This window comes from Passer domesticus, chromosome 1, assembly GCF_036417665.1.
Source record: "Passer domesticus isolate bPasDom1 chromosome 1, bPasDom1.hap1, whole genome shotgun sequence".
NCBI lineage: Eukaryota > Metazoa > Chordata > Aves > Passeriformes > Passeridae > Passer > Passer domesticus.
This window is the reverse complement of record NC_087474.1, coordinates 136,502,944-136,647,122: the sequence shown is the minus strand read 5'-3', so window position 1 is coordinate 136,647,122 and position 144,179 is coordinate 136,502,944. Positions and strand designations below refer to the sequence as shown.

General features: G+C 37.9%; 2 protein-coding genes and 2 long non-coding RNA genes across 6 annotated transcripts; 1 reads left to right on the top strand and 3 right to left on the bottom strand.

Annotated features, from left to right (window-relative positions):
• Positions 1-11,056: 11,056 nt before the first annotated feature.
• On the bottom strand, positions 11,057-23,410 carry LOC135281957 (uncharacterized). Its single transcript, XR_010348351.1, has 2 exons — positions 13,332-23,410; positions 11,057-13,042 (listed from the first exon to the last, which is right to left on the bottom strand). It is a non-coding gene; the product is annotated as an uncharacterized LOC135281957 (long non-coding RNA).
• A 13,474-nt stretch (positions 23,411-36,884) lies between these two features.
• Positions 36,885-39,858, top strand: LOC135281955 (uncharacterized). Its single transcript, XR_010348350.1, has 2 exons — positions 36,885-37,105; positions 37,256-39,858. It is a non-coding gene; the product is annotated as an uncharacterized LOC135281955 (long non-coding RNA).
• On the bottom strand, positions 39,831-107,964 carry SLC26A7 (solute carrier family 26 member 7). 3 transcript variants are annotated; one of them, XM_064391308.1, is made up of 19 exons: positions 107,845-107,964; positions 107,006-107,303; positions 93,902-94,012; positions 90,076-90,248; positions 82,430-82,594; positions 74,786-74,938; positions 73,338-73,420; positions 72,499-72,646; positions 70,357-70,470; positions 67,040-67,117; positions 65,483-65,578; positions 58,845-58,951; positions 56,644-56,710; positions 52,847-52,963; positions 51,175-51,223; positions 48,429-48,529; positions 46,161-46,215; positions 45,968-46,071; positions 39,831-43,962 (listed from the first exon to the last, which is right to left on the bottom strand). In XM_064391308.1, exons 2-19 carry the CDS (start codon positions 107,196-107,198, stop codon positions 43,927-43,929), a joined length of 1,950 nt encoding a protein of 649 aa, XP_064247378.1. In that variant the 5' UTR covers positions 107,199-107,303; positions 107,845-107,964; the 3' UTR covers positions 39,831-43,926. The 3 variants fall into 3 exon arrangements, with proteins under 3 accessions (XP_064247378.1, XP_064247387.1, XP_064247369.1); XM_064391317.1 differs by having other exon boundaries at positions 107,834-107,924; XM_064391299.1 differs by lacking the exon at positions 107,845-107,964 and adding an exon at positions 107,481-107,621.
• Positions 107,965-131,639: 23,675 nt separating this feature from the next.
• OTUD6B (OTU deubiquitinase 6B) lies at positions 131,640-141,951 on the bottom strand. The gene is made up of 7 exons (XM_064391225.1): positions 141,794-141,951; positions 139,140-139,294; positions 138,024-138,119; positions 136,344-136,656; positions 134,799-134,860; positions 134,092-134,198; positions 131,640-133,594 (listed from the first exon to the last, which is right to left on the bottom strand). Exons 1-7 carry the CDS (start codon positions 141,882-141,884, stop codon positions 133,510-133,512), a joined length of 909 nt encoding a protein of 302 aa, XP_064247295.1. The 5' UTR covers positions 141,885-141,951; the 3' UTR covers positions 131,640-133,509.
• Positions 141,952-144,179: the final 2,228 nt, after the last annotated feature.

Sequence of the window (144,179 nt, the reverse complement as noted above, 5' to 3'; positions counted from 1 at the left end):
GTTGCAATGCCTGAAAATCATCTGACCAACTCAGCTTGCCAGTAATGTCTTTTGCAGAGGGACAGGCAGCAAATACAAATCAAGTCTTACAACTAACAATCATTAAATAGCTTAAAAACACCCGAGTTTCTAAGATGTTTACAAATTGCAAGAGGAACATTTTGCAGAATAAAACTGCAGTCCTGGAGCTTAATACTCACTCTACCATTTCATTACTGCTCCTGTTTTATATTAGCGCACTGAGCAATTTGTATGCATCTATGGACCTTTTAGAAACACAGACCCAAAGCAATTGCCAAATGTTATTCGGGGCTGCTAATACGTAACAGTTCTAATGAATAATGTTTTTGTTAAGAATGTGGCAAACTGCTATTTATTCAGATGAATTCCAACCAACCATAATGCCTGGGTCTTACTTCTGAGGTATGAATGCAATAATTACCAAACACAGTTCTAAAATACAATTTGTTAACTTGGAGGAGATTGTGAGATCGTGACATACATTTAAAGTGTCCCCAAAGGTGCTTTTGGTTGGGTTTTTTTCCCCCTTGAGTCTTTGTTTATTCAAGCAGGATCTACACTTACTGAATCCACCAGCTGCATGTCTACACAAGCATTTCTGCTGCATGCACCAAGATTCAATGACTGAACGTGAAGCAAGCAATAAGGTTACACAGAAGATAAAGGAGGAAATGAATTTTCAAAACTGTCAAACTATTTTCCATTTTTAGGTTGAGGCTCAAAAGTAACTTACAGTGGTTTTGAAAATGTCCTCAGAATATGTTCCAGAATCAGCAGACCTTTTAAGTTAGCAAGAAGTAGCAGAAGAAGCAAAGGTTTTGTATTGGACCTGAAAGCCACACAGTTTGCTTATGGGCCCAGGACCTGCACAGAGCTGTCAGAATCAAACAGAACCACGAGCAGCTGGCTGAGCCTGGGGGGATGGGAGAAGAACAAGAACAGTGTTGAGGGATTGCCATTGACTAGACAGAATCAAATCAAATACAAAATCCTGCAATTATGTATTTATTAATTTAAAGTAAGCATAGTCAAGGTTGATGTCTTAATGTGGCACAGTAGATTAACAATTAATTTTAGATGTTATGAAATTATGATTAAATACTTTTATTGGAGATTAAATTAGAACTGGCACTGACAAATGTGATCTAGAACAAAGTAGGTGAACTCAAAAAAAGAATAACTGAAACTAACATATTATTGAGGAACTAACATTGTATGAACATAAAATATGTTGGAGACTGGCCAAAAAACTTTTAAATCACATGATTTAAATCTAAATCTAATCATGTGAATGTGAGTAACTTGTATCATGTTGTATGAATTTCCCATCAGCCAGGACTGTTCAGGACATACACTTTCTTCTGTCTCCCTGCAGAGTTTCTGCTGAGCTTGCAGAATTGCAGACATGTTTTATGCTGGCAGAGACTTATAAGCATTTCAACTTATGCACTGATAAGTGCAGAAATTTGCAGCCTCATAGCTGGGAGACAGATGATACTGCAGGTGCATTAGTATGAATATAAATGCCACACTATTTTTATCATGACTCATCTGGGAATTTAAAGAAGAGGCAGTCTCCCCTCCTGCAGCTGAGAAAGGCCAGGAAAAAACCTCTGGAGAATTCAAGCAGCTGGGCTGGAGAAACATTTTAGTTTTGTGAAACTCCTAACTTCAAGCATTTGGAAAGCACAGCAAATACAGAGACAAGGAAGGAAAAATACTTGGGCATATAACTATTAGTATAGTTATATGTTAGTATATATATGTTAGTATAGTACATTAGGAAGAGTGTTCCAAAGGAAGGGACAGGTAGTACTTCTTTGAAGTACTTCTCTGAATGTTCTATATAGCCCTGAACTTTCCCATTATTAAAATAGAGTTTTTTAACACTAGAAGAAGTGTTAAAAACAGATTGGAGTAGCTTGTCACATACACAACCACAGAAGGCAATTAACAGTTGAGGATGGCAGAATTTACTTCATGGCAATACAGACAATAACATCTCTGTGGCTGTGATCCTGATTAAGCTGAAGCCAGCTCTCCCATCTTGGGATACACAGGAAGAATTTGAGTTAAAAAAGTGTGCTTAATTTTTTAAGGAAGTCATGTGTGTCTGTGTCCTGAATCCTTCTCCTGATTGTTCGACATTGCTCTCTCACAACCCATTAAATCAGCAGAAGTGAGGGCAAGCAGGCAGACAGATGCAGACAACAGGCTGGTGGGAAGAAGGTGGAAACTTTCAAAAGTACTTGTGCCTCTTTAAAAATACTGTGTGCAATGGCACCAGGGAAGACCTGATCTGGAGAAAGGAGACCTCTGCATTCCCCTCCAGGAAAAGGCTGGAGTGATCTAGACTTAACTTGGAGGGTCTGTGGCTCAACTGATCCTTGCTGCAATAAAATTCCATGGCAAACCAGTGAGCTAGAGAATGTTGTTCTCACCAGAAGAATAAATGGTCTCATGATGTCCAGCCTTGCAAACCAGAATTCACCTGGACACAGCTGTGGTCAGGAGAACAGAGTGGAAAAAAGACTTAATTTTAGAAGAAAGGGTCAACTTTTGTGATTGCTTTTGTATATGGGTTCAAAAATTATTTTCTTAGTCACATTTAACTCCAAACTGTACATTACATGTATTGGTATAAACTTGTCAGAACATTTTCTTACTGGTATTTTAAAATGGAAATTGATTTTAAAAAAATCAAAAGGAATATGAGCAAGCTATTTTTGATGAAATTTTTCTCTCTCCCTGTAAATGCACTGCATGGGCTGGGCGTTCCCTCACAGCAAGTCATGCCCCACTGCCCCAGTCAGGGACAGGGTAGGACAGAGGGCAGCCTGGGCAGACCCAGCCCTGGGCATCAGCCACCTCCCTGGGGAAAGTGGTGGCCAAGGCTGGACAGGAGCTTAGGCATTCTAGGACCACCTTCCCCTGCCTCCAAAGGAATGGATCAGCCAAGACTGCCCTGTCTCTATGCCAGCCCTGGGCTGGCAGCCAGACCCCCAGAGGGGGATGCTCCCAGAGCCCTCACAGTCCTCTCCGGGACAGGTAAGGATTCCTGGGAATGCATTTCTTTTGCTGAGAGGAGAGGAAGGGAAAACCTTTTGATACCTGTGTGATATTTGCTCTTGTGATCCATGCCATCTCAAAAGAGAAATAGGAAGACTGAAGAGTGGCAATCAACAGGGCAGAAAACATGGAAGAAAATGAGAGATTGATTAATTGCCAAAATTATGCTGCCATGAGCCTTGGAACCATTAGTGTACTGCAGCTTCCAGTAGAGCTCAATCCCTCATTGCAGTACCACCTGCTGCTCTCCAGAAGATTGTGGAGTGATGTGGTTGGCCTATGTTATATATGTGACATTCTTTTACATCAAAAAGATGAATTTAGTAAGGCCTCAGATATTCCCTAACTTTAAATAAAGTCCAGGTGAATTTGGGGTGTAGATCTTGCCCAGGGAAACATCAAGGATGTCTATTTTGCCCACGAAGGTGTGGCATGCCCCTCTGCACACCCACTGCACAAGCTTAGCACTCAAATGGAGCAGCCACATTGTTTTCATCCTAGAAAACATCCCATTCATTGTTTTCACTCAGTACCTTCTTCAGTATTCCCCATTCAGCACACGGCCAGGCACTCCCACAACTACTTTAGCAGACATCATTCAAATTAGATACTGATCACATCTTCAGTTCCCACAGAGCTCTTCTTTCTGGTTCTTCCACAGGTACTAAAAATGCCAGTTATATGGCATTCCTGACACCCCTACAATTTAACCTCTGAGGAACTGAGTAACAGGTAAGTGCCAGGTCCTTCCTTTGGATGAACATCCTTCCTTTGGAGATGACGACTCCTGATATTTCAGGATACTGCAATTTTTAGCCCATAACCAATTCTCTCATGGCTCCAATCCATCAGTTCTACCTTTGTGAACACTTTGCACCTCTGTCGGCTTGGCCTTAAGAAACTTGCAATTGGAGACCAGAAAGCAAGGAGCAAAGAGTTTAGTGATCCTCAGAGGAAAATAAGGTTTTATATAGCTTGTCTAGCATCACAGAGGAATCCTGGGCCATAAATACAGCTGTCTAAACTCACATTTCATTGAACTGGAATGAAATAATTTCTTTGCTGAAACACATTCAATCAGATTCTCACATTTTTTAACAAGGGTTTTTCAGGTAATGGCACCCTCCTTCACTGCAGCATCATGACACCAGCGCACCTGAAACACCTTCAAAGTGCACACACAGTGCAACAAAATAGTCTTAGATGCAATGTTAAAATAGAAGTTTTTAACTTCTGAAGCCTAAAATTGCAACTTATTTTTTGGATTTTGAAAGTCCTAGTATAATTTTAACATGTCTCATCCAACAATTTTAAGTTGTTAAAGGAGTCCTTGTAAAACCTGCTTTCTTTGGTAATATGCATGCTATTATTATGTTCCACATGCAAATTAAATGTGAAGGACCAATTACACACTGCCTTTTATGTTAGTGAGTAGTTTTCAAGTGTAGGAAACGTAATAAGTACATTTCTTTCTGAGAGGGGAGTTTTAAGTAGTAGTTTTTTACATCCACTCCATACTTTTATTTCCTTAGTAGCAATGACTGTGAGGAGCCCAGATGAGAGGAGTCAGGACCTATAATCTCAAAGACAGATTTTGCCATCTTCACCCACTTGAATGTTCTTTCTTCAGTTGTGTCCAGTAAGACAAAAACCCTGAATTTGTGAGGTACTGAAGTGAAAGCCATCTGATGAGTGAGAGAGATTCGGCATAGGAGGATTCAGAGCTTCTTGATACCACCTACAGCAGCAAGAACTTAAGACTCACAGTGTGACCCTGGTCAGGACTAACAAACCAAGGGAGAGCCCTGGGTGGGCTCAGCCCCATTGCAAACAAGAGAGATAAGCAGCTGGTGCCTACAGAAATGGCAGGAGAGAGGTGCAGTAGGGCTGGAGGCAGGAGGGAGAGCCTGCCTTGCAGGAATGTCCCCGGCACCCTGCACACGGTACGTGTGACCCAGGAGCCACGGGGAGCTGTTCAGCTCCTGACACTCCACCTGCCAGCAGCAGGGTGGGCCTGCAGAGGGAAGGCGATACATCCTCCTAACGTGCCAGGTGTGTGTGAGTCAACACCTGCATCCTCTCTGAAGCGGTTCCTCCTTCTCCATGCCACGGAAAAGTTGTACACAACATGGAATAGGCAGTGACAGCAGTTGGCAGCTGCTTAAGCCCAGGCAACTATTTCATCATTAGTCTGAGTGTAGAGTCATGCAAACTGATCACGTTTATTGCTGATTTTGTTTATACTTCTGTATACTAACGGGTTTTCAGCCAAGAGTAACTCCCTTGTTCAGACCCAACTCATTTGCAGCAGAAGTGATCCTCAACGCTGCTGCATCTGTGTGCACCCTTGCAAAAACAGAGGGAGGGTGGCAACAGCATTGGGAGCAGTGCCAATCTTGCTTTGCCAACATGGATGTATACTCTAAAATATCCAGAGCTGCTGTACACAGGGAACTGTAGTAAAAAGGACAAGCAGATGTGATTTACCTAATTGATGGCCCAATTAAGATCTGAAGAAGAGGTGGGTGATTTAGTGCTGTTGGAAAACAAGTTATTGAAAGGATTGAAAATTGATATAAAAGGTCTCAGTGGTGTTTAATAAACAGAATTCACTCCAAAATGTTTTTAAGTGTTCCAGACCTCATTTTCTACAACAGCTCTGCCAGACTACGATCACCATATTCAGTACAGAGCCAAGAGAGCACAGCTGGGGTGAGTGGGGATTGCCACTTTTCTTGCTCTCCTCTGTTTGATGTGATGCCTGTCCCTTAGACTGTGGCATTAGTCAGTAGACAAAACAGTGTGCAACATGCTTCTCACTTCAGTGGAACTCCCACGTTCATTATAACATGTTTTGTTCAGCAATTTCCACTCAGTTGCATTTTTAAGTGCTTCAAAACAAGTCACTCTGAGCTGGATGTAGTTTAAAAAGCAGAGAATTGCAATGCTCAGCCCTGAGGTGATCCTCCTGGAGTTTACCTCCTCCTTTCTATTTGCTCATTTGCTACTTTATAATTTTTCTACTGTTTCCCACAAAAGGGAATAAACTTCTGGATCTTCCACAGTGTTGTCAAATTCTAGCCATCAGTCATGAGGTGGTGCTGCACCACAAGGGAAGCCAGATGTCCCCAGGACAACCTTGCTCTTAGATTTCTAAAACAGATATTTTGGCAGGGGAGGCTGGGAAGAGAAAACTGCTTGGTTGTTTGGAAACTCAGTAGGTTTCTTTACAAAGATAGTCTTGAGATGAGTGAGGAGCAAAGGCAACACGTAGGTGACAAGGAAGGGTCTTGCACAGTCTGAGTCACTTAGCAGTTTGCCCCACAGGAAAGGAAACCATTCAGTCCAGGGAATCACTGGTGATGGGATCGCTGACAGAGCTACCTTTGAAGTCAGCTTTGGTGCCACAACTGGGCAAAGAGTAATGTGAATGACAGCAAATCTGGCTTCCTGTGTAAAAATGATCCTACTTGCAAGTAGGATCTCTCATTTTGTATCTGGATACCTCATCAAGCTACATCATAGTCATACCATACTTGTGTAGAGGAGGGATCCCACACCTGTGGGATACTGCTTTAGCCACAGTCAGCAAAGAATGGTCATCTCTTATCACTTAGAAAGGGAGATTATTAAAGAATATGGTTTCCTAAAAATAGAGTCTCCAGGTGTTTTGCAAATCCAGCTTCCCACACAACCACAAAGGGTTTGATCCTTCTGGATTGATTCAATCAAATTTCACACAGATGCAGGGATTCAAAGGTAATTAACATCTTAAAAAAATATGAGAAGTTAAGGACAGAGCCTCTATGAGACAGCCATGTGAAACCAACCAAAGAATCTATTCTGGACAGAGACTTCATGGTTCTATCATTGGCATGGGGGAGGATGGGGAGCATAGGGAAGGGGGAAAAAAATCCCAAAAAGCAAAAAACAATTTTCCCCAAAATGTTAATCAAAATAGCATCTTTTAGATACCAAACTCAACCATAAGACATAGCTTAATAGAAACTCTGACTCCAGTAGCTCAGACATTCACAGGATAGTTTGTTCTCTGTGGGAATCCTTCTTCTTTGAACTTGCTTCCTCCACTTGGTCAAAAAAAAATGTATTAATGATCTTCCCAGTACAGTGTTTGCCTTAAAGACTTGGGGATTGTTGCAGGAAAGGCCTTGAAAGGGCGAATGAAAAACACGTTTTGCTGATGGTTGAAATTAGTTGTGGCTTAGATTGATTTTATTTTAGTTTCATGACAAAGAAGTCTGAAATACTTAGATGTATTTTCTTGTACATTTGTACAAGAAATGAAATTAAATATAGTAAATCAATGAATAACCATTATCCAGTCCATGTTTAACAAGCCTATAGAGATATAGTCCACAAAATAAATGAGCACAATATCACTGAGTGCTGGACTTTGGTCAGAGTAAGCTGAAAGATGCAAAAAACCATAATGAGACCTGCTAGCTTAAGCAAGAAGGACATTAGTATCCAGCCAATGATATTCCCTTCTCTTTTGCACCCTGTTTATTTTAAGAAGCTTGTGAAGTACTGGTTTTAAAAAATGTAGCCTGCGTACTTCTGGGGGGAGAGAACTATGCAAAACTGTTGATGTGGCTTCATCATGGGTTTTGAAGTGAACCAAGGTGTTTATTTTGTTCTCTTGCTATTTGTACCCAGTTGAGAATGACCTCATTCAGCACAACAGAAATGCCACCTTTCAGGTGATTATAAAGATTTAAACAGGAAGCAGGGCTTCTTTCTTTCTTTCTTTCTTTCTTTCTTTCTTTCTTTCTTTCTTTCTTTCTTTCTTTCTTTCTTTCTTTCTTTCTTTCTTTCTTTCTTTTTCTTTTAGTTTAGTTTCATTTCTTTTCATCAGTAACTGTTCCAACATACTCTCGATACTGGAGAAAAAGGAGCTGGGAAAAATTATTTATAAAATTTTCAGGTAAAGGAAGAGTCAAGAAGGGACTTGGCAGCTACGTCTACTCCCCTCACTTGCTGCTTTATCTTGGAGGTGCCTGAGGTATTGAGGATACTAAGTGCCTGACACTGGGAATTGTCAAGATGCCATCAGCACCAAACAAATTTCTGTCCCTTAAGTTCTGGCAGAACTCCCCAAGGAGGCAGCAATCAAGCACCTGTGGCCTCCATGGATCAGTACCAATGCTCCAGCTCCAAAAAATGGGGTTTGGCTTTCCAGTTTCTGCCACTTAAAACCCCAAGAAATCTGTTTCTTTTCACTCTTGGCTAGACTATGAGTCAAATTTAGGATTTTCCATCCAAGCTCTTAATTTGCTTCCACAACAACACTGAAAGCACTAAGTATGTGCTTTGGACACTCACTTACTGACTAAGACCTCATATACATTATCATCTGACACATTGCACAGATGGGTGCACATCTCCAGTGGGATCTTCTTGTCCAGCCATAACATATCAAACAAATCTGTAGTAATTTTCCCTTCAAACAAGAACAGCTTTCTACACATCCCTAAGATCCCCAAAACCAAAACTCATTGGATCTGAAAGCCCTCAGAGTGCCCATTTGCTCAGATTTTGAGAGATTTTGAATGGTGCAGGTCATATTGACTGAAGCTGTGACTGTCTGGACAACAGAGGATTTAGGAGGTATTAAAGGGAACAGCCATATATAAAAAAAGGTAACATTTCAAAGACACCTTATTTCTGCTGGAAGTCAAGCACTTTTCCTCCATGCTTATCTCCAGTGAAAAATACCCTGGAATTTCCCCCCTGCAACGCTAACTAGTCTGATAAAAGAGAAAGCCCAGTTAACTCTGAAGTGTAAGTATGCTTAAATTTGCTGCAGGCTTCAGTACCCCTGAGGGTCCTAAGGCCTACAAATTATTTTTATTCATTTAAAATGAAATAGAAATTAAAAAAAAAAAATCAATACAGCTGAAAAAAAGACACTGAAGTGTTTCATAACCCCCTCACACTCCCTACAGTGTTTCGTCTTCAACCTAATGGGATCTCCTTTATCTTTCCTTCTGGAGAAAATTCTGCTTTCATTCAAAGCAAAGTAGAATTTGACAAATGGTCTGGGGTCTGGAAAAGGCAAAAAATATTGATGCCATAACTGTGTCTGTTGTGAATTCGGACTGTTTGTGTGTTTGTTTGCATATTCTGCCAGCAGTGTATATGGAGAAAAGCTCCAATGAAAGTGCTGTCACAGAACAACTTATTACTGTGCCACAGGGTACGACTGCAGCAAAGATGCCACATTTCTGCAGCCCCAGGAACACTGCAGTGGAGACCCTGAGCTGAACTTTGTCACACAAGAGGAGGGTTTAGCTGGTAGCCTGTGCTTCCATGTCTTCCGTGCTGCTACTTATATTTTAGCCCTCCTGAAGCTACTGAAGATGTATCTGCCACACTTGTGTCAGACACCCAGTTACTCTGCAAGAGTAGCATGGGCTGACCCAAGGGAGCACAGATTGAGTGTTTGCAGGCAATTTTCCTCCTCCTGTTTGTGGAAACAGGAAGCTCAAGGAACAAATGTGTCATCCAGCCAACTTGCATCAACAGATTAAATACTGTAACCCTGCTATTCAGCCTATGGTTACCTTTGTGCTATTCAGCTAAATATTCCCCCAAATATTTAAATATTTCTGGGAAATGCTTGTCACCACCTATTAAGCTTAGTTCCTACAAACCCTTCTTAAACGTCATACATTTTCCCCACATTTCAGGTGCATTAGCTCCTATGGCAATGAGATGCCATTGGCATAGGAGAGCTCAGTGGCATTCATGATAAGCCTTATTTAGGGGAAATTAAAGAGTCCGTTTATAAAACAGAAAGTCATTTATACTATGGTTTTTCAAATCAAGAAAGTGTTTATGGGCCAGGTTTGGATCTGCTGGTGTGGGTGGGAATTTTGCTACTGCCTTGAGTTGTATCCAGTAAGGTCCTTATGCTGCACACCATATGTCTTGCTAACCACCACACAATCCCTCACCCCAAACTGCTACCTCCTCTATTTTTTTGGAAGAGTATCTACACAGACAGATTCATGCAAAGTACTCTCATTGTTTATAAAGAACACTAAAAGCATAAATATTTTTAGGAGTTCCTCAGTGATAGGAAAATCTAGATTTCAGACAGAGATGCCAGATGATGTAGACATTGATTTCAGAAAAAAGATTTCTGCAGGTACTGCACTCTCTTCTGTTTCATGTCTCCGCACCCGCCTCTCACTGACTCCTGGCTGCCATTTTAAAGAACAGTATGGAAATTATTTCAGACATGTAGAAGATGGGGTGTGATTCAGTTCGAGATCTCAGTGGGCTGCAGGGATGAAACTGATGATTGTGAAAAGTCTTCCTACACATTTTCCATATATTTTACATGCCATCCCACAAAAGGAATGAAAATAGATGAGTCCATTTTACCAAAGCTGTGAGAAGAAAAGTATAGAAACCAGAAAGGTGAGTAAAATATGGCAGAATGCCTCCATTTCACACAAGCCATTCCACAAAAAACAGAGAGCAGTCATCTTCCACACACAATATTTTTTAAAGCCTCTGCCACTAGTCCAATTCCTTCATCATGTATTGTGTGCAGTGTGCTCAGGATAGGGAAATAATTCAGAAAGAACAAGATAACTCCCTAAGAAAATGCAAGAAGTCTGAAAGTGGAATTAATAGCCAATGGCAATTAAAAAAACTGGATTTGGACTTGTGTGAATTGGCAGATCAATATTACTGGAGTTTTGAACAAGGTATTTTCAGAGGAGATTTGAAGTGAGTGAGGGAGTTGCCCCATGTACTGCAATGAGAAAAGACTTGGATAAAATAGACCAGATATATTGTTTTAAAAGGTAATTTACTCATGAGACTCTTTTACATGACATAATTTTGGTCATTATGGGACTTCTGATGATCCCCTACTGATAGAAATAGTATCTTTAGACAGACACATGGAAGTGTGTGAAGAAAGGCGTCAGAATGGCCAAGTGAAAAGGACTTTATTCTGCAATGCCCTCAGACAAAAAACACTGCCTGAAGCACACTGTCATCTTAAAGCCTCTCTGAGCTAATTTCCACTTCCTCCTGGGACATCTAGGATGGGGAACTCTAGATATGAAGGCAACCAAGGATCTTATGAAGGGATCATATTAAACCTCTAGAAGCAGCATGTGTTTGTCAAGATCCAGCTTTGTGGTTGCAAAGGGTGCTAAATTTTAGAAATTCAGTGCTAACTAGGGAAGGCTACAAGAAGTTTTAATGTCTTACATTAACTTTCGCCTGAACTCTATTCAGCTCTGCCTGACTCTTTATGCAATATGGGACATACTGATATGTGTCAGTTCTGTCTGGAGGGATGTACCAAAAATATATCAATCTTGGTACATGATGAGACTGAATTGAATATTAAATTGTTATTCTACATAGGCAACACATTGCCTAGATTGACTCACACATACAAAAAGAAATGTCTGACTTAATTTCTGTGCTTTTTATGTCATTTTTGTGCATTTTTGTAATTTTAAGAAGAATCTGGTCTACTTTCACAGCTGAAGGTTGTTTCTTGTGAAAGAGGAACAGTGACATCCTGTGGCTCAGCTATAGTAAAAACATGTATTTTATCACTACCTTTTCTTGAATGTATTTTCTCTTCTATGAGATTTAGCAAGAATAGAATCTAAATTTTAGATTCTATTCAAAAAAAAAAGGGGGATAGCGCTTTACTTGGGAAATAATCTTTCTGTATATGTGGGACTACAGGGATGATGTAATTGAAGACATTTAATAAATGTGACATTCTAGCTTCATGTTAATCAAAATAGAGTTATTTTAAATTACAACAAATTATAACAAGTTATTTTAAATTATAACAGTTCTCTATAATTAGAGAAAATAACTTAGACAAAAATAGGTATGAAAAGTGACTTTTGAAAAACAAAGTCTCATCAGGTCTAGGATTTAAGCCTTTCTTTCACAAGCACCTTTTGGTCTTTGGAAATACTTTGATTATCACTGTTACCAGAATGTATTTGAAGGAATAGACTTCATTCAGAATATGATGGCATGTCTCCAGGGTAAGCTGAGAGCACCAGCAAATGTAATAACTAAGCAAAGCACGGTCATATTCACAAAAGAAAAAAAAAATCTGATATATTAATTTAAAAAGTAGTTTCCTCATGAGATCCTTTTAAACTACATTATTTTGGTCATTATGGAACTTCTGATAATTCTGTACTGATAGAAATAGTATCTTTAGACAGACACTATTTTCAGATAATGTACTGAAAATTATACGAAAAAACTTTACAAAGGCCTTGCAATAATAACATAACAATTTTCTGTAGAAGAAAAGAACTTAATAACTCCTTCCCTTTGGCATAAATTTAGTGTCATATACTGGTGACGTCCTGAAGAACTTGTCTTAAGACTCTATTTTCTTATCAGATGTTTAATCAGAAAGATTGTTTCTGCAGTTGTCTTCACATCAGGTTCACACTCCAGATTTTCTTCCCAATATATTTTGCTCTATTTGCACATTTATCAGTTGTGAGGTTGTCCCTTACTTAAAATTAGTTTGCTTTTATTAAGATTCTCAGAAGCAGTCAGTGGAGCTGTTACATTACAGCCCTGCAGGTTCTGGTTCAGCTCTTGACTGTGGCAGCAATACAAAGAGCAAACGTTCTCCTGTCCCGACTCCTCAAACACAAATGGCCGAGCGGATGGGTGACAGTGATGAAGAATGAAGTTGGAATTGAAAACAAACCTGTTCAGACAGAAAGGCTGAAATGTGTTTCTTGAGCATAAGTGATTTTCTCCAGGGCTTCAATTTCATGACTTTTTTCCCCTTCAATGCAAACAACCTCCAAAGGCAGAAATGTGTTTACAGGAAAAGGACACCTCAATGTGATGTCGATGTTGTGCACGATGCAGACATTCATGATGGAAGACAAGAATTCCAAGCCTTAAGCTGTAAAGAAAGCATTGTTGACAAAAGATTATTTCTTACCTTTTTTATCATTCAAAAGCTATGCACTCAGATAGGCACTATTTTTTAAATATAAAGAAAAAAAAAAGTAAATCCCCACATACAGCAGAGAAATTGTTCACTGAAATAGCTAATTTCAGAGACAAAAGAATACACCATCAAACATTTGCATGTATTTCATTATGTTTGACTGGCATATGGTGATCCGTAAGCTTGCTGCTAATATAGAGCCTGTGTTTTTTAATTAAATTGGTGGTCTTAAAAAAGGTACCTAGTCTCCTGAGTAAGGTATAATCTTTTCAATTTTGAATATTGCATGGTCTCACACCAGCACTGCAGTAGTCCTAAAATTGCTTCAGCCTCTAGAAGTTGCTTCAGAATAATTTTTAAATATAGGCTTGTAAAATTATAGTAAAGGACAAAGCAAAACTATAAGCAGGGATTTCCCCAAAGAAAAATGAAACAAAGAACAGCGCAGGCTATAATTCAAATTGTCAATTAGATTTGACTCAGAGGAGTTTGAAAATTAAGTTTTTAATTTCTATATATTCCTTCCACTAATCTGTTTGTGAACTTTAGACTGTCAGCTGAGAAACAAAAGGAGAGAAAAACTAGACTCTTTTGAACCAGAGATTTAATAACTCCCCCAGGTCACAGTGCTCATTATAAAGGGAATGAAGTGCTGGTTCTTGGGCAACAGAGCAAACATCTGCATTCTGAAACAAGCCAGGTGCTCTAAATCAGGGCAAAACCAAGGCAGCCCAAGCAGCAAAATCTGAGCATGTCCTCTGTCTCTCCAGCCTGCCTGAGTCCCTGCTATGATTGTGTCTGCAGCTGGAGCGACCTCTCAACCGAATAAGCACACCTGGAAACACTGATGGGCAGCAGCTGTCTGGCACCCACAGCGAAATTCCCAGCAGGCATCAGGTGTTTGCCTGACTTTTCCTAGGGGAGCTGGATGCATGTGCACTGTGCAAGCTTTAAAATGTCATTGTTAGTTTGTGTGTCAGTGAATAACATTTAGGTCTTGAATTGAAATGACAAGGGAAAGAAACATGCTGCAAGAGGTTCTGCCATTGGCAAAAAATACTCGCTGCATTTTTATTGTGAATTTCCTTTCTGTAAATCTTTCAAGCCTCTCTCCTTGTGAACAACAAAATGTTACCTTACAAACAGCTGAAAACTGTGCACACCTATCACTACGAGCAATGCATCATCTCCTTTATATTCCCTTTCCCAGACACTGCTTTACCAAAGTACAGAGTTGATTTTCATGCATTTCTTCAAATACTTCTGTATAATAGCAGTTTACATGAACTGCTTATCTGCTCTGTTCTTCCAAGTCTGCCTTTGCTCATCCAAAACATACAGTACCTGCTTCCTGACTCCTTAAATGAAGCTTTCAAGAGAATCACTATAGGAGATGCCTATTTACACAGGGGTTTGTATACCTATATACTTTTTAATATCAGCAGTGCATGTGTAGGAGTATTCACATCCCTGCAGATATCCTCATGAACAAAAGCTTTCACACTTGAATGTTTGCAAGCCAAAGGCAGAGCAAATGCCACCAAAGGCTGCTTTTATGAATGGGGATCATGTGGTTTTATTTTACTCCAAAGGTTTATGCATCTGGGAGCTATGTTGCATTGCTTGAGTGGTGCATTTTTGCTTTGATATGATTTCATTCTCAGCTTGGCCCAGGAGTCATGTATTAAACACTTGCTTTCTTTCATTGGGTGAAAAAGCATTGGTTTTGCTCATACAATAGTGTGTCCCAGTCCATAAATGCACAACAGATATTTCCCAACTTCTAAAAAAAATACCTTTTGGGTATATCATACATAAGAAAGAACCATGTGTCTGGGTTGTCCCAGGCATGTCCCCTTTTTACCTCCATAATGAATCTTAGGATGCAGGAAATCCAAAAGCAACCAGAAATCCTACACTGTGTACATGTGTCATTTGTCTGATTCCCCCAGTAGTTTATGGGCTGTGCAGATGACAGTGTAAATGCAGCGTGTACTGGATCCATCTGACTGACTGACTGTGCACAGCTGCACAGCACATGCAGAGCACATCAGACATGCTGAGGTTGGGATGCACTTCCAGTTCATATGTAGGCCACCTGGGTGGTTCATGCACACATACTTCTGGCCAGGAAACCCTTGTCACAAATACAGCAGTCCTAATCTAATCCAGGAGCAGATCTGGAAACAAGTGCCAATCACCACAATTCTTCTGCTTCCTCCCTTAGGCGTTCCTTTGGCATTGCAGATCAGAGATGAACTCCTAGCTGTACACATTGAACTCCTAGGTTTATCTTTTTGTAACATTGATATTCAAAAGGTTTTTGATTTATTGTGACTTCAAAATTTAATAGCTGTCTATTATATTTTAAAGGTGCCTATATGAAAGGAAATATAATGCATTTATTTTCTAGAGATTTTATTTGGTGTTCCCAAAATGGGTTTCCAACTCCATGTTCCAAACCATCTGAGAGACAGCAGCAGCCAAAAACTTAATACTTTTACACAGGCAAGACATGGTTCTACTCCTGCATCCAGAGCCCAGGATCAGTCATGAAGAATCACTTAAATGCAACATCTCCAGCAGAGCTTAGCTGCATACTGGCAAAGCCTCTCTGAAACCCTTTGCCACACTGAAAGCCTCCTGTAAATGATTTGGCTTGTCTTTGACCATTTCACTGGATTACTTGATATAAACACTAAGCATTTGTTGCTTGCTGTTACACAGACATCTCCAGTTAGCCATCCACAAATTAGTGGTCAAAGTAAAGTAATGCTTTGTTGGTGTTTTCTCTTCCTCTGGTTTTGTGTTCACTGATGAGAAGAACCTGCTTGTTATGGATGGACGAGTTTTTCCCAGAATTTCTGCTTTTTCTCAGGATGCTCTGTACAGAATTGGATTGTGGTTTAATGTGACCTCAGCTCTGGATTTCTGTTCTGTAGAAGATGTGCAGACTTGATTTAACCTTTGCTTACATTTGCACATGACTTTTGCATGAGACTTCTTATTCTTAAATGGTATTTAACACCAGATTATAAAGACATTTTTCAGCCTTAGAGTCACCTAAGCAAATATATTTGCCAGAATCACAATTATTCATCAGCCTTTCCAGGAAGTAAGTACCATAAAGTGTGTGGCACTGCACCTAGATTTATATCAGCAGCTCATGTTACAAATTTAATTTTAAAAAACTGTATATGCACAGACCTATAAATATGCAATGTTTCTCAAGAAAAATCATGCAGTTTGATGCAGCTTAATAAGCACTAAAACAGATGATATTACAGTAACATTGCTAGAACTCATCCTACAGACTTAAAATCATTGAAAAGCTAGAGCTACCAAGGCAACCTTGACTGTGATCCATATCTCCTTAAGTCACCTGGCTGTATTGCAATAGACCATCTGATCACTGTCTGTAAGTTAAAGGTCTGTACTTCAGAGATGTGTTTCTTTCTCAGAGATGGTACATTGTGCTCTCAGCATGTGCAGCAATGGTAGTAAGTCAAGGGATAAAAATCAAGATGTTTTCCTTCTCTTGGCAGCAGAGATTTGGAAGCTTTGGCAATGTTATTTCAGAGTTAAAGGCCTCAATAACTCCACCTCATTAAATTTTCATAATTGCTAAAGCATATAGATCAACAACACAGATATTTTCTGGAGAAGGTGGATCTGGTATGGCAGGAGATAGGCTACTTTAATGACTCTGACAGTGCTGCTGGTGAATACATAACTAACTGTTGATAAAAGATTAGAATGATTTCATTTAAATTATCCACTCTATTTTAATGCAATTTGTGTCTGAATAGCAAAAATTATTATCAGGTAACACCTAGTTTTATAAGGAAGTCCTCACAAAGGTCACAATGACAGGTTCAAAGTGCTGCACCTGGGAAGGAACAACTCCATGCACTATTCTGGGAGCAACCCTGCTAGAAATGAGTGCTGTGAAAGGGACCTGGGGTCCCAGTGGACACCAAGATGAACATGAGGCAATGATGTGCCCTCCTGACTAAAATGAAACATGGTAGACCGGGCTGCATTTGGCAAACCATTACCAACAGGTCGAGGGAGGTGGTCCAGGCTCTCTACTTGGCAGTGGTGAAGCCACACCTGGAGTGCTGTGCCCAGTTCTGGGCTCCTCAGTATGACAGAGACATGGACATACTGGAGAGAGTGCAACAAAGGGCCTTGAAGATGTTTAAGCATCTGGAACATCTGTCCTATGAGGAAAGGCTGAGAGATCTGGGACTGTTCACCCAGAAGAGAACACCTAAGGGGAACCTTATCAGTGGCTATAGGATCTTTTTAGCAGTGCCCAGTGACAGGATCAGAAGAAAAGGCACAAAGTGAAGCATAGGAGGTTCCCTCTGAATGGCAGGCAACACTCTTTTTACTGTCAGGATGACCAAGCACTCACACAGGTTGCCCAGAAAGGCTGTGAAGTCTCCCTCTTTTGAGACTTTCAAAATCTATCTAGACACAGGCTGGGGCAACTGGCTCTGGGTGGCCCTGCTTGAGCGGGGTGAAGTGAACCAGATGATCTCCAGAGGTCCTGCCAATTTCAGGCAATCCGTGAATCTGTGATTTTGAAAAGAGATGAAAACTCTGCCATTTTTAGTGTTCCACCACCCATTTTAATCATCAAGTGGGGCTGTTCATAGGAGCTGTAACTTCAGGAAGGGACACATCAATGTAGAACAATTTTAAGAAAGCTCAGGTCTCCAATCCCTGCAGCTCACGACCCAGCAGTCAGTCAGGCACACACAAGGACCACTGCAGTGTTTCCTTCACTGTTGTTTTTAGCCCTCACGCTGCTGGCTCAGAGGAAAGAGCAGTACTTATGTGCTGTGAGCACGATGAGAGTAACCCGAGGGAATGGGACCCCAGCATAAAGAACATGCTGTTTCACTTAGACACTTTTTCAGGAAAATGAAAAAAACTTAAAATAACATGTATGCCATCGAAGCAGTTTCCTTTGGATTAAAAACAGAACATTAGACACATATTTAATCAGTTTTGCTGTCCCTGGGGGTGTTAATATTTGGCACTATCCCCCTTTCAATTAAGAGGTGATTCTCTAGTTCTTAAATAAAACTAGTCAGGAAATTTCCACAAATGCTTTCTCATATAAGATGCATTTTCTGCAAAACTGAACTTTACTGCAAGGAAACAATAATATTCCTTGAAGTTTCTGAATCTTCACTGGGCAACACTGACTCCAAGAAAAACACTTGGCCAGTTAAAACACTTCAGACCAGATCAGTTAGAACTTACCTCATGGTCACAAAAGTCAAAGAAATATCTCATGGCAGTTTAGTTCAGATAATACATGCTCCAGTTCTTTTCTGCAAAAACTTCCTTGCTTCCTTGTCTGAGTTACACCACAGACGTTCCTGAAGCTGAAACACCAGACCAGGTCAAATTGAACAGGGAACCCCAAACCACTGAGGAAAAATGGGGATGCTGCATTTGAACTACAATTCCTGTGAGGAATCGAAGTCCCCCTGAGTCCTGAACTCAGAATGTTCAGGTAAATAAATCAAAATGAAACAATTTTATTTGGAGTTGTTAAGAAATTTAACTTCAGTCAAAGGAATTGAAAGCATCTGCTGAAATGCCTTTTAACTAGTTCTGTAAAAATATTGATATCCATTGTTTTCCCCCTTAAAATACAAATACAAGTAATGTCTTGGGGTTGTTGTTCTACCTTTCTGTGTGAAGCAAGATGCAACAGAAACCTAGTCTGGCACAGATAGTCACCTCAGAGTTTGCTAAAGTTTAAGGCAAGGATGATCCAACATCTCTCTCAGTCTGTTCTCCTGAACATCTCAGAGCACAGCATTTTATCCAGTGTCCACGCAGTGAGTGAACTCAGTAACATGTGTGACTAAAGTAAAACTTGTGTGAACACAAGTCTCACAAAAAAGCATTTAGATTTTCTTAGGCAGTATCACTGGGTGGGGGGGGGTTGGTATTGTGTTGCAGTAGTTTCTTGCCACTGCTGCTTAGGGCCTGTTTCATGTTTTCTTCTGACTTCACCTTCATATGGCAGAGCTCCAGCCATAACTCTTGCTGTGGCCATACCTGTTTGATTAGAGATTACTACAACATCCACCTTTTCTCTTGAATAAACACACTGTGCTTCCAGTCTGTGAAGGGAAAGTAACTTCTCTAGCTCTCAGACAATTTTGTTTACTCTTTTTCCTTATTCTCCAGAACTAATTCTTTTTAATTGCTCAACATCTTGCTTAAAAAGCTGACTGCAGTCCCATGTGTCATGCTCCTACACTAGGCTTCAGATGCACACGCAGGAGAAAAGTAACTCCTGATTTCTACTTATCACTGACCTGATTGTATACCTGTGGACTTCATAAGTCATCTGGCCTCAATATCATGGCAGCAAATTGTCATGAACTTTAATGAGTTTCCATGTCCTTTTTCTTGTGTTCCCCACCTTATAGCTACAGCTGTTTTCCAATACTTTCTAACCTTACTAGGACACTCTTAACTTTTTATAGTGTACTACAGTTCTCCCTTGATGAATTTACCACACAGGAATAAATTCAATATATTCTATGATCCAAAAAGTAATCTGAACTTTGACTTTTTCTTTAAATACACAACCCTCTTGAGAAAAGGATTTTTATGAAGAAGTGCTGATATGTCCATACTTTCTTCCCTTTCCTCACCCCCCCTTTTTTTTTTTTTTTGACAGAACAACACAAAAGCAAAACACACTGATTAAATGGGGATGGACATAAGTTTTCAAATTCTCCTATTTTTTCCCTTTTTTCCCCTCTTTTCCCCACTTTTTTCCCTAGTCAAATTCCCCCTTCCCTCCCCCCCTTTTTAAATGTTCATTTCTAGAAATTTTTTGTAATCTGCAGCTATGATCAATCCTGAAAGAAGTGAAAGAAGCAAAAGAGTCTGGAATGGTTTTCCATAGGGAAAGTAGAACCTGTGTTCTACTTTCTGCTTTGTTGAAAGAATGAAAAAGAGTAAGTACAAAATACATTGGACCTCACCAAGAGACAAACTAAGAAGAAAATTAAATCTATGAACTAGTCAGGACAAAGAAACTTGTACATATCTTCTCAGAAATAACTGCACTGCAGCCAATGAAGGTAAAGGATTGGGATACACTGGGGTGGTCCTGGTGTGGTCTTGCAGATTGAGGTGGGAGCAGAAGGGAGCACTGTGAATTCTTTCCACATGGAGACAAACATCTCAGTGTCCAGATGGGCTCCAAGATAGCATGAGGACAGGAACTCTCCCTGAACTAGCCCTTGAAGAATAAATAAGTGTTAGGGCTTGCAGAGTGGCTTCCTCAAGGGGATTTAAATCTACGGCACAACCGCTGATTGCATCTCAGTGACCCCCACTGCAATCCTCACTTAAGTTACTGACAATAAGAACTCTTTACATGCACTTGCTGACTTTGCAATACAAGCCAGCTCTGCTTCCACACCTTGTTCCTTAAAGCCTGGGCTCTAATAAAGCCACCAAGAAAATTCCCATAGATTTCAGTAAATACAAAATTTCACCCATTGTGCATTTGGGCTGTACCACCATTAATAAAAATTCTATGAGCACATTCAGTGACAGATGAAAAGAACCCAGTACCCTTCTAATAGTCCTTTGTTCTGCATCTGGCGGGGATCAAATCCAGCAGCAGGGTCTCACTAGTTAGGAGGAGAACCAAACATTGTGTGATGAAATATACCCATGCAAGGCAGTGTTCTTGCATACTTCCTTTTCAGCTGAGGCAACACAAAGTAGATAGATAGCTAAGAGTGACACTCCTTAGCTTTCAGTAATCAAAGTATTTGAAGGGCAGGTAAATAAGAGAAGATGATCCCAAATTTTTCCATGCCATGCATATACAAGGACCTATCCCTCTTCACCTAGTGCCATCAGGAAGTGGCTCTCCGGAATTAATTAGACCAGTTCTCTTGTACAGCAGCTGGGAATCAAGCTTTTTTCATTTGCACTTTTAAATTTTAAAGGAGGAGCATACTGGTTATATGTTGACTTTGTGTGTGTCTGCATCTGTGTGTAAATCCATGTAGAAAAGCTTAGTGTAAAGCTTGGAATAATCATTAGAATATTAGGCAACAGAACCAGAAAATCTACTCATTTCCTTCATTTCACTGAAAGAAAAGTATGACAAGGAGCAAACCCAAAGCAATACTCGACCCTGGTTTTTGGATGCTGGCTCTGAACTGTCAGTGGCCATTACATCAGATAAGCCATGAGCCCAAGCCAAAGTCTAAAGCGTTATAAGGCCAGGAAGGTAAAAAGAATCAGGGCCAGTGCAAGCTTTAAAAGTCAGCAAAGAATTTTAAAGCCATATGCTGCTTAACAGGCACCAGGGTAGAGGGAACGTGAGACTAGAGAAATATGATCTGCAGATCAAGTCCTAGTAACAATTCTGGCAGCAGCAACATTCAAAACCATCTGCAGCCAGTTTAGCAAACAATCTGGAACACCACCAGGAACAAATTAAAATAGTCAATCCTGGAAGTCATGAAAGTCTGTATGAACAAGAGCCTGAGCAAATGAAATGGTGTTTTCATGAGAATATCTTGCAATATTCTCAAAAAACATCAAAAGATTTTTTTGCCCTCTCTTTCATGTGAAGACAAAAAGCTGAAAGGAGAGTCATATGGGTAAGCAGAAAGCAAGACGTTTCAGCAGCACTGGAGCTCCAAAGCAATCAAAATGCCACAGATTTCACTGGCAGCAATATTAATACAAGTCAGGAAGAGTCCTCCTATACACTGCAGGGCCTCAGACCCAGATATTCCACTACACATTGCAGCACATGTTGAGTGCAGGAGCTGGGAAGCAAATGTGCTGAGAAATCCCACGGAGAGGGGTGTGGGTGAGAAAACTGGCTAGCATATGCCGTGCTCCAACATGTAGCAACTGAACTCTCACTACATGGATCTCATTGTGCAGCACCTCCTCCAGCAAGTGAAAAAAATCCAGTGCATGTGTGTAAGAGGTTAGGAGTTGAGGATGCAGTGCCAACAGGAAACGGAAAAGGGGAGACAAGTAGAAAAACAGGCAGTTGTGGAAAATGCAAGGAAACACAACTCCAATAATGCTATCCCAGGAGCATTTGAATTGTCTGGGGTGAAGAACAAGAGAGAAAGTACTTTCACAAAGGCTCACACACAGCACACTCAGGGACCTCTGTTGGGGACTAGATCCCCTCTTTTGGGGCAACTTCTGTCTGCTAAGTTTCACTGCAGGCATGAGAGGCATCTTCTGCTCCTGCTTTAGCACCATGCCCTGCTCTGCTCCAGCAGAGAGAGCAAAGGTCTTCCCATCTACTACTCCAGCTCACCCTCCTTTTCAACATGGGAAAGACAGGAAGGTTTTCAGCTGAGTTTGTCTGGATTTTTTGAATCAAAAGGAAAGCTGAATTCAATCCAAATCCCTGGCACTTCAGATTCTCACTAGTTTAGCTGAATACAGGAGCTATTGGAGAGCTCTTTTCACAGAGCAGTTTGACCCACCAGCACAGACGGAGACGCAGAACATACGATCTGGGCCAGGTTCTTGTTCAGATACTGCAGGGTGTGAACAGGCAAGTTTCAAGCAGTGTCTATTAAAAGGAACATTAGCATGGTATTAGCTTGTTTTTGAGCATCCAGGAGGACAACATGAGAACAAAAAATTAATTTGTTAATCCTGCTGTGACTCTTGTTTTCATCACTCTACATTTAGCTTTATTACTGCAGAATTAATAGATATTAAAGCAGAATTGCGTCCACTTTAATTGCAAGTCTTATACTCTTTGGCTTTGACAGGCAAGGTGAGACTGAACCCTTGGCCTCAGTGCTGAGGAGGGTTATGTTCTAGGGTTGCTGGCATAATAACAGAGCTGTGATGGAGCTGGCTCATTCCCAATCCCTGCTGGTCTTTACTTTGCCCAGGAGAAGGGTGGTTAAGCTCACAGCAAGTCAGGGCTGATCTCACACTAGGTGATTGTCTTGTTGCCATTCTCTTTCTGATTATTTTCAATCCAGCCCTAAATCTACAGTCAGAGCAAAATAAAATAAAATTAAATGAACAAAAATAAAATATAAAATTATAAAAAAAAAATTTAAAAAAATTATATTCAAGAAAATATTTTCTGACAGTCTGGGGCAGAGGAGGGGAAGCCAAGCAGGCACCCATAAAACACCACTGCAATTTGTGTATCAAGGTTTTTTTTTAGCGCAGTGGATGGCAGGCAGCATTCCCGGCGGACAAAGCTCGCAATAAAAAAAAAACAGAGAGCGTTCCGTGGCTTTTAAATTGTCCTTTCTAAACAACCCATGGCATGGATTTGGGAATTAAGGGGTTTAATAGGTGACTCAGGCGAATGGTTTTGATGACGGTTTTTATTTTCAAACGAAGGGCGAAACGGGCCCTCAGCGCGGCGCCGGGAAAGGCCCGTGTCCCGCTCGGGGTCCGTGTCCCGCTCGGGGTCCGTGTCCCGCTCCAGGATCCGTGTCCCGCTCCAGGGCCCGTGTCCCGCTCCAGGATCCGTGTCCCGCTCCAGGATCCGTGTCCCGCTCCAGGATCCGTGTCCCGCTCGGGGTCCGTGTCCCGCTCCAGGGCCCGTGTCCCGCTCCAGGGCCCGTGTCCCGCTCAGGGCCCGTGTCCCGCTCAGGGCCCGTGTCCCGCTCGGGGCCCGCCCGGGCCGCGGCCGGGCCGGCACCGCCACGGCGAGGCCGGGGAGCCCAGAGGGCCGTGCCGGGACCCTCGCACGCAGCCGTGCCCGCAGGAGGAGCCTGACCCGGCTGGTGACCGCGGCATTCTGGGGCTGGGCACCTGCCCGAGCCCCCGGGCAGGAGCAGCGCCCGTGCCGCTGCTGAGGGACAGCCCGGCAATGGGAGAGCTCGCTCCAGCCGCTCGACGGGGCCCCGAAACACCGACATGGCCAATCCTACCGAGCAAGGCGGCAAGACAGGTGTAAAAATAGAAGTCAAGTTCCATTTTCATTCTCTTCTGTATCTCAGCTCCTCATTTCATGCCCAAACTTCGATCCATCCCTATACCCCACGGAAGCAAAGCTACCAACAACAGAAGGCCATGCCAGCTGGGGTTGATTCCAGAGTAGAACCAGAGAGCAAGATGTGAGCCAAGAAGATGCCCAGTGACAGGCAAAAGTCCCTGCCCTTGCCCTGCCCTCCTTCCAGCAGGAGCAAGAGGGATGCAGTATTCGGGCAAGGGGGTCACCAGAGTTGGGAACACAGACTGCATTGTCTGTTTTACATCATGTATGATCCGTGATCAAAACCCCAGATTCCCCTTCAGGCCCTCGAGAGCAGGAATCATTTAGATGCCTCAGCTTGCCAGAAAAGAACTGCCCCTGGAGGTCTTCAAAGCCCCTTATCCTTTTTTCATCACTTCTTTAGGGAATATAAGCACTGATTTTAGCAGCACTGTTTCACTAGGTACCCACAGCACAAGTCTACATTTGGCAGACAGAGCCAGACCTGTCACACACCCTATTTTGCAAAATATTTTTTTCCAAACTTAAAAATGCTTTCTTCATTTCTGTGTCTGTTTTTTTTTTTTGAAAGTGCAGAGCACTTGAAGACAACCAAGTAAACTTGTGAAAACACAGTTCATGTGTTCTGTAGGGCTCCCAACTCACCATAATATCTAACAGGAATTTTTTTCCCACAGCTTCTAAATCCCCAGTAATTAAAGAAGTAGAAATAAAGATAAAAATGCTTAATCACTTTTACCCAATATTATTGCATCATCATTAGGACATAAAGGCCCAGAACTTTGGAAAGCTAATAAACCACAATATTTAGAGCAGATGGTATGATTTGTGAGATGTAACAAGTTCTCAGGAGCAAGACATAAAATGAAATGGAAAACAAGTGAAAAGAGGTAAGGAAGTCATAACTAGAGTTCTTACCATTTTTATAGAATAAGATATCCTACCTACAGCTTTCAGCACAAAGTGGCCAACATAAAAGAAACCTGGGCTTTCTAACCGCTCTTAAAAACATTGTATTTTCACAAACTTTCTTTAGAAAGTTGAGAAAGGATGAATGAACTGTGGATGTTTTTAAAGAGCAAATGGATGACCAAATAGGATTAGGCCGGGCTATACCCCAAGAAGAGATTAGAAAGGAGATCTTCCACCTCTTAAGATACACAAAAAATTAATCACTGATCTTAAGAGATAATTGAGATTCATATAACCTCAGGAGAGGGGAACCAGAAGTCCCAGTAGTTAATATGTGGGCAAATGAAGTCAACACCCAAAAATACACAAGCAGGTGATTGCAGCAGGAGTACTCTGTTCATAGAAACACTTCATGGATCTTGGGTGAAACTCTCAGGCTCAATGCAAAAAAACCTATTCTTTATTCTCTATTATACTTTACTAGTGAAATAGTTTTGTTTCCAGAAAAAAATTTGAAGTAATTTAAAGTTACTGTAATTGAGTACTTATAAGCCCATTGAAAAATAGACTAATCATGGTATTCCAAATGGAAAACTTGTTCTATGGACGAATTACCCATTATTTTCTCATTTCAAAATTGTCCTAGTTTTCTGGCCCCCAGAAGGGGCAGTTATAACTTGAACTGCTCAGAGGTCTGCTGTTGAAAAAGTGCATTAAACCACTGTCTCTCTTGTGTACTGACATCCATCAGTCAAGATCATTGCTTCACCGTCCATCACACGGTACAAGAAATAGTGCTGTGATTGTAATAGCGTATGATCGATATCTTCTGCTTTGAAGATAAATCTCATTTCTGTAAACGCCTTGTCTGCCACCAGCAAGAGACTATCACTCTATGAAAATACACTGTTTCTTTCAGACTACCTCTTGATTAAAAGTTTATGGCTTCTATTAAAAGTATCATCAGGAATTTCATGTGTACTACAATTTCATATGTAAAGCTAAAGCTAACTAGTTCTGTGGTAGAGACAGAAGGAAGACAGAAAAACTGCTTCCCCTGGTCCTTGGCTCCAGATGCTGCCTCCCAGCTATCCTCACACTCCCATTCCCAAGAATGATACTTCACACAGGCTATCTAGAGGCTTCTGATAGCTTCTGACCTGTACCTTTATCTTCCAGCCAGATATGTCTTTAAAAGCGGATTTTCCACCCTAGCCTAACTTTATTTAAATCACAATTAAAGCTGTTAAAACCAAGAAAATGATTGTATTTCAACAGTGAAACTAGTATCTCAGAAATTGCTTCAGAAAAAATATTTTGCAATTAATATAGAATACTTTGTATAATGCTATAATTCTTTTTAATGGAAACTAGATATGGTTTGGAATTAAGAAGTCGTTCTAGAATAAGCAACATGCTATCAGTGTTACTATGGACTCTTGATATAATATTTTCAAGAGAATTCCATTTCATTTTTTTTCTCACATGCTCTGAAGAATCCACTGGCAAGAGAGAAGTCCCAACCCTTGAGCAGAGTGAAACTGTCCAGCACAAAAATCAGTGGTAAAAAATCTCTTGACTTGGATGGGGTAAGGACTAGTCTGGAACAACTGGAATTTCCATCACTGTAGTCATTTTCCTTGTAAATACTTCTCAGGCTAATACCATAGCCTTGCAGTTTTCTTATAAAGTCTGTTTTGTTTTAAAATGTTCCCCATAATATTGTAGAGTAGAAATATTTTATATGAGAGTAGACTCAGTTAAGAACTAATTTTTTTTCCCATAGTTCTTCCTTTCTTGGCAGGAAATCAAGATAAAGCTCAAAAAAAGAGGATTAACACCATGAAATTGAAATATTTTATACAAATGGAGGTGTAGAGAGAAGCTGTGGTTCTGAAAATTTAAGAAAGTGAAAAGCTGTGTATCAAGTATCTAAACTCTCCTTCCAGATAGTGAGCTTGGGGGGTGATTCATCTTTCCATTAGACAATTCTCATGATATATGTCCAATTACTTTCAAGATATAAATGGATATAAAGTTAAGGGTACTCTGTGAGATTTCAAGACAGCTTTAATTGATTTCAGTGGGAATTGCATTTATGTATCTAAGGGGAGAATTCAGCTGTTCATATTTAAAATGTAGAATCTCAACATCCTAAAAAATATTGCAAGAAGCTGAAAAAAATAGCTTAGTTTTTTTCTCAAGAGAGATAAGAATGCTGCAACTTACGTGACATACAGAACAATAATTTGAAAAGATGGATATTCACATCAGCAAGGATGTGATTTTTAAGTGCAGTGATGCAATTCAGATAAGAGGCCTGAATCTCAGATCAGAAAAATTGTCCTGAGTTTATGCCAATTTCATTTTGGACAGATGTCTGAAAGAAATAACAAAGCACATTTGGGAGAGCTAAGGGTTAAGGAGTGCTGCTTATTTATTTTTTCTTTGGAGCAGTTTGGTAGGCTGATTTATCATGCCCTCATGCCCCTCTGCAGGGAATGGACCTGCTTGTGTAGTAATGACCCTTTGGAGTCGGTGATTTCAGCCAGCTCTGAGAAGGGTATTGTGCTGTCCACCAGCCCAGTAGTTAATTCAGTGTGGGATTGGGGAGCCTGAACCTCCATCAGTCCCAGATGCTCTCTCCACTTTTTCCTCAGTATGAGGAAGGGAGAAGTAGCAGTGCAGACCCTATCAGGAGTTTACAAAGCCATGTGTTTTCTGGCTTTGGCAGGATGGCTGCAGGTCATGCACAGAAGTGTGAGTGTAGGGGAGTGCTCAGCACTGAACTGTGTGAGAGCCAGTGAGATTAACCCTTCTTAGCATATGCATTTGTGCATTTCATCCTCAGCAGATGCCGTGTCAGTGGGCACCAGGACAGGAACTAGTAGTTGTTATTTTCTGCTCTTATGTGTTTCTCAATGTAATGTGCAGTTAGTAGAGTTACTCATTTCTGTCACTGTGGTTGGTGTCTGGTGGGCATTAACTGAAGCAAGCACACTGTGCTTAATTTCAGACTTGTGAAGGAACTTTATTTCATGCTATGTTTTCTTGCAAGAAAATCCAGACAATATATTAGGAGCGCTTTTCTGTCCCATTTCACCCTTCTGCATTTAGTCACTTGACTCTCTTTAGCTCACTTGTGTCTCACAAAATCTCCTTTGGGCAGTGGTAGCAGAGCTAAAAGCTCAAAGATTTATGACTTCAATTGTTTAGCTCACTGGCAATAATGCATCATGATAGAAGCAATTGTTGGAACAGGCAGCTATGATACCATTCTTTTATGAAAAACTGTAGTTGGAGATAAGGAAGGCAAAATAAGTCTCTTGTGAATATTATTATCCTCTGGAAATTATCCCCAAAAGATTTGCAGTTTCTCTATAGACTGTGGCTAGAGTTCATTGATCCACAGACTATCATCCTGAATAGAGATTAAAAACAGATGGCCGTAGATCTCAGCTTGGCTACAAATCTCAAAAGAAATGAGAGGGAGTACAGTGGTGACTGACCACAAATGAAAGCATTGAAGGGATTCTTCTTTTTTTTTTATTTAATTCCCTATTTCATTCCTCTATAGTTTTATACAAAGTCCATTGTACTTAAAACTCAAATAATATCAACACAGAGAAGGTATGCAAAGTATACTGAAGTAGATCAAAATTATACAAAGTGTCCTAAAAATACACTACAAAGTCTTTTATGTGGGGCTTTTGTTAAGTTATTGTGCTGGAGCAATGCATTGTCAGTGAAAAGGGTCTTTGTATAAACTGACTTGAACTGATGGTAATCCATTTGCTTTAGTGGCTCAGGTCAAGTGAGAAGTAGGTATAAATTATGTGCCTCCATAAAAGTGATAAATGTACTCTACCAGTTAAGACAATACAAACCTGAACCCTCAAAAATAAACCCCAAAATATTTTAACTGTCAGGACAAAATCCTTGGTTTTATTTAACATATGCACATATACAGATTTTTTAATAGAATAAGAAATATCAGTCTTCATGCAGCCTCATAGACCAAGATTTCCCAGCATCTACTTTCATAGTTTTTGATTTCTATTTTTGCATAGTGCCATTTTAAATTTTTGAGTAATAATTTCTCTTTTTTTCTCCTTTGAATTGAATTAAGGGGAGAGATGAAATTCTGGTATTCTTCTTAAATAAAAAAAAATCCAAAAATCTTTAGTACGTGCTGTTTGAAGCAATCTATTTTGGCAATCTTTCTAGTGTTATTGTAGTGTAATCTCAATAATATCAGTCTAGCAAAATAAAAATCACTCTATTTCAAATTGTAAAAATTCTTGAGATTCCAGTTACAATTCTAGATATTTTGTTTGAACTTTATTCTATATTAAATTCTCCTTTACATATAATCACTATCAAAGAAGTAGAGAAACTTTACATGTCTGTTGTTCAAGTGTTAGTAAGAATTATATGCAAAACTGACCAAAAAAACTGAGCAAAACTCACCTTTTTTCAATATTGACAGTCCATTAAATACATGGATTAATTAATTGAGTTGCTGTTTATTGTTAATGGATAATGAAAGAAAAACCCCATAGCTCGGCTCAGTGTAAATTAATGGAAGAGCATCAAAGTATTAAAAGGGTGACAGCCATTCACAGTCTGCCTGTGTTAGCATTTCCTGAAGTGGATGACAGCTTGGAAACACAACACCACAGAAGTTTTGGTCAAGACAATTCCATCCTTTGAATTAAAATCTGTATTTTATAATTAAAATCTGTAAAATTAAAATCTCTACATTAAAATCTGTATCTTGCAGCTAACACATTGGTTGCAACGTAGACCGAGCTTTTGGAAGGATGTTAAGGTTTTCAGCTGAACAGCCACTGAGGCTCTTATCTCCCATAAATTGAACTTGCTTTTCTCTGGTAGATTATAATTCCATTTGCATCATTGTTGTTCTCTAGCAACATGGAAGGATTTAATTCTGATTTATATCAGGCTAAATTGGCAACATTGTATCAAGATATTTTCCCCAGTGAAAAACGATTTTGCAATTAACATTAAATTTTTATAAAATACTTTTAATTAATAGTGCAAAAATTCAAATAAAAATTAAATAATTTCTCTGTTACCAGTTGACAAAAAATACTTCATTTTCATGTTTCAGGTACCAAATCAGTACAACTGGTGGAACAAAGGGCTTTTTAAATCAAAACAGCTTATTTCCCCTGCTCAATCCCTTCTCAATGAATGAAAATAAAGGATTTTTTTTTCCAGAATAAAATATACTAATTAATTTGTTCTTACAAACTTACCCTCTCTTTAACCAGCTCTGGTTTGTGGTGCTGTTGGGTGCTATCAGAATTTATCTATGAGGCAAGGCAGGGAATATCTCAGCACATCAATTCTTCTTAAGGGTTCAATCCATAAATTCAGCTCTTTTTTGATGATTTTTTTTTTGATGGCAGATAAACTGATCTCAGGGATGCTCTGCCTTTTTTGTCATGATAGGACCTACTTCCCCTCAAATCTCAGGTTGAAGAAGACAACACTATTGCCTTTATTCCAGATATGACTCCACAAAAAAAAATGTAATAAAAATTATGACAATTTCAAAAACATTATTGTAATGTTTTTTGTTTATGTTTATGTTTACTCTCATAGTAAATAGTCCTTATTTTCTCTCCTTTGTGGTTGAATTCTGATGTAAGTTAGACTAGCTAAACTTTTTAAGGATCCTAGCAGAGAAAAACTGAAGTTGATGTATCAGTTTTAAAGTCACAATCCAATATATAATTTATATTTCAGACCAAAGGAGACCAAGAGACTGCCTGTTTCTAGAATATTGTTCATGTGTATGTGTCGATTTCTACTTAGATGACAAGAAACACATTCCTTCAAAATAGAGAGGAGTGCTTGTATATTGAGGAAATGGGAATGTTTAGAAGTGAATGTATAAAGGAAGTTCCTGGTCTGGTTCAGTAAGCTTGTACAAAGAATGCTAAACTGGATGTAGTAATCCTATAGCAAAATTAATTCCTGTTTCATCCTCATGAACTAACATAGGCCTACAAGTCAGTGACTGTAAGCAAGAGCTCTCCTTGAACTGGCTGAACAGAGTTTGAAAAATGGGAATGCATAATCCATTGATTTCTCTGTTGACAAAGAGACCTTCAACACGAAATATTAGACAGTTTAGAGTTCAGCTATGCAGTTTTGAACTCTGTGGAGGAGCTGGACAAAAATGAAAGTCTTTCATTAAAGCAAATGTTAACCAAGTTTGCAATGCCTCTTTGATTAGCAAAAATGGCTTTGCATGTTACACCTTAGAGTGCTTCCTTAAGGTCCCATTTCCTTAATTTTCTAAATGTGGTCTTATTAAGTCTTCATGTACTGTCTTGTTATCACTTGTGCAATAATGAGCACTCTTTCTCCCTGGTTGTGTTGGTTACCAGCCGCAAAACATATTCATGATTGTCAACTGCCAAAGCAAATTCTTTGTTATTCATTCTCCTTTCTTATAACTTTTTCTTGTCCATCTGGTACAATGTCATTAAAGAAAAAAAAAAAAAGCATCATCCCTTAAAATGACTACTGCTTTTTTCTTAGTGAGTTTTTTCCCCATTTGTATTTCCATTCTCAGGTAGAACATCACATGAAATTTGCATGGAGATCTCACGTGGGAGTCTGAATAGTCTCACAAGGCTCCAGACCTTTCTGATCAAGTGTCTGGTTCAGAATACCATTGGTACAATGGTTAAGAATTATTTTGAACAAAAATCCCTCTTCAATAGCCCAGACTCAAGTCCTGAAGTGTTTATTATGTGAACAGGGAATGTGAACAATGAATCAAAATATCCTGCTGTTAAAATGACTGGTGTATCACCATATTTTTGAAGATAGCAACTATTTTTCTGTAATTTACAATGTCTTACATGCTGCAGTGCCCAGCAACTGTTCAGCCAAGAGCAGCAAGGAAGGTTAACTAACAGGTCCTGTCTCCAGAAGTCAGATGATATTATTGATTGCACTGTTATATAAAAAAGGAAACAAGGAAGCCACATTAATTTTAGTTTTGTTGAGTAGCCATCATATTGAAGGGTCAAAAAGAAGGAATGTGTTATGAAAACAAGTGGAAACATTAGAAAGGAGTAATTAATCACAAGGTCAGAACAGAGAAAAATACAAAAGGCGTTGTGTACCTGTGTGTGCTGTAAATGATATTGCAGACTACAAATTCTAGGATGAAATGAGGTGTATTCAGAATATCTGCTTTGCTTCAGAATAGAGGCATAGATGCTTTGATTTTTAAAAAATGCAAAAAAAATTGACAAAAAAAAAAATAGAATCTGCCTTACTAGCCAGAGATGGTAAGTCATAGCTACGTATATCTTCCAGCGGAATGACAAAGTGGGAAATGAAAACTTTCTAAACAGGGCTCCTCTTTCATTTTATGGACTGCCCAGGGAGCTGGGTAACCTTTACTTCACTCACTGACAAATCTTTTGAATTTAAACATCAGTTGGACATACAAGTCCATTTTAAGCACTATAGTAGCTGGTTAGAACATGTCTTGTTACCCCAACCAGTTCTGTGACCAGCTTGAAGGAGAATGTTCCCTGCAGAGTCCATTGGCAAAACTAGTGTAAAATAATCTGCAAATGATTGCACACTGCAATCTCCGTGTGCAGATATAGGCCTGGCCAGGAATAGTGAATTAATTCATTCTGGGACTGGGACAAATGTTGGCAAAATAGAGGTTTGAAGCAACTTCTTTTTTGCTTTTGCTGTGTTTTTGTAGGAGGTAGCCTAGATGTAGACTGACATGCAATGATCACTGAATTCATCCTTTTTGAACAAATGCAAAAAAGCTGAACTTGTTGAATTTTTTATATTGCACTTATTGCTTTGTTAGAGAAATCAATTGACACCATAAATGAAATAATTAGAAGGTCCTCCAGAAGGATTTTAGGGGATGGAGGCATTTTCAATAATAGAACATTTGCTTAAAGGCTTTTAGCAAAATCCCTTCCCCCTTCTTTTGGCTTTACATCTATTTTGAATCACAACATGGCTGGTTTACCTTTCTACCCTTCTACTGTCACTGTTTTTATCTGGAAGTATTTTTCATCGGATAGGAGTGTCCTGTACAACAGGGAAGGAAAACATTTTTGCTCATTCAAAACAAATCCAAAGGTTTCACTGTGGAATAAGAAAGGGTCTGATGACATTTTCTAGCAGCTAGCAAATCATGCTGTCATGCATAGGGAAAAAGTCACTAAAATATCCCCAGCTAAAATATCGCAAAATTATGTAGAGCTCAATCCTAGGGAGCCATCTGCCATGTGAAAGCTCCACTGATTTCTAAAGGCGTTCATTGCAGGCAGGTTTGCAGAACTGGACGCATAATTTGTCCCTTTTAGAAACCATAGCTGTTGAAAAGAAATCCTCTTCAAAAACACAAGTGGCAGAAGATGAAAAAAAAGTCAGTTGGTGTACAACTGGTGAAAAATCCCCACCAGAGCTTGTGTGCTGGTTGAAAATACACCCCAGCTACAGGTAAGAATTGAGCTACTCATGAAAGATGTGATCCTGCCATGTGTGTGCATGGAAATCTGACTGCTGTCAGGGAGCTTTCTGTTCTGAAATTGTTCAGATAAGGTTCATCCTCAGTAATTGCCTTTTTCTGTGTTACTGGCCCTTTGGAAACTAAAGGTAAATAGTACCAACCCACAGGGAAGAATTTTTGACGTACACTGAACATGTATGAAGGGGATGTGTATAAGTGTAAAATATTTTACTATTGCCTTCTATTTTGTTGAGAACTGTTTAGTTCTCAGTGGTTTAGTGGGTCCTGCCTTGCGGCAGGGAGACAGAGAAGCAGCTTCTCAGGAGCTTCTCCCAGCTCTGTGTTTCTGGAAGCACTGAACCTCAAAGTGGAGGAAACAATCTGCAGAGAGGCAGAAGGAGATGTGTTTTACAAATTGGAGCCTGATGAGCTCTTCAACAACATTAAACACCCACCGAGAATTCCTTTAACACAAATACTAAATGAAAAATCTCTTATGGCAGTAGTGAAAGCTTTGATATATATCTATAAAATGATAAAATTCCATTAATTTCCAACTTGGGACAGACGTTATATTTGAATTTACAGACATGCCAAATGGTAATTTTGGCTTCCAGTCCTTGAGATGTGGCTGATCTATTATGGGTGATAACAGCATATGCTACTTTCTGAGTCGATTTCTATTATGTCATGAGAAGCAACACAGCTAGTAATGGAAGGCATTTTTGCATTAGCTAAAATAGCAAATGAGGTCCATAACATAGAAGATAGGTGGGTTTCAGAAGCAGATCCAATATTTGAGATGGTTGTCAAATTCAATACTGAGTAAATAAGTCAAAAAAAGCAAATCTCACATGAAAAATGAACATGGCATATAGCTTGTTCAGACTTTTTTTTCTTTCATGATGTCAAAGGGTTGCATATCTTGACAACTTTCTTTAGCTGTTTATGCCTGGAAGAATTGATGGAGACATTTGGCCTTTGTGTGGGTCTGTGTCCGAACTTGTATGTCCCGAGGAGGTAAGTGGCTGCTTGAGATGCTGTGGAGCAGGGGTGAACAGCTGAGAAATGCGAGCATCTGAGTGCAATTTGATGGAGCAGATGTTTCATCCCAGCACTCCACAGCTGCCTCAAGGCTTTGTCTGGTGTCAGCCCTTTCCTAAATGAGTTTTCATAATGAATTTATTGTTAATTGACACATAAAAATCTATGTTAATATAACATTAAAGACCTATCTTATATTTGCAAATGCCAGGAAATGGAAGGAAAAAAAATAAAAAGCTTAAGCTTGACTGTCACCAAGACTTACCTGCTGTGTTCCATGGGGAAGAAATCACTGATGCAGAAACACTTTATATACCGCAGAGTTAAACATCACCTTTTCTTTCTTTTGGTCTTTTTGACAACTGTGTAGACAGAGGAAATACCTCCAACACCTAATAAAAGGTTTAGGCAGTTGCTCATGACTTTAGGTATTAGAACACTTCATTTGCTTCTACCTAGTGTCCAGACTTATGGCTCTGGTGGCACCAGAGTTGTCCACAGCTGACCAGACCAAGCAGTGAGACTTGTCATTGATTTTTTCAGTGTGTCCATTGTGTTGACAGCAGACAGTTAACATATTGCTAGTCCTCTTTTCATAGTCCTCTTTTCATACCCTTCAATACAATAGCCCAGGTTTTGCCATATGAGTTGAGAAATCCAGAAACGACTTCCTCCTGAGGCTGTCAAAATTCACATCTACCTTTTTACCTTCAGGGTAAAAACCTTCCTACTGGTGGGTGAGGGTACTTTACAACAAAACTATGCCAAAAAGAGCTTAAGCCTTGACTGGGCTGCCTGGCAAAAGGAGACACTGTATTTCTGGGGCTGGGGAAGTCATAGGAGTGAGAAACTTCTGGGCACCATTCCTTCTTCCTAGGATTATATGTATTTAATGTTAAACTGCCATTATGAAGACCAGACCCCAGGAACTTAGATTGCCAGCTCATTCCCTCTGCTGTCTTTGACCTTGTCACCAGTGAATCTTGTTGCCCTCTTTTCTAGGTAGCCAGATAATGTTCACAGGAAGAAGAAATCCTGTAAGAGTTGTGGTACCTTCCTGAGGTAAGTCTAGACTTGGGCAAGTAGATTTTGGCAATCTGGAAACACTTGATTCAGGTTCTCAGACCATGCCTTGGTGCGCACAGCCCAGGCAGGCAGGATGATGCCATTCTAAGCTGAGGGCCATATTAATAAAGACAGATTCAGCAGCTGTCCAAAGCCACACAGATGTCACTCTCCTGATAAAAGGTGCAATAGTGTCTCTGCCAATGCTAATGCTTGATTGCTGGATGGGTCACAGTGGTCCTCTGTGTAGTGTCTGCACATCTCCAGAGCTGTGCATCTCAGTGCAGCTCTCATGAGTACTGAGGGTACTGAAGACTCTACTGCACTGCCTGGTTTGGCCTTTCCTTGCACAGACAGAGTGGAGGCACTCACCAAGGCGCAGGGTACAGGGTGCCCCATGAAACTCTACCAGCATTGCCCATAGCGAAATGTTGATTAGCCCTAATGGACTGGTTATTCTAAAACTGTTATCCTACCTTGGAATTAGTCTTTCAACTGAAAATGTTTACCATTTAACTTTCTTTTTGTTTCACTCTTCTAGTCCTGTGCTAAATTTTCTTTGATGCATAACATGAATGCAGCTGCCAGTACCCCAGGTGGATCCTGGTGAAGTATCTGAATGGTGAAAATGCTGGAGAAATGACTGAAGTGCTTTGAACACAGTGTTTGCAAGGGCTGCCCATAACATGGAGGTGGCAATACTTGGGGTACACCTGTTAGTCCTTATGGACCACCTGTCTCTGAAAAGGTGTAGTCTGTGAGGCTGAAAAGAGGCAGATGTGAGCTTCATAATATGTGTACTTACATGAATAAAACACATATAAATGCTGAATTTTTTCTGAAAAAGATGTCTGACTCAGAAAAAAACCCCAAACTATTACTGGTATAAAGTAATTGAAATGCTGCTAAAATCACATTAACAGGATCAATCACACTTGTGAGGAAATTATCCTTGTGTGAAGCAAAATTTGGAAGAAAATGACCTTGTGTAGTGATGAAGGGCCTGCCCATAGGAGTTTGTTCAAATTTTTGTGGTCTGCCTCCCTTTCATCCAGCACCTCCATGCAGCCTGACATCCCTGTCGCACCTTTGCTCTTCAGCTTTGTCCTTCATGCACAGTATCACAGTCTGGTTCACTTGATTTTTTTTTCTCCTGTATAGCCTCTTCCCATATCCTGCTGTCCACCCCAGTGTGAACGGATGGAATGTAGGAGAATAGAGATAGTAATGAAGGTAATTTCACCCCTAAGGAGTTACAGCTGCACTAATTATCAAGAATTAGGAACAGGCCTGCCCTTAATAGGCCACAGCTAGATCCAATTAGGATGGGTATTGTAAAAGAGTAGGTTGGCTGGTCGAGAAGTTAGATGGAGTTTGTTAGCTGTGCTGGGAGGAAAATGGAGTTAGTAGTGTGAGGAGCTACCCATAAGAAATCACCGACAAGGTATGGAACGTTTGCAATAACATAAAAACACCCCAGCACCCTTCTCCTCCCAATCCCATGCATGACAGTCTCACAGCCCACCAGCATCTTAGCCCCGGTCTCCAGCTCTGCATCTGCAGTGTTTCACTTGTATTTTGATCACCTCTGCAGCCACTAGTGCTCTGTAGAGGAGATTGTCGCCTGCTAGGAAAGAAGCAGAAGGAAGCAGCAAAGCAAGGAGTCCCCAAGTCTGCAGAGCATCACAGGTCACCTACAACACTGTCTCTGTTTCATGGGATATACTGGAGATCTCTGAAATCAGGACAACTGTGGAGTCAGGCCAGCACCAAACCTGAGCTGTGATCAGCAGATTTAAACACAATTTTATTACTAAAAATAAGATCAAAATTATCACAAATTGCAGATTGCAAATGTAATATTCCAAAACATGCTTCAAATCTGGAAGCACTCCAGAACCAAAAAAGTGATGTTTTTGAAAATTTATACTGGAGTATAATCTACGCACTCTGTAGCGTCAACTCACAATTCCAGTACTGTTACTGTGAAGTCAGACTTTATTTCCAGACCCAATGAGCAGCACACATTTTTTACTATACTATCTAACCCTACAAATCAGAGCAAATGTGCAAAAAAGCACCTTCCCCAAAATCTAACAACTATTAATTGCAAGTAACAATTAAAGGAGCAGACAATTTTGCCTCTCAAATGGAATATAGAACAGTGTGTCCAAATTAGTGGGATATATTTTGTGCGATATAAGTGAATGTACAGGGTACAGCTTAATTCAGCATTGTAGAGGTTTCAAGAATTCCTACAATTTTGCTGTGTTTTTAAACTGCAACAATATGACAATCAAAGCACAATGGGAATGAGAACCCTTCTTATCGAGTCAGTCAGAGCAACAACATGAGCCACTCTCTTGGTTCTTCTTAAATATTAACCACCTGAATTATCCAGTACAAAAGACCTCTTTATTGGAAAACACATGAGAAAAAGCAGATATTTCTCTGCTTTTGCATGTCACGCTCTCCAGAGCTGCTGTGGAGCCAGAGGATTCCCAGCAGGGAAGGAGTTGCACTTCAAGTTACCTTTCAAGCTTCTGAGAGCTGATCTTGGGCTTCAACATGCTCATTCTGGGAATAAAAATTATGATATTTTCTGTTATCTCACTCCAAAGAAAGATAACTTGGATTTTCCCTTACTATTGTGTGAGTGTAATTGGAAAGGATAGCTCTAAAAAATATCCTAGCTCTAGAAAATAGCCTCTGTCATTAACATTAAGAATATTTAGCTGTCTAGCATCTAGGAGTTTATGGCACTGTAAATTGTTTATACTTTTCCATACCACTGTAAAATAAAAAAAATGTAGCAGTTGTATTCATTTTGGTAGAAGCACATGCTTTCATAAATTACCAGGCTTGAAAAATTAAGCTGCTACGTTCAAGGCCAAAGTTTTAAAGAGATGTCAATCCGTTTTTCATTAATGTCATTACAGTTATTGGGAGGTGGTGGGAAGGTTTGCCCATGATTTCGTCTCTACTGGGATAAGCCACAGACTGTATGTAAGCCATGCCGTCAGTATGTGCCAGTTGGATATGAGGTGCACCATCTGTAGATGCAAATGACAATTAGAAAAAGACGTATTCAAACGACTGTGCATGCAAAGAGGCAATACTGGAGAAATTGGACCAAGATTTCTGTATTTCTTATAGAGGTAAAAATGTGTTGCGTGCCATACTCCTTTAAGAGCTGTGAGGAAATAAAATTTCTGAATGTAAGGCAAATTCTCTTTTTTCATTGTTAAGATTTAATACATTTTGAGGTTGGAGAAGGCAGCATATCTCCCAACAAAGTGGCTAGTACAGAATGTAAAAAAAAATAATTTAAATAATGAAAAAATGCATTTCCCTCCTTCTACATGCAAACTGTCTCATATTCCAATTTATTTCAGTATAAATTTATTCTTGCATATGCTAATACATGGAATCAGGAAAAAATATTTAAATGCATTAGAAAGCATATGGAAACATACAGATTATAAGCTCTTTAATAAAATCTATCTTAATGATAAAGGCACCACTTAGCATGCACTCTGGAACTGTGCTCCTTCATTTATTTATGAGTTCCTGTAGACAAAGAAAGTATCTTCCAAAAATAGGAATACCATATTTTCAAGGCATACTGTGTATTTTATTTTTGAAACTAGTAAATGTCAGACAGTATTCATACACAGTATTGACACATTAATGTTTTCATTCAACAGTGAAGATACCTTTCCTTGTTACATTATATATTTATGACACACTGAGCTGTCAAATAAATTATGTCAAAGCAGCTACAGCCAGACCTTGTGACACTTGAATCATAGAATCAGGGCAAATAACCTTTAAAATGAAAGACATATGACAAGAATTAGAAACATTTAATTTGCATAAATATAATGTTAACAGTCTTTTCCTTATTACATATTTTATGCCTAATTTTTCATTGCCATTATACTCATTCTTTAACATCAGTTTGCTCTCTCTTTTTTTCCTCATTGCTTGCTTTGTTTTGGAATATGTGAAACAAATTCTATAAGAGCATATGATCAGATCACCATTTGAATATACTCTGGTTAGCAAATCTTAAATGTTGCGAAAGACTCTTTACTCATGTTATATACTATTTAAAATGTAGAAAAAGTTCCTAAAGATAACTAAAAATTCCTAAACATGTCAAGTAAATATGTAATCTCTGATAACTTTGGACCATCTTTGCAAAAAAACCCCCATGTATTTAAGTTCTCCTATGGCAGAACACACCAAATGTGCAAAATTGAAGCGCTGATTTGCAAAAGCTTGGTGACTCATACATACTGAATTTTGCAATATAAAGTCTGAGCATCTAAGTATGCATACAGGAAACAGGGTAAATGATTAGATTTTCAGAATTGCTTACTAAGAGTGGTAAACTCATTAGTTTCATTACTTGAAACCTGTTTATAAATGAGAGACTTCCTTAAGCCTCTGCTGGCAGGTGCAGTCTCTCTCTTGCACCTTTAGAAATCACTGAGGACAGAGGAACTCCACAGTTTGCTCTTACTGCTAACACTTTGTAAGCTCACAGATGTAACCACACTTGATGAAACTTTGCATTATTCTTAAAAGTCCCTAGGGATATTCAAGTAAACAAGACTGAAGGTACAAAGATGAATGTCTGCAGCAGCAGGGCAAAAATAACTAAACCCCTTATTGTAATTCCCAACTCCATTGGGATAGTGTGGCCAGGCCTGCACAGCCATAAGGACACACAGACTTTTTGCAGGCTCTTTGCTACAGGATGAGTTTGGTTCCTTCACCCTTCTGGATCAGGAAAATAAGTATGGTCTATTCTAATTCTTTTATAATGAGGGCAGTTGGACTAGATGATCCATGTTGGTTTCTTTCAAATGTTACTTTATTCTATTTAATTCTGTTCCATTCCAGTGAAGCTAATTGTGATGTTTTGGGTTTGGCTTCCATATATTTACATAATAATTCTGAGAGCCAGAGGAAAGCCAGTGAAGTCTATATAAAAAAGCACTGAGAGAAGGGTAGAAATTGATACTGGGGATTGCCTCCAAAGCTTAATCCAGAAGGTTTAGGGTGTTTCCTTAAATTTTCACCAAAGAATTAAGCAGTTGTTTGTCAGTTGACTCTGTCAGTGGCACAAACACACCATCACTAGGCATTTGCAGAGAGCAACTCGGGGAAGACATGAAGCAACTCCCATCCCACCAGCAGCCCAACCATGAGCTGGCAGTCCATGAGGTCAGATGGCAATGTCCTCCAGGCCATTTGAAGACAGGGAAGGTGCAGTCACATGTTTCAGTAAACATCAGTAGCTCAGAAGGGTGGGTGGTGGAGAAATGGAAACTGCATCAGTGGTTTGTAATTTGCAATTTGCTCTTCCAAGTCAATGATAAAAAAGAAGTTACATTCCCTTCCCTCGCTGCCCATAGTTATATGGAGCAGTTCTGGTTTGATGGAGCTTGAACTCAGTACAGGTGTTTTAGAAGAAATTGAAAGGGTAGCTATCTTCACATGCCCCTTAACACTGTTCTGCTGAGAAACAACCATCCTAAGGGATGCCACTTGCCAGACGGGGAATACAATTAACAATGCATATGCTCAGAAACGGAAAGTTATTTAGACTAATTATATATAGCAAAATAGATTACAGAAATATTATCGCAAAGCCCAGTGTTGGAAGGTTGGAGCTAATGGGAGATAAATGTTCATCCCTAAACCAGCCATTTACTGATCAAGATCAAAAATTATTCCTATTGAAAGCAGTAAAAATTAGAAGCTATTTTGATAAGCACTACAAAATTGATTATTCAATGCAGAAGGTTTCTTAAAAGGCTAATACTACAAGGAATTTTAAAAGTATCTGTGTTGTTACATTTACAAGATCATTCAGAATAAAAGTGAAAGCCTCCTGAAAAGTGATGTTATCTTTGCTAAAGACCCTATTTTTAACAATTTCATTAATCAACTAATATATAAATTTTCAGAAAAAACATTTAACTGACAAAGAACAAATGCTGAACCTAGTAAAAAAGATACCATTTATTCACTTTGCAGTTAAGTAGAAATCTCCATTCAACTGTGACCTAAAATTGATGCTTCTGCGATTAAAGTACATTGTAAATAGTTTCTAAAGTGTTAATAAATTACTAAAACTGTTTCAGGAAATTATTAATCAAATGTTATAGCCTGTTACTGAGTCCAGTGATGTAATGAGCCATTTGCAATCAACTACAGCATCTGAAATTAATGTGCTTAGGACAATATACAGAATTTATTTCTCCTGCATATAATGAGTTTCTCACAGTTACTTATCAGCTTTTTGCATAGTAATTACCAAAGCAGTCTCAAAAGAATTTGTACTGAACATTTCTAGTCCTCTGTGGGACAAAGCAGGGAATAACTACAAGAGTCACTCATAAGTGAAAGGGAAAAAAACCATGGCTCTCTCCCATTATCACCTACTAGTGTGGAGTGACCAAAACCTGAGGAAAAGCATATTAATATCTTAACAATGCAGAGATACAAAAGTCACTCCGTGAACCACCTCATCTCCTGCAGGCAGCAGTTTTGGGCAGAGAGAGTGAGGAGGGTCCAGACAAGCATACGGATGTAACTGCTGCTGAAAACAGAATGCTTAGAACTGGATTTTGCCTATGTGTGTAAGCTGCACAAAGCCTCCTTGTACTTCCCTCTACTTCCCTCCTCTCTGTAGTGTAAGATGGCTGTTATGGCTGTGCCATATTCATTTACCTTTAGCTTCCTTAGATTCTTTAAGTTGGTGAAAAAAAACCAAAAACCCCTACTTCCTTATCTTTCTCATTTGTTGATTCCTTTTTGCTCAACTCACATTTTACTGCTAGTGTTCACATAAGGGAACAAAGGCAAGAGGAGAAAAAAATCATACATAGAATGTTAGAATGGCCTAGGTTTGAAAGGCTCTTAAAAATCATCTGGTTCCATCACCCTGCCATGTGCAGGGACACCTTCCACTAGAACAAGTTGCTAAAAGCTCCATCCAACCTCACCTTGGACACTTCCAGAGTCAGGGCATCCATAACTTCTCTGGGCAACCTGTTCCAGTGCCTCAGCATTGTCACAGTGAAGAATTTTTCTTCTAATATCTAGTCTAAACCTACTGTCTTCCAGTTTGAAGCCACTCCCCTATCACTACATGCTCCTGCAAATAGTCTCTGTCCATGGTTCTTGTAGGCTCCCTTCAGGTACTGGAAGGCCTTAATATGTTACCAAATAACATGATAGTTATGTGATTGTATGATCTAATACAATTGCTGACAACCCATAAATACAAACCAAATACTCAACCTGTGAGTTCCTCCACCCACTTTGTGTGGTCACACACAGTATACTGCACATCACATCAGGCTTGTGGCTGAAGTGTGGCACACACCTTATGTGTCACTCTGGTCACCTTTTAGCTGCCTCAGCTGAAGATTTCAACACCAAACAAATCACAGCTCAAACTGGAAATGCAGACCAGAAAAAATGTGCTGGAAAAAAGAATAAGTTTTGGGGAAAACCCCCCAGTTTTTCCTCTTCAGACTGAGCCAAAGAGCCCTGTGGCTTTGAAAATGTATCAAACCATAACAGCACAAGACAACAAATAGAGAGGGAGGCAGTCCAGTGTTCTTAGTCAACATGTATCTGCCTTTTCTGCATATACTTGCAAGTTCTGCCACTGATCTAGGCAGGCATTAAAAAGCATACAAAACCAAGTACCAAAAAGTGGAAGCATATGATAGCTGTGATATGATGCTGTTACTGCATATGGCTGTCTTGAACAGAGGAAAGAGTAAGTAAAGTCATTAGAAAATGTATGCATTGCTATACGCCTTGCTGCAGATTCTGTATTAATTATAACATACTCTTTTAAGAATTCATGTCTGTATTCCATACACAAAACTACAGATGCATATTATAACTAATGTTACAATAGAAGATACCTAAAAGAATACACCTAACTGGTAAACACAGTATCTCGTGTCTGCTTTCTAATAATTTGTATCTAAATGTATATAAAAATATTTTATAAAACCACTATAGAACAATTGCATAAAAATTCTCTGAGTGATCACAGCTGAAATATTTTCTCTCTGAAAGGTAGAGCTGTCATTACTGAACGTACTAAATATATATGGTATACAAAAGATCATCTATGAGATCCACTGGAGAAAAAAGTGAAGGAGAAGCCATGATGTAGTTCATTTTGAGTATGAGCAGATGAAACTTGCTATGCTCAATGGGTGGGCATCACACTTCACTCTGTTCACTGAATTTGCTGTAATTCTAAAATGAGAGAAACAGGGGAAAAAAGTATTATAATATTTTCCTAGAATATAATGTAAAATTAGGTTATGAAGGAGTGCTAGCTTGAAAATGCCACTAATATTTCAAAAAGTTATTTATGATTGCGATTAACTACATTAAGTAATAGGCAAGTATCTTATCAATTTATAAACATAAAAATGAGAACAACATAACATTTTGGAGCACATAGATAAGAATATCTTTGCATTTCTGAACAGCAGCAGCAGAGATGAAAATGGACCACAAAGCCCTCTTACTCTACCTTTCTGACAGTGGAAAACTATTTCCTGCTATATGGGGAAGCTGAAATGTGAATTGGGACAAATCACTTTCTGGTAGTCTCCAACAGCTTCCTGGTATTTTTTTCTACCCTATTCTGCCTATTCCACCATGTTAACACTCAAGAGTCCTACTGACCTCAGCACCTTAAACAGGCACAGGAAGAGTTCATAGACTGGTAGCTACAGTGTGCTGCTGCTATTGCAGTCACCCTGCTTTTTCACTCCTGTCCACCTTATCTTCAGGTGTTCAACACAATGAATACATTAACATCCCTGAAGCACATACTGTGACTATTCTGAAGAAGCATCAGCAGTATATATATGTTCATAATTACATGTAAAATTTGAGGTTGCATGCAAACCTTTCAGACTAAACTGCTAGTCCACTATGCAGAGGTTTGACTTGCCTGGCAGCTTGATAGAAACAAGCAATCGGTTCCTTAAAAAGTTGACTTTGAGTTTTAACTCCCCATATTCATTATGAGCATTTGTCCTAGTCTATCTATGTCCCACTTCCATAAAGTGGGAATGCTAGTACAAAACTATCTTACAAGAATGTTAGGAAAGTTAATAATGTCAGTATAAAATGCAGACATTTTATAACACAACAATCATTCTAATTCATTTAATCAAACCCAGACAAAATATACAATAGACAACCTCATTATTTTTGCCCTGCAGTTACCATTTCAACAAATTATTTTTTGTAGGACAACATAATGAAAAATGTTGAAAAGTGCTGAAGAGAACATGTTTTTCTGGTCAATTCACTAGACCAACTGTGCCAATTCACCTTAATCTGGATAAATCAATGGAAAGTGGTTTTGTCCATAGGCAAGTCTGATTTAATTAGTTAAATACAAAGTGAGGAAAAAAAGCCAAATGACCAAACCGCAGACCATGATGAGTTTAATGTCTCTTGGAGAAGGCTCTGAGCCAAGCTCTAGCTATGTTTGAATCATAAATAAAAACACGGGAAAGCACACTGCTTTCATGGATACTCACTTGCACTGCCATGACAGTGGAAAAGGATCCATAGTTCAAGAGGAAAGTCCAGGTTTACAATACTTTTTAAAAGGAATGCAAGAACCATTGAGCAAGTAAATAGATGCTCAAGCCCTCCCTTCTCCCTCTTGCTCTCTCTTCTACCTCGTGCAATTCCCCTCATTCCACCAGTGAGCCAACACAGCATGGTACAGTGCAGGGCAGAGGCAAGATTTCTAACTCAAACCAAACTAGCTGGGGATCCAGAACCGTTTCAGTCAAATCAGTGCTGTGATTTGTGAAGCAGCTTCAAGCATCTCGGGCTGAGAAACAGGAGTGTAGTTTGAGTGATGCAGAACTGGCTGTGAGTTTTAATTTGTCTCACTGAGAGGCTGTGTTGGGTGTTTCTAGATGACATAAATCTTTCCAGTGGAGAATGAGCCCAGATTAAAGCACCACAACACAGCACCTCTGGATCTATCATAGAAGATCGAGATGTTGTTGCAAAAGGATTTGTGGTGATGGGAAGAGAGTGCTAGCAGCAAAAAATGGAAAACTGCATTCCTCAGGCTGAGAACTAGTTGTAGATTGCAGACAGATAAAAGATTTTTACATAACAGGTTCACTGGGTGAATAAGACTTTCCCAGACTTTAACAAAATGCTGTGAGCATCCAAGAAGCCCTTCCAGGCTTTACCTACTCCTGCTTGTCAGTCTTACCCTGTGAATCTGAATGGCATCAATTGCTGAAGAAATAGATTCAAAAAATACAGGATTTTCAGAGTCAAGATTTCCACCATACTGCATTGCTTTTATCAAGGAACCTGAAATAAAACAAAGACATGAACACTGAGAAGGTAGTGAAGATATATAAACCATCATGTTAAAATTTTTACTGTAAGCTGATACTTGCCTTTGCAGTGTGCTAGCAACACGTCGATGTATCTGTTTTTACAGTCCACATAAATCTATGTTTGAAAACAAGAAATTTTTTTTAAAAAAAACGGTTTAAAATACCAACAGAGAAGAAATTTCACAAAAAGCCCATATTCAAGGTAGGCAGAGCCTGGAGTGCTGCTGCAGCAGCTGTACTGCCAGCAGCCACCAGAGCGAGCCCTTCTATAATGCAAACATCACCAAGCCACATTGATTTCCTGCCACCTCTTCACAGTACTCTGCAGCTCTGCTGAGAATTAAAACTGAATTTGATTAAGAATTTTGCAATTTCTGACTGTATTTTTAGGGGTATTATTTCCATTTCTCTTTTTTCAGCGTGTTTTCCCATGTTGTTACCATATGTTTACTACCAGTCCACACAGACAGGACTCAGGCCTAAGAAACTGTGAGACTTATATCAAAAAAGCACCATAACTATCATGCTGCATTCAGCAGTAAGTTGTTCTTTATTCTTTCTTTGAAAGTGTTCAACTCCCCAGAGACAAAATATTAGTAAGATAGAAAACAAAACCAAAACAAAACAAAACAAAAAAAAAAAAAAAAAAAAAAAAAAAAAAAAAAAAAAAGTGAAAATAACTCTAAAAGCAGAGTAGGACATTTTTCTGCCAAATGGGGAATATCTAAAGCAGTTACTGTTTCAAAAAATGTTTAAATAGTCCATGTGAAGTAGAAGAATTCTGAGAGAGGAGATTCAGTGGGAACAACATCAGAATATTCTATTTTTAAAATAAAGCAAAAATCTTACTCAGTTCCAAAATACTCCATCTCTGACATCAGTGATTATATTTTGGGAAGGAGTGTATCAAGGATGTGTTGAGTGTGATCCTCTTGGTAGGAGGAGGGGTAACTTGGTTTTGGACCAGCTGTTTATCCAGAGGCTGCACTACCAACCTGTGCCCTTCGCAGCCCATGCCAGACTTACCTCTCACAAATTTGTCAAAACACTTGACATAATTTGTAATTTGGAGGTCTCTAAGACCCTTTGAAAATCAACTTCACAAATTTTTTTACTAATACAATATTGAATGCCCTATATTTCAAAGAGATAGCTAGTAGTCACTCCCACTAACCTTATTTTTCCAGTTTTCTTTTTCATTATATCTCTGCTTATATGTGTAGTTTTAATTAAAAATATTTAAGGCAGCACTTACTTAACTGTGCAATCACTGCAGTAAATTGAGAAAATTGTTAGGGCAACAAGAGGTCTGGGCCAAGACCCAAGTTCAAATCTAGTCCTTTATCATACTCAGAAAAATTGTGCAAACAAAATCTTCCATACCCACTTAACTCATTACTCACTACACAACTTTTAAACTCCAGATCTGATGGAAGTGTAAGAAGCAGCTTTTGAACATAATTCTTTATCCACTATATTGAACTGCTTGTTATGTGGAACCATAGACTCATAGAATTGTTTAGGTTGGAAAGGACCTGTAAGATCAACCTGGGGTTGTTGTGACCTGAGTGCAGGACCCAGCACTCTGCCTTGCTGAACCTCACACGCTGGCCTGGCCCATGATCCAGCCTGCACAGAGCCCTCTGCAGAGCCTTCCTGCCCTCCAGCAGATCAACACTCCCACCCAGCTCGGTCTTATCTGCAGACTGACTGAGAGTGCACTCCATCCCCTTGTCCAAATCATCACCAAAGATGTTAAACAGGACTGGCCCCAAGGGAACACCAGTTGTGGCCAGCCACCATCTGGACTTAGTTCCATTCACTGCAGTGACCAGCGACTGCTGGGTTTAGTGTTCTCAGAGCATCTTGGAACTCCTGCACTGCCTGAACCCAGTCTGCAACATATACTGGCCACAGGAGAAAGGATGGAGATCATGTTTTGACTTCTGGCTTAGCAGACAGTAGAATATACAGACAAAATCACAGAATTTAAAGCTGAAATTTTAAAGCAGTAAATTTACTTGTCTCTACAACTGATATAGCAGGGTCAAATATGACTTAAACCAACTTAAAAAAAAAAGGGAAAGTTACAAAACTCCTCTTCATGACATATAGATACATACATTTACACTGTTACCCCTAATATTTAGAAATATTTTAATGTAATTTTATATGTAAACACAGTACAGTTTAATACCAAATCTGTGTTTGTCTTTTCTATGGGTGAAAGATTTATCCAGTCACATAGGTGGAGTGACTAGTAGCTGGCCCCAATAACTCATATGTATAATTATAACATATACAGAAGGTTTCTAGTGTCATGAATACCTGAAGAAGCACGGAGACTCCAGTGTAGTCAAAGAAATTCAGTCCACTGCAGTCTAATATCAAAACACATCGCTCACTGTGGCATGGCTGCACCAACTCACCTACACATTGATAAATTAAAACCTTTAATTAAAAGGACAATACTCAAGAAATGGGTATAAGAATGATGATAGCTCAACAAAATAAGCCCAAACTATCACAATAAAATTTTCATTTTTGCATGCTGGGGTATCAGGAAAGCAAGTGCCATATTTTAGAAGAACAAATTAAGGGCAATGGAAAGAAGTGATGACAGACAGAATATATTAATGGAGAAGTTTTAGGCAGCTATAGTGTCTCAAGAATTAAGCAATTGTTTCTTCAAATTTGAATTTCTCATTGAGTCCTCTTCTCTTCTTTGTAAGATTTTTTATGGTATAAATAGAAAAGATATTTATTTTTCTTTTAAGTTCTGATATGATATTGATTTCCATAGTCCCAAAACAGCTGCCTATGTCTTAACTTAATATTCACCCATAAGGAAGAAATAGATGTAAAGTGGAGTATTTAATTTTCCTAGGGTTTTACTATGCTGGTTTTGCTTGGGTTATTTTCTAATACACAATTACATAATGATACTGGAGAAGAAAATTGTGTTGGTAAGATTTGCAAAATTCTTATACTCATTCTTCAACCTCAGGCCATCTTGTGTTTAATCAAAACGTACTCTGTTCTAAATACATCCTGAAGTAGCATATAGATAAATGATTCCTGCCTTTCATAAAGGGAAAACTAGAAAATAATGCACATCCTACATTGTAAATTTACATTGTTCTGTGAACAAATGTTTGTTATCATAATGCACAAAACTGAAAAAAAAATATGAAGGAAAGGAATTCTGATTGTAAAGATGAGTTAAGCTAAATGGCTTTGGCAGAGCAGAGGTAAAGATTTTAAACTATTGAGGGGACTTGGAATTTCCCCATTATGCAAATTTATAATGGTGGTAATTCCTTTCTGACGGTAGTCTGAGAGCGAAGACTATTGGACTTGCATCTTCAGACATTTACTGTCTCTGTTCTGCTGTCTGATATACATGAATAGATACATACAAACAAAAAGATAGGATTTTAGAGGGAACCTCCTGAAAATTACTGTGATAGAAACCCAGAAAGGGCTCATGTGATCTCCCAGGCTCAGTGCAATAATTCCCTGCTCCATCCTGAATTGCAGTAGAGGCTGCCTGGCCTCGGAAGCGGGGGATAGGTAAAGACCTGCATCCTCTTTGGATCATTGATGTGAGCCAGAGCAGCCATTTCATTTGGTGCTGATACAGAAAGTATTCCCCAAAGGGAGAAAGGAAAGATTCTGACAAGAACGTAAATTTCCATGTTTTCCTGGACAACTGCCATAAGGCTTAAGGATTGTGTCCTCATGCTCCCATCCTTGAAAATTTAAGCTCAGCATTTTGCTTTCCTCTTTAAAGGGATTTTTTTTTTCTCTGTTTGTTGTTGAAAAGACCCCATGAAGAATCACCATAGACTAGTTGATATAAGTAACGACAGTGTTTAAGTCCTCAAGGCAGGACTTAGGCATTTGGAAAAGAGGTCTTGTGCTTTCTCTCACTTTTGTAATATGACAAACCAGTTCATCTTCAAGATGACTGAAATACGTACTGGTAAGATATCCTCAAACATAATATTTTACAATATAGACAATAAAATAGAATATAATCTCCAATAACTATTTTCATAGGTTGCTATATTACAGCAAAGCACTCTGTCACCCCCAAGTTAACTATTCACTGTAGTATGATAAAAATGTCCTGAGTCTAGTTAACAAATGCAAGCATTCAGACAACAGCCTCCAAATCAGATTTTCTACTGTGGCCTTAATGCTTATAAGTGTTTTAAATAAACACTGTTTTAATTCTATCCACAATGAAGTCATCTGTATAGAGTATCCACTGCAAAAGGTTGCTGCAGCTCTCCTGTGGGAATGTATGTGCTCTGGTTTGATTTAAGTAAGTCCCAAAAAATGTGGAAAGAGTGGAGTTTCCAGCTTAATCCTTAACTGAAAGAAAACCTCTAAGGGTTTTTATTATATATTGTATTGATGTATGGTATAATATTGGTGGTTATCGTGTCACTAACAATTCAGTTGATATTTTCAGAGATTTTCTCCTATGTGGCCTTAAAGATCCCAAAGATTTAACATGGCTCCAATCTTACTTTTACTTTTGCATACTAATATTCAACTCTGCAGGCAAAAAAAAACCCCAAGACTAGAGTTCAGCAGAACAGTCTCTTCCAGCCTGGTCTGAAGATCAGTCCAGGCAACAGTATGGGAAGTGTTTCCCCCACTATGTATCTATCTCTTAATACACACACTCATTCCAGTGCAATAAGCAGGGACACAGACTTAGAGGATGGTTTGGGTTGGAAGGGACCTTAAATCATCTAGTTCCAACCTCCGTGTGATGGCCAATGAGACTTCCATTAGAACCTTCCACTCCTGTAAAAAGGCATTTTCAAGGGGCTCCCTGCTTTTGAAATCTTAAAAATTCTCTCAAAACCAGAATGAATTACAGGACTTAATAGGCCAATAGACTGTTTATCATTCATGCTTCACTGAATGTTTGGTCTAAGTGAAAATATATATTTCCACAAAACTTGTGTGCACCTAGAAATATATAGAAAAATGTGGAACTATTTTGCACACTTACATCCATCTTGGTTTTAACACCATTTGTAGATAATAAACTCACCATGGCAACTTCCATTGGAAAATGAACAGAGCAATGTGTTCTGCTCACACTGAAATAAAAGCAGGAAATTATTAACATACCAAGGAAAACCAGTCCATTACACAGTAATGAGAGAAAATCAATGGAATACATAAAAATTCTGTTTCTCAGTACCAAAGTTAAATCATTCTCTGCTAAATCATGTCCTATGCAACAGCCTGTTGGATACATATTATTTTTTGGTATAACTTTAGAAGAATACTGAGTTATCTTTTTAGCTGGCTCAACTTCTGTCAAGTTTGGATTCACCAGAAAGCATATTTTGGACACAATGCTTTTGGGGAAGCAGGGGGTGGTTAAGAAGTGGTCAAAAGATGGGAAAAATGTTCTTGGCATGAAAAATTCTTGACAGTGATTTTATAAGATTAACTTTTGATTAATTTTCTACTTGCTTCAATCTCATCTGCTATGCTAATATTTTAATAAGAACATTTTTGACGTGTAAATTTATTAAGGAATTACATTTATCTGGATAATTTTTATAATAGTTATTTCAATATGCAAGCTCTCAGTAGAAACATGAGTTAAAACCGGAAACAGAGCACAGAAACAAAAGTGAAACTTATTTTTTTTCACACCCATTATGTGCTACAGAAAGACATTTACTCAACAACAGCAAAAAATTTTTTAAAAAGCACAGTGTTTCAGGCAGCTGTACTGCTGAGTACCTTACAGAAGAGACAAAGGATAAAATCTCCTTTATAAGTAACGCACAAATTAACTTATTAAATTGACTCAAATTAATTCCATGCAAATCCTAAGTAATTTCTCTCTGTTTGGAGTCTTTTTATCATACTAATCCAAATCAGTCAGTCTAGCAAAAGCAAGGGAAAAAAGCATCCCGTTTTCTGAGCTGAATTTCCACCTATCTAAGCACATATGGGTAGCACAACTCTTTGTCAAGGGACAGCAGAGGTCGTAGAAACATGTTGCTGTCTTCATAACCCATCCAAGACAAAGCTGGGATTTTCTCAGCTCAGTTTACCAAACTGGATGAAATTGTCTACGGTAAGCATTGTATCATACTGGAATGTCTTCATGGCACTGATAGAAAAATGATAATTTATCTTTTCCCTTTTAGGAAGTGTTGCAGTAGTTAGGTGCAGATAAACTTGGAAAATACTGGGATATTCTCCAAATATGTGATATACATAATTTGTATACTGTTCATTTTTCTAATACAATCAGTGCAAAAGGGGAAAAAGAAGCAACACCGTTGAGGAAAAAAGTAGCCACTTTCTTCCTAATTCTCACAAAATTATTTATAGTTAGAAATGAAGTGTCCATCTCTCAAGGACTTCTCTCCAGGAAAAAAAAATCACATTTTATTCAAGCATATCTGTAGCTCATTGTTTTTCTAAAATCCCAGTCTTATATCAGCTGAGATTATGCAAATTCTTCTAGAAATTTTTGAATTTGGGATCAGTGTGTTAATGTCTCTTACAGGACCACATGCAGAAATAGAAAAGATCTTATTCTAAATGAATAATTTCTAATGTAACTTTATTATACTTGTTTCAGTATCTGATTGAATTCTCTAAGAAATGCGAGGAAAACAAACACAATCTTCAAGCCAGTCATGGTGATTACTGAAGTGTAAAGCACATCCCACCTTGTTTACAATATCACATACCTGGCTGCTCATGCCATCCTTCTGGATTATCTTTAACAGGTCAGCGTGAAATTTTCTGGCATTCAAAAAGACTAACGGGCTGTTGACTGAAATTATTTTTACCTGTTTTAGTGATTCCTGGGGAATAAAGTAAACATAATGCTGAAAAGTTCATCTTGGATTTGGAGAACAAACTCCAGACTCATTTCTTTAAAAAACTTTAAAATACCTGCAAATTCACCTAGGAAGAGCTTTGGATTGTGAGAATGATTTAAAAGATAATTCTATTGATCAGCCTTCACATGTAACTGAAGTAACAATGGAAACACAAGTAATATATAATAAAAGTTATCTATAATATGATTTAGCATGAAAAAAGCATACACATTATGAGGCATAATACTATGAACAATTAGCTAATAATTATAATATAGCATTTTATATTTCAGTTGGTGTGATCCCCAAGCATAGGCAAGGTAACATTTGCAGACAGGGAATATGTTTTATTAGACAAACGCATCTTGAAAAAAAGTACACAAGGATTTAGGGCAAACACTGCAGGTAGTTTGGAGAAAGCTGACAATATTCATCTTGGTCATCTGAAGATTACCTTAGTACAGAGAGAGTTCTGCATGAAAATACTTAGTGGATCTAGATCAACCTTGAGAGGCACATTTAAAGCTGTACCAGCACATTTCTACAACCAACACAGCAATCTACATGGGAACACTCTGGTGCCCTTGAATCTGTCTGCACTTCACTGAATAAGCTACAGCAAATTTACCAGCACCTTCAGTCACATCGTGTAGCTCAAAACATAAATGTTACACAGCAGAGCAATTTTGGAAGGACACCAGATAATGTACAGAAACCCCCAGGTATAAATGGGAGATATTTTGCACGAAACAAGTGCTATTTCTCTCACTCTCAAGGTGTACATATAAAACATCTTCAAAAGACAGTAAGAAAATTAATATTTATATATAAATATATTGGACAGCAGCAAGACATGCTTAAAGACTGGTTTTGTAGGAGAACTTCTGTAGAAGTTGCTTCTACTGAACTCCCAATCTTCCACAGTGGAAGCAAAAATCAAGAATTTGCAAGAGAATATAGGTCAAAAATACTATTTTTCTTCCAAACAAAAGTCATGTAACAAGGTCACAGTCAAACACAAGTAAGTGGAACTAACACAGACCATTTTTTATGTAGTTAAAAATTGTTTGGGATTGTAATGAAGATATGCAGTTTTCCCAACAGGCTTTCAAGCAAAACAGAAATGGAGCCACAAACCACACAAACTATCTCCTTATTGTAGACTCTTGTTCAGACTTCTGGGAATGAGGTGACCTCTCAGACACCACCACAGTGACCATGAAATAAAGGAAGTATTTCAAACATCCTGAACTGAGGCAGAGAACCCCAGGACTATGTGTAGGGACTTTGCGCAATTTACCTATGGATGCGATTGCAGTAAATACCACAGTTGAGTTTTGCCACAGTCAGACACGTGGCAAAACTCAACTGGCAGTTAAAATGTCTCCGTTTGTATGGAATAGAGCTCAAACATAAGGGCAAAACAAATGATGGTATATGCTTGAATGGAGAAATGCTCTGACATCCCACAGATTCCCACCAAAATGATGCTGTACACAGTTTGCTGTGGAGACAAGAGGACACTTCAGTGCCATGGCAAAGTAGAAGATAAAAGATAAGAAAAAAAGGAAGACTGATGTGCAAAGATCAAATCCTGTGATGATCAAGCTTCCATAAGTACAAGGTCCAAAACTTGAAAGGCTCAAACCATAAGGCCAGATCAAACAGATGGCAGACTTGGGTATAATTTTTGTCCAGAATGGATAAGGTCAACTGTGCCTAAATTTGACCAGCCAGTTATTCCTGGCTCTGGTTTGACTCTTTGCCAACAAGAACTGTTCAGAGAAAAATGGACTTCCTCTTTGTTGTGTCCTTGCTAAGAAAGCAGGAAATTTATCTCACGTGTCTGTTCCTGCCACCACTTGGAAGGCCCGGGGCGATCGCCCTGCGCACTCTGCACAGCGCTGGCTCTGCTCGGGTACGAGGTCAGTGCCAGTGAAATCCTGGGGTGAAATGTGTTTCACATAAGCTTCTAAATACCCTTTGATTTTTTCCACATTAAAGTGTCTTTTCTCTTATTGATTAAATAACCCCTATAAATCCAGAGACCTTAATGGCAGGGTAGATCATTAAGCTTGCATATTTTCGTGTTTAAAAGTCTTGTTGTTTATGTCTAATCTGTTACTTACCAGGGAAACTTGGATCAGCCTAACATTCATACATTAAAAATTACCCTAAATGCCTGCTGCAACCCAGTGACTCTAAATTCAATTAAAGGCATATTTTCCTTCTTTGTTTTGTGTAATAGCTCTTGAGCAATTTGCTTCTCTAACATAATGTTATTTTCCCCACTGTCTGCAGACACTAGTTTGTTATTAGGTTACTGGCATTAATCTTACTGAATTAGAGGGAAAAAAAAGCAGGGGACCAGCAAGCTTAAAAAAAAAAAAAAGTATAGGCATTTGTACAAAGTGCTTCATGAACTGATATGAAAAATAGCAGGCAAATCAAATTCTGGTTACCCATCTCTGACAGAGTTATTCCAACATTTTTATTGGGAATGAAAAGTGATATAATAATTGAGAGCTGGTCCAGCCTCAACAACAGTGTTTTTAATTCACATTTCAGAGTCCTCCCCATTCTTATGTACCTTTCACATTCCAATGTTTCTCAGTGTGCCAAAACAGTAAATGCCCTTGAGCCCTTGGAAGTTTGGATTTTTAGCCCAAGATAGCTCTGATTGAAGACATTTGCCAGAAATAATAAATTCTTTAAAGAAGATCTGCTTAATGGTGAAGCACTAACTGCTGAGCATGTAGTTTACTGATACATAAGACCCTCCATTAGCACTAAGAAGGGGAAAAGGACATAGGAGAAACTGCCACAGCAGAGAGGGCAGGATGTCCTGGTGATGGGGCTCTGTGCAGAAAGGACACATGGTTCTGCTTGTGTCTTGGCTGCTGACCTACCATTTCTTCTTGGAGGAGGGAGTTCACCTCTCTGGGTCATTACCCTTCTCTTCTTTCCACAGACCTGAGCAGAAAGCAATTTTGATGATAATTGCAATGAAAATAACCAAAAGAATCTGACTGGTTGGTTTAAGTTTGTAAGAAGCCAAATTTAAAAGGCCCAGTCTTTGGGAGAGATTCTTCCATCCATTTTTCATGTGCACAGGGTGATGAAATTAGTGAAGCATTCTGTGACAATTTTGTGGTGTGGCTCCTCTTTGCCCAGCCTCGTGGTGTCCTCTGGGACAATCTGGTCACAAGGGGTTGGTGAGAGAAATGGTTTCAGAAAAGGGATTGAGGATGATAAAAATACTGAAGGACTTTCAGGAAAAGTGATAATAGTACAGAGACTGCTATTGTTTGCTCAGATTGCCCTTGCCATTCCTGGCAAGATATTTCCTTAAATTAAGGAATTAAGAAACGTTGAGAAAGAGCAATTCATAACGAAAAATGACAAATAAACTAAGATAAATCTAAGAGGACTTGCCTAACTTCACTTTGCAGACAAGCAGCAGAACCATGAAAATATTCCAGTTTCTGATGGCCATCTATAATATTATTATATTATCCTGGCATTAGATTTCAAGTGGTCATATCATAAAAGCATTCCCTTGACTCCCCGATTACGATCTGGTAACTAACTAGAGAAAACAAACAAATCTGGATTAGTGAAACACACACACAAACAAAAAGTTGAAAAATAAATTAACTTACACAATTATCTTCTGCTTTGTGTTTATATTCCACTTCTTTCATATTTTTCAAATTCAGTGTCTTTGCTCTGTAATTAATACATAGAGAAAAATCTGTACATTTAATCATTAGTAGTCTTGAGCAGAAACAAAAAAAAACCACACCCAAACGACAGTTTAAAGGTCCAACTATGCAATCTGTATTTTTGTGATTACAGACCTTATCTTTTCTGATAATCATTCTCTTAACGAGCAAAAAGCTCATTTTAGAATTGTAAGATCACTTTGAAAATATGAATAATTAAATTCTTTTGCGAAGACTATCTTAATTTTAATTTTCATTTGCTGGCCAGATCTACTTTCAAGTCAAGGTAGCTCATATATAATCTATATCTTCAAAAGTAAAGCTTAATTATTTTTTACCTGCAAAATCATACTGTAAGGAAAGGGAAAATAAATATGTAGAACAGCTGTGCGTCATGAAAAACAAGGATATTTTATTTGTCATTGAAATTGACACATCTTTTCATGATGAAGCAGAACATTGCACTCTAGCTATCAAAATGGCAGACTTACTGGAAAGTACTAGTATTCCTGTGCTCTCTACAGATAGAAAAGAGAAAATTGCCTTGGAAAGGGAGCTCGGTGTTAGGATCTTCTAATTAAACATGTCATTTACAGGAGCACATTTAACTGCAGAACACTATGGAACTATCTATCCTCTGAGACAGATGCCCCAATATACAAGGAGCATTTGCAGGTATTGGGGCCAGATAAATGAGCCTTACAAACATCAGCTGTTCTTTCATCTTTGCATAAATGAAGCTGTAGCTGCTGCTGGTTTTAATACAGTCTGATACATAACATGTACCACATCCAGTACTCTGATACTCTGACATCTGAACAGAAACTTTACAATAAATAATCTATGGTATTTTCCTTGCCTCACTTCTGCTAACACTTCTGCTCATGACTGCACGGCTCACTCACTACACATTATCTTGTTAACCCCATCTGTGCCGTGCCAGCTTTAAGGCTGCTACCTTGTTCAGTGCTTTTAGATGGTATGGACAATCATGTGCTTCTTCACTAAAGAACACAGAGATCACTGGGAAGAGTCTTATTTACATTAATAAGTGCAGCTTCAGACTGAGGTCTCCTCTAGATCAGGCTCTTTTGAGTTAGATATCCATCCCTTTCTGCTGTTGGAGAGCCTCTAACATCCAGGCTCAGAACAAAAACAACATGAAAACTTGCCTTTTGCTCTATTATAGAATTTACCAAAATTTTAGTTTGCTGAATAGCACAGTGTTATCACAAAAGTTGATTCAAGCAGAAGCAATCTCCCATCATTTTTAACAGCTTTGAGATTTTGAACTATTTCCATGCTGGTTCTTTAACTTATTCTATGAGAATAAAGCTGTGCACAAATGTGTAACACCATTGACTTTAACAAGCATTTAATCGAGCTGTCTATATTCTGCTTAATTTCAGTGGGATTCAGTGTTCGTGCAAACAACTGCATGCAAGCAGCAAGTCATTTCCAGGACTGGTGAGCTGTGAATTAATTCTGTAGCACAAATCAATCATGAACCTCAGCTATATTTCCCTTTACTCATGATCCAAAGTAGCAAATGTAATATATTAAAAAAAAAAAAAACAAAAACAAAAAAACAACCAACTTCTGATGGCTCTAGTTTATTTGTCCTGACTTTTCTAAGTCATGCACAGAACTCACACTTTTTGTAAGACATTAAAATAGTTTTACAGTTATGTTTCATTAATCTATATTAGCAGTGCAGTTGTCAACTACCAATTCCTGTCCAAGTACCTAGGAGTTTATAATGGCTTAGTTACTAAAGCTTGCCAGACACACTTTTTCCCTAAGGACCAAATAAATATCTCATGGAAAAAAAATATTATTAATCTTTCAGTTGATTTTATGCAACCTACACATAATGAATCCTTCAGATGTCTAATAATAAGAGAAATCACAAAACAATGCCATTTTTTAAAATGTTTTAGAGATTCCTTAGTCTATGGTAAATGGACAGATGTGACTTTTACTTTTGAATTGTCTTATCTTGCAATTTTCTGCAACTAAAACCCTGAAGTTTAGTTGTTAAATTTAGTATACCGTATGTCTATCCTGACTGTGAAGCAATATGCAGAATGAATACATAATGAAGTGCTAATGGAACATTTCAATAAATTGTTTCTTACCTGGGAAAGCGGAAAATCACGATTACTATAGTGCAGACAACGCCATACAACAGTCCCACGTTAGCAGCAAAGCATATTGTAAACACATAGGTACTAACCCAGATGCTCTTTCAGGGGGGGAGCAAAAAGAAGTGATTAGTTTCAAATTTTATAGCAATGTGCATTTTATGAATCAGAAATAAAGATTTTTAAAACTAGGATAGTTTCTCAGATGTGAACATTTGGATCTTTGAACTGGCAAATACTGAAGACTGAATTAGCAATTAAAGTAATGCCTCCCCATGGGGGACCACATGCAGCATGGCACAACTCTTCCCACTGCTCGCAGAGGTTTCTTCCAGGGTTACTTAAAATAGCATTTGTACTTCTGCTAACAGCTTAAGTCAGAATAAACTCAGTTGTTTTGGAAAACCTGTATTTTATTTTTCACTGCAAATTCTTGTCACCTTCTTCACTGCATAGATTTTAAATCCACCTTTCCTTTCACATAAAGAGGTGCCCTGGTGAGGTCACATACAGAGAGCTTTTCTTCCACTAATTATATAAGTGGGAATTATGATTGGCAAGAAGGCTGATTAAAAGTGGCATTTATCAGAGTACAGCTGACTAAAACAACTCTATTACAAATAAAAATTACTGGGGAATTAATTCCTTCTAATGGAAATGGTGAGATTTCGTATTACTTCCCCATCTTTAAATATTTGATTACTAAAACTTTGGATTAATTTTAAATTCAAATTTTAAAATTACTCAGAAGCATATGTGAAAATAAAGTCACTTTAAAAAGACGTTTTAAAAAACTTTACAAAACTCACATTTAAATTTTTCCTTAATTATTTTCTTGCCAGAAATGATCACTTTTCTTTCCATACTACAATGATGTGTACAGCTAAGAGACATGCAGATTTTACAATTAAAAGAAAAGTACAAATTACTAGATTTCTTATACCAACCTAATTGGTATAATAAAGTACATCTTTCTTTCCTTGAGGCAGCCTTAAGCAAAGACTGCCATCTAATCTTTATATAAAAGGTGTTAAAAAAGAATGGAAATTATTTTCATTCCTCTGGATATACTGATCCCCACAGGTGCCTGTTTCAAGAATTACAGTGCTGCTTGTTCATGTTTGCAGAATAACAGATCACATTACAATGGCACAGTCATTTTTAAGATTATCTTTTCTGATGCTTTCACTTAACTCACAAAAGCCAGAGACAATAGAATACTTTCAGCCCAACCACAGGGATTTTGCTTGAGCAGATTTCAGAACTGTTATTTTATGAACCATTAAGTGTAATTCATACCATACTAACTTGTGCTTCACAGAGGACAGAGTGTTACGTGACTCTGTCAAGAAACCTTTTCCTCCCTCATTTTCAAGATTCCTAACTACTGCAAAAGACTTTTCTGTTTCTTCAACAGGAGGGCTGCTAGGTAAGGAGGTAGTTCATCCTCTGAAACTGTCCTTAATCACTAGTTGTATTTTAACATGACATCTAATATGAATTGTTGTGCATATATTTGCAAAGACCACCTTTATGAGCAACAGGTATTGAGGTCTGATTAATGAATAAGAAAGTAATGCTAAGATTTATAAATCCAATATACATTTATAAAGAAGCTCACCTGGATGTGAAAATGCTAACAGAACTACTAAAAACTTGAAAATCAGTGAGATCAAGAATTAGACTATCTTAATAAGGCTGAATCCTTGACAACACCTGAATCCACTCCAGTGCAATCCAGTTCAGCTGCAGACCTGAACCTCATCACATCTGGCTAAATCACTGCTGCAGACCTGCAAAATTCTTATGTCTCAGAAGAAAACAGGGTAAAAACCACAATACAGAGTCTGCATAGGAAGAATCAAAGCCAGAAATATTTAAGTACTGCTGACTACTGAGAAAGCTAGTTAGGTGCCTCTCCAGCAGCCTAGTATCTTACATCTTAACTGTAATCAGAGACTGCCATTGTTGTAGAGGCTGAGCCAAAACAATCATACTCTCATTAATCAACCACCCTTTCAGTGCTTTGTATTGGCCTGGGAGCAGTTCTTCTTTAATTAAACTTGTAGAAAGAAGTTATGTTGATCTGATAGACCTTTTTTTTTCTAATCCATGGGTTATTGCAAAGTTCAACACAGAAGTGATAAAAATATCAACGTTTTCCTTGGCAGCTTATGTCAATATGGTTATTGCATACTCCAGGACAGATATAATCTAATCAATCTTCAAATCTTAGCAATAATGTGTTATAGGCACATGTTAATATCAAAAATGAAAACAAAATCCATCTTCAAAGTACTGTACTAATTTAAAGAAAAACTCTAAAGAGGGAGAAAAGAAACAAGCAGAAGAAATAGATTTATGTCAACTGTATGTATCAGAAAATATCAGGAGCACTGAGAGGTACAGTGACTGTGTGTAGCAGCTGCCTCCTCTAGACTTTGCATTTCATAGAGTCTAATCATCCACCATTGATGGCAATCTAAAGTCGGTACTTGGTAGGAAAAAAATCATATAAACAAGTTGCAGAATACTTCCTGAACGTAGGACTAGACAATGCAATGCTAAGGTATGGTGATAATAAATGTTTCTGTACCAGTTTGAAACCAGATTATGCATTTGCCTTTTTTCATTGCAAACTGAGGAGGTGATCAGCTATTGCCTGAATGGGAAGGGTTCCTCACATGTAACTATCTCCAACACAGCTGTCTAGTTTCCTACCACAACCAATGGGTTTGGTTATCAGAATGAATAAAATTTAGGATGCAGTTCATCTAACTCCTACCTGATGATGCTGTTGCTTATTGGAGGAAGAGATGAGCATGTCTCAGCTGACCAGTTCTGTGCTATCTGTAAGGTGAGGCTGTGATGAGTTGCTCTAAGAGGCCCTCCAGCATATAGCCAAAAGAATCCCATTGAAGTCCTGCTCATTCCAAAACTGTCTCAGCAGAAGATACTGGAATTCTGGAGGAGGCTCTGTCTCAAAGGACTGAGTGACATGTCCATGCTCCCAAATCCTGCAGACAATGTGTGCATTCATTCTCAGCACACCCTTCATCAAAACTTGGCAGTCAAGTTAAGCCCACCATAGAGCAGGAACTGCCTAATGCACTCAGGGACACGGTTTAGGAGTAGACTTGGCAGTGTTGGGTTAACAGTTGGATTAGAAGGTCTTTAAAGGTCTTTCCCAACCTAAATGGTCCTAAATTATACTAAAGTGGTATGGTAGTAAATCTCACTAGGATGCCATAAGATAGAGTAATTGATTTAAAATTATTCTTACAGAAGAGATGGTTTCCTACTTTGTAGAAAACTGTTTATATAGCAGAGCCCTGAGACCTCTCAGAGCCCTCTCATGAATCAGGGCCCATGTGTGATGAACAAATTTAAAAGGCCATCTTCCTCCTGAGGATAGTATCTGAAGAAGTTCTAAAAAACCCCAAGAAAATGCACTAATGAGCTCCAAATTTCAAGGAGGACCCTTTCTAGGGCCTCTCCTCTAAATATTTTGACAAAATAGATTGACAGGGTATTGGATATGTGTCCCAGTAATTCACAATGGCAAGATCTTGGAGGATACTTGTCAAAAATGAGACCCTCATTCTTGGATCTACTTTTAATTGCTGAATTAGTAGCATTCCTTACAACCTTTGATATTAATATGTGTGCATACTATTACAATTCATGCATCCATAACTGCCTCTCATGACAACACCATGTTGGGAATGTGTAATTTTTACCATAAATTCTGGCCATTCTTCCTGCTTTAAAAGTCGGGCATGCAACATGGCTTTGTCTCAGCTGTGATCATTTTCTGGTCAAGACATATGTGTAACTTTAAAACATTTTTTATCTTTAAATGCCAGCGTATTTCATTGCTGAACTTCTCAAATCCCAGCTATATAATTGACTCATGAAAATGATCCTTATTCCATTATAATTTTTCACTTAGAACATCACCTTCTAAAATATTTTCCCCCCATCTTTGGTTACTTTCAAGTCAAACTGTTAACAGCAAAGACAACATTTTTCTTCAGCAGTCCATTGCCAGGCAATAATTTTTGCCTGTCCTAAAAAGCAGCTTATCTGTGATCCTGAGCCTTAAAATCAAAAGTTAAGAACTTCACTGGCCTTTTTAATAATACTGGGAGAGTATCACCAGCACTGTCAAGCTGGAGAATAAAAACAGCAAGTTAGTCAAGTTGGCCTGCATAAGAAATTGGGCTTACAGGAAAGATAAGGAAATAATGTTTTGACCTGAGCAGTGAGATGTATTTACAGACAAAGCCAGATTAGCTTCCTGGCTGTGCTCAAAAACAGCAGAAAAAAAAGATCCAAAAAAATCACTCTCAGTTATGCATATAACATATACAGTCGAGCAATGCAATTATTAATCTGAGATTGTTGAAGTCATCCAGGCAAGGTGTAGGGACTGACAGAAGACCTTAACTGAAGCAGGAGACATTTGGCGTTCAAATGGCAGGAAAGAAACCTCTGGAATAAGGACAATGGGGTGGTAGCTGACAAGTGATTCAATGTGATTTGAGAGGCAGGATGTAAATCTGAATGAAAAAGAGACCCATGGCTGAAAGAAGAGATTTTATAGAAACACGGAATATCCTGAATGATATAATACCTTCTATATTTAAAAGGATTATATTTATAGAGAACTAATCAACAAATAAATATTATTCATCCCATTTGTGTCTAGTGAGATGCTTAAACAAGTGTGAAGGAACAAGGTACAGACTCCATAATATTCCATTTCCATGCACAATCATTTGTCAGACCTATAACCAAAAGAAACCTGACTTCAATGCTACATGACACACACCCTTCAAAGAATCAGTTCCAGAAAGGACAACTGCTAATTATTTCCAAATGTTTTGTTAGGGTTTCTATCTTCAAAACACTTTGGATAACCTGGGTGATGGAATGATTAATTTCTAGTGTTCTGTCAATTACTGGGGTGAATCTTTTCAGGCCAAAATAACACCAGTGTAGTTACACAAATCGCTGGCCTTGGTGGGGCTCCTCAGAGCAGGCAGCAATGCAAGATCAATGTTTATAGCCTTACTATAAACTATGCTATTTAAGGCAAGATGATTTATCCTGTCAAGCTAAGGACTGATGGTAAAACTACTTGAAGATAAATCATTGCTCAAGTATGTTTAGTCAAAAAAATGAACCCAGCAAACTCCTCCGTTCTATAACCTCTCTTAGAAATGATGACAGATGTCAGAGATGTAATAACTAACTGCTCACACAACCTTTTCTGCCAAAATCAGAAAAGCAAAAATCAGTCAGGTTAGTCTATCTGTGAAGACATGTCAAATCTAGTGAGATTCCAGAATATCCTGCTGGAAAATGTAACTACTTATTATCTCAATGAACTGATGAAGAAGATATATCTGTCTCCCATAACTACCAATGTTTTTAAGCCCATTGTTCCCAAAATAATTCTTGATCCACATCATCCATAATTTCTGTCATTGGCAATATGGGTTAAACTGAAGATCAAATATACAACAAGAGATAGAAAATATTTTCAGAATTTTACTGCTGGAGGAAAAAAATATCTCAGGAAAGACAGAGCTTTTTTTCTACAAAAGAAACCTCTCCAAACAAGTTTTCTGAACCTTTAGCTTTCTGCAACCAAGTGCAAAAAAATCTCAGTCAAACTTGGTGTTGTTTACTCAACTCTGTTTCCCATACTAAAACCTCTAATAAAAAAAAAGAAAAAGTTTTATTCTTTCTAGACTTAACCATTACTGCTATAGAATACTAAGTAACTGGTGGATTCAAAGTCCAATATTAACCTGTATTTCCCACCACAGAAAAGGACTATTTGGCCAAAATACATTTCTGAAAATTGTTAACTCAAATGTGTCAGCATGTATGTATCTATGTAAGTGCATAGAAATTTTGGTTCCACTGATTGGCTGTTATACCCAAAATCTCCCACAGAAGAGAAATCCAGGAGTCTTCTTACACATGGATTCATCTTTACTATTTGCTTGGAATTCTGTGCAAATTCTCTCAGACTATTTAGACTTTGCATTAAACTAGATTTTCATACTATGTCTCTTTTCACCTATCTGCTTTTTCTGATGTATTCCTTCTCTCACAGTGCAGAATCTTTCACTGTGTTCAAACAGTAGATAGAATAGATTTCTGCAAAATCTGAAAGAGTTAAGGCAATTTACCTGCAACACCCCTCAATATTTATCTTTCTGCATTGCTAATGTTTCCAGTTCTGTTTGACCTGTGTGGTCATTCCCTTTTCCCAGAGGACAATGATACCAAAATCTCTTCCATAATGCTACAATAGCAAAAGCACGTTAAACAGATAGAAAAGACATAAAAATTATACACGTACTTGCTCATATTAATTTGATGTGCCTGTATGCACATCTCCAGCATCAGGTTTATTCTTTGTCATTTATTAAAATGTTATTTTTAATACAACTGATATTACAGATGCTGTTATTCTGAGCTGATAGAGCACAAAAAAGTACTACTAATAATATCTTGCACTTATTTCTTCTAGGGCCACAGACCTGTTAAAGTTTAGTTAACAGATGTTTGCCAAATGGTCTCAGGAAAACCTCCTTAGATTAAGTTTTACTTACCCAGTCTATTTTATCCACATTCCAATATTTTTTTAAGTCCCGGAACTGCATTAGCATCCCCTTCAAGCCCACAACAATAATGCTTGCTAACACACACTGCAAAGACATAAACACAAAAGCCATTTGCAGAGCTGTTAGTGAAAACAAATGCTGTTTCTTTAATTTAGCAGTCAATATCATAATTAAATTATAAAAAGAACTGGTAGGTGTTTAGAAAATGGGATAAGCACAGGTGTCCTTGTGATGGCTGCTAACAGCAACAACCACCTATCCCCATTTGTTAATGTGAAGGCAATCTGCAGGCTACCTAACTGAGAGAAAAATGGCAGAAACCTCAGGGCTACTCAAGACTCTTCCAGACCAAATACATCCTGCCACAGTCTGAAGGACTCGAAAGCAAATCATCACTCATCTTCTATGCAGTGAAGAATTACAACTCACTCACTTCCTTTCCTTCCCCTACAGAAGGCCTCTAGGGCAAAGGTCCATTAATTTTGAAGCAAAAAAAATTTTTTTTGTTGTTCTTTGACTCAGAAAGTAGGAGGAGATGGATGAAGGAATCATCTAGAGCCAAAAAGAGTGGAGTACAAACTGATGGACTTACAGTGCATAGACGGGGCAGAAAAAGCATATAAGAAGAGAAATAAATTATCAAGAAAGCAAAAACCAAAAAGTATTTTTAAAATATGGGCAGAAAAGCCTACAGGGAACCGGTCAAAATGTACATATAATCCATATGAAAACAAATGAAAGTAGGGAAGAAGTATAGCAAAAAACCTAGGACATATTGTGCACCCTTCTTCAAATGTCCTTTGCATGGTTAAAATAAGCTATAAAAGGATCTGTGTTTGAAAAGTGAGAACTTTCATGACACCATGTAAACAATAGCACAAAGCAATTTTAAAACATAGTTGAGTTAAAACTTCATGTACATACATGGCAGAATTGTAGATAATTTTGGCACTGTATTTAGCAGCTTTGAGATGCCTCTAGTTAAAATTAGCTATTAATTTGTAATACCAAAAGCTAGAAATAGCTTATGTGAAAAGATGCCACACTGCTTTAAAGAGTCTTAGCATAGATATATTCCATGGCAGAGATATAAGAATACTTTATAATCTTTTTGTAATTAAGCTTATACCACTATCTAAAATAATTTGTGTCAAATTTATTTGAAAAGCAAAATTGTATATCATATTCATATCTGGAGAAATAGTATGTATCTTCATTACTTTCTACCACACTTTGTCAGTTTACAAATCCACAGCAACCAGGGTGTATATTTTTAATAAACTACATGCCAAAAGTAAGTAGAAGAGAAATTCACTTCTATATGTTTACATGATAGTCTATATATGTGACTATATATGTTTAAAATCTATGTCTTATGCTGTCACCCCTGTACTTTATGATTTTGAGATTTATCATGCCCTTACTATTCTTTTGGCCACTGAAATTATATCGAGCTGTTTTAAAGGTTGCACTGTCTTATCCTGCAAGAAACTATTATTAGAAAATGTTTCACATGTTAATCTTTAAAAAGGTCAAGTACCGTACCATAGGAAGCCAGTACAGCAGAGGTCCAATTGTGTAAATCACCACAAGAATTAATATACAAGAGATAAGACAAGCCACCTGAAACAATAAACAAGAGTTGCAGATCATTCAATCTAACAACAACAAAAACAACAAAAGAAATTGTGAAAAGGATTAATTTTAAAGTATTGTAGACAAAGTCAAGGTGTTAGCTATTAATGAATCTGTGGATTGCAGATGCATATAATTTCAATTTTAATCTCTGATTATTACCTTTAATCAACTGCAGTGATAACAAAGTGAGAGATCTCAACATCTGTGCTTGACCCTGCTGCCAGCACCCTGACACAGATCAGAGCATCACTTGCACATTTGGGTATTAAATGGAACGTGTGTGTGCAATGTCTCATCCCAGAAGTTTCTCAGCACCCACTGTCATTCTGTAACTTATTTATAGCCTTGCACCCTATGTGGTACTAAATAACAGATCTGTCATAGCACTAAGCAAGAATTATGTATGCTATCATTTTTTCTACAAGAGAAGACTTCTAACTTCTTTTGTTGGGATTAACACTAAAAGAAAACTATTTTTAAATAAGAAACCAATAATAATTTCATTTTAATATCATTGTGTTTACTTAAGAAAATGTAAGTACCATTAAAAATACATTAAAGATTATAACTAATGCAAGGAATATAAATTCAGAAATATATGGTCTAATAATTATATATGTCTTCACAGTATATATGGTATTAATCTGATGGAAATGACAGTAAAATTGCACTGTCCTATTCCTCTGTGAGTGCTCACTGAGTACTTCTGGTCTTATAAATATACAGTTCAGATTCACAGAAGGTTTTTGACGATAAGTAGACAGATGCTCACTTTATTTTTATATTGATAATATGTTTCTTTACTAAAATAATTAGGTTTCATTTTAAGAGACAAGTTGTTAAAAACAAAACCAGACAAGTTGTTAAAACACTGGAAAATTAAAGTCATGGTGTACTTAAAAATACCATCAAGAAGGATAGACAGAGTGTTTACATAAAAAGGGACAGAAAATCTGCTAGTAAAGTCACAAGGAACTTTTCCCTCTTTCTGCCTTCATAAAGAGCAAGAAAAAAAGTGTTGATTCTATTTGAAGAATCATCCGTGATAGAGTTCCTCACTTCTCTTTTCTCCCAGGAAAATGTATCACTGAGGAACAAATGACAAAACTGCAATCCAGGTATTTGAGAAAAAAGGGCTGCTCTGTGCCCCTGAAAGGCTCTTTGCATTTCTTCCATGTGCTATGCCAAACGGACTTCTCTCAAAGTTAAGGAAAGGCTTCTTTTTGCCTATATAACCTGACCAATATTTGTAAGTGATGATTTTGTCATCTCCTCATTCTGTCTGGACAGCCACAAAGGAGAGCATTAAGCTGATGTGTTACTTTCTAAGAAGGCAGGGGAGAGATTGTTATGCCTAACAAAATACTCTCATAGTGCTAGCTAATAGCCACACTCTTAACTTTTAGACACAGGCACTACTACACTGTGAAACCAATGGATAAACCAAGCAGATTTTTATTTTGTGTTTGCTGTCTTGAAATCAAATTACAGTAGTTTCTTTTTCCATTTCATGTATTGGAGAACCTTTTACCTGGGTCTTTCCCTACATGTACCAGAGCCAATATGCTCAAGTTCCCCATATGCCTCAAGGTTATAGGTCTGCAGGTTACCTCAAATCTTCCATGGAAAAGCCAGTACAGTATGATACGGTACAACTGTAAATTGTACAATCAGTACATTAACCAATTACAGAAGAGAATATCTGTGAGGATGACAGCTCATTGTCTGATATAAAATTCAACTAAAATACACAAAATAATAGCCAAGGGGTAGCTAAAATATTTGCATATAAATACTTTTCAAGATTATTATTTGATTATTCATTATGATTAAGTGAGTTCAGAGTACTCTGTAGGCTAATTAGCAATTATTTAACATGTAGATTATTGGAGTAAAGTCCTGTATAATTCCTTAATATTGTGGCATCTGCATGAGAAATAATTGCAAGGCGTGGTTGAGGAGTAACTACCTATGGATTGTGTTTAGTCTTGTACGTCATGAACTTTTTCCTTGCAGCTAATGTCCTTTATACAAGACAAGGCAAGAGAAATGCCTATAAAATGAAATTAAAATCATTGAATCATAGAACTGTTAAAAGAGACCTTTAAGGTCATCAAGTTCAACCATCAACCCAGCACCACCACCATGTTCCTCATTAAACATGTCCTCAAGTGCCGTATTTGCACAATGTTTGAAAACTTCCCAGGGTGGTGATTCTGACCTTACTCTGGGCAGTCTATTTCAGTGCTTTACAACCCTTTCTGCGAGAAAAAAAAATAAATTCCTGATATCTCATCTAAACCTTCCCTAGATCAGCCTGTTGGTGTTTCCTATTTTCCTGTCACTTGTTACCTGGCAGAATAGCAAAGAACTCCAAAGGACATAGGTTGATCTGAAGGGCCCCTGAGTTTCAGAGGAAGAGGCAATTCTGTGGGGGTGCCCCAGGTGGTTTGTCACTTCTCTTGTTCACAAGCACAGTTTGGACAGATGACAGGCTGGCAGGGTCACAGTTATCATTCTCAGCCATTACAGCCCCCTCTTTCCTGAGCTACTGTAATAACAGCTTGTGGGTTTAGATTCCTCAGTAGGAAATAGCAACAAACATCCTCAAAAATCTAAATGTCATCTCTGTGGGCTTAGTGTACACTGAGGGATAGGACAAGCACACCATGTCGCAAGGTAGAAGCTGGGAGATTACTTGTGTTTTTTTAACAAACAGCTCTAAAGGTTACTTTCATTTTATTTTGGAAATCAGACAGAAGATAAATTAAATCAGATAAATGAAATGTGATTTTCTTTTCCCTTCAACTTTGGTTTAGATTGTACCATTAAATCCATTAAGCACCATTAGAGGGCACTTTTGTTACAATGCTGACAAATTCACATAAACTGAAAGGGTTTTTATGTAGTTTCCTGCAGCCTGAAAACACAACTCCTAACTTCATTGCTGCCACGGACCTTACAGTTCATATTGAATGAAACAGGTAAAAATAAATTGATCCATTATCTTTCCTAGGAATACATCACTGATCAGATGCAATTTCATGCAGCTTGTTAAAAATGACAGAGCAGCGGCATTGCCGGGACAGAGGAAGAGGGAGGCTAGGGAAATACAATGAATAAATCAGTACAAATTGCAGTGAACAGTATCACAGGTCTAATTCTCCAACGCACTTCACTCTAAGCCTGTGGTTTTTACAGCCTGGGTTTTTAAAACACCTTACCTGTGTTTTGGCACCCGTGCTGTATAAAAGTGCCGTCCGTCCCATCGCTGCCGCACTTGGTATGCAAAAGAAAAATGAAGGAATCACGTTGCTGAGGCCATGAGCCAAAAATTCCTGCAAAGTTGTTAAATAGAAGATGTTTTTTCCTATTGTGCTGTCATTTCAATGCCTCTTGCCAACAAAGGAGTCCCCTATGTAAATATCAGCAATGATAATGGATGGACATATTTTTAAGGAAAAAAATCCCACAGGTACATGACAAAGGGTTTCCCAACAGAACAGATCTTCTCCCATCTCAGAACTAATTTGAATGAGAGAGCTGTTGAACCAGATTCATGAAAAGCAGGAGGGACATTTTCTTCCCAGAATAAATGCTACGGCTAAGTTTTGAAGATTAAGTTCAACCAAAATATTTACATATTGATCCATGTCTGCTTTTTACCGGCCAGAACCCCAAGTACTGGTCCAGATCATTTCTGGTGTATGGCTCACTGGAAAAAGACAGCCACTGATCTCTCTTCCTTTAGAGCATGTTTTAGTGAAACTGAAATGCAGTAGCTATACTATATGGCTGTAGCATGCTGTCCTTCATCATAAATGTATTTGGTGTTTGTTCACAGTCAAAATGCAGGCATGTCTGAACAAAGGATTTGTAGAAGATAAAGTGGAGAAGCCACCTTGTATGTGCAGCCTAAGAAGAGCAGTTTTCTAAGGAAGTGTTCCACCATGGCCACCCAGCATCACAGACTTTAAGGAGCAAGTTGGTCTGCTGAGGAAAATGTTTAGGAAAATGTTTCTGTATCCAGACAGGAAAACACCAGGTCATGAGTTTTTGTTCACAGCACAGAACAGCACCCCCTTAAAGCTCACCCAGCAGCCTCATGCACCCACAAGCCCCTGCCCAGCACTATGCCTGGCCCTGAAGGCAGTGCAGCCACACCACCTCACTGCCCTCCTCTCATGGAGGTTTTGCTGTTTTGCTCCATTATTTGATGCAGGTGTACACAGAGTTTCCAAGACTTCAGTAATGAACCTGTGTAAGCTGCAAGACTTCTAAAGGTGCAGAAAGACACACAGGTTGCCATGGAGTGCCTTGAAACAAAGCAGTGTGTCACCTTGGAGTCTGACCTGCACTAAGCTCAAAGCATTCTCCCTCTGCTCCATAGAAACATGGCTCTGAAGCATCAATTCGTGGCCCAATGTGTTTAAACTGAGAAATATTTTAGCGACCTGAACAGACAAGAGTGTTCTCACTGTGTTTTCCAATGGCATACGAGTTGTAAAGGACAGGACCTGATGTAGCAAGACCAACCTGAGTAGAAAGGGTGTTCAAATAGACCTCCAGCTGCAAAAAAACTGTTGTTCATTCAACCCTGTGTCATTTATCCCAAACCACTTAGCATAAAGGTGGAGGCAACATTTTCACACAGTACTAGTGCCAGTTATCTGAAATTGAGCCTTTCTTCCCACAGTGCTTGAATTAGCATCTCCATGGATTTCCAGCAGGCTTGGAGTTACCCACCCACCATGACAAGCACTGTAGTAGTGTAGAGATGGCCCACTTTTATTTAAGCATGTCCTCTGCAAAATGGAACTTGGAACAAAAAGCTTCTGTGGCTGTAAATCTGGCAGCACTCTCTGAACTCACCCTCTCTGAATTTCTTAGATACAAATAAACCTTTAATTCAGGTTAGACTTGTACTTTGCATAAATATAAATAATTCTTATTATAACATCAGGTAAGTCCTGGGGCTATAAGTACCTGGTTTTGGTTTAGAATTGCTTTGTTTCACTAATGGTGGCTGATTTAACATTGTAAATTGTCTATAAGAGCTCAACTGCCAGAAGAGAAGCTGTCTCATCTTAGAGCAGTGAAAAATGCATTAATACCCAAATGCTGCACTGAATGTAGCATTACAAGATTATCCTGAAGGACAAGCTTCCCCAAAAAGGAGCAGTTCAGCCAATGAGGGCATTCTACAGAGATAATTTAAACAAAATTTGGGTGTTACTGTAAACACTAGAAGGTGTCAGGATGCTATATGGAACATAACTTTTCCTACTGGGCATTCATCTATAATACTTTCCCCAAATGGTGAAGTGATTTCAAGGCTCAGTGACACTAAGGAGAAAGAGCTTTACCTGGTTGTCATCCACAGTGTATTTAAACTTTTTAGCAGAGCCCTGAGCAAGAGCTAACGAGGCTACATAACCAACCAGTGCCACTCCAAAAGCTTCAGTGACTACTTCAGGGAGAACACTCATGGGTGGTGCTTTTGGTGATGGCAACCTATAAAAATACAGACAGTAATTTTTGCAAAACCTGATACATATCTATATGTATCTATATACAAGTATGGATGCTGTCTCTATGTACCTGCAATTTATGTGAATACCACAGAAACAATCGCTGCAGGAACAGCTAATTTTGTATTACATGTAAGGTGACATTTTTCAATATTTTAGATTAATAAGAGCTCAGTCTGCTGGAAACAGCAAAAGAGAATTTGTAGAAGATGAAAAAGCTTCAGATGGAGTATTCAATTTGAAAACTTCCATTTGAGAAATTATAAAGAGATGTTGATAAATTAACTCCATGACTGACAAATAAAATTAGCAATCATTCACTGGTTTGTAATGTTCAGTAGAAAAGACTACTGTATATTTTCTCCTTTTTTAAAGTAATTGGCTTTCTTGTAAAGTTAAATTTAAATATTTAATTTTTTTTTTATTCCTGTTGGTTACTGACAGTACAGACATTTATTCCATCTAATGGAGATTCCAATGAAACTACTGTGATGATATCTATACACATATAACTTGTTAACATGGGATTGAATTGTGAGAGAGTGTTTGAGGAGACAGGAAAAAACAAAATAGATCTTTATCATTTCTTATTTCAGAATCTACTTTGATCTTTTCAGAGACAGTTCTCAGAAATAAAAGTATTTAAAAACCATAAGCTAATGAACCCACATTACCCTTTAGGAATATTTCCCACAACTTCTATCCCGTAGACATATTCCATGTCAGCAGAGTAGCAAGCAATGGATGTAGCAATTATCTATTGATTCAAACAGAAAAAGATGTTACATTTCTGTTGCTTCTGACATGGTCCCTATTATTGCCATACCTAAGCACATGGCACTGTTTATACATTTATCATTAGATCAATCCAGTAAAACAGGTAAGTATTATTATGATTTTTTTTTTTTTTTTTTTTTTTGCAAATGTGCAAGAGAATCAAAAGAAACTAAGATTTGGACACAATAATGATGTGAGACTATAGTGCAGTTTGTACATTGTGTGTTACTGAAGGATATTTGTATGGCTCTCTGTAAAGCCTCAGGAACCTTGGCAATCTGTGTCCAAAGTCCCTCTGTTCAGCACCTGCCCCAGAGCACTGCCATTCATCTAAGCAGCTTAAAGTAGTTCATTATTTAGGTGTTCCTGAGCAATCTGATTCAGCTGATGTTCTCAGCACATCTAATCCAGACTGGCAGTGTTGACTTCAGCACAGAACACAGCAGAAGATGTGTCTGCCTCTTGTTTTCATGTTCTAGCAGGTACAAATCTTGCAGTGGGAGTATAAAGTTTGACTCTGAGGAGGTTCAAACTAATTTCCTGTATTTCAAATGAGATTAATCCCAATGGAGTCTGTTATCCTTAGTTTGCTGGTAGGTTTTATCCAATATTTTAGAAAAGGTAACACTGAGACCAGGACCACACTACTTCCTTTCCCAGCATTTTGCCCTTTGTAATTTTTTTTTTTTTCCAGCAACAGAAGAGTAATTGCAGTAATGCACTCTGAAAACCAACTGTCCTTCATACCTTGTATTTTCTTTTAGAAGTTTAGAGAAAAACAGAAACTTTCTAAAGGTGATCTCGTGCTGATCGTGCTGATCATTTGACTACAGCTTAATTCTTAAAGCAGGAGTTTATAATGAAATTGCTAATCTTAATTTAGTCTATACCATGTTAAAAGAAAACATGTTAGTAAAATGACAGAAAGCAATAGCATAGCTATTTAACTTTGTGGTAGATAAATCACAAGTAACATCTAAGGCACGACTACCCAGCACAAGACTTGCTTGCAGATACAGTATGCCAGTTACTTTTTATTTTCTATTTGAAACTTCTTACACTTTAACATTCTAGGCTTTATGTTCTTGTGATTATGTAAAAAGTAGTCAACATAAGAAAAATATTATACAAATTGTGAGCTTATGTAATGTACTTCTTATTTATTAAGCCAAACTGTTTCCTGACTTTACATTTAACTTACAGCCATGAAAATCTGTAAAATGAAAGTCTGTATAGTAAGTGGCAGGTGTGGGTGTGGGTAACTATAGACAGCACAGTAAACTAAAGCAGATTGATCCACTGAAAGCTTTGTAAGAAAAAGCCTGATATATAATTTTGTACTTACCAAAAGTAGATCGATGGGAAGGACAACTTTAATGTTTCTGTGAAATTTCTCATTCAGTTCTTTAACAAGGACAAGTACCACAATGCTCAGCAAGGAGAGAAGTAATGCCTCCAACTGAACTGATCTTATATTCTCAAACACGTAGGCATAAATCTACAGTGAACAGCAAATAACAATCACAGATCAAAAAATATATTCTGGATCACATACCATCAACTTCAGACAAAAAATGAGTGAGAGCAGAATCAGTACTGCAGGAGCTGAGTCACTGGACATGTTTACAAGGAAGAAAATCATCAGTTTACCACTTAAGGACTTTTGAAAGCTAAAAACAAAAATACAGTGAATATTTGTATATATTAATTTACAAATTTCTATTGGTAGAAGCAAGCTATAAAATTCCAATAAATATTATATGTTTCCTTTTCTTTTTCAGTCTCATTAAGTTCAGTGAAATAAATGAGTATCACATAAAAATGTTGAGAAAAGTTTCTTGCACAAAGGTTTATTTGTAGTGGCCATAGTACATAACATCTATTAATGCTAGTAGTAAAAGTTATTTCTGAGAAAAAAAAAATTAAAAGACAGAAAAGAGGAGAAAAGAGAAGGAGAGGGTAAAAAGAAAAGGGAAAGAAAAATTCAGTAGTGCCTGGATGGGCAGAGATGCAACAAGAATCTTCAAGATGAGCATCCTCTTCAGGGCATCCTCTGCAATCTGTGGGTCATTTTTCCAGAGTAACGTTTTCCCAGAGTAATTTCAGCAGGGCATCCTCAGCCCCCCTTTGGTTGTTCTTGCCCCTTACGCAGTGCTCCATGGAGCATGCTTTGGTCTGGTCCAGGTGCTGCACACACTATGTGTGCCAAGCTTGCACACATATGGTACTGGTTATTTAAATGACTGAAGTTGTCTGCTCAGCCCTGTTTGCTCGTTTTCTACTCACTGCAGAGTTGAGAGGGAAAGAGGACACCAGGCCAGAGCTATGGAGCTCAGCATTTAATATGTGCTGCAATAAGCTGTAAAACAGGTTAGAAAAATGTAGTTGGATCTGTGATGAGCAAAAGAAATATGGTGCTGAATTATAAGGAACGTGCAGAATAGAATTACAGAACAGGAATAGAATGACCAATGGTCATGAGAAACAGAGGTCTTTGATGATGGATACCATGTTGTAAGTAACAGACTCAGAAGAATGGAGCTGCCTTTGCACCAGCACAGATGACACAGTGAACTGTAATTTTTGCTCTATGCTGAATTTGTAGGTTCAGGAAATAACGCATAAATCATTATGGTAGTACATTAACAGAAAGTAATGAAAAAAAATTGCAAGTTTGCCGAAACAGAAGGGATGAAGAAAGTTAGAGAGACCATCTATAACTTATAATAATGAAATTATGAGATCTCATCACAACTTATTTTTGGGCCTCATGAAGAAAAGCAATATTGCTTGAAAGAACAGCAAGTCATAAAAATGGATACAATGCACATGATTACTAAAGCTGTAAGGGAAAAAACAAAATAAGCTCAGTCTCTTGAGTTCTGCATTTAAATTCTGAGAACTATTGTGCATACTGAAATATAAACCATGGAGAGAACAGAAGTTAAGATTAGGATGTAGATTTAGACATCATCACAAATAACTTTTTTTTTAACCCCAACATAAAGGATAATAAAATAAAGCAAGTGAAGCTTGAAATAATAATAACAATAATAAAAAGTAGGTGTTTTCTCTGGCAGTGACTAAGAAGACCAATAAAATAAATCAAAAGTGACACTTTAGTTTTATCAAAATAAAGATTAATCATATTCTGCTCCAGAGAACTTATTCTCAAATACATGTATAATGCTAACAAGTTTTGACAGTTTGCAGGTTAAAATCATAAATTTATATTGGACATGGAAAAGTACTAGAAAAATTATTTTAAGAACCCTGTTTTAGCAGAAAGGTAGTCAATATGATGATAGAATTTATTTCTACTGTTCTGATTCTGTCACTCATTAAAGAAGTGATGCTCATATTGAAGAATGAGTGAATTAAAATCACTTCCTGATTTTCTCTCTCTGAGGATATTTTTTATAATCTAGAAAGGGAAAAAAACCCAACCTAAATATGGTTTCAGAAAAGTAACTTTCCTCATAAAAAGCCAATGTAGCCCTTGGAGTTTTGATTAAGGATGCAAAGCATAACCCAGCACAAACATTTCTCAGAAACCAGGAAAATACTTTAAAGTCAAGTTGTTAAGTAATATGATCTAGATATGTCTTAAATCTGAAGAATAGCAATTAAACCACAGTTTTTAGCCACATATTGCCCCACTGTAACCAGAAAATATGTGGATTGTATCTTGAGTGGCTTGGGACTGAATCTATACCCATAATTTTCCAGGAATGCATTTTCAAGAGGGCAGAGAGAGGACTTGTCTCAGTGCCCAAACAGAAGCTGTGATTAATTAAGACAAAAGGATACAATCTGGAAAACTGTGCCCACCAAACTCACCAAAGGCTGAGCTAGGTTTAAGGTGAAGTGGCAAGAAAAGGGAAGAAATGGGTTGATTCCTACTTGGTGAAGCCAGAGAGATGGGATTTGTTTTGAAATGAATGCTGGCTATTAAAGTGCCAGCATTAGTTATCTTTGCTCATGGCATCAAATCTATTTTTGCTAGACAAGTGAGACAAAATGCTGAGTGAAGAAATAAAATTTGAGTGAAGAAATAAAATTTGAGTGAAGAAATATACATAAGCTTCAAGAGTTTTTGTATTTCAAATTGGGTAAAAAAGACATTTCCATTTAATTTTAAAAATACATGGCCAGATCTTATAAACCATTGCCATAGGTTTTTCAGACTTTGCACAAAAATCTTTATATGAACTGCCTAGTACATCCTTTGGTGTTTCTTTGAATCATACCCTTCTGTATGCAGTCTATGTCAGCCAATCAATGAAAAATAATGGAACTGCCAATGCTTTGTAGCTCACTTGAATTCAGTAGTCCAAACAGCCCTTTCCCCAAAGTGTCTGTAGCACACCAAAACAATTGTGGCAGTAATACAGTAGTATTAAATTAATTACTGCATTAGACTAAGGAGCTTCCACTGACTAGTTGTTAATGGGTAACCATTTTCTGAAAGCCTAAAACCACTCAATTCATGGTCTGACCAGTGAGACCCTTTCACAAGAGCATGTGGCTCTTAACAGGAATGTAATTTACACACACAACAGACATCTCTAAACTGTATATTTTACATTGTATTCTGACCAGTTACTGCACTTATCCAAGATGAAACTATAAATCCTAAATCTGAGTACATAAAGCTCAAGCTTGCAACAGCATTGGCATCTGATTCAAAAGAAGTGTTTACAAATGTTTCAATCAAAAATGTAATTATAAGTTCAGCATTTCACATATTTAGATTATGCACATACAGAAAAAATTTGGAAATTATGCATCAGAATTTAGCTTGATATTGCAGTGTACAAAGCAATCTTTGTCATTCTATAATTTAAAATAGTTTTTTAATCTTTTTCATTCTATAATTTAAAATATTTTAAAAATCAGCAATAATATATTAATTAAGCTGCTTGCCTCTTGTGTGTTTAGTTTCATTGCTAGTTTTGTGTAAATATTCTTAATAGAACCTATGTAACAATATTATTAGTAATCAGTGGACTTTTTTGTAATCAACACAAATTTGGACCTAAGTGAGACAAAAAATATTTGAGCTTTGCACATATATACAGACACTGAATGTTCCTTTTCTCATGAGAAACCATCAGTTTTGAGGTGGTATTGAACATTGTAATGGTTTATATTCTAGAAAGGGTGTGTATCTGGATATATTAATGAAATGCTCTGAGTTGTTTTTTTTAATGTCTGCATGCAACCTCAAAAGATTAGCTTTAAAATGTGTACAGAGGCTGAAGCAAACAAAGGAATTAAAGGAAAACATTATTTAACACAATACATTTTAAGAGTGCACAAATTCATTTAATTTAAAAAAATATTTCATTCTGATGGTTTTTAGATATGTGACACTGGAGGGAAAACATACAGGCAAATACAGTAAACTGTAGAGGTAGCTGGGGAAGAAAAGGGTGAAAAGAAAGGAATGATACTAGAATGTGAAGGTTTAGGGATTTTTTTCCAGATTTGCAGCAAAACCACACAAGGATTTTGCAACACAACCACAAAAGACCCCGTTTTGCAAAGCAAGATTCTTACATCACAGCTCATTTTGTAGTGTAGTATTTTTCAGAAACGTGTAAAGATAAATATATCTATACACAAATAAGGGGAAAATACATCTGTTTTCAGATGCTGAGTAAAACTTGATGACACTTTTCCCTCATCAAGTTAGATCACACATGCATTATTTCCTCACTGTTTCTCTTCTTCACCTTCACTTTTCCTTTTCCATTTGCAAAATACCAGCGGATGCTGCCCTGTGCAGCTCAACTGAAATGTGACAAACTATGTACAGGGAAAACAAAATTCATTAAGTTACATAACCTATATGTAAACACAGAAATCCCACAGGCTCAGGGCCAGTGTACAAGATTTGTTCTCCATATGCAAAGTTCCTTCCTACGTATTTAACCATGATCTCACATGCTATAAAGAATTCATTTCACTGGCTTGCTGTGCTTGCAACTCTCCTATCACACTTTATTAAACATTCTTATTCTTGCTTTGCCAACCCAAAGGCTGCCTGAGGCAAAGCAATTGGTTTTGTGAGTGGGAGGTGTTTTGGAGTGGACAAAGAAAAAAAGCATAACAAAAGTACCAGTCCTTGGATTTTGAGAATTTGAAGTGAAGAACGTCTCCAGAGAAACATGCCAAAGTTGCCTTTCACTCTAGATATCTGTGCAAACTACCTTATATCTAATTAATATAATTTTCACATGAAACTAAAACCACAGAAGAAAATGATTGTTTAAGTCTAGCTCTGGTGCTTTTGACTGAGATACTGGACCTTCTTTAGGCAATTTATAAGTCTGAACAGACACCAGAAATATTTTAAAATATTTATATAGTAAAATTTCCCCTTTTTTATCATTCTTTCAAGTTGTGCAGAGTACTTTTTTTTTGGTCATTTACTTTCACACAATTTACAGAGCAATTCAGAACCTTAAAACAATCAGGAATGTTTTTCTTTGGAATATATTCAAAGGGATTTGATTTCAAAGGAGAAGAGAAGGGCAAAGAACTTGTTTCAAATGCATTAAAAATACAAGGGATAAGGGAATAGATTTCTTTCAAAGCATTTGAATGACTTCATTTATGATATCATCAGCACACCAAGGTGGAAATATTTCTTCATATCACTGCTGTTCTTTATTATTGGTCATAATCTGTATTTTGATTATGCCTTGGCTGCAGTACTTAACACCAGTCATCTCTACAAGATGACAATATTCCTATATGTAAGTATAGTCTCCATGGAAACGCCACGAAAGAGAGGCTATTCACATTTTATATTAAGAATAATTTATGAAAAGGTTTCTAAATAATGAAAAAAATATGAAGAATCATTTTTAATAGTCCAGTAAGCCAACCGATCACTCATAAAAATAGCTTTGACACTTTTAGGTATATCTATACATGCTCCTAATTTTCATTAATGAATTGGTCCTGTAAAAACCTTAACAAATGTATTATCCAAATGAAAAGCTATAAAATATATAAAGTACTATGAAAAAAAATTCTAAAAGGCAGCATCTTCTAATCAAGATTTCACATCAACAAATTTTCCAAATAATAGGAAAAAATAAAACACGTAGTAGGGCACAAAGACATAGTCAGTACTTTTAAGTAAGGTGGCCTAATTTATTGGCTGATTAGATGAAGTCTCACCATCCATGCAATGTAGATATCACCTCATCACGTAAATACAGTTTTATTATGAGCAAAATATCATTTTGACAGGCACTGTTGTAACACTGATAATGCCAAGAGGTTATGCTCACAGCACTGAAACTCAGGGCTTGCTGGAATAAGTTACCATCAAGAATATGTTTGTGGCTTTTGTACAATCAGATAATTCAGCTTTGCTCCTTAAGGTATCAGCCAAAAATGTGTACTTTCCATGGTGTGTAACCATGGCTCTGGTGGTGGTGCATCACCTCCTGGCCTTGGCCAAACCAGCCGGGTGGGGACGTGTCCCTGACCAGAGCAGGTGCTTTCCCCTGGAACAGGTGGGAAGGCGCTGTAACAGCAACATCCACTGTGGGGCTGAGGTGGGGAACAAAGGGTGATCAGTCATCCCCTGACAGCCTTGGAACATTCCCTACCTGAGCTGGAGCCCAAGTAGAACAGCACCATTGTTGCCAAAGTTTTGGAAACAATTTCCAAGTGTTTTGGAAACTGCAGTAGTTGCCAGCGTGGGTTATGGCCAGGATGGAACCAGCTGATGACTAAAGCATACCACCTTGTGACCCTGCACTCGACAGTCCTAAGTGAGGCCTTCTGAGCTCTCCTGGGCCACAGTGGGCTGTGCCAGCACCTCCGTCTCTCTGGGGCACCTCTCAGAGCTCGAGAACCCTCAAGTCTGCAATAATTGAAAGACCATCACAGCGAGGCCTTGCTGATACACACACCTGCACACAGACTCCTTGAGGTGCAGCCCCTGCCTGGTGAGAAGCACTCAGGCATTTGCCATGAGTGTTCCCCTGAAGCCAAGGGGAATTTTTGATAAGCACCTTTACTCTAACAGACAGACATGCATATATCTGTGTGCATGTGAATTTATTATGGTGTCAATGTTGTTATCATGAAACTGTAATTAAGTCACTGTCATATTTATTAAAAATTCCATTGAATCACTTCATATATGTTAAATTATTCAATGATAAATTTCTGTTAAACCCTTTTGCACACCTTATTTTTTGTGTCCATACCCTTTGCACCCTTACCCTTTTTCATCCTCAGTCTCCATGTAATCCATTCCGAATTGATACTAATGTAATTTTCCTATGAATGCTTCATCCTTGTAGTAAGTAAGAGAGTGAACCTTGCTGCTGACCTCTGTTGAAGTCACACTTTCATAAGTTCATTTTAAGCTCATACCTGCTTTTTACCAATACCCCTGATGGTGATGCTTTCAGCAGCCTAACCATCCATTTGCAACAATACTGCATGAAATCCAGCAGGCATTTTATAAAAATTACCTTAAAGCCATCCACTTGCTGGATTTATGGCAAAGAAGTATCATGTCATAAAATAATAAATAACATATCTAGAGCAATTTTTGTATAGGAGATGCACAAGTCATGGGTCATTTTCCTTTTACCACAATGATGATCAGATTTCATTCAGCAGCATATGAAGAAAATATGTTTAAATTTATATTCCTTCCGCATGCTGACCCAGAGATTACCCTCCCTGTATGAGTGTATAATGGCTTAGGATAATAAAAGGGATTATTGATACCCTAAGAAACATATTTTTAATTAATTACTGTACCCATCCCTGCTAGTTCTCTATCAGTTTTTCCAAATCTTGCCTTACAAACTGTTAAAGCAAGATGAACATTCATCTTCTGTTAATTCACACATGTGCATATCAAATTCCATACTCTTACACAGAGACAAATAGTGCATATATTAAAATTTTACCTAATGAAGTAACCCATCTCTTTCACTGAACTCACATGAAAAAATGCCAGTGGTCCTGATATATATGGCATTTTCATTCCCAGCAGATACTTCACTTGCGAAGTCACGACGTGTGTAGCTGCTCCTGTTGTCATGGCACTTATGACGGGTTCTGTTAACAAGAAAGTGGCACTGCCCAACTGCAGCATGAACATCACTACCTAAAAGGAAAAGGCAGCAGGATCAGAGCTTCTTGGTGATAGGACAATGAGTCAGAGTCCTTTTAATAAGTTATAAGATAAATGAGCTAAAGATACAAAGCAAAAGTACTTTGGAAGACAAATCTATCTGAAAACAGAATGCACTGAAATTTTGTGGTTTTACCTGCACTAGTTTACTCACTGGTTTACCAGACTCTAACACTGATTTAGCAACAAAAGAAAACTCAAAGAAACTCTAAACATTCTCTCCTGCTCAAATATGTGCGCACAATAAACACCACAAAAACATGAACTCAACACTGTGACAAGTACAGCAACTCAAAAACTGAGGCTGGTTCTTAGACTTGTTCCTGCTCCACTGCTATGCGGCCTAAATGGGCCAAGAACCAGCCATATCTTGGTCAGCTTACTGATTGCCATAATGTCACTATCAGGATTCTCAACATTAGTAATTTCAACAGATACCAAATTTATGAGGTGGTATAGAGACTCTTATGGTGAGACCTCTAATCCAGAAATATAAACTACAGCAGGATCTACAAATATTGTAGGTATTGTTGTGTTCAACTTTTTCCCCTTATCCTGGGCTTTGAACACTCTTTCCCTCCAAAGGATGACATTTGACAACTCAATTCTTTGTACAAAGTTGTTACATGACTACAGCTGCTACTGTGGTTTACATAACACTTCATGGTTTTCTGACCCACAGTAAGTCATATTGACATTATCTCCCCTCACAATGAGTTTTGCAGTGTCTTACTTCTATGGTCTTTTGTATTTGCTCTTCTTCTCGCTGAAAAGTCACATGCTCTTGGCACAGAGTTGTTTGTTACAATACTTTCGGAGAGGTTCATTTTGTGATTACCATGCTAAATATGATCATTTTGAAACATATCACAGTCCCCCTTGCTTTTTTGGGGGGGTTGTTTTGGGGTTTTTTTTCTGAAGCTAAAACTGTTATTTTCAGGTGTTATTTTTCTTTATGCCTGAACACCATTCATGTTCTCACCGTAAAACTCACCTGTATGCAGAGAGCTTTGGGCATAGTACCACAAAAATATCAAAATAAGTGGCTTTTAATTTACCACAAAGTCTCCAGTGAGCAATATCCTCTTCCATTTTAGTGATTAAATCTGAGATTTTTCTTCTACTTCCCACTAATAGCATGTAAATTGTTCTTTACTATGAGCAATTGGAACAGTGATTGCCATTCAAGATTGGACTCCAATAATGATAATTACTGTATACCCTCAGTGAGTAGTAATTTAGTTAGTCAGGCCTAAAACTGATAATTACTAATTTCAGATATTTTGTTTAGTTGTTTGTTCTAACAGTGTGTCTACTACTATATTTAAAACATTGTTCACAGTAGCAAAGTTCAATAAGAATTCAATTCTCCCTTCCCTTGGGAATTTTTGTTTGTTTTCTAAAATTGGTTTCTATTGTCTGAATGTGAAATTTCTAACTGTGTAATAGCTTCGTTTCCAGGAAATTGGATGTTTATTTAGCCATGGAATCAAAACCACAGAGACAATTCTGTGTACTACATAATATCACAGAGAAGTATTAGTTACTATTAACATTTCAGAGAAAGGTATTATTGTGAGTTACGACAAAATGATTGCTGAGCTTAGAAATTTTAGCATCACTCTCAGATCTACTTTTTGGTTTTTTACTTTTTTTTTGTTTAATCTTCAGCATTTTAAGGGGATGCTTCACAGGTACCAACTAAAAGAACACATTTCAAACACAGTTTTTATTGATTGCATGGAACCATAGGCTATGTAAAATACATGCAAACCATGGCTATGGTTTCAGTTAGACAATTTCTGTAGCCACTCAGTTAAACAAGCAACACTTGGTTCCTCTCCTTACTGAAGAAGGCAGCTCAGCACTTCCAGAAACAAAGGCAGTACTTCATGAGCATGAACATCCTACTCTTTATTTACATGGTAATTAAATAAACATGATGTGCACCCATACACCTTCCATGGAGAAGATCTAAAAATGAAGCTACCAGAACAGGAAACATCCTGGGTGGAGGCTGTAATTTTCAGCACAAACTGGTATGGGACCCTCATGTTGTCCTCGCAACATGAGCAATGGACAGAAACTGCTTGGATCATGAGGAGGAAAAAAGTTTTGAAACAAGCCTCCCAAATCTAGTTGGATGTGAGTTTTCTTGACAGATAAAATTATTACCATTTACACAGGCCCAGACTGACTCTACAATTAACCCTCCATGCTGGGCAAGGGCCATTTAAGCTTGGCTGCCACTGCATTTTGAATAAACACCATTTGAAACTTAGCTAAGCTGACAGCACTCAATTACATTACATTGCATTATGTCATAAAATCTTTCACCCAGTAAGACTGACCAAACTGTAGAAAGTTCAATATTCTTAAAGAAATGTCTAACAATTTGCTTTATTTTGGCTATTGGTTGTGATGCTCATTTTTGCAGATCTTCCAATTTATTTTCTGGTATATTTTATGATTTCTTTTTGTTCCTGATGCAGACAAACTACAGAGAAAAATGACAGTAAAGTACTGGAACAACAGCAAAAAAAAGCCCAAATATTTTTTTTCTTTTTATTATTTGTCATAACACTGAGATTTTATTAACCTGCAAAAGAAAAAAAAATCACATATTTTAGAATTGCATCTAGAATTTTTTTAATTTTTAAGAAATTAGTTCCTAGAGGATAAAAGCAGATTTCAGGGAAAGAATATGCATGGTATAAAAGTGGTTTGAAAGACACTTGGCTATTTTTCATTTGGGTGGCACTTCCAGTACATAATACCATGTAAAAAAGTTCATTAAGAAGTAACTTTCTTGAGATGAATTTTGGTTTCATCCGGTATACATTCTGGAATATAAAATCAAGACCTTTCAGAGAAAAGAAAAAGCAATAAAAGAGAAACTGAGGGAAAGAAACCTTGAGTTAATGCACAGTAAAGGAGAAAAAAATCACAGAAAAAAGGTATACAATGAAGTAATTAGACAGAAGTGGGGGAAGGTGTGATTCCCCCCAAAAATGGAAAAAATAAGTAAATTTCAAAATGGAAGAAAGACAGTACAAAGGGAACCTTTTTTGCGGCTGTCTTTATTGCTCCATAATTTTACTCTGACAAGTAGAAGAGAATTGGAATTTAGCCAGGAGAAGAAAAATGAGCAATTTATGTTCATTATTGAGAACCTTTGGTTCTTGTCCACTTTCAATACTTTCTTCCCATGACAACATGCTCAGTCTATTATTATTAATATTATTAAAATTCCATTCAACATGTATTCAATTTAACTTCATGGCCAGTAAAAATTTTTATCACTTAACAGCTCTTTGGAAATCACTAATGTCAAACTTTCTGTCCCCAGAAATTGGAAGACTGATATCGTGTTACCTGCTGCGCAGATTTAGCTTTGGAGAATGAATTTTAAACCCCTCAAGACTCCACTGTTCTGGAAGGAGTTTTCCACTCTTACAGCAGACAAAGTGGTGGGGCCCTTCCTGATCATTGGCTGCATGGGCTGGGTAGATGAGGCCAGACATGGGGACATCACTTAGAGGGAACCAGCACAGGCTGTGAGACTCTCATTTAGTACATTATACTGGTTATCTCAAAATCTAAGGTAGCAAAAGTGAAGACTCCTATGGACTCTCTGGAGACAACAGCCAGACACATTTCAGCTTGGCTGAGTTGCCAGTTTAAAACTCTCCATGGCCTGTTTCAATAAGACATCTAAGTGGTAGATGTCTGGCTTTTGGTCTTCTGAGCTGCAGCTCCTGTGCTCATTCTGGGTGTCTTGAGAGTCCCTGGTACCTTCGGATGGTGTGCAGAGTGAACTTTCCTCATTCCAGGACCTGAAAATGTCTTTTCTGTGGTCTTTCTGTACTGACACATAGTATGGTCTACCACAATTGTGGGAACCAGAACTCCCACCCAGCCTACTTGTAGTTTTCAAAATACAGACTATGAGCCTGCCATAAGGTATTTCCACTGTAAAAGAAAAATGACCTTTTTTCCTCATTATCACTGTATAATAGACTCATGGTTTTACCTCATGCAGAGCTATGTGTAACAGAATACTGCAGCATCATTTTTCCCACAGGGTAATAGAGATTTGGTCAAGAATATTGCCTTACAAAAACACCCTTCTTATTCAAATGTGTTCCTTTGTTATTAAGCAAATTGATAATAGACTGTGTAAATTTGTTCTCCTGAAAACCAGAAACATTTTTATATCCAACACTGTCTATCAGCAACAAATTACATGTTAGTTTTTAAAATACAGTAAATGAAAAACTTTCTAATAAAAATGTTACAAGACTGGAATGCAATAAGCAGCTATTTCTCCCTTACAGAAAAGTAGCCCAACTGAAGTCTATAACACCATGGTCTTAAGAGAATTAAGGTTTTTTTCCTAGGGTATTTTTTTTCCTCAGTTTGATCTGTAAGAGACTTTATTTATTCAGCAAATTTTAATATTGAATTTCAGTTTAGTATGCTGAGATTATTTTAGAGACACATATATTTATGCAAACATTCTTGCACATATATTAATAGGGAAAAAAATCCTACCCAAAAGCTCTTTTCAGGATTTTTTTTAATGTTATAAAGGCAGCATCCAATTTTAATTACAAAATTACTCCAAAGATGTCTGCTATGTTCCATCATTTTCTCTCCCCATCAATACCTCCGAGGTATTAGATATCAGGGAAGATTTCTATTAGTTTGATTTGTTTTCCATGCCCTGTTTATAGAGTAGCAGATACACAAACATAAAAAGTATTCATTATGCCTTCCATTCTGCTTTTTAAAATGAAATAATGAATGCATTATATTAAATTGTTTGGGTAATTACAGTTTTTATATAATGTTTACTTATTTTCTATTTTAATACTATTTTATCTTCATCAGAATGCCTCTTAATTTAACTAAATATCCGTTCTCTTTTATGAACACTTCCTCAAACATTAGATTTCAGAAGTAGTTTAGCACTCTGAAATTTATTACTTTGAGAAAAATTTAAGCAGCTAAGCCCCAAATTTCAGTTGTGACAATCTGTACCTATCCTTGTCTTATGATCAAAAAACTGTGCTAATTTATGTCATGTCTAGATGGCACTGAAACTCACAGAGCCTGCTCAGAGTTTATCTCACACAGAAATGCACAGTTATGTCTGCAATAAACACAAACTAGCCAACAGCAGTTCACCTCAAAAACATCTCCCCCTTCCCCCGCCTTCCCTCCATTACTCACTATTTTGTTTTCCCTTTTATTTTAACATTATTTGCTGATTGGAGTACTTAGCCAGGCTACTGGAAAAATAGCATCAAATTGCTTTTTAGGCCAAGGGTGTACAGCTCTTTACCTACTCTTTCCAAGAAGGAAACAGCTGTTTTGGCAAGGACTTTTCATCCTTTGTCTGGAGGATGCCCAAGGTAGGGATTAGTCACAGCATCTGTTGTTTTTGTGCAAATAGTGGCTGATTTATAGAACTCCATTTTGACTGTTTTTCAGAAAAATTAAAGTCTTATAGTAGATAACATAACCCAGGTCTGCTCCCTTCACAGAGCAGTACCATCCCAGATACCAACTATACAGAAAATACAACTTCTGCTTGTATTTCAGGATGTCTTCAATGAAAAGCTCTTGGCTCAAAATGCATCATACAATTCTTCTTGTCCCGGAGCATACATTAGTTTCAGGCTATTAGTTAATTTCTAATCTAATCTGATAAATAGAAGAAGGTGGATGATTTAGCTCTCCATTAAGAGCAAGATGTGCCCTGTCACCTCATCTGGGGTTTGCAGCAGCTCTTAGTTGGGAGACTGGAATCTTGATGAGAAATGGATTCCCACACTTAACAGCACCTGGGAAGATGGCAAAATTTAATCTCAGCCTTGATCAGGAATTTCATCTGCTTATTGCAGTATTAATAGCTTCAAGGTACTTCTTCAGCAAATAAGTGTTTTACTGTGGCCACCAACCATTAAACTCACATAAAGGGTGAATGGCAGCATGGTGAGAACCAGCTGTGTTAGTATGATTCTAATGCAAGTGACATTGACCTGGGAGAGGAGCCCGTGCATGTGGCACAGTTCCCTGCATGAACTCTATGAAGATGCAGACAGGATTTACCATCTTCTCATTCCAGTCAGGGTTAAACAGGACATAGAATGAGATAAATCAGCCAATGCAGTGGAAGGCATATGAAAAACCAGAACTTTTCAGGATGAAAGAGTAAGAGGTCTGGAGGACTCACAGACCTAACGGGATTCTGCAGCCACCGAGCAAAATAATTTCTGCATTGGATTTTGAAGTTACACCAAATGAATGCAGGCACCAGCTTCCCACATGAGGCATTTTGGCCTCTCTGGGGATGATGCGGGAGCTTTCCAAGCTGTGGGCACAGGACTCCTGCATGAAGAGCTCCATTCATGCTCTGCTGTGGCAAGCACCCTGCATAAGATGCAGTGCTGGGCTGCACATTGGCACAGCACGTGCACAGCCAGGCACAATCTGCATCAGCTCTGCTCTCTGTTTTGTCTGTAGGCTGTCCCTCATGCTCCCACCCCAAGTCATAATCCAATAAAAGAATCCTCGTCATAAACCAATAAAAGAATTATAAGTACACGCAGAAATAACACTGCTTCTTGATATTTCCTACTGACTAACATAAGTACACTCCCCAGTTCCTGCCAAGCACATAGGCTACTGGAGATCTCATCCTGGGCCCCTTTGCCCATCCTCTGCATGGGATAGGGAACCAAAGCACCAAGTGGAGAGATCTGGGCTTGTTTCAGGAGCCCAGACACCTAGGAGGTGTTGCAATGTCACATGCTGGCACATTACTTCTATTTTAATATTTACAAGGAAAGAGGGAAGCCTTCATTGAAGACCTAAGCAACTGGCAATGGATAAAGAAACTTGGCCCTTTTAGCCAGAATAAGAAAAAAAAAAGAAATTTAAAAGACCTCTGATAATTTAAATAAACTTTAGAGAATCATTTGAAGACATCTGTTTTACTATTCCACTTTAATGATGGGTGTGTGAACTCTAAAGAGAATTTAAAACTTTCCCTACTGTTTTTAATTATTGGATATTGTATAGTATTGCTTTTCAAGCCAAGGGCAACAGAAAGCCTCAGGAATATGTCAGTGCTTACCAGGAGCTGATTCATGTTTGTTTCTGAAGAAGGAAAAGGGACACCAACTGCAAGTGAGTATTATGGTAAAGCTGACTGAAGGTGGTTTTGCTTCATATTATAAAACACTGGGAGAATGTGTACAGATAATTACTACATCTCAACAAAGGAATACTAAATTCTTAAAGTGCGTTAATTTCATCATTTATGACCATTGAAGCAGATGTTTTCATTAGTTGTTCTCAGAGAGATATAAAAAACTATTATAAATGTCATAGCTGTAGCAAAGGCAGTACATCAGTAGCATACAGAAAATGTGATCACTACCAACCTGAATGATTCCTCCTAGAAATGAAACTGCTGCTGCAACTCCAATCCTCTGCATTTCAAATTCTGACAAACCCAAAATTCCTGAATTATTGTTTGCAGTGAAATTAGTTCTGACTGAAGGAACAAGACGCTCAACTGCATTGGCAGATATTAAGGAAGTTAAAGCAAAAGTTCCTGTAAAAAAAGCCACCAATCATTATTAATCACCAATAATTGTATATCTGTCTGTACTCATCACTCATGGTCTCTTTTTCAAAATGGCCATTATAAGTAAAAGTGCCATTTTTTACATTCCTGTCATCATAAGAATAATTTTAAGGTAGTTTTTCTATGTAATACACATTTCTTCCCATAAAATACCATTTATACAGGCAAATTAAATGTAATTTTTTTAGCACATTTGTTAAGACAGGTTTACAAAAGAGATTCAAATACAACAATTTACAATGACTTCAAGTTATCAGAAATGCTTTTAACTCACCTTGGATGTGATCAAGCAGCTATTTGTCAAGCAGCTTGAGAATCCCAAGTGTTCACCATTCAAATTTCTAGGGCAATTAATTCACACTATATATACAGTACCTAGCCCATGAAATAGTACCTAGCACTCTAATAAATGGAGGCAAACTATGAAAAAAACATTTATTTGCTGACAGAGGTAAAGCTCATTTAATGACACAAAGATAGATGCATGACAATTCAACATTAAAAGACACAAACATGCAGAGCTATTAGACCATAAGAATATCTTGCTATGTCAGAGCAATGGCCCATCTTGCCCAGTACTCAGCCTCCAGCTGTGATAGTCAGATGTGTTACCTGGGGAAAGCACACAAGTCTGGCCATTTTCTGTGGGCCATTGCCCTTATTGCCAGCATCCAGAGCTGTTGTGTTAGAGAAGTACTTCCTTAGCTGGCTTTTTTGATTTTGTTTGTGGACTAGCATTTGTGAATTTGACAAAAGTTTGTCTGAACCTGCCTCTAATTTCTCCTTCCACAGTGTCATCTGAGAGCAGGTTGCAGAACTTCAGCATCTGCTGTATTGTTTTCTTTAATCTAGACTTTAAAAGTATTTTAAAATAATTTCTCTCTGAACTTGCCTTTTTTTCTACTGCTGCAGGACCTGGTGTACACAGTCCTGCCCTCACCTTGGCCTTCACAGAGTAAAGCTCACAGCATGAATTCCTCAGGAACCCACCAGGGATACCACCACTGAAAAATGACCATGAGGTCCAGCCTTTTGCTTCATATCTTTCAACCTGCTAATAATTAATAAAAGGACTTTTCTTCTATCACAAGGACAACTTAGTTTCTTTAGTAACCTTTGGTGTGGAACCTTATCAGTAGCTGTTTGACCATTACGTTATCTCATATTCAAAGTATATCCCTTCTCCATGCACTTGTTGACATTCATACAGTAGTCTAGATGGTAGTGAGGTAGGATTTTCCTTTATGGAAGTCACATTAACTCCTCTCCAACAAGTTCTGATTATACATAGCTTTTTTGGCCCCATTGCTGGAAGCGTTTGAGGCCAGGCTGGATGGGGCTCTGAGCAACTTGACCTAGTGGAAGGTGTCCCTGACCATGGCAGAGGGGTTGGAACTAGAAGACCTTTAAGGTTCCTTCCAAACCTGGCCATTCTATGTTTGTAAGATGTTTGCATAAAATTAAATTTGAAAACATGAAATTCTGACATGAAATTCTATCTTAAATCAGAGACGTATATGTGTTGTTTACGGCAGATAAAACTGTCTCAGAGGATGGCTCAAAATCAGTTATGTTAACAAAACTCAAGAAAAGTTGTACGTGTTTATTGCTCAGGTGAGAAAACTCTTCAAGTAGATCAGCCTTTTCAAAGAAGAGGCATTTCAAGTAAAGAAAAGTTAACTGTACACGGCCATTGATGGATTTTCCATTTCATACTAACATGACTGCCTTCACTAACAAAGAACAATTTTACAGCCTGTGTACATATGGAGAGCATCACACATCTTGCAGAAAATTCTGGTAAGTGAAGAGGTTGTCTCCAATGTCCACAAGGAATTATGGAGTAGCTGAGGCAGGCAGTATGGCTCCTCTACACTCAGCTACACACCACGATGCCTTAACTGAGGCTGAGGGAACAAGTGCATGAGACCTTCCTTCTGAAAAATTCAACAATATATGTCATGCAAATTTATTAATTTAAAAAAATACATATGTGCAAGAAAACTCTTTTGTTACTTTTTTTTTTTTTTTTTGATTGAGATTAAATTTCAAAATAGAATTATGAATGGAAAGAGTTTCCACACCGAGGACCATGCAGAAATCTGCAGACATGAATCTGTGGAACTCAGCAAGGCATTCTCTGAATACTATTCCCTCCCACGGATAAAACATCAGACTTAACAGCATACCAGATGCTTACCTATCTTTCCTACATATGATGGGTTCTTGTCTTACTAATAATCATATACCAACAAATTTCTGAAAATACACTTCTAATATTTTTTGTTGTTGTTGTTTTGAAACAGCTTTTTTATATAAGCTGAAGTTTTAATCTATCTGTATTCAAGAGTAAGAATTATTTTCCAGATTCTAAATTTTCACCTTTTCTTGGAAGGCTTCCTTTTTAACACGAGTTGAACACAATCATTACAACATTACAGCATTGGGACACTAACACATATACAGATCTTTTTTGGACATCAAAAGGCTCAAATACTCTCTGTACATCTATAGAAAGCAAACTTTCAACTTTCCTTTTTCTCTAAGAAAATTTATAGCTGTTCAGAATTGCATTTTTTTTTGTAATGTACCTGAATATTTTTGATCAAAAAGGGTGCTCGAAATGTGTTGCTAACTTCTTAGTAGAACGTGCATACACTTGTGCAATCAGACTCTGCATAGTTCATTCTGAGTGCGATTACCCAGAACCATCGTTTGTCCTTTCAGGAGATTTTCTCCTCATCAAGGAAGGGATACCTCCTCCCTGCTTAAATCTTCTGGCAGCCACAAGGGCTGCTTCCCTTTACCCAGCCATGCTGTGTGCTGCTGCACCTTTCTCACCCTTCTTTCAAACTTCAGGGGCCATTGAGTGCCCACTTCTACACAGCAAAAGATTTGTGGTTCAATCTAATGAGTATTATTTCCAGCTGCCCTCTATAATCAGATTTACTTGGGCTCAGAAATAGAGCATTCATCAACCTATTAGGAGCACAAAGCCATTCAGTTCTTCAGCTGCTGAGGCTCTGCTGAGGGTAAACAAGTAACTCATAACTACCAGCAGATTAGCCAGGCAGAATCTTTCCCTATCTACCCAACTACTCTACAAGAGGGTAAGAGTCCTTATTGGGAGAATCTCTGCCTTTAATACAATAGCAGGTAATGGGCTCAGAAAGTAGTTTTTGGTTTTCTTTTCCTGAGAAATGCAGGATTTGCGTTTTAGACAGGTGAGAAGTAATTTGTGTTTTCTATGGTTTAAGAGGCAGTCAAACCTTTTTCATTTCCATTTACATAAATCTTGTTGGCAGAGCCCTGTGTTAAACTCTTAGCCTGAAGCAGATTTCTAAAGCAAAGTTAAAATACAAAAAGCTCTTACAAAATTACATTTACAAAGGAAGTGTCAGTGCAATATTAAATTATAATGGCAGGAGTAACTCCAAGATATTCTTAATGAGGCTCTTTAAAGTGCTTGAACTGACAAAAAACAGTTGTAAAGAGAAGCACAAAACATCTTATTTCTGTTTAATCATAGGTAATTTTCCTTCCATTGACCTTTAAACAAGAATAAATTTCAGTATCTGGTTCTTTATTTTTAAAAACTACTTCAGCACACAGACACTTACCTGTTGCAACGTGACGTCCCATTCCAAATATGGCATAAATAATGGCAGGGAAAAAAGATCCATATAAACCAAAAACTGGGTGGACTGAAGACAGAACAGCAAAGGCTAGCCCTGTAGAAAATTAAAGAGAATTACTTCAAAGGTACAAAGGTAAAACTGTTCTGTTTGCTTTGTTGTTTTTTATTTTTATGAGGCAATGTCTACAATTTTATTAAGAGCAGGAAAAAACTCACCTCCCTTTATTAGAACTTGGAGTGTAAGTGAACTACTGTACAATAAGGATCAGAAATAACTGTGGAAGGTTTTTGATTTCATCATCAAAATCCACATATCCTACCATGTTTCCAAGTTGTCTCCATTAATGGTTCCAAGCCTCCTTTAATAGCCAGCCCTCACAGGACGAGGCAGCAATGTTTCATCCCCACCCTCACAAATGTGGGTTTGAGACTGCCAGGCGGTCTCCAGGCAGTGGGATGGTTATTATTTACAAATATTTCAAAACCTGTAATTTTGGTTTGGTTGGAGCCCCTTCAGTCTGCGTTCTCCTAATTTCTTAAACAAAAAATATTCTATCATTTTTTAAGTGCCTGGGTCTTATAAGCCTTTACATATTAACATTTCTTTCATCATGTAAGGCTGTCAGTTCAGAAACAGATAGCATTTGACTTTCATGTTGAGATGGAGAATGAACAGAATTTGTTCAGGTTTAACTTTATAGACTTACTGAATACCTTCATTGCTTAGCTATAGAGGACAGCATCCATCCTTTTCTTAGAAAGTCTTGGACAGGAACTCATATTTCAATAGAAACATTCCTACAAAGCAGCATATTTGATTGCTTTTCAACTTAAGATACAGCAAGTCAGACTGCACTGGCTTCTTGCAAGTCATCAGAAGGAGACTCCCCAGACCTGCTTCAGATCAGCAGGCTCCACGGCCATCTCACAGCTCCTACTTCTGGACACTAACAGCAGGAGAACTCGGCTTGCACAGTTGCTCCATAAATTTTGGTGAATACCTCACCATGCAGTCTGGAAGGACTGGCCTGTGTAACACACAAGGTGTCTTTCTGAAGCCCACCTTCCACCTGAGTGTACTCCCCAGCCTAGGGCAGAGGTGTGTGCACTGGGAGAATGACCACGTGTGGTCTGTGACACAGGAGATTCAGATCTGTGGAATGGAGTTGCCTTCAGTGTACGTGTGAAACCCCAAAGAAAACTAAACCTGTAGGATTCATTGTTTTCAACAAGCCTTCCTAACTGCTCCAGAAAGCATTATTCACCTGAAATGTTGGTGTTATGGAGCTTTGGAGAGTGCCAAAGAATGTCTTTGCTTATGGGTTTTCAGAGTCAATTCTGAACATTTTTTATTCAAAATCTCCTTCTTACATTTTCATTTGAGTCTGTAGCAAAGTGCACATGGTGGGGGAGAGGCAAGAAAATACAAAAGTGTCAAGTTCTCTGTGAAGAAGTTCATCCGTTCGTAGAAAAAGCTCACAATGAAGATTTTGCTGAGGTGAATCCTACATGGATCATTTTCATCCACATTGTGCTCAGCAAAGTAGCACCATCAGTTATGACTTGGAGAAGAGATATTTAAAAATGTGTTTAGTTTTAAACTTCTTTTAAATAGAAATGGACTTGGTTGCTCTTCAGCCTTATAATGAGTGCATCTGCTGATAGTCACTTCTGCATTTTTCTTTTAGCAGAGCGTTATCATAAGCCAGAAAGCTCTTTGAAATTGGAGTGCAGCGTCCATGTTCACATGATCAATAGAGGTAAAAGAAGATTCTGAACCAAGAGCAACACAGAAGGGTGTGCCTGAGGAGAATAAAAACAGCACAGGAGAGAACTACATAACCCAATCCAGATAAAATTATACATGGAGGAGGAGGGGAAATAGAGAATAGGAGAAAGAAATTTTTAAAGCTTGTGTAACACTGGAAAGCTCTTCCATTATAACCATTTTGAACATGAACAAAACCAAACAGAAGGAGAAAATTTGGAATTAATTTACTAGTTGTATACTACTCACACACATATTCCAGCCTTGCAACAAAGCATTATGCTAGGCTAATTATTTGACTCTCCAAAAAGTGAATGAATCAGAAAAATCAGTATAATTTCAGTCTCATTTTAATTATAACAACATAATTGAAATGACCTGTCTGTGTGGGCAAGCATAAGGGAAATACACAAGCTTCAATACTGAATGTTGAGCCAGATATATACTTTAGAAGGTTTTTGGGAAGAGGCTGTTAATACTGGTTATGGTTGTAAATCCAGATTACTTGCTGCTGATAAATATCACTTGTTTACAAACAGATAACTTGATCTTAAATTTTGCCCTTGTTTTCCTCCATTTCATGCCTAGACCTTTCACATTCTTTTGTATTAAGTTTCTAGAAGCAGTGTGTCATTCTTTTTCATAGTGAGGTCGTGACAATCAGGCCAGAGCTAAAACTACTTGAGCCCTGGCTCTGTTTGTTAAGTTTTTACTCCCATTACTGAAGCATGTGTAGCACTTACTGAAGTGTGTAAGAACAGAGAGGCATTATAAAATAGAATCAGTAAAGACTTCAGGTTTTCTTATTAGGCATAAAATGTTCTAAAGGTTCAAATACTTTTCAAGATGCAATCAGTAGTATATTTAAGTTTATTTCATTAATTTTCATATTAAACTTCGCTGCAATGCATTCTGTTTGCTCAAGAACTTTCCTGTCAAAAGACAGGAAACATTATTTTCTTTTTTTTTTTTTTTCATTCCATAGAGTAATACTTAAAGAAAATAGATCATAAAGTAAGGATCTCACATAATCTTCACTGGTAATATGGAGAAGCCCCCATGGCAGTGACATTAAGGTTTTCATATAAGAATATAAATACCATGAAAAGAAATGCAAACAAATATTGAACAGTAAGTTCAGATACAGAACATTAATATTGTTTGTTTTAACTACCTCCTTATCATAAGATAACATTGTGGGACACTTTCACTGAAAACCATGACCTGTGACTAGCACCAGGTGCTTAACAGTCCTCTGGCACATCAGGCTGAAAAGCAAGAGATGTTTAACACTCAGTGTCAATGCAGGTAACTGCAAAACAACAAACTTGATACAAAGAGAAACAAGGCCATCTCCTACTGCAGGAGAAAGGTCTCAGTTGGAAGTTTCTGCTAATTCGATTAGTGCCAAAACTACAGCAATAAAAAAATATTTTCCATTGGAAGAGCTATGAATCACCAGAGTATAGTCAACTAGTTAACAGTTCTCTGTATCTGGAAATATGCTCATGATACATACATCTGTTCTGAGGAAAACTCTACCACGTCTTTTGGAAATACTAGGTGCAAACCAGAAATTAAATTAAGAAGCAGGAAAATATTAAGCCTATAATTAATTTGAGGAGTAACAACATTAGTATCATTTAATATTTACTGTAAAAAGCTATATATATATTTTAAGTTTTTCTGAAAGAGTGTATATTCAAATAACTGTCTGTAATTGTAACCTTTTACTCTTAAGTCTGACTACACGAAGATGGTCAGACCCCAGGTTTATGGAACCCTAAATGACACTAATTCATCTTATCCCACTCAAAAATGCTATCTGCAGTTGTGGGCACTCTCTAATGCTTCAGAAAAATATAATTTCTCTGTTTCTTCTCCATCTTCTCACAAAGCTCTATGATGTAGTAAGAAGGGTATTTTCTGAGGATGCCCTAAAATGTAGAACTGACACATGTTTAATTAATCTCCTATCAATACTTCCTGGAGAACTAACAAATCAGACAACCAATGACTCATATCCCAGGCTTTAATTTCTAGCTCTAACTCTAGATAGCCAACTTCTATTGAAAATAAAAAATAAAAAAAAAAACAAGAAATTTTTTTCCACCACAGGAAATATTAATATTATATTTCATAACAGCTTTTCTACACAAACCTCCTAGTTCTGGAGGGTTCTTTAACAATGGCTTTGTAAAAGCTCTTAACACAAAATTATCTTTTGGAAATAATATCATTAACCTCCAAAAACTGGGCAGCTCAGTATCAGTTCTCTCAATGCACTGCACATTTGCTGGGGCTGCACAACTTGATTGTACCTTCTGTGTCACTTATTTAGTGACAAAGTACCAAGAGCTTAAAATCATTCCTTGGTTCTGTCATTCAAAACCTGAGACAAATGAAGAATGTAAAGACAAAATAGAAGGACAGTCCCGCAAAAATTAACCATAAATCTTTCAGAGACCACAATGCTGATTTGGCAACACTCCTCTTTTTTGAAGGATCCTTCAGTGCAGCTCCTTCCCATGCAGCTGTCTCCTTCAGCCTGGTAAGAGAGGCAGGATGTTTCAAAATGAAACAGCTGTGTTAGCCATAGCACCTGAATTCACAGCATTTCACAGATTCTGAAGCTCTCCCAACGTACCATCTGACAACCACTCACAGGTAGATTTGAGAAAACACTGCTATTCTGCCACTTTACAGATCTCCATGTACTGACATTTGTATCTTAATGTTCAAAAGGAAAATATGCAAGATTATGGTCGAAGAAATAAGTGCACGGCATGATTTCAGTGTTCAAGACAGCTTGAACAATGATCAGACACACAAAACAGAACACAAAAAAGTTTCTAGTGTTTTCCTTTCTTTTAATAGAACACCTCAAAAAAAGCTATCAGTCTTGACAGACAATCTGAGATGAAACGTTAAGACCCTTTTCGGATAAATTTGACACAAAATCTGAACACCACAAAGATTTTATAAACTGTTTTGCAGTGAGTTGTATGAGCTATTATCTACTAGCCAGCCATAATACATAAAGAATTTGGCCACATCCAGAAACAAAGAAGGATTTTGAAAGAGGATTATAGGTAAACATCTCTGTATTTCAGTAAGAATAAACAGAGAATGAAGCCTTCAGAAGTTTCTGGCAGGCAGGTAATCTTCTGAAAAGCATCAATGCTGTGGAGAAAAAAAAACCTGTCATGAGTGATTACAGACCTTAATCCAGATGAACTGGACTTGCTGAAATCCAGGAAAAGGCATCCATTTTGGCAAATCAGTGGCCAAGGATCTGAACACTAGCAGTTTTCTATCTGAAAGATTATGTATGGTGTCATTTCTTCCTTCAAGGATCAAAGTTTCCTGGGTTGCTCAGTCTCTGTCCATGGTGCTCAGGCACCCCAAAGCACAGCTCATCTGGGCATGCAGAGTATGCACACCAGAGTGCACCTGGACAGGAGGCCCCAAGGGAGTCAGAGGTCATCCAGAAGCTGAATTCACATTTTAGCAGTCAGTTAGACAGGTCTGCATTAGCACATGTGTAACTTGGAAGAATTTTTATAGACATTAGAAAGAAAATATTGCATGCACAGCAGCCTAAGTGCCGTGCTGCTCCACTGGAGAGCTGTAAAGTGTGAAACACTGTCCCACATTTTCTCACTAACATGTTAAATTTCATATTCTGCTTACATCATTATTTTTTGCATGAGAGAACTATAACAGAGTTCAACTGGACACTCTTCCAGAAATCATGGATTCTCCAATACATTGGAGAGGGTTTTTCTGGCTGTAGGACTTTTTCTGGCTCTGTTTCCAAATGTGCCTATTCTATTTCATCTACACATGTTATTTGTAAGCCAGATGTATATTTACAAGGCAGCTTTACCCCTTAATAAAATTATTAGCTCCAGTTAGTCAGCTTAGAGTATATTTATGTCTACATTTATGATCAGAGCCCCAGCAACTATCACCCTTGAGAAGACACAGCTGGGGTTCCTCTATGAAAAGCTAAGAAAAAAAATTATATAAGTTCTTGGCATCATGCCTTCCAAAACACTGGGCACCAGTTCTGGAATGCAGAAAGGCAGTATAGTTAATTTTTTTTAATGTCAGGGTCTCCAGCCAGTGTTGAGGAATTAGTTGTTCAGCAATAAATCCAGCTCCAGATTAAATTAAGTTTAATTAAAACATACAAACCACACCAAGACTCAGTGAGTTATTATTGGGCTTGAAGAATGAAAAAGAAAAGAAGTTGGCAGAAATAACAATACTGATTTCATCAGATGCCATCTACATATTTAACTTTTAGAGGAAATATGTCTCAAGGGCCCTCCACCCTCCAAAAAAACAGCCCACCAAAATCCTCTTGAGCCAAAGCATTTCTTGTTCATGATAGGTCACAGGAAAGGCAGTAAATGTATAATACTGTATATAAATTCTACATTAAGCATATCCCTGTACTAGCTGCCTACAAAAAAATATTTTTTTTTTAAACTACAAACACTGACGTCATTGCAATCTGGTAAGTTTGAAAGTCCAGATCTTACACCCTCGTGCTTCCAGTGGGCAGCTATTGAGTACATGCAATATAATATACAGAAAAATATTTATTTGAAAAGAAACAGAAAAATGTTTATGGTTCCACAAACTTAGCAAGCAAAGACTGAATCAGAAATAGAGTGACAGTGTTTTCATCTGAAACTCCCACATATTTCTCTTAACTTTTTCATATATATACAGAAGTTCCAAACTTTGCTTTTTTTTTTCTTTTTTTTTTTTTTTTTTTAGCAACAGCTCCAAAGACAGCATAAAATTGAAGGGGAGCATAAAATTGTGAAGACCTTCCCTTGTGGTCTGCTCCCCCTTATGACAGCCAAACACAATTGCTTGTCATTTAGCACATCCATGATTGGAATTATGTGATAAGGAGATCCATCTTCTGAACCCAATAATTAAATATAATATTTTTAGAACTACTTCCAATTTTTAATCTAAACAGATTCAAGTTACTTTATTTTCATTTCTCAACTCTCTGCAACTCTTTTAATTTGAATGCCTTTCCTGATAAAGAAAAAACCTTCTCATGTTTTAATTAACCTGTCTGAGCCATTTTTCTCTCAAATATAATCTCTGCTTTTCTACTCCTTCTCCTAGCCTTTTCTTCTACTGACATCATCTTCTATGAACAGAGGCAACCAAAATGACACACTATATTTGTGATAATGGATCAACAGACAGCACTGCCAGTGGTCATCAGTTTCTTTGCACCTCCCAATTCATGCAGCAGCCTTTTTTTTTTTAATAGGCTAATTATTTTCCAACACACCATTAAAACTACCTCTAACTGAGACCAGCAGCAGATTTGTCTTTAGAATCCATACATAAATCTGAAGTAAAACCCACCAGCTGTCCTTGAGCCTTGCTTCAGAATTGCATAGCTGACTCCATCGCTCTGGTATCCTTTATTGCTCTACATGAATATGTATTTTCATTATTATTATTATTATTATCATTACTACTACTAAAGAGAAATAAAACACTATGGGTTGCATCTGGTCCAGTGCCTCATCTGCAGTACAGATTGCAACTGGGGTACAACACTATACTCACTATCAATCATAGAATATAATTCCAAATGTGACAGAATCATCTAGGGTAGGTGTTACCAGATCCACAGTGACACTTACCTTGTTTTTCAGAATCCTGAGATGGCAATTACCTATCTCAGCCTTCAACATGGATGTGTTTAATTTTCTCTGTTTGATATCAGTTATATATCCTTGTGCTTGACCATTTCCCTCATGGAAAAGTCATCATCCTTCAGGAAACTGAGTCAAAGTTCTAATTTTGCACTGAGGCTTCCATTCACACCAAATGCTTCAGTAGAAAGTACCATGTCTTTGTTTTGCATTTATTTTTTTAAAGGCTGTAAAAGCACTTGTAAGTTTGGGGTTTTTGGAGGGATTTAACTCAGTTGCAGTGTTAGACATGCATATCAGTAGCAAACTACTGAAACCTGAGTTCTTTGCACCATAAATACTCAGTGTAGTATTGCATAAGTCATTTCTCTGTTTCAAGCAAAAGCATTTTTCTGTGTCTAATTTCCCTACCCATAAACTTTTCTATTACTGGTCAGTGTAAGGAGCTCTAAATTGTTAAAATGAAAAGTGCAGGGTATAAGTATTATCATCACCCAGAAAATTACAAAAAAAAATAAAATATTTAAGTTGTATATTTGTGTAAGCAGGAGACTGTCTGGTCATTAATAGCTTGAAGATGAAGTTTGTAATTATCAAAACTTCAAGAGAGATCTTGGAAGAAGCCTGAGAGAAGGGTTGACATTGTCTGAAGTTAGGTACCTACATTAGGAATTTACATCCAGAAAGAGTAAAACAACTTCAGCTGTTATGCAGAGCACTTAATTTTACAGCATTTCATGACCAAACTGCTTCAGACACATTTGTGCCCCCTACCTGTATAGAGAACATAAATAAGTTACATACACTAAAATATATATTAAAAAAATAAAACATTCAAGCAGACTAACTTGGGTAATAATTCCTCTGGCAATGAACTCGTCTGCATGACAGAGGATCTCTTTTATAAACTTTTTCAGACAAATTTGGCTTTATTTCTGTTGCATTCAGGGACATTCAGGGAAGCTGATGGGTCATGGTACTAGCTACATGGTTTCTATATGCCAGCCTTTGTGAGCAATGTGCACAATTCTGCCCAGGGAAAAACAAGCAGCAAAACAAGCCAAAAACAAACCTCAAACCCCACATTCTATGTAGCAAAATACTGAGGTATGACCACCAACAAATATCCACTGCAAAATTTAAATCCTGAGGCAAAAAGTTGTTTGTTTGAAAAGACAAGACTGCATGAGAAGGATAGCAAAGTGGATTAATAGTAGATGGATCAAGAGCTTGGTAATGAATAAATAATGTCAGGAAAGATCACCTATGAAAGGTCTTGAAAGTAAAGATGAATCATTTGCTTGGTGCAATAAAAGTTACCACTGTGAAAACAAGCTAAGCAGATGCATTCTGAAGAGATAAGATGGGACTGTAGCACATGTTCAGAAGGCTACAGAAAAAAACATTATGACAGTTTAATGAGATTTAGCTACATGGAAAGACTGCATCATAATGCATCTTAATTTTATCATGTAAGGAAACCAAGAAAAATTCAGACCCAGGCTGATCAAAGTATTTTTTCCTACATGAGTATGGGGTGACCATGTCACACAAAAAACCTATAAATAATTCTATTGTGACAGGTCAGTGGATGAATTACAGAACAGAAAACAGTAAGACCTGCCTTTAACCATAAACTGTTAAACATAAACTGTTTATCTGTTTATTACCCACAATGACATGGATATAATGGTTGAGACACCTAAACTTTGATGTCTGCCTTATCAGTGTCTACACCCGAGCCATCCCTGTTACACTCAGAAGAAATCTTATTAATATAATTAATTAATCAACCTTAACAAAGCAAATGGTTAGATTTAGTCAGATGAATCACGCCTGTGGTGGGCTGATTCCAGCCAGCAGTTTACCCAGCCAGCCACTCACTCCTCTTCAAAGGATGCAGGAGAGAATCAGAAAAGCACAAGTGAGAAAACTTGTCAGTCAAGATAGACAATTTAATAAGTGAATGAAAGAAAAGAAAAAAGTGATGCAAATGCAGTCATTCACCACCTCTCACAAGCACAGAATCACAGAATAAACTAAGTTGGGAGGGATCTATAAAGATCATCAAGTCCAACTCCTGGTCCTGCTCAGGACAACCCAAGAGTCACACCATGTGCCTGAGAGCATTGTCCAAATGTTTCTTGAACTCTGTCAGGCTGGTGCTGTGACCAGTTCCCTGGGGAGCCTGTTCCAGTGCCCAGACACCCTCTTTTCCTGATATCCAACCTAAACCCCTCCTGACTCAGTTTTCTCAAGTCCTGTCGCTGGTCACCAGAGAGAATAGATCAGTGCCTGCCTTTTCACCGCCTCTCATGAGTGTTGATGTTTTCCCTCAGTCTCCTCCAGGCTGAACAAACTATGTGACCTCTGCTGCTCCTCATTTGGCTTCCCCTCAGGGCCCTTCATCATCCTCGTTACCCTCCTTTGGATGCTCTCTAACAACTTAGTGTTCATTAACTCTGATCAATTAAGTTTTCATTGACCAGTGAAGAACACAGAAGCAGCTTGCTGAGAACTACTTACCTGCAGAGCAGACCCTTTGTTTTATTAGCATGATTTCAATTTGGAAAGGAAAAAGAAGGCAGTTATGAGACATCTTCATAGAATGACTGTTGATGGGGTATTAATAAGTTTTAAAGGGAAAGGGAAGAGGGCAATGAATGCTAATCCAACAAGAAAATTAGGGATTTATTTTGTTAATTTAGAGACATTTTGCTCTAGTCTATCAACAACAGAGTTTTGAGAAGTTTTTTGAGACAAATTATTTAATGATTACCAAAACATAAAAGCTCAAATTTCTTAACTTCCTATTACAGTATATAGCAAACTTCAAGCCTGCCTCATGATGTTCATTTTAGATTCAAAGATTATTTTTTCAACCTTATGTATCAAAGTAAGAATAAGGATTCTATGTCAGCATTATTAAATTACACTTGGAACTAATATTAAATAGCTGGAACTGATGAAGCCTGATTTCCTTTACTGGTTTTGACTTGTGGCTGACTGACTTCGCTGTCTGAGACTGTGCAAGTCCAGCTGGACCTTTGTGCCAATTGGTGTATTTGAAAAGGTTTTTTGTTTGTTTGTTTGTTTTCTTTTCTTCTTTTCTTCTTTTTTTTTTTTTTTGTTAGAACTTGCAGGGTCTTTTTCCTATGTGATATTTTCATTAAAATTTTAGAAACATAATTATCTTTGACATTTCTTTCTCCATATTCTGTACAAGTAGATAAAGGAATCTAAAACTAGGAAATACATACAAAGAAAATACAAGTACTGTCTTAATAGGTAAAGAGCATTGAATTTTGGGACTCCTGAATTTATATTTATTTATTATTTTCAGCAGGCAATGAAACAACTATAGAATATTTTCAGAATGACTGCTTGGTTTCAGCAATGACTCTTTCATCACAAATGCCCAGCAGCACATTATGATAATTCCAAGCCTTTACTTTCCATCTTGCTACACCCCTCAGTCTCCTCTTCCCCAGCCCAGTTTTGTTGCTTTCACTATGACACAGTAAGGACTGTGACTTTCTTCTTCATTACAATACAAAGAGAAATCAATTAAATCTAATATTTAGATTACAAGTGAGAACACAAACACATTACACCAGATCAGAGCAGTTGCCAGCCTGAATAGTCTGAATATGACCAATACCAGATGAGTAAAAAATCCCACAGAAGGAAATAGTGAAAAACACAGCTCATTTGGAGGGCCTTTCTTAACTATTCTCAAGCTACTGGGCTGCTTTCCACCCTGGAGTTTGCAGCTTTCATCACTCTGAAAACTGTTGCATATGAATACAACTGTACATTTTTCCAAATACTTCCATTACTCAGGTTTATTTCCTTATACTCAGTTTTGTTGAAACCTGTTGCTGAGGTTGACACTATGCTGAACAAGTAAATTATCACCAATTACCTTTTTTTCTACTAATATTGGAATTTCTGCCTTGCATTGCATTACAAAATTTCTTGGTTTATCTTGTGGATGGAAGAAAACAGTCACAATAAGACCTCCCAAAATTTGGGTTTTTTTGCTTTGTGCTACATAACAAATGGAACTTCTTTTCATCCATAAGTCTTCCAGTGAAAATATTAGGATAGTTCTGATAATTGGAATGCTTACAACACTAGAGAAAGAGCTTATATTTGCATTCAAATTAAACCACCACAAACATGATGAAATGCTTTTGTCTCTAACTCTCTTCCTATTTCATCCCCTAAAATCATTCCAAAATCTTGAGAAGCAGCAAGCAGAGAAAGAAAAATACAGATCAGGAGTTTCAAAGTATTTCTTTTTAAATAGCATAAAATAAGGATAAAATTGTTTCTAGAGTACTTATAAAGACTCCAGAAAATACAAGCCTGTATTTTCTGTGTTCACTGTATCTTCATAGATTTATCTGTTACAGTAAACAACTTCTTGGTACAAGAGTCAAACATTAAAGTCCTGGCTAAAACTACCAGCACTGCAGAAATGCTGTTTGTTTAATATAGCATTTTTTATGAATTTCAACATACTGTTATTAGCAGCATTTTAATTACAATTGTTGTATACACGCATACCAGGGAAATTAGATACTTGCAGAGTTACAGTATTAAGGTTCCTAAAGTTAAATCATGCCAATGCAGATGTTCCTAATTACTTTAAAAGCACAAATACTTATACAAATCAGTTGTTTCAAGTTCCAGCATAATTCAATTAAAGGAGTGTTTAACAACAGGAATGATACTTAAGCACACTTAATGTGGAAGGCTGTTAGGAAACAATAGATGTCATTCACATGAAGGAAGGAGTTAAAGTCCATCTGAGACAAGAAGCTGTGATTTGTCTGAGCCAAATATAAGAGATTGTCATAAGAAGGTGACACTATCAAAGACACGTCAAAAACTGACAAAAGCATTTATTTCCTTGTAGCAATCACTTTGCTAAGCAAGATGACTGGAACTTAAAGTTTCTGCAGGTCATTGTGCAGGGTTTGGGAAGCTTCTCCTTTTTCCTGCCTTTGTTTTCTTCCTTTATTTTTTTTTTTAGCTGTAAAATGGAGTCTAGCTCCACCCCTACTTTGTATTGCTGCTTGAAAAGAGGTGTGGTAGGTAATGCAATACAGCATTAAATCAGCACACAAGCTATGGATGCCACAGATCCTCTCCCTGCATAATGTCTCTGGCAGGAACACTCTTTAGGCACAGAAAGTTGTGAACTCTTCCTGCTGTGTTTTGGAATTTTACATGTAATAGTATCATGCATGTGTTTATTCCAGAACAGCATATTTCATAGTGCAATTATCATTGAGCTAGATTTTGTTTTCCATGTGAAATAGAGAAAAAGGTGGTCATTTAATTGATAAAACATTGTATATAACCATATCCTGTATGAATAGAGTTACTGCTCTCTCACCTTCCATATTAAATGTTTGAAAATTTGTCAAAGGATAAATAGTAAAGTTCTACAGAAATTAGCCACAATATCACAATGCATTTCTATCCACATTTGCACATCCACCCTATAAATAAGTTAAGACTATATCTTTTTCCTTGTATTGTTTAGATTCAATCAACATCAGATATGTCCAGACAAACTTAAAATATTAACTTGAGTTAACTGTACCTTGAGTCACCTGTTGGATGGCTAGCATCATCCCAGAAACAGTATCAGGAGCCAAATTTTCCTTCCAGTTGTAGACAGGCACCCATTTCAAGATAGGCAGCCTTCTCATACACCAGGCTTTGATATCTTCAAAGCGAACAGCCTGGATCTTCCTCCAGACTGTACTTCTTTTCCTTTTTGCCCTTGTCATCATTCCTACCCCACAAAAGCAGTGCCTCTGTCAGGAGAGTGCACAGTTGAGGAATCACCCCGATCTCTGTCAGTGTCCAGTTTTCTTCTGAGATTTTTCAGTTCCAAACTACAAAGAAAAAAAAATGAACAGAAGCACTTAGATTTCTGCAGCTGTTCTGTAGCTATACTCAATGAAAACACTTATTAAGTGCTTCAATCATATAAACAGCAATATTAAATGCAATAACTGTCTACGGAAAAGATCATATTTTCTGCTGTTTGCAAAAATTTGGTCTAGTCTCACGTTAGTTTGTGATTCTTTCCAGTAACTTCCCGCTTTATATCCCTGTAATGCTTGTGTTTTTGGCCTCATTCCAGTGGCAAAATGAGGTATTACTGGGTGTGTGTGTGATATAGGCTGGGCTATGCTAATCTGAGCAAGAAGTGCCCAGCAGAGCAGGCATCTCCCTGCCAAGCCCGGGAGAGCAGCCTGTCTCTCCTGGGGGAGCTTTTCTGGCCACAGGAGGAAGGCATTAAGACCTCAGTAAAGCTCGTGCTAGAAGACTTGTCTTACTCCATCAGCATTTTGTCTTCTAAATGACACAAAAGGCTTATTTATGTAGCAAATGCAGAACATCAGGTAGCAATAAGTCCTACCAGAAACATACACAGAATCTCTCTGTAGGCTGAAACCTCAAACTCCAGAGTAACAAGCTCCAAGTGCAGTGAGGGACTGCAAGGTATCGGCTTCACATGGGCAGTGCCAAAAATTCTTGTAAGAATCATTCTTGTTCAAAGCTAGTCCTTTCTGCTCTTGGCTGTCCATTCAATAAAGGCTCTCCCAGCACAGACAGTTCAGTTCACTTAGTAACATTTGTTCTTGTAATAACATCATGCACCTTGTGTACGATACAAAGTGCCCAGACACGAAGTGATAAGGGCATAGAAGAGCTTTAAATGTTCAGGCATTTAAATGCCTTGACTGATATGGAGCAAGGACACAGTAAGCTTTCCTCTAAGTTTTCTGTAGTTCAGTTCATTCTACAGAGTGACACTCAGTTGATGTCCAGAACTGTGCCCCATAGCATTGCAAAGATAAAAAGAAAAAAGGAAGAGAAAGAAAGAATTTCTTAGCATAAAACAGACCCTTACTTATAACTATTCCTGGCATATTTATTCTTTGCCCTGCCCACCCATTAACAACATACACTTTTTAAAGACAGGTAATCTTACTTCTGTTCATTAGAATAAACCTCTGAGCATCAATTCTTTCTTGTTTTCTTTGGGGCTTTTTTAACTTGAAAGTGCAGTTCAAGGATTTCATAACTGAGGCATTTATGTCTGCCAAGTGTTCGCAACACAAATTTTTTCCTTCTTTCAATAGTCAGAAGTGGACAGGAATCCTCACAACTACAGTGAGAGCTAGTCAGCAGTCAGGTGCTGCTTAGTTTTGATGAAATGTTCAGTACCTCTAACTATAACAGTATTTACCATGAAATAAAAATCAAAATACATTTCTACACATAAATATGCATGTGCATATTGATATGACAATGTTTGAAAAAGTCTGTAATTGAGATTTTCCCACCTCCTAATTGCAGAGTCAGTTAAACTGGACAAGTTTTCATCAATCCCAGACTGGTATCTGAGCACCTAGGATTTCCATTATCAACAGATTTTGTCCCCCACCAACCACAAAGGATGGTATCTCTCTGTAAGTGTGTGCATGCATGAGTGCAAACATCCATTTCCACATTCCATTGTGGAAACTTTGTTTTACCCCAACAATTTTTTTATAAGTAAAAAACTGCATTATCCATAAATCTGAAGTTGATGATGCCATCACTATTGAAATACATTCTTCATTCTTACTCTGAAATTAATAAATACTCCTAGTTACCTATGACACAGAGCAACTTTTCAGTTACAAACCTGCAGAGAAATCAACATTTTTAAGGGAAAACTGATATATAGATATAACAAGCTAACATAACTGATGGATATGTATAACAAGCTAACCTCACTACAAAATACACTATACTCACAAGTATAGCCTCACTACAAAATATTACAACCTTTGAATCTTAAAGAAACATAAAATCGCCTCCACTTTCCTAGAACACTTCAGTATCCTAGTGGAAACACATTGTGTCACACACACAATGTTTAAACTTTTTCCCATCAGCTGTTGTAAATCTTTAGTCTGTACACTCCCAGATTATGCAGGCTTTTCATAGGTTGAATTGTATCATGTTATACCTGAACTATCAGGACTATGAGACCCTCTCTTGCTTGAAACAAGTGAATAAAACTTCTTTTTCTGGAACACTAAAAGATAAGCATAAGAAACCTTCAGTTTTGTCCATTTAAGTCAATGTATTCACACACATTTTTGTAATATTAGATGCTTCATAATTAGCTTTTTTGATAATCTCATATAAGTAAAAACTATCTTCGAGTGATTACATAGTTGTTTGTTCTGGAAATGCATAAAAATATAATTCTAGCAGAATTTTTATGTACAAAGCTAAAAAGATAATTACCATAAGTCAAAAATTAGAATACAAGTAGTATATAGAGGGAGATATTTGTTGCATCATAGATCAGCTATGGTGGGCTTTTAAAACCTGATGTGCAACGGGTTCCAAAAATAAATGGGGTAGCCTCTGTGGAAGCTGCCTGTATTTTCATCAGCTCCTCTAACATTTACATACATGGGAAGTTTACATACACGTGGATATGTGAAGAAAGGGGGTTTGATTCTCTAGTTCTGGCCTCAAGGGATTTAAAAAAAAATAAATGTGACACCTTACTCCAACTTAGACCTCAAAAGGACAAATTAGTGGCAAACTCTGACAGAGAAGCCCTAAACCCCACCTCATACAGAAGCAGATTTTGTAGGAAATCTTTGGATTCTTGCATGACAACTGCTTTTAGACTTCACATAAACTGGCAGGCAAGTTCAAAAACTATACTTATGTGGACAAACACTCCTAGAACTTAAATGAAGTTATCCACACCTCAGACAGGCATAGATGGAAAAAATGGGGCATGTGGAATCTCCCACACTGGAGATATTCAAGAACCATCTGGACACAATCCTGTGCCAGGTGCTCTGGGATGGCCCTGCTGGAGCAGGGGGGTTGGAACAGATGACCCTCTGTGCTCCCTTCCAACCTTAACCACTGTGATTCTGCAGCGTGACTCGCTCTTTGTAAGTTTTCTCAGGAAGGAACTAAATATCTGCAAACATCCAGGATTAAACCAGCGTGAAATAACTAAACCTGTGCTCCTGCTGCTGTGCATAATTTTTTTCCCCTCAAGAACATCCAGAGCACCCAACTCACCTCCTGAAGTTCTCCCTTTCACCATCACTGGCTAAAGGGAAGTACGTGCTGTCATTAATCCAAAAATGCATCTTTCTGGCTGGCCATTGGCAAAAACATATTAGATCTTAAGATTTAGATCTTAATATATAATGAATACATAATGATTGAGTTTTCCTCACCTTTTTATTCTGTGCAGAAACTAACTGCTCTTCATCCTTGTCCTCTATCCTGATCAAAAATTTTTATGAACTCAGTTTTGGTACTGCTCTGTTTCTGTCAGATAAGGATGGCTAAAGGTTTAAGGTGATACTAAATGAAAGATTTAGGAAAATAAGACGGGCAAAAATCTTGGTCACATATATCTTGGGTCTTTGGCAACTATGGCTAAAATTCCTAGACAAATTTTTGCTATGAAAAATTTAAAGTATTTTGACAAAGCACAACTGGATAGGAATGAAAGTCAAATTTTAAAAAGAGGGTGATAGGAACTAATTTAGAGAGACCAAATTTTGCAGTTCATATATTGCAGAACATAGCACATGGGAATATAATACAAGCTACTAGAATTAAAACAGAGTGCTGACAAATGCAACAACACAAAAACAGTGATAGATATCCACACTGTTCAAAACAGCATTCCTGAATTTTGAGAATTTGTAAAAAAGTAGGTTATCAACCACATGTATTACATAAACCTGGGTTAAACTACAACACTAGGCAGAGAAGAAGCATATGTGTAAGTATTCAAATCATTTATTACTGATATTTAAATAACTTCCCCCTCTGAAATTCTGCTGTATCAAAGCCAGACAAAATCTACAAACTCCAAATCTTGCCAATTTATCTCCTACACTTGGATGCAGTGCATTTTCAGTAATAATTAACTTCAAAAGCACTGATTTCAGTCACCAATTACTTGAATGTGGACCTAAACTGACAAAGACACGATTCCCACCCTTCACAAAACACATAAAGCTATAATCTCCATCCCTTCATCCTACAGATGATTTACGAGACTATGGGGACAGTAACACCGAGGCAACTCAGAAGCCAGACGTCTCAAAAGGCTTGGGCTCTACTTAAACATCTTCTCTGTAAAATGGATTTTTCATCTCTTTTAAGGATGCTGTGCTAGGCAAAACTCGGTGAAGCAACACTGACATCGAGTGGCTTCGCCTGGGATTTCCCTTTGGCTATTGCAGGATGCAGGAGCGCTGTTCCCATCTGACGCTGTGCCGTGACAGGATGGGTTTTGAACTGGACCATATTAACTATATAGCTTATTAACACAGTTAATTGAAAATCAGCTATCTGTAGCATCAATAAAAGGTTTACTCCCTAAATTTTCAATGTGTTTACTGGTCAGAAATTTAAGGCAGGAGGTCAGCTGATTGATTAGCAAGGTACTGAACCATGAGAGCTCCTTATGCTCAGGATCAGTCTGCTCTGAGCACATCTAATGAATGGTGAAGGGAGTGTAGAATAGGCAAAAAAAAATTGTCACAGTGCAACCATCTTCTTAAACTCTGTTCCTAATGAGATCCTTACAGCTGTCTGCTAATAAACTGACATACAGGTGTTAATGAATTTTTTTAAAAATAAATTATTAGCAAGTTATATTAGATAATTTTAGCATATCTAAAATGACAATAAGAAACATAGTAGTGTCTACTTCTTATGGAAAATATCTGTAAAGAAAATGTAATTTTTCATTTCCTTTTAAGGTTGTTTCTAACAGCTGTTTGAAGGCTACCTTCAAATTAGTAAAAGAGATATTTTTTTTTCTTTTTAAACTAGGTTAAGTGTCACAGAATGGACTAGAAACAGATTTAAGAACTCTTACATTAGAGAAAACATCTTGGTAGCCAAAATACATAAATCTATATACACAGACACTGGCATTTAACAGAAATATTTTGTGGTAAACCCTTCCCCTTGACACAGATTTGTCTGTGCAAGACAAATGCTGTTTAAAGTTTCAACATCAAAAACGCATGTTGAAAAAATATTTAAATCACAGGCATTGGTTTCTTCCTATTATTTCACTTAACCAAATGTTACAACAGAGACAGTAAACCAGATTTTCTGATTATTGAGTGCACAGGCCAGCCTATAAGCCACACAAATAAAGGAGAACTTTTCAATTTAGGCAACCAAAAAATTCTAACTCAAGTGACCCCTTCTCTTGCACATCTTATTGACTGGCGGGTGCTCAGCAGCCTGTGGAATGGAACCACACCACAGAAGCAGATCTCCACTGGTTTCAGTCCAGCCTTGACCTCCAGAGAATCAAAACCTCTGCTCACTCTGGCCATCCTTTCATTTCAAAGCAGTGTGTACTGAGCCTTTAAGCACATCTTGAAGAATATCCATTCTCATGTCTGAGACCTAATCTGTGAGTGACGGTGCTGAGCCCTGGCCCAGAGGAGGCGGTGGGACACTGAGGCACAGGTGCAGCTGGGAGGGCCAAACCTGAGCTCCCGTTGAAGAACACACTCAATGCAGGCAGCTCAGGGTGCAGCTGCAGTGCCAGGTGCAAGCTGAGCTCTCGGTGGCAGGAGCCCATGGCAAGAGGTCATGAACTGCAAAGGACAGGGGACCTGTGGCACCAGCCTGGTGACCGGACACTGAGACACAGCAGGAGCCAGTGAAGCAACAGGAAGACCCCAAAATCTTGCACATCTTAGGTAAGGTTATAAAAGCCTCAGGGAGTCCTTTTTTCAGGCTCCACTTGGCACAAGATGTTATTCTGTTGTTGCACCATGCTTAAATTATTTTAAGGATCCAGAGGTCTAAGACTAATATGGGAAACCTGGGGTTGAGCCAGTTAGAAAACCTGGTTGGAGTGTGTGAGTGTGGAGTGTGTAGGGAATCACACAATGTGCAGGGCACTCATGGGGTCACTGGGGCCTCCTTCTGTGAAGGGGCCGTGGTCCCAGCTCAGGTGGTGGGACTGTGACTGTTTGAGTGACTTCTGGGTGGTCAGACAGAAGAGTTTCCTTAACACCACCCATGACAGGGTTCTGCTTTCCCTGGAATTCAGGTGCAACAATCTTATGAGTTAGACAAATAGCAGATAGGTCTAAAATGTACCTATGTTCAAGAAGTGCGACCCGTCAAGTTACCATTTACTTGAATGAACACAATGTCATCAACCACAGAACATTTAGGTGCTCACTTGTTATGGATTGTCTCATGAGAGAACAATTTGGGAAGTAGTATCATGAAACAAGCATTCCTGAAGGACTTTATCTCCAGATAACCTTAGAAGTATAGAATAATTTAAGAGGGTGGAACACCTGAAGGCCATCTCATCCAAACACTTTCTCCAAGAATGGATAACTTCAAAGCCAGATCAAGTTGCTCAGGACCTTGCTCAGGAGGGACAAACAGTTCTTGTGCTTAACCCCCTCACTGCATTCCTCTCTACTGAGGGTTACATCATCTTATGACAGTGGAATGAATACTAAATCACAGATTATCTCAAAATACATAACCTTTCTTCAATAGTAAGTTTTTTGTTCTGGCAATCTAAAGAGAAAGGATATCACTATCTGAGTAATCAGAAATACCTTGCCTCCAAACTCTTCAGCAGATTAAATCTTCTTTTGCATCATGTGATAAAATATCTTATCACACTCTTCTCTCCCTGTGCCAAAACCTTTAAGTGCCTAATTTCTACCCTCTCTTACAACAAAGTGTGGTATTGTTAAGTATTTTAGACTGACACATCAGCCAATGAAAGCATTAATCAGAAAAACCTGCAATTTTAGAGTGTCCATATACTTCACTTGTTAAATTAATTTCATCCAGCTGAAACAGATACTTAATTACCTCACTGAGGAAACTAAGTTAACAGCATATTTATAAATCAGCAGATTAATCCAGATCTGTAGGCTGTCATAATATAAATCACAGTGGCAATAGATTTTACAACATATGACAGAAATTACAGCCATTTAGAAAGGAAAGCCTTTAAAGTGTAATAATTAAAATTTAGTATTTTAAGTAGCTAATATCTTCCTGCCCCAAGAGACAGCAAACTGACAGAATTCCAGGATCACAGCTGAGAAAATTCCATGCAATCTGTGAGAAAGCTAAAACAGATCTTGAAAATAAATAATCTAAAATCATTAACATATCCACGCAGTCTTTTCTTCCCTCATTGTAATTTAAAATATCTGAAAACCTTGAAAATACCTGAGAACCTTGAAAACCTGAAAAAATATCTGAATTTGTAGTCTGCACACTTAACAGAAACTTACAAATGAAGAATGCGTAGTGGATACTGAATTAAAAAAGAGGTTACTCTTCAAACTTGAGATTTTAATGATTTTTCTCCCCAAAGTTGTTAGCCACACTGACTTCATAATCATGAGTGAGTATAGAGGAAATCCATTGCTGCCAAATTAAAGAGTAGACAAAAAGATCTATACTAATAATAATTTGAATTGTAACATCAGCTTTTACTAGTTCCAGAAATAAGCATGAAAGACATACAGAGACATAAGAACATTAATTTTCTAAATTATTTCCCTACTAAAATACAGTAACCTCAGAAAAGTCACACAACAAACAGCTGCACTGAACTATCTTGCTTATTTCAATAAAAATTCTCATCCTTGGCTGGGACTTAGTGACTAGACACACACAAAATACTTCAGTTTGAAAGAATGTATATTAAACTTTCCCATACATGCATCCATAGATTATAAAAATATCAAAATTCTAAATTTCAAAAGTATACAAATAATTCAAACTAAATCTCCCAGTATACTTGCCAAGTGCCCTGAAATCAGGAATGTTGCTGCCCCTTCAGCAATTTCTTCCAAAGTATAGGAACAAAAACAACCCACTGGTACACTGTGCTGGATAGCTGAGAACACCATGACTCACATGCCAGGTGCTTAAGAATCCATTAAAATGTACTAAAAGAAACCCAAAACAAACAAACCAAAAGATTGCTCAATCATATATGCCATATAGATGAGTCCATATATTTTATTCAAAATGCCCATTACACAGCTCCATAATCCCCAAATCCCAAACCACGGTCCATTTTAATTTGTATAACATTACAGAATTGAGACGAAAAGCCAACCAAATGCTGCTACTTGTTCATTTTATGCAACCAGGTACTATTTTATACAACTGATTATTTTAAAAAGTAATTCCATGTATGATCATGCTTGCATGTACTTGGCTCTATAATTTGGACAATTTGTCCTAATTATATTTACAGCTTCTAGGTGATCTTGAACAATGCATTCTGTCTTTATAGTTCTGCCTCATCCTAATTAGGATATATTCTTTTCCTCTTCTGATGTGATTGCTAATGGCCTCATTGATGAAGAAAAGGCAGTAGTTTTGTACTTTCTTAATTATCAGCTGTTGCTTAGTTTAGACAATTTAGCAATAGATAATAGTAAATTAGATTGTCTCAGTTAATATCTCAAGGTTTTGACCATGATCCCTTTTCTGGGTCTCTGATGCAATTATCTACATTACACAACACAGTATGTCTTGCTTTTCCTAGGCATATGAACATGGCATCAACTAGATGGTGGAGGACAGCTGATAAAAAGGGCTGGCACAGACCATTCTGGGCTGTCCAAGGAAGCAGGAATGCTCATCAGGGCAAGAGAAATGCACCACTGCTACTGAACAAATGGTGCAGAACTCTACACTTTCCCAAATAATCAATATTTGTCTTAAATAACTTCAAATCTTACAAAGTTACCACTCTTCCTTGTCATGGAGAGGGAGTACAGACAACTGAGGTAATTTAATGCCAATTTTCTCTCCTACATGCTTCAAACCCTGTATTTTTCAGACCTATTTCCAAAACAGAAACCCATCGATTGACGCAACTTTTTCAAATATTTTTTGTGAAGTAAACAGAAAGAGAGTGCTTTCCATTAGACATGCATTTAAAATTTTATACAGAAACTATAAAAATCTTTGTTGTCTCAGCCTCATTTTGTCTAATCCCATAAACAATGGAAACTCAAAACCTACGTGTTACTAAATGAAAAAGGAATAAAATCTGAGCGATTAAATTCTCATAGCTGTTATGGAAAGATTCCTCCTGACCCCAGTGATTGCTTAATTGACTGTGGAGTGCTTTGTTAAGTAAAAATGCACTTGAGCATATGGCTGGATAGTTTGCTGAGTCAGGTGCTTAGCAGTTGCTTTAGTTCAGTTCCTGATCTTTGCAAATGACAGACCTTTTTTTTTTTACTTCCCCCTCATATTTCCTTTTACATTGCTACTTCTAAAATTTAGACTTTTTAGCTCTTATATTGCCTTTGTCTTCTCTTACGCTGGTTTACAAATAGTTTTCCTCCTCTTATGCAATATTTCTTTGTTCTGACTCCCATATTCCATACAGACATTTCCCTTCTACCCAGTTAAAACCTGTCCCCATGTGCTCAAATGCACTGATGCAATTATTCACTGGGGGTTTCTTAATCACTGATCAGTTTCACACTTTCCCAATTTAGAATTACTTCCCTGAAATGAATCATTCACTCAGAAATGTGCAATATTTGTAAGTTAGATGTTGGACAGAACAGTGCATAAAACAAGGCATATACAGCATAGATTTGTTGTTTCAATGTATAATACCTTTATTATTAATTTCGCCAAGCTGAAATTGTAATAGGATTTCACTGTATCTTTCATCCAAGATACAGTAATTAAAAAACCAAACAACTTGCTTTGAAACACACCTCAGGACAATTTCTACAGAAAACTTAGTTACCAGAATAAGAAGGAGAAACGTTGATTAACTCAGAGAGACTTTTCGGGCCTTTCCAGACTTCAGAGAAATCTGGCATGCTCACTGATGCATTTTGAATGAGAAACAAGACTAATTTCACCTGTCAGTACTGACACAACTTTGTCACGTACAACTATCATTTTGGTGTCTGTGGGCAAATGAGCTCTGTGCATGATCCTCTCTTACATTTCAGACACTCTCCATCCATCTATAAATGGAAGAAAGAAATGGAAGAAAGAAATAATGGAAGAAAGAAATTATACATGCTGTTACTCAGCAGCTCATGAGAAGATAAAGCAGTGAGATGCCTCATGACCATCCTTCACACAACTGGAAAGAACTACAAAGGAGTGATGAGAACCTACACTGGGTCCCAAAGGTTTGGGCAGCTGTTAGAGACAGCGCCCACTTTGCTGCACCATGATTCCATTTTCCAACTCTTCTTTGGCCTTCTGCTGCCTCAAGCCATGCTAGATCCCAGTGGCTGATAAATGAGGCCCCTGTCTGCCACCAAGGACTTATTCCATCTGCCAGTATAAATAATATCTACCACTTTGATGTCACCTTATTCATTTCTACATGTATTTGTAAACTGGTTATTTAAAAAGTCAGCAACTTAAACCAATGTCCATGCAATATGAAACAGGAAACACTGTGAAACTTCATGCTGCAGTGAAACTGCTTTTGAAAAAGAAAACAGAACAAATATTTCAGCATAAATTAGAATGTGTACATTTAACAATAAAACCCAGACAGAACAATTTTTCTACATAAATTACAGATAACTTTTAGCGTTCTACAGAATTGTCTATGTGCATTTACTTTCCCAAGGTTTCTAAATGTTTACCCTGTATGTGTGGATGTCTTCTTACACAGCCAAGACATTGTGCCAGTGCCCATGTGAATATTTGCTCTGTGATAGCACTATACAAACTTCAGTAATATGCTTTTCTCCTTGTCATAGATGGATTTTGATTTATCCCATACCCAACAGAAAAGCATCATATACATTACATAAATTAGCTGAATGTCTGTCGGGGTCGGCTGTTACTCGTCTCCGCCCCAACACGGGAAAAGGTGGTTCTGGGCAGGCCGTGCTTTGAAGAAGGAGTCTGGACTCTTGCTTTTTCAGTCTTCAGTCGGGTTTATCGTTTCTTATCTACAAAGTTTTTCTGTCTGTCCAGCCGAGGTCTGATCAGCAAGACAGCCAAGGGCACTCTCTCCTGCCCACGGGGTGGTTGTCTCTTTTATAGTAAAAACTACGTATAAGATATTTACCTTCTATTTCCAATACTTTTCGCCCTTGTTGGCAAATGCACCTTCACCATGAACCAATCCACACATGCCAACATCATCCTGAACATGGATGCCAAGGAGAAGAAAGAAGAAGGACAGGGCACGCCCAAATCCCTCCATCTTGGGACTCCTGACCCCCATGTAAAGGATTCCAAACCCCCCTGTACAACATATAAAACCCCCCTGTACAGTGCTCCAAAATTTTACCCTTCACCCTGTGATTGCTACTACTGTGCTACATAAACTTTTGTGGCTTGTAATTCTTTATATAAGGTTGGCAATTTGCTCCATGAATTAAGATTGGATTTCCAGGTGTCTTTGGCTTCCTGCCAGGGTCTCTGAGTCCCTGCCAGGGCTTTGAGACATCCAGGGCATCCAGAGAGATGTCCTGGGTTCCGACAAATGTCAAAAAGAAAATCTTCATAGGATCTCTTTATATAATTTAAATAATTGTCTTTTATGTCATGTTTAATGTTATATTTTTAGAAAGTTATTAAAATAGTCTGATCTTTATTTGGGAGTACAATCTGATTGCACATAAAATGTTGATTTCTAAAGACCTCTTGATTTCTAAAGACCTTTAAAGGCAAAGCACAAATAAAGTGCCCTGATCAGCTCTCGTTTTGTCGGTTTTGTCACCTCCATGTATTTGGGCACCTACTACAGCCTTCTTAATGACATCTTAATGGGACAGAGATATTGATTTATTTTGTCATTTTACATTTTTATTCTACATAAAAACCAAAAACCAAAATAGAATTAAGTGTTCTTTGAACACCCTCTTACTGAAATGTTCAGATTCAGGAAAGTGACAGAATATTTAGAGCATAGCCAAGATACCCCTCACAGTTTGTACAGTAGTATAAAAGTTCATCTCTCAGCCAGTTTCATTGTTCAAAGCAAAAAGATCAAGCTCAAAGTCCCCATAGGCTCCACCACAGAGCCAAAAGTCTCCAGAAATGTTTGCATTCCAGCAATCCTTTATTCTAAGCACAAAAAAATATCCATAGAGGGAAAAAAATTGGCACCACTCTATAGAACTTTGACTTACTTATTCTTAAAGTTACTTACCATAGAAGTAACAGACTAGAATTGTTTCAAAATAAGTAAATTTGGATCAGTTGAAGGAGCTTACTAAGCACATCCTTAAATTCAAGCACATTGAGATTTCCATTGAAATTACGTACTAATTACACACTTAGGAATATGTTTCCTGAATCAGTTTTGTCTTCATAACAACATGATTCTTTCAAAAGGGTGAGAAATAAAACCCTCTAATTTAAGGGCAGAGAGAAATGACATGAATGATCAGATTCTTTGCATAAAAGAAAGTAACAATAATCTTGATTCCAAATGAAATAGCCCACAGGAATAAAAACATGGGCAGAATAAAAATATATCATTTCTAAAGATATTCATGCTTTCTTACTATTTTCCTATTTTACTATTATGAGGACTAAGAGAATCTTTAAGTTTAAAGTTGTTCCAGAAACAAAACCAACACAAAATCTACAAACATTCCAAACCTAGTATTTTATCTTCATTTTTAAGAATGTGTTGGTTTCTAAATCAAGATATCCATACATCACATTTTAAAAGCCAGTTTAAAAACTAAGGAAAGGCAGGACTTATAGCAAAAATGCTGAAACATATTAGAAATAACACTTCACGCACATCCAAATATTTTCTGCAACTTTGAAATTTGAACTCAAAGTCTCTAAATGAAAAATTGTAAATCACAATATCAAATTAAAACACATGAAAGAAGCCAGTCAAAAAGCAATCATTTATCAATTGTTTATGGTTTATCCAATAAAATCCTGAATAATGTTTAAGTAATGTCATCTGTTTGATCTATCTGTTGCTGGAGTTTAAACAGCCAAAACCACCACCATTAGAGATCCAAGAAATAATTATGTATATGAATAGATTACTGCTTTGGAATTCATTTTCTCCCCATCTGGTGTACATTTTATTTTGACCGCAAATGAGGTACTATCCTAGGAAAGTAATTAACAATTATTGTAAACAATACCAAAGAGAGCAATCTGATTGATCTAGTGAGTGCATTCCCTGCTTGCTCTATGGAACAACAACAGTATCCAATCCATGACTACACTGGGTAGGAGCACAGCATTGTTTCTGAACTAGCAGGTGCACAGTTCAGCTTACTTTCATTTTCTTCTGAAAATAAGAGTTGCTGCACATTTTTTCTGAAGAAATATCAGTATAATACCAATGTTTTAAAATAACTTTCCACAAATCTATACTGCTGAATTATTTTTCTGCCAAACGTTCTGTACAGTGTTGATTCTTTCTAAATGGCTTAAGGGCACAAAGGGTTCCAAGGGCACAATTTACAAATTTTTTCTTCAAGATTAATATTAAAATGTAGAGATCTTTAGAACAGCGCCTTTGTTATCTGTCATGTCATATGCAACCCTGAGCAAGGAGCAGACAGTAATGTTGCTGAAGAAAAGATAAGTTTTCTGAAATTAGAAAGTCATCTTAAATTATTTTTAATATAGGAAGAATAAATTATTTTTTTTATACTGCAGTATAAATAATATTCTAACTAGGACTGAACTTCGTAGAAAACATCCATGCTGATAAGTAACTGGGGGCCAGAAAATGAACTTGTACATTAGATCCTTCAGTGTCCACACTGCTTCATTTTTCCCTTACTCCCTGCATCTTTTGGACTGCAAACTGAGCAAAGTTTGGAGGAGGCTGCACTTCAAAAACCAGAGCCAAAAGTCAGTATGGATCAGGTTACATCAGTTCTTCCTTTTTCTGCATACTCAGCCCTTCAGTGCTATCCCAGAAGTTTTTCCATCCCCACAAACCCCTAAAAATCCTCATGCTTCACTCTTAAACACTTATACATACCTTCACTTCCATCCTGTACAAACGTTGCCCATCTGAGCTGGCCAAACTGCCCTCAGCTTGCTCCAAAAACTTTAAAAGGAGAGGAGCACATGAAGGATAAAGGGTCCAGCAGAGCAGGTTCAGCAGAGAGCCAGGCAGTGGGCTGCAGGAGCAGGTCCCATTGTGTGATGCATCCAGCAGATCAGTAATGTCTCCTTCAGGATTCAATACACTGTTCATATTACTCTCTATTCAACACTCAGTGTAACATTTTCAGAAACCAAATGTGATTCCTATCCATAGCTAACATACTGTTGTGGTTTAGGAATGGTACTCCCCACTTCAGTGCCCCCAGCAGGACTCTCCCAAACCAGATACCGCTTGATTGCTCACCCTTCCCTCCTTCCCTGCCCCCTTTCTGCTCCAGGGATGGAGCTGGGAATTGGAGGCATAAAAGGTGAAAATCACAGGTTATGATAAGAAAAAATTACCAGAAGCAGCAATGAGATAAGAAAACAAACAGCAACAGCAACAATATTAATAACAAAAGGTATAAATAAAGAAGCTATTTAAACAAAAAACACAACAAATGCCACCTGACTCTTCCCCACCACACCATGCTTTTTCCCACTGGAAAAGAATGTCCTTCATCTTGGAAACAAGAGAGAATCCCTTTCCCCCACCCCTGGCAATGACATAAGTTGGTATTGAGTAACATTATGGTCCTGGCCATTCCACCTCCCACTGCTCTGGGCCAGAACCAGGACACGTGCCAAGAGATTTGAATTGCCTGAGCAGGGGGTTATGCTGGAGGATCTCAGGAGATCCCTTCCAACCATGACAATTCCATGACTCTCAAGCTCCATGAAATGGATGACTTGCCAGTAAGAACAAGTTGAGCACTATACAGATGCTGTAAACAGATCCTCAAGATTCTCACTCTTTTTTCACAAAGTCAACCCTGTCTACAGAAATGGGAACATAAGCAACATCCATCTGGAAAGTTATTTAAGCTGTTGTGAAATGTTACTGTTGGCTGGGAGTAGCTCCACATTCAAATGGCTCTTAAGAGATTTGGGTTTCCGAGGTGTTGACCATCCTCAATCTTCCTTTCCATTGCTTACACTGGGACCCAAAATGCATTAATATTTGATGTCTTTAAAATGCTTTATAAAACTATAAATTATAAACCAGAATAAAGCCTTTAGTTAAGCAGCTGTATAAGAAACCAATCAAATATTCAATAATTCAATTAATAGTTCTGTAAATCCTCTTCTCTAAGATCATCCAAAACCAGAAAAATAACACTTTTAAAATCCAAACACTTTGGCCACTTTAATTTACTTCCATAGACATTTATGTTCATGCTGAACAGGTTCAGGATTTCCTGTTTCTCTGGAAACTGTGCATCCAAATGCTTCCTAGAGATTTGCAATTCCATCTCAATTTCTCATCCCACATCCTTGTGTAATGCAATTCTCTTTCCTGTTGTACAATTCATCATATTGCAGACAAAACTTTTAACCCCTATGGCCTTATCTACCACGGCAAATTGGTGGCCTGTATAACAAGCACAAAGATGCACCTGTATTCCATTGACAGCATAGAAATTTAATTCACAACACATCATAAAGATTAGGCTTGCATAGGAGCATGTCCTTTACAACTCAGTCATAAACAAAAGCTAGGAGTAACCAGAAACTTTAAGAAACCAGCTGGTTTAAGAAACCAGGTTATTAAATCAGGCCTGTGCCTTGAAGAAACTTGTTTTTTCCTCTGTTCACTGGCATACAGAATATAAGTGATGGTGGCCTTAAGTGACTGCCTAACCATGACTAAAGAGCCAGCCATGTTCTTTTTGAAATCTTGGACTAAGTATTGCTCCAAGTTGTTACAAAATGATAAAAAACAATGACAAAAGATTTAAAAACATACGTATTTTCTTTTTCTCTAAAACTTAGGTTTGAACTACTACTTAATTTTCTTTGCTTTTTTTTTTTTTATGAAATTGCTCATCTGATTTTCATTATGGAGCACTGAAAAAGTATATGAAGCTTACAAGCCCATCTTGCACAATGATGCTACAAAAACTGCTCTGAGGGCCAAATTGAAAAGAAGGATATTGTTAGACAATAAAATATAATTATCTCCTTTTATGCTAAAGTGCTTGAAAATATCCCAAGAAGTATAAATTCTGCATGTTATATTTAAAGAATAATCATCTTAAACAGAAAAGGAGAAAAAGTAGAGGAGTACACAATTTTATTTTCTCTCATTACAAAGATCCCCAGTTCCTGTCATCACCAGGCTGACTTCTCTCAGATTAGAAAAGACTGCAAGAAACACACCTAAAGAAAAATGTTCTCTCCCAAGCAGAAGTGTATTTAGACAGACTCCCCAAACTTCGAAGTTCTCTTGTTTGTTGCTTTGCATCCATGATTTATCAGAAGAATGTCAAGGTTGGAGATCTTAGCCTAAAATCTGCACATTCTAATACAGTTTTCGAAATTAAATAAAACCATGTTTATTTACTGTTATGAAATATCTGAAATATCTTTTTTGTTTGAACACATCCACAGCAGGATCAGTTATGGTTAAAATAAAGGAATTTCACGTTGTCTTTTAGTATTTAAATAATTCATAATAGCATATATTAAGCAGTGAAAAAACTGCTTGTCACTTTGTGTAGCTTAATTATCCTTAGCTGCTTTTCACTGACTTCATTCTGTCTAACTGGGTGAGGTAACTTCAGCTTGCATGGTATAAATCATTGGCAAGATTAACAATATATATTAAGATGATGTATGTTTTATTGCTGCTCAGCTAAACATGTCAGCTAAAGTAATTATGAGTATGAAGCTCCATTTATTTTTCCATAATGGGACCCTTTAAGTCACCCACATTTGGAATGAGGCATATCCACCTCAGTCTCTTTCAAGAGCATTACATCATTTCATATGGGGTTGAAAGTTCATTATCCAACACACAAATCTTTTACTCCCAAAACTCTATAACTTTAAGAGGATCTCGGGAAAAATTAGGGCTATCAGCGCTTCAGAAAGTAAATAAAAATCCAAATGTGTCTTGAGGGCTGGATGGCTGAGGGAGATGGCCAAAGAATTTAGGACATTCCATTTCCAAGTCACTCTTTTCATTACGTACTCTGTGAGTTATAACAGAGAGTTTCTGCTGCAAACCATTTGATATTAACTCCTGGCCTGAGACCAGATACTCATGGATGAAATCCAGATTTTGAAAAAAATCATTGTATGGGTGGAACTCTTACTGGCAGTCACAGCAAGAATTGCACATGCAAAGAAATGATTACCTACTCTGAGATGAAGTCTTTTTGAAAGACGTGAAAGGCCTATGAAATGAGCAATTTCTGTGTAATAACTTGTGTAGTTTACATCCAACTAGCAAAGTATTTGGTGCCACATAACAAAGTGTGTCAGAAACACTCCATGCTCATTGGGACTGGTTCCATGATGTAGAAAGGCTCAGGGAGAATTATAAAAGTTCAAGGCATCTGCTGAGAGGGATAGCTAATGCTGTGTGACAAAGTTCATTATTAATGTCCACTTCAGTCTTGTAACACTGTTATTAAAGAAGTGAAAGAAATAGAAACTGCTTTAATGAGATATGGAGCTGCTGCTAAATGAGAGGGAAGTGTGATCATGAAAAAAATATCCTTGGAAATGGAAAACTGCAAACAAAAAATGACAAACTGAAATTCAAGCAGAAAATGAAGGGTGAGTTGCTCCCCATCTGCCCAAACATGGTAAGCAGATTTCTTTGCCAAGGAATGTGCTCACAACCACCAGGGTACACAGCTGAGAGCTCCAGGAGTTTCAAGAAACAACTGATAACCAATTCTTCAGTAACTCAAACAGTCCCTAGCAGAAGGAGATTAGAATGTCTGTAACTCTTCAGCTATTTTCCAATAAAATGATTTATCTGAAAAGCACTAAGCATGATAGCTTATACAAGCAAGGCAGAGTTAACAAAAAGGATGGAGAGACTTGTCTAAAGGAATAAGGTGAGTTAATTCTACTGAATAAAACACACTAGTATTATAAATAGGCTGAATAAACAGAAATATCTTCAAAGCTGTTCTATTTTGTCAGCTGGCTCTATCAATCCATGTGACTAGAAAACCCCAAGCAAACATCTCCCTCACTATGACCTAGGAGACTGAGCCTGAAGAAACTGAGAAACAGCTCAAACTGGGGAAGCCTTCAGGTAAAAAATTTCTGAGGTGGCCCCTTTGACTGGCATGGACACAGAAACAAGGGACCTGCAGCCTGAAGCAAACACAGATAACATGCATTTCTCTTCTGACTGTGTCTGTGGAGTTCTCTGTTGCCTTCCCTCCCCTTTTTCCACATACAAGATGATGCTCATAAAACGAAAGACAGAATAATTTGCTCTGAAATAAGTGCTGCTGTGAGCTAGATGTCAGTCTGGAGACCACAAGAGATCCCTTTAAAACTAAAATATTATTTGAAAATCATACTTCATGTTTACTCATTTGTTTTACACTGCATTTAGAAAAATGTGATCAAATTTGATATTTGGTAAACCAACTGTTGGAAGGTACTTGCTCAGTTTTAAAATGTGTTGTTGAGGCTACTAATAACTTCCTCAACTATTTTTTCCCAGCTTTGAGACCCACATTCCCACCCGACATCCAGCACCTTTCTTTTTGATTTATGCTATTATAAAAACAGGTGACTATATTTAAGAGATTAAAAGTTACTCAATACATATCTTTAATCTTGGTGTATAGTTCTTCAAATACTTGGTTAAACCATCCTTGAAGCCATTAATTGAATAAAGAGAATGTCATGTGCATTGTGTGCCAGTAATACTTGGTTAAACTATCCTTGAAGCTATTAACTGAATGAACAGAATGTCACGTGCATTGTGTGCCAGTGAAACATTCAGCCCTAACATCAGAAATTTGTTTAACTATGCCATTACTTTAGAAAATGAACCGAAGTACCAAATATGTAGAACATATGTTTTATGTCTATGTATTTTTGTATGTCCATGTGCATGTGAACAACATGCAGAATCTTAGTTCCAAAATTTAAAATATAATTTGAGTTACTCAGTATAGTTATGGATTATGTATTCCCTCACTTCAATACTTCCATAAGGAAATGTTTGTGAGATGCACTATGTACAAAATTTAGAAGTGAAGTTACTTTTATAATTTTTAAGGCTCTTCAATTAAAATTTATTGAGAGTTTACTCTGAACAAAAATTAACATGAACAGTGTTTTAATACACAAACATTAAGCTTTATACCTTTACCAGTCCATTGTCTTCTTGGCCAGTTTACTTCGATTCTAATGTAATAGTCAGTAATTCTCATCTATTTTTACAGTGAGCAGTACAGGATTGGATTTTTTTCACCCCTTATTAAAATGCGTATTTGATTTCAGTTCTTGAAATTATCATGGAATCATAGAATGGTTTGGGATGGAAGGAACCTTAAAGTTTACTTTGTTCCAACCCCCCTGCCATAGGCAGGGACGCCTTGCACCAGACCAGGTTGCTCAGAGCTCCATTCAGCCTGGTCTTGAACACAGGGATGGGGTGAAGGAAAATTGTATTTTTATGTTTTCTGACTGCAAACTGTTGCAGTCGCATTTGAAATTTATAAAGACTATCTCAATACTCATGTAACATATTTAATGAGATTTGGAAAGTCCACTCTGTGAAAGTAATAATAGCCTAGTCTGTGCATCAGACAAACTTCAATGGTACATGCATCATTGTGATGTGTACCATATATTGCATGAAGTGAGACTAGCAGAAATCCTCTACTGCTACTTGCTTTCTTATGTTGTAGAAATAACCTGTCTTGTGTGCTCTTCTTCAAATGCATAAAGAAGTCATGCAGAGAAAAGATACAGAATTTCAGACACAGGATTTACTGACATTTCATTATCAAATGTACTTACAAAGCCAAAATTTTCAAATTTAGTCTGCTTTGCCTTATTTTTAAATTAAGGCATTGGAGTTGGGCAGGGAGCTCAAACTGTGCAAAATGCCCACACTACTAGCAAACTTAATAAAAGTATTGAATATGTTTGTTTGGTGTGCAACAGGGACCCACTACAAGCCCACTTAGGCCAGCCCTCTGTGATCCTGACCCATGAGCTATGAACAGACCCCATCACCGGTCCCTCAGAGGAGCACTAAGCTATCCCTCTCCTCCTCACCTTCCCAGCCTGTCCCTTCTGAGGAGTCTGTATCCACACAAGCTATTTCACATCTCTTTTTATTTCCAGTGATGTCTGTGGCAACAGTAGTAGACAGAAGGCTCTCAGCCAGGCACAAGTAGGACGTAGCGATTATGTGGATAATTATGACAGCATCAAAAATGTTTCATGAAAAATAACAGAATTCCCAAATGGTCCAACTAGAAAAAGACTCTTATGATAGTTTTTGTGCCCTTCCACAAGAGGGGGAATATCACTTGTTAAGACAAGGAAAGCTAAGGTTCTTCTAGGAGTGACAGCATGTACTCAAGTTTTGCAGATTCTATCAGAGGTGTGACATCCACCTTCTTCTCTATTTAAAACAAATAAAATTTTCACTTGATTGTCACAACTAAAATGTAGAATTGGAAGTGTAAAGGTTTGGAAGAACAGGAGAATAATTTTCCTTAATAGTATCTTCATTGTTTTTTACTGAACAGCAGTTTTTCAACTTGCATTAAAAGCATTCTTGCATTACATTCTCCAGCTCCTTGCCCCCTGTACTTTTTCTCAAAAATCTCCAAGTTGACTCTAATTCTTCAGTTCTTTACAAAAGTTGTGATAAAATGTTCAGAAGCAGATGGATAACACACTGCAAGCAGCAGATCAAGCAGACAGCAAGCACTACAATGGAACCAGCAACATTAAGCACAGTATGTCTAATACTGATAAATATACCAGAGATCAAAATCAAGTTTTCAAAATCCATTGATGCAATCTGCAGTTCCAGCAACCAGTGAAGAAGATGCAATGTAGCTGCCAGTGAACCTACAGAACACTCTCACAAGGAGCTCACCAAACTCTGAATGTTGGAGGCTGCTGATAAATATGTTGTAACTGTTGAAAAGCACTGAAGTGTAAAAGGACACTCACAGCTGCTTGCCTGGGGCTCCAGCCACTGCCCCCCAGCCAGGGCACAACGTGCAGCACACCCAGCCTCCAGCACCCAGAATATTCCTCAACACTGAATAATTTTGTGCATTTCATGCAGGCATCCCCAGTTCACAACTAGTTTCCCTGTTCTGTTTCTTTTTGTTTTGTGCTCCAGCATTCTGCAAACAGCTAAAAGAAAAATGGTTCCTCATTAGATGTCCCTCACTCCCCATCAATGGAGCCTTATTAGGATTTAATGACAAACATATTTATACTATTGATGTTTTATTCATATATTGATTTTAGAGGATATATGTGTGTGTATATATATGTGTGTGGAAGAACTATTAGTTTAAAATCTCCACATCCTTAGCTTTCTCAAAAGAATATTAATATACCTTCCAGAATGCAGTTGCCAATGTGCATCTTCATGATTTACATAATGATTTCAAACAAGAGATTTGCTCAAATACTTTCATAATACTATCCTTCAAAAGAAAAGAAAAAAAAAGAGCAATAAAAAATAAAACAGCGCTACATGTGGAAGGTTTTCATTTCTGGACAAACACAGCACGTCCGATTCTTAACGTATGTAACACCTTCATATATCATGATAAAATATTTGCAGAACTGATGAAGTTCAGGGAGCCTTTGCAGAAAATAGAGCTCCTGGGAATATTTTTTAATCTGCTTACTATATAAATTTATGCACTCCAATTTTTCTAACATGTAAATAGTATAAAGCTTTTCAATTAATACCTTGATGTATTTATTTAATCTTCAACACAGAGACTACATCAGCTTATTCTGAATTTTACCAAATATTTTTGTGCATGCATAATTCTTTTTATGATATAACTGTTTCTAACATAGAGGCAATTTCTAAGGATTTTAGTTGTATTCAAAAGTACATCTATCATATGCCTCTAGTGATCAATCAATAAAAGCAACCATCTGTTGCTTTATTAGTTGCTCAAAACAAAGGACTTGGTGGGTTAGCATTCTCACTGGAGCCAAGGAAAGCACACAAAATGCCTTCTGTGTTTCAGATCCTATTTTTAAGTCTGCTTAACTTCTTATAGATTAAGTAATAAACACAGGCATAAATAAATACATCATTCATAAATACACCCCAGGAGATCTGCTGGCAGACAGAGGGAGGCAGGCTGCGTTTCAAGGGCTAAAAACAGAAAGTTGTACTTTTTCCATGTTGTACAATTCCATGGCCTATGGCAGATGACAGCCTAAAGAACCCAGATGATGCAGATGGGACCTTCTGAGGTCAACTCCCACCAAAGCTTTCAGGCCATCTCCAGGACATTCATCACTGGCTCTTTTGGCAGGAATGCAGCTGCACCCCTGCAGAGGCCCCTAATGCAGCACACCTCTGCAGGGTCAGAGCAGGACTGCCCCAAACACCCCTGTGTGCACTGCCACCACCCACACTGCCCACAAAAGGGACACTGCCTGTCCTCACTCCCCCATCACTGAATCCACAAGCTGCAAGGCCATCAGTGCTGCTGGGGGAGGAACTGGGCAAAATGCACAGCCCAAAGTGCCAGAGGGAGTGCCCCTCCCGACCCCATTGACTCCACCCGTGCATTTAGCTCCAGGAATTCTCACTCTTGTAATTCACATTACACTCAAGCACAACTCAGCCAAGGGGCAGCCACCATCCCACAAAACAGCAGATGTACCCAGTCACAGTGCTGCCAGCACATCTTACTCCTTGAGTCACAGCAGCAGAGGGGATGTGTTCTGCATACACCCAAAATTACAGCACTGTTTGCTTTTTTTTTTTTTTTTTCCTGGACCCTATCACGGCCCCTGTTCAATTGCCTGTTAAAAATAACAGACCATGGAGAGGAGGCAAAAAGTGTTCCTACTGATAATTTTGCCTCAAAGCAAGTGGTTGTGAAACAAATTGCCTCTTCGCTGTGTCTTACACAATCACAGAATCACTAGAGTTGGAAGAGACTTCTGGAGATCATCCAGTCCAACCACCCTGCCAAGGCAGGGTCACCCAGAGAAGGTTACACAGGAACCAGGTGGGTTTTGAACGTCCCCAGAGAGGGAGACTCCATGACCTCTCTGGGAGCCTGTCGCACTGGTGTGCCACCATCAACATAAAAAAGCTACATTTTAGCTTTGGTGACATATTTTAATATACATAAACACAGAAGTCATAGGAACTGTACAAAAGTGCACAAGGGACATCACTGCCTCATTGCACTTTATATAATTTCTTTCTTTTTAAAAAAATCCTTTAACTAATTTACTATCTAAATAATAAATTACTAGATGAACTAATTTACTGTTTAAATAAATTATGACAGGTCTGCACTCCCTCTGGCTGCCACCCATCTCCCACCCCCTTTCTGGGGCTGCCTACAGCCCACACAACTGCACAGGAGAGCAAAGGTTGGTGCAGAGTAAGTGAAGGGGACAAGGACAAGCACTAAGAGCCACATGTAACCACTGTTTTCAACAGCAAATACGTTCTTCCCTTTCAGAATATTGCACACAATTTATTGCAGACCACTAGACAGCTTCCCTCCTGTTCATGTGGGCATTCCTGCTGGCAACTAATCTCAATCTTGCAAGAAATACCCAACAGTCCTTAAAAGAAATAGTGCCTCAAGAAACTGTATTACACATAAAAGCAAGGAAAGCTACAGAAACACACTCAAAGTAAACAGTGTTATTCTGCAGAGAAAAATGTAATCTGACAAAGAAGTTAAAAGATTAATTGTGAGAAGACCCCTTTCTCAGTTTCACTTCATCATTTTAATGCATGGGGAAGTTCAACAGTATTTTCAAACAGTTTTTCACAAGAGCTCAAGTTTAACTGTTAAAACACAAATGATAAATTTTGTTCAGAAACAACGTTTTTTCATATGGAATGAAGCTTTGTCTGCCTGAATACAGTCAATTGTTTTAGAATTCATATTACAGTAGGATCCTAAAATGTAAATGGGTAAGTTTATTCATACTAGGAAATAAGTGAACTATTTGAATACAAAATAAAAGTGACCCAAGCAATATTTGCCACAAATAAACCAATTTATTACTTTTTGGCAAGTCCCATACAGCATGAGCAAGGATCTTTCACTCACTATATTAAATTATTTAACTTTATACAAACTGTAAACATCTTCAACATGACAAACTCTTGGTACAGGTGTTCCCCGATTCTGGCATCTTTCTCTCTTAGTTGATCAAACAAAACTGAAACCCAAATAAACCAAGTAACTGTTTATCTATAAAATGTAGCATGTACATTTTATATCACATCAATTCTAAGCAATGCAGAGAAGAGTACTTATTATTTTTAGTGAAATTTGTAATGACATTATGAATAGAAGTATTTTTCCATGCTGTTGCATCCTATTTTTTGTTTGAAATTAAAACCATCATTTTATACCATCAAGATAGTAAACTAAATTTTACAGTAAGCCAGCTGGTTTGGTATATAAACCAGCTATACCTGTTATACTATAACAGTAGAATCTCCTGATCTGGTTAATACTTTGTTTTCCTGGCAGGCACCAGCCTAAAGACCTGCTTGTCCAAAGACTCCTGCTGTAATTATCTGGTATTGTTTTACCCCTTCTCTCTCAAAGTGCTTTAAATCAGACATAATCTGGCCCAAAAAGTGATCACTTACCTCCCTCTAAAGTAAGAACAGATTTTTCTAAGTTCCAGGAATGTAAGTCTGCAGGCTAGCTTTACTGAAGGACTACAAGATACATACTGTTCGGTCCTCAAATCAGGGCAAAGGTGTTTAATCTTTTCATGAACCACTTTTCTCCAAACCAACTCAGCAGCAGTAAAATACAGACAATTCTTTTATTGACGAAGGCTTAAAAAAAATTAAAATAACTTCTCTTGTTAAAAAACATTTGCATTAAAATTTTGGTTTCAGTATGTTCCTAATTTTGAAGTCACATTTACAGACAACAATCTACATTTCTAATGTAAAAAGTCAAGCCATATTAAAACCTTTCAAGTCTGTGCATCATAAGAAGCAATTAAAATAAAGTTAATTCTTTCCCAGATCACCTTTAGTTACTGATAAACCCCAAGGTGATTATTTCTACAGCTGTGTGCAACCAGCTGTTTTAAGCATTATAAAACATCACACTTTAGATGACAAAGTGCTCAGACCAGCAGATCCAGAAATAAGTTCAGATGAATTTCACTACCTCAAGTGAGGACACTGAGGAGCTCTAAGACTTTGGATTCACCAAAATGCACAGCTGAAAGACTATGGAGAATGAACAGTGCAGTTAGCTTGCACTGACAGTATAATGTACAGTCATAAATAACAATGCACAAGAGTTGAATTCCTACTGTCAACTCCAAAAAAAGCCCTCTGCCAAAATAAAGAAGGGAATCAATACTACACTGTTAAAATTAGATCCTGATAGGACTACAGAAACACTGTAGATAATATTCCATAAGCAAAATACAATCAGTTATTTCAAATGCCTGAACTCTTCCATTATCGTGAAAATCTGACAGAGATAATGATAACAGAGATAACAGGGACCTTCAGGTAACCTTAAATCTCCAGCAGAAATGCAGATTAACCAAAACAAATTTTTACTACTTGATATTTTCTCTGCAGCATTCAGAGGAAGCTCTATTGAAAAAAACCTGATCTACACAGCCACCATTTCACAGAAGATCTTCCAAACGTAATTAATACCAGTAAGTTCAAAGTATTGTTGTTTGGTTTTGGTTTGGTTTTGTTATAAATCAACAGCCATGTGTGATTTATACTCAAACCTTGCAGGCCTTTTATTTTTTTTTAATTTATAATCCATTTACTTTCCAGTCTTACTGGGAATTTCCTGGAGCCCAACACAACACGATGCAACTGTTATCCATGTGCATGTACAACTTTTGTAGCTAGCTGCTGTTCTCTGTAGCAGTGTCTGTTAGAACTTTCACAGAATTGTAATGTTCTCCTAATCCATAGGCATGCCTCATATACCTAAAAAAATAGTTACAGAAATAGTGTTCAGTTTAACAAAAACTATACATCATGCCAAACAGTAACAGCACTGAAGATGATTGAAATAAAGCCAAGTTTTAGCAACAAAAATATATAGGACCATTACACAGAAGTGTATTAATAAAGACAAATTTTAATTCTGGTGACTTCCAGTTTGACAAAACCCTGAAGAAGAAAAAAAATATTTCTTCATCTTCTATCAATGTCATTATTATTTTGTAATTATTTCCCAGGTAAAATGACCTTGCAGCATTCTCTAAATCAGAGACTGATATACATCAGACACTGTCTAATGACAATTTCTCCAAAGTAAGTGTGTCAATCACAAACAATTTCTGACCTGCACAACCATTACTCAAGCAGTGTTTCAACATCAGATGCGTAACAGAAAATAAAAGAGCAGATGAGAATCAAAGCTGAGGCCTCTGTTACAGAAATAAGTGCACTAAATTTAACTGATAAAATTACATACTTACACAAGTGTTATTGGTTTGCCTGAATATTCTTCACCAACAACAATGGGAGGAGAATCCATCTGCACTACTTCAATAGGTGTTTGTAAAATGTGTGACAAAGCCCTTAGCTTTAAGACAAAAACCATTTAGTAATAGGATTACAGACAATGTAGGTAGGAGACGGGAAGACTAGGCATTTAATTTTAGCAGATGGTTCAAGCATAGTATTGGAAATATTTTCAGAAAATAAGCTTTATTAAAATAAGCAAAATTATTTAAACTTTTAAAACTAATGGAAAACAGATTTCCTTAAACTAATCATTGTTTATAGGATACAACATTAGGCTAGTTTCATTAATTTGCTAACTGTTCTTTCATAAAAAATAAGACAAATTAAAACAAATATGTATTTTTTGAAGCTCAAGTTCTTGTTTACATGACAACAACCTAACAGTACTTTCCCACTCATAGTGTCAGTCTTTCTAATGATATTTATACCAAATGCATTCACTAAATTGCACATTGCCAAATACATCAGAACAGTGGTGCACCATCAGAAAAACTGGTGGGAAAACCACCTTTAACCACAAGAAAAAGTTCTTAATAAGCTATTTATGACTATGTTCCCTTATGCCTTCAGGTATTCCTCCTTCTAAAGAAGCCCTTTTTTAAGATATATTCACCCACTTCAGAATTTCACAAATAAAAATTATCAATACAATACTTACTTCCAGCTGACCTCCCCATGCAGCTGTATTTGCTATATCATCACAGTATTTCTCAAATTCCTCTGCAGGGAAAGAAAAGACAACTTTTAGTACTTGTCTTGGTTGAGAACAAGCAACTGAGGAAAAACACGGATTATGCAAACTAGAGCCAGAAAAGTACAAACGCATTGTAAAGGGAAATATGTATGTTCACTGAAGAAAAGCAGAGAAAAACAGTTGTCAAAAAAAAAACCCCCAAACTCATTCAGTTTTGAAAAGAAAAAATCAGGCTGAAGAGAGAGATTAAAAAGAGTATAAAAAGAAGTTCAGCTAATACTTTAGTTTTTTTATTCAGAGAACAACAGGTAACAACACACATGAAATTGCATATAGTTTCCTTCATGTTAAGTTTCAGAGGCTGTTTAGAAATTTTAGAAAAGAATGTGACAGTGAGTAGTAGATCTAGTTCTTACATTAGCCAGGTGTCAGATATGTTTTAAAAATCTTGCAACTGCATGTACGTAAACAGTTGGCTAGGATTTTTTTTAATTTCCAGATTAGCTGCCTTGTTTTTAAACTATGAAGTGTCCATTCTCAATAGTTGCTCTGTAAATAGCTAATCTTTTCAGATCATGTTCTGCAGAAACCAAATTTCAAGTCTGTAAATTACAAATCCTCAAGCTTTTGAACCTTACAAACACATTTTAAGAAAGAAGAATCTTCAGATTTTCTGAAGACTGCTCAGAGTGACTTTTCATTCATTTCCTTTAAAACAGAAAAGCGCAATTCCTTGTTGCTGTGTAGATTTTTTTTCAGCATTCTCCTGGGACACATTTAACCTGTGACAAAAATCTCTGTCAACATGGGAAAGACAGCACTCAGTGACCACATGAAATCCAGAGCAATGCCTATTAAACAAACATAGCATTAAGTTAATGAAATTTATGCAGTCATTTTTGTGGTGTTCCAGGCATAATGAATGAATCATGTATTGCTCAAATAAGAGGTACATAAATTCCGTTGTTAGTCAGTCTACACCGTTGCTTCACACTAAAGCTCTTTTTATTTTTTAGTTTAGAATATTTTTTAAAAAACGGTCCCAAAACACTTTGCAGTGAAAAAACAAGCTAGAATAAGAAAATGAATCTATTCAAACTATTATAAACTAGATTTGATTGAATTTCACACCCATTTTAACAGCTTTCCTGTGTACATTGAAAACACCAATATAAAACTTGACAAGAAAATCATCCCAACCTGCCAGACAAGCTGTTTATGATAACAAATGACATCCCAGAATGAGTACACATCATCTACTAACCAGCAAGTTCTGTTTTGGTTTTTTTTTTCAATGGCAAATAATATTTTCTAGATTAATTTAAAAATATAGATTTAATTAGAGATCCAGGCGTACCAAGTTTCATAGCAGATCATAATGCTGTGTTCCATGGAACACAATAAAGTATCAAAGTTACAAACACCATAAAAGTCCCAATTAAGCTGAGACTAAGATTTATCAGAAACAGTTCTAATAGTTTTTAAAACCTCATATGCTACAAGCCTTACCTCTGCTGTACATATCTCCAGTATTAGGGTTTGTAAGAAAAGGCAAGAAGTCATCACAGTGACTTTGCATATACTTTGCTGTCTGGTTCCTCAGAGTTGCAACAGTCCAGGAATTTTGGTGATCCTTGAGCTGATCTTCAATGGCTCTGTACATGCAATGGCCATCTGAAGGGATTTGTTTAATCTCTAAGTGCCTTGCTGCCAATAGGCAGGCAAGTTTCTGACTTTCAAGATGTCTAGCACCTGTTAAATTTTGTATCTCAGCTTCAGCTATTCTTTCTTCTCTTTCTTTCTCCAAAGCAGCTTTTTTATCCTTAGATTAAAAACACAAAAGTTACATCAAATGTTAAAATTTAGAATATGCTGGTACATTTCTTGGCTTAGTACTTGCTTCTAACTCTTCCAATATTTTCTCAGTACATTATTATCTATAAAATATTTGTCTGAATCAGTACTACCTAAATGCAAACTTTAGCAAATTCTAAGTGACCAGTATATCCCAACTGCCTCCACAGTAAACCACACCCGAAATTATCTGACAAGAGAAATCTTAATTATATCAACATGCAAAATAACACTTTACAACACTCATATAAAGTCTATTAATCATAGTGCTTTCTTCAGGATCAACTATTTCAACACTCAAGTATGGGAATTCTAATTAAACATCAGAAAATATCTCTCTTTCATAAGAAGTGTGAGATCTACCAATTAAGTACATGACTGCATAAGGGAGCTTATGCCATGAAACTGAAACTCCCTCAGGACAGGTACTCTACATCATAAAAGACTGACCTAACCTAAAGGATGGATAAGAATGCATGTAGAGAATATTAGTAGGGATGTAATAATACCAAAAAAATTCCTTTCCTAGAACGTTTCATAAGTTCACTGATCTTAACAAGGGAACAAGAATCAAAGTAAATAAGCAAATAAAAAAGGAAGCAGTACAAAGAATGATCTTTCCATTTTTATGCTTACAATTCACCACAAATCAAGACCAGACTGGTTTAGGCAATAAGAATATGGGAAAACTAGACCAGAGTTCCTGGTTTGCCTAGACATGGTGCCATGAATTATAAACATCCTTTTAACATATTTGTAGTGATTATGTAACAGGGGATGAAATATGCAATAAAGCAGTGTTCCCCTGGCCATGACCCAATATTCAGGCAGGTACAACGAGAATGTTAATCCATCACAATATGTGATGTTTAAGCAGATCTAAGCCTAGCAGAACAGGACACCAGGTAATGTTTAACAACTTGATATTTTACAGAATTTCTTCAGTATTGATGTTCTTTTGTTAAATGTGCAAAGTACTACTAGTTGCTTAATTTCCACATCGTATTTTAATTCAATTACTTCTATAATAATATTTTCAGTGAAAGTCTTTTAAAAATAGTTTGCTTTACATAATTTCTTTTTTTATGGCTCCCATTTTCTGACCTATTCTGATAGGTCATGGCTGCGGGTAGAAAAGTACAATTATTTGTAAAATCCTTACCTATCTCTAAGCAGCAGTTTAACAGATTTTCAAGGCACTCAGTAGGTACAGTATCAATACAGAATTACCCAGGTAATGTCCCCAGCAAAACTGTTCACCTTTGGCTATTACAGTTAAGTTTAGCTGAAGATAATAATTCAGTTATTTGCAAAATGTTTAACATGAACTCATACCCGCCTCTTCTGTGCTTTTGATATTCGATGATGCTGAATCTGCTGTTCCACTCCTTCAAGCTCTATATTTGCAACCCCATCAGCTATGGAATCTGTCTAAAAGGAAAAAAAAAAAAAGTTAAATGTTCTTATTAGTATAAACAATAATGAAGATATGCAACTTCTGTTCTTAGTATAAACAACAATGAAGATATGCAATTTTAAGTTCTCTTTCAGGATATTTTTATGAACTTTAACTACAAAGATCCATGTATAGCATAAAAACCATCAAAGCATTTTACATCCCAAACTACTGTCTCACATTTTGTTACTTTACTGGCTGAAAGGAAAAGCTTCCCTCACCGTGCCAGCCCATGAGGTATCCAAACAGCCATTAGCAAGTTCTGTGAAAATTAAAGCAGAAGGGTCCACCCTCTATATCAAAGCATAACCAGCAGTTGAAAAAGACAGAGAGTTGAAACTTCTCAAGAAAAATGATAAACCTAACTCAGTAACTGTATGAGCTATACAAAAAGATCAGTCACACTGTTGACAAAATTGCAAGACAAAACACACTGGATGAGTCAAACATCTGCTGAAGTTTATCAATACTTGAATAGTCTACATAAGATAACCAGAGTGGCAATATAACAGCACCTTAAGAAATAATTCTCTAACATAACTGAGTTACCCATGTAGCCTTAAAAACAACACAAAATACTACTTGTGGTGGTGCACCTTTCTCCCTACTCTACATTTAATTTCTGTTAAAAAGCTTGGCATTTGTGTAATGATTTTCCTCGTATGCCTCAACCATGGATTCAGTACCAGAGTAAATCTTGCCATCGAATTTTGCCATGCTTTTGCAAATTTATATTAAACCTGCTTTTGAAATATCTTTTACAGTGGTTCTTTAAACAACCAAGCCGCTCTCTCAAAAGTGCTCAATAACAAAAACCCCCACTTACATGCCCCTTCTAGCACTGCCCATTTACTGTAACAGCTAAAGCTTTCCTAAGTTGAAAAGAGTTACTAATACTGTGAAGAACAGAATAACTACTGTATTATTTCATCATAATTTTGGAAGTTAAAAAAGACCTGTACCTGTACAACTTCAACTGAAGTTAGGGCACTTACCTTATTCTGTTCAGGTGAAGCTTCCTTCAGCTGCTTCAATTCCTCCTTGTGCTTCTGCTCAAGTTCTGCCTCTAGTTTGCCAACTTCATCTGCCAGCTGTTTTCGTCTCTTCTTATCATTCTTGGGAACAGCATTTTTCATGCCTTGAATTTTTGCTGTTGGAGAAGCAGTGTAATAAAACATTCTTTCTTAATATATACTCTATGATCATTGCAGAAAATGATTGCAAGTCACACAGAAAAACTAATTACAAACATCAACAAATCAGTATAACAGTTTAGCTGAGACTGCCAGTTCAAATTCTCATATTTTCCAAATAGCTCTATTTTTTCTTAAAAGAAGCAAACTGCCTTTTCTTTTCTTTCTTTCTCTGAAAAAGAGAAAAACATATGAAATACATATGAACTTCATCAATGCAGCAGACTTTGGCCTGTTGCCTTGAGAAAGATTATGTGGGCATCAAAATATCAAATCTCAGAGGAAAGATGTGTAATTTTTTAATCACACAAGCAGCAGACTAAAATTAAAAACTGAGCTTACACATCCTTAAGACAAACTTTCTAAAAGCAAAATGGGTATTCAAAAAACAAAAAAATCTTAACTTGATTAAAACCCCTAAGTATTTCTAGGCTGTAAGACAGTGCTTCATTTCTAAAATCACAAAACAGTTTGGATAGAAATGGTGTCGAGTGGTTCTATGTCCTGCTCAAAATGGGGCTAAATTCAAAGCCACATCAGGTTATGCTAATTAAGATGCACCTAAAATTAGTTCACGTGACTGTGCAGTCTCCAGGGATGGGCATTCTGCAACCGTTCTGGGAAACTTTTTCCCCCAATATTTAATGATTCTTGCTATGAAAATATTTTCCCTTATTCTTCCAATTAATATTTTTCTTGTTGCCCTTCAGCCTGTCTCTAGTCCATTCTCTCTATACTTTGATGAGTCTGGCTCCATCCATTACACAGTAGAAACTATAACCACATTCCCACACAGTCCTCTCTTCTCATGTGTTCCTAAATGAACACTCCCACTCTTCTGTATTCACTGTTTTTGAGTTACAGCAGCAATTATTTAACACCCTGCTTGCTATTCATCACCTGTACATTTTCCTGTCCTTCATCCTTGACTGACCCAATTGAGCTGAAGATGATGGCAATGATAATGAAACTCTTCAAAGGGAGGCAGAAGGAATGCAAATAAAGAAAGATTTATGTTAAGCATTCAGCCCATACATGAATAAGCTGAGTATGACAGAAAAGCACCTTTGTTCATTAAAATTAACATAATAGAGGAGAAAGGAATCCAGAACATAAAAGGCGCACACAAATACACAGGAGAGAGTATGGGTAGTAGAAAGGGGGCAGGGGTGTGTGGAGACATATACCATCAACGGGAGAAGGTGTTAGATTTTCAGAGGTTGAGATGCACCTAGTGTTAATTCTCACAAAAGCTTTGCTCTCCGGTAAACAGTCATCAATGCACATACCAGAAATGTATTTTACTAGCAGGCAAACATGTGATATGTGACCTGCCTCTCCCAACTGGGAAGAAAGGGACTCTGCCTTGTATATACCCCTCCCACCATTTGGTAGTGGAGAACTACCATTATCACCTTCTCCGGGTGTAACAACCCTCTACTCCTCAGCCACTCCCAATGAAGGTGCCATGCTCGCCAGCTACTTACGACAATGCTCGATTCCTACGCCTCTTCAATTTCAACCAATCTGAGGGAGGAACAGGCCTCTCAAAACAGTAGTTCCTACAGATTTAGTGACAATATGCAACCTGACTCCTTTCTTCTTTAACCCTCTGAGAAAAGGTTGCAAATGGGCCTATTTCATTACATACCAAAAAAACCAAACAAGGAAAAGGCCGTATCGATATGAGCAATGAGAAAGGCTTAACAAAAATGTTATAACAACTGTGAAACTCAACAGAATCCATCTATCAGACCTCTATATACTAATATATTGTAACAGGGTAGGTCAAATGATGCAAAGTGTTACAACTTCATACTGAAGCACTGTAAGACCATTCAGATCTTTTACTACAGATACTTTATTATGGCTGGACAGGACATGAAAATTCAGTTCAGGTCAACTGCACTTAGAATGAAGAAACGTAACGGGCTGGGCAGGAAGAGCTCCCGAGCAGGCTTTTCAATCTAAAATGCCTTAGAAAACCCCCACCTTCTTCAACGTGAAACTAAAAGTACCAAACCGCGACCATCACGCCGACGGCCCAGCGTTAAATCACAGCTCCCGCGCATCGCCGGCTCCCGAGGCCCGGGCACGGCGAGCTCCGCAGGCCGCCCGCACGCCCAGCGCTGCTCCCGGCACCGCTGCTCCCGGCAGCGCAGCCCGGCCGCCGCACCGCACCGCACCGCTGCCCGCACGCACGGCTTCGCTACCGCCGTCCTCGCCACTCTGCCAGGCCACTGCCAGGGCTGCTCCCTCCTTCCCCACAGCCTCCCGCCCCTCCGAGCTACTCGCGCAGCCGAGCGAGGCTTCCTGCGAAGGAAGGCGGAGAGGGGACGCCGAGCCCAGGCAGCCCCGCGTGTTCCCGGCCCCGCGTGTTCCCGGCCCCGCGTGTTCCCGCCGCCGCTCCCCAGCCTTCTCCCCGCCCGCCCTGCGCCGGCCACGGCGCCGCTCACCCTGGAGCTCCCGTTTCTCCTTGCGCTGCCGCTTCAGCAGCTGCTGCAGCGGTCCCTCGGACCCCAACTCCTCATCCCCCGAGCCCTCCATGGGCGCCCGCAGCCGGCGGGCGCGGCTGACCCCCGACCCCGGCGGGAGGCGGGAGCTCGCCGCGCTTCCGCCGGCACCGCCCCGCCCGGCGCCGCCTCAGCCGCGGCGTGAGGGGCCGGAGCCGCCCGGGGTCCGCGCCTGGGCTCGGGGTCCTGGGCTCGGCTCCTGGAACGAAAGGAAGCGCTTGGTTTGTTCAGGGGCTGTGAGCGCTTCTGTCCGCCGATCTCTGCGGGGTACTCGCTCCTGCCGTGATGTCCTGGTGAGGGACTCCCGTGGACAAGTCTGCACTAGGAAAAAGCCATAGGTTTAGTTCAACTAGAGGTAGATCCTGTTAAACGGGGAGGTGAGAAGGGAATCCCTTAGGGGTCTTATGCAATTTATCACATTAAAGAAAAGCAAATTATTTAACCTTTTCGTTTCTGTGCAAAATGCAGTGTGCTGTGTGTGCTAGTTTTTCTCGTGCAGCTCAAAACCACTAGAAAGGCTCACGATTTCCTAAGTTGCGGTGCTTGTGTCCCCCACCATTGTGAAATTGCTGCTCAGAAAGTGAAACATCTTTGTTACAGTAAAAAGCCAGACTTCATCATTTGGGGCCAAATCAGCACCTCAAACTGAGAACTACAAATTGTTGCATAGTGAGATGCTTTTCTGTTCGGTGCAGCCACCAACACTGTGGAAGATTCAGTTGATATGAACAAAATATAGCCTATAAAAGTTAATATTTTAATGGTGCTTAAAATTACTCAAACTGATCAAAAACTGGTAATGGAACTGCATCTGTCCTTGACTGTTAATGTCACTGCTGTTACTCGTTTTACATTTTTATGAACAAAATGTCTACAAGAATACCTCCCTGGCAATATTTAAAAAACAGTAAATATGTTTCTTAGAGACATGATTTGGTGCTGGACTTGGCAGTGCTGGGTTAACAGTTGGACATCATATCCATCTTTCCCAACCTAGACAATCCTGAGATTCTATGAAGTAGTGTCAATTGTGAAAAGAAAGACACAAGTCTAAAACAGAATCATAACATGATACATCAATTTCTTTGCTGTATAGAACCACTTATTTTTTAGATCCCCCTTAGAATTATGTTGAAATGTAAATTATTTTCAGATTCATATGTCCATATCTGAAAACATAATTTTCTTTTACTTCCACGTGCTGTTCACATCTTATTAGAATAAAAGACATCAGAGATCTGCTAGGTAAAGAGAAGCGGGACAATTGGCTTTTAGCTAGGAAAGCAGTGTAGCAAAGTACTAGGGTGGCCTTGTAAATATTCTGCTAATCCAGAACAGGGACAATTCTCTGTTGGATTTGGTTTAAGTAATATATGTGCTCTGTATCAGTTTGTATATGGCCTATATGTGTCTACATATGTATAATATATTAATATTATTACATTTAGTACATATTCTTGAATATACTGTATATTTAAAAATACAGTACTGGTTTATACTGTTTGTAAAACACACCTTGGAGATATCTTGGTGTGGCTGGCTGGGGACCCAGGCAAGGAGCTGTGAATGGGCTCTTTGGGGACAGGCAACACCAGCCAGGGGTGGTGGGTCACCGCAAGGCTCTGCGGGACGAGGAGACCCCAGACCAAAACTCACCGCCAGACCAAGAGCTGTGAGAAGTGCGGGAATAAAACTCCAGTGATGTTTTTTGGGAAGGTCCTTCCCCAGCTGCACCACGATTAAATCACTCAAAGGTTAAGAGCGCGTTAACCTTTAATAACACTGCTGTTATTCGAAGAGCAGGCGGTGATTGTGCCAGGAGCATTGGCCGGCTGTAACCTGTAGTGGTGGCTCAAAAGCAGAACAATGGCCATCACAAGGCACTTCTTGATCTACACAAATTAACTTTCCTGCGGCAGTGTCTGGAAAATGGATTCCCAGATCACATGGATTATTGTTATGCTTGGAACAGCTGTGCACGGAGGAGAAGTCAGCAGAGGGAAGCCGAAGCGACGGTGACGCTGGCGGTGGCAGGGGCTGAGCCTCAGAGCAGGAGCCCTGGCGTTCTGCCCGCATCGGCACCGCCCTGCCTGATCGCGGGATTCATCTCCAGAGCAGGAATGCCACCGCTCTTTTCCGCCTCGGCACCGCCCTGTCCTTTAAATGCTCCTTCAACACCATCTAACTTTTCTCCCGTGGGGCTACTCCAAGTGTTTACCAAACATCTGTGCAGTCCGAGTGATTTGGCGTTATAGAGAAGTGAGATGCCAAGGCTGAGGGAAGGTAGCAAGAAATGTGCTCAGCTGTAATATATGTACTGGACATGAGC

Excerpts from the sequence above, each read along its gene's own strand:
- SLC26A7 (XM_064391308.1), bottom strand. The coding sequence starts at position 107,198 with ATGATGACAAGGGCAAAAAGGAAAAGAAGTACAGTCTGGAGGAAGATC. Across the intron at positions 74,939-82,429 it reads GACCACTGGCATTTTTTCAT|ATTTATGCCTACGTGTTTGA; the intron begins GTGAGTTCAGTG and ends TGTTCACTGTAG. Across the intron at positions 58,952-65,482 it reads ATGTGGATAAAATAGACTGG|AGCATCTGGGTTAGTACCTA; the intron begins GTAAGTAAAACT and ends CCCCCCTGAAAG.
- OTUD6B (XM_064391225.1), bottom strand. The coding sequence starts at position 141,884 with ATGGAGGGCTCGGGGGATGAGGAGTTGGGGTCCGAGGGACCGCTGCAG. Across the intron at positions 138,120-139,139 it reads CTTCACCTGAACAGAATAAG|ACAGATTCCATAGCTGATGG; the intron begins GTAAGTGCCCTA and ends TTTTCCTTTTAG. Across the intron at positions 134,199-134,798 it reads CATGGGGAGGTCAGCTGGAA|CTAAGGGCTTTGTCACACAT; the intron begins GTAAGTATTGTA and ends TTTGTCTTAAAG.